This window comes from Neomonachus schauinslandi, chromosome 12, assembly GCF_002201575.2.
Source record: "Neomonachus schauinslandi chromosome 12, ASM220157v2, whole genome shotgun sequence".
NCBI classification, from domain to species: domain Eukaryota; kingdom Metazoa; phylum Chordata; class Mammalia; order Carnivora; family Phocidae; genus Neomonachus; species Neomonachus schauinslandi.
Window position 1 is genome coordinate 60,168,701 of NC_058414.1, and position 133,278 is coordinate 60,301,978.

At 38.4% G+C, this 133,278-nt stretch overlaps 1 protein-coding gene across 1 annotated transcript; it reads left to right on the forward strand.

The window, feature by feature from the left end:
* The first annotated feature begins 28,711 nt into the window (after window positions 1–28,711).
* On the forward strand, window positions 28,712–117,639 carry ZNRF2 (zinc and ring finger 2). The gene is made up of 5 exons (XM_021689654.2): window positions 28,712–29,201; window positions 78,428–78,523; window positions 103,832–103,937; window positions 112,526–112,605; window positions 116,000–117,639. The coding sequence occupies exons 1-4, from the start codon at window positions 28,748–28,750 to the stop codon at window positions 112,581–112,583; spliced, it is 714 nt and encodes a 237-aa protein (XP_021545329.1). The 5' UTR covers window positions 28,712–28,747; the 3' UTR covers window positions 112,584–112,605; window positions 116,000–117,639.
* The last annotated feature ends 15,639 nt before the right edge of the window (window positions 117,640–133,278 follow it).

Genomic DNA, 133,278 nt, shown 5'->3' on the forward strand with positions numbered 1-133,278 from the left:
ACGAGCAAAATCTGAATTTGAACTTAGTTCGTCTGAGCCCAAAGTCCATTGTCTTTTCACCTCACTAGCTTAATTCCCAAAATAAAACCACAAGATACATATTTTAATCTAGAATATGCTTGTTCTTAATTGCAGTATAGTTAATGTGCAATGTTATATTAGTTTCAGGTGTACAATATAGTGATCCAACAATTCTGTACTCCTCAGAGTATAGTGCTCATCAAGATAAGTGTACTCTTGGAGCGCCTGGGTGGCTCATCCGTTAAGTGTCTGCCTTTGGCTCAGGTCATGATCCCAGGGTCCTGGGATGGAGCCAAGTCCAGCTCCTTGCTCAGCGGGGAGTATGATTCTCCCTGTCCCTCTGCCCTTCTCCCCCGCCCCCACTTGTGCTCACTCTTTCTCAAATAAATAAAATCTTAAAAAAAAAAAGATAAGTGTACCCTTAATCTCCTTCACCTATTTCACTTATCCCCTCACCCACCTCCCTTCTGCTGTTAGTTTGTTCTCTGTAGTTAGGAGTCTGTTTTGGGTGGATATACTTTGGATGTCAATTGAAGGCTATTTCCTGTCTGTGGAGTGTGTGACAGAATCTAAAGGGGTCCCAAGGCCAAGGACCGGGTAAGACCAAGTGCCCAAGTCACAGTGTGGTCTTGAGTGTACTCCAGCACTAGGTGCATTCTGGACTATCTTTTCTTCGGTACCATCTATCCTTGATTCTCCCTCTATCCATAAGAATTACCAATGTAGGCTGGATTTCATGACATTAAAGACAAATGATTCATTTGCCCTCCAGGGTCATAACCAGCAACTGGCCTTGTATTCAGTGATACAGGGGCCAGTGTTGATCTCGATATCTGATACCTTATTTTATCCATGGTTAAATCCTACTATGAAGATGACAAAGGCAAATGTTTTGAATTTTAAAGACTTCATTGTGAAGAAATCAGTTCAAGAAAAGGCCAAGTCTTTGGGCTGAATGACCAAAAATCTCTAAGCCTCAGGTCTGCAAACCTTAGTTTAAAATGTAGAGTCCTGGCCCTCCTGCCTGAAGGTTCTCATTCAGTAGATCTGAAGTGGGGTCCTGGAACCAACATTTTAACGAACAAACCAGGGGACTGAGTACAGGCAAAAGATTCAAGGAACACACATTGAGAAACAGTTCTAAGGTACATCTCATCCAAGGGGGTTATAATTATTCACTTACTAGATGGAGGTTTCTTCTTTATTATTTTTCTTCTCAACTGACAGAGATGAAGGACAGCACCTCTTTTCCCTAAATGCTGAGAGGGGACTACACGAACCTCCACAAAACACCTCATTTTCTGGGCATGTTTCAACATAAAAAATGGGCCAAAGAGAAGAATCCTTGGCTGTGGGGAGAATTATGGAGGGCTGAGGTGGGGGAGGGGTGGTAACCAAGGAATGCTAAAGATCCGAGAAGAGGACGCCCTCACGCATACCCTTCATAAGGACAAGGAATGTGCTGGGCCCAATCAGCATGAAGGCCATAAATCTGGACTAAGCAGTCACACCAATTCAAAAGTCCTTCGGAATTTCCAGACAGTTCTGTTTTTATCGAGTATACAAGTCAGCATATCTTTCAAAAGCTGCCTGAAAATGCCAACGCTCTGGCTGCCTGCCATGCTTCTCCAAGGTGATGCATACCATGTGTAGGGCTGTCCTCATGGTTGTTTATGGGCAGGGAGCCCTTTTGGTTGACCAGCACCTGAGCCAAACCAGTTGTTAAATATACTAAATGTCTCCACAACTGTGCTAATGCCTCTTGGGAAAGTTGTGACCATGGAGGGTCACCAAGAGCGAGGGGCATAAAGGGTGCCTTGAGAAAGGAGAGCTAGGACCTGAGGCAAGGTGGCGGGAGGAGGAGGAGGAACAGGGAATGCAGTTAAAAATACTTAGCTTGCTGTCCCCTGCTAACCGGGCTGTCAATCTCTTTAGGAGAGTTCATGGCTGAAGCAGAAGGAGTGGCTCCTGGAGATCATGGTCTCAGCAGTGATCATCTCCAGTGACTGATTACCGATGTCTGCCAAGGGCTCAAGAAGGGCGGTGTGCATGTGGCATGCTCGTTAGCCGGGCTCTAGTTGACGTGGAGCTACGTTTTGAACTCCCTGGTTTTTTGCTGATGCCTTCCTTCAGAAACACATGCGAGATTTTTCCTTGTCCTCATGAATATACATAGCCATCAGCATGCTGCTTGAATATGAGATTTATAGTAGCTTAGGCAGACTCTCTCAGAGGTATCCGGGCTAATGAGCAGTAAATGCCACTCAGCATATGTCTCTAAAAACTATGAACAAGGAAATCCCTATAAGATGGCTTTCCCTGTGTAGTCACTTACTCTCCTTGCAACAGATGTCCAACGCATCAGGTTCTCTCATGCCCTGGAACCAACTGTCACCCTCAGATCCCCTGGAGTGGATCATGACTGTAGTAGGATTTATGACATCTGTCACTGGGCTTCACATAGAAGACATGGTAGATTATGAATTATGAATGAATTATGACTGTGAGTCCAGCAGCGCTTTCCGCCGCAACTGAGCTCTCTGGAAACATCTGCACCACTTGATGGTGTTGATGTTCCCAGTTGTGTCCTGCTGAATGGATAGGAAATGGTACTGATAAAGTATTCATCTCACTTCCTTATCATACTCCACAGCCTGGCTTTTAGCCATTTTTTTTTTAAGATTTTATTTATTTATTTGAGAGAGAGAGAATGAGAGACAGACAGCATGAGAGGGAGGAGGGTCAGAGGGAGAAGCAGACTCCCTGCTGAGCAGGGAGCCCGATGCGGGACTCGATCCAGGGACTCCAGGATCATGACCTGAGCCGAAGGCAGTTGCTTAACCAACTGAGCCACCCAGGCGCCCCTTAGCCATTTTTTTTAATTAAAAATAAAATACCCTTAAATATTAAATAATCTTGTTACAAGATTTCTAGAAGGTGTGTTTTCATTGGAAAACACCAGTCTTTGATGATGTAACCAAAGTTTCTAACACCAAAGAGTTTGCTTTACAGTTTGATCTCAAAGTTTTGTGCTTTGGGCTTTTTTGAGATTTTTTGGTGTGCTTGTGGTGCTGGGCTGGTTGAGTCAGGATTCTCCAGAGAAACAGAATCAACAGGATATGTATGAGGGAACCTCTTCTAAGAATTAGTGAATATGAAGGCTGAGAAGTCCCACAATCTGCATCTGCAAGCTGGAGAACCAGGAAAGATAGTGGTATAACTCAGTCCAGGTCTGAAAGCTCGAGAACCGGGAGCACTGATATGCCAGGGCAGGGGAAGATGGATGTCCCAGCTCGAACAAAGACAGCAGATCCTCCCTTCCTTGACTTTTCTGTCCAATTCGGTTCCTCAGTGGGTTGGAGAACGCCCACCGGCATGGTGATGGCAATCTTCTTTACTCAGTCTACTGATTCAAATACTAATCTCTTCCAGAAACACCCTCATAGACACATGGGGAAATCACGTTTTACCAGCTATCTGGGCATCCCTTAGCTCAGTCAAGTTGACACATAAAATTAACCATCATATGGGTTGAGAGCAAAGATCTTAAAAATCATTATGAGAACTAACGGTATTTTTCCAGTTTGAAAAAAAGCAGTGAGTTGTTTGATTGCCAATGCTAATTATAGAAAAAGGCCACTGAGAAACTCTGTGGGGAAATACAGAGAGGAAACAGCAGTAGGACGGGGGAAGATAGTTTGGGTCATTTAACCTGTGTTCTGTTAAGTGATGTTAAGAGACAGTTCTGCTTGTCGAGTTATCAATGTAATGTAGACCTCAAATCCTAACCCACCACTTATTAGTAGTGTGACCTTGGCCTAGTTTTGTAATCTCTCTAAGCCTCAGTTTTGCCAGCTGTGAAATGGGGGTAATAATTCCTACCTAGCACGGTGTCTGGAACATGGTAAGTGTTCATTAAGTGCTAGCCATTATTAATGTCATTTATTATCAGCACTAGGAAGCAGGAGTCCTTTCCTCAATTACTTACTTAAATGAATAATTATGGCAACAACAATAGTAGCAAACACATATCCCAGGTCCCTAACAGGCATTCAACTACAACCACCACCCTATGAGGAAGGTACTAGTGCTATTATCATCCCTAACTTACCATTGAAGAAACTGGGTCACAGAGAGATTAAGTATTTACCCTTTTGTGTCTGGCTTATTTCGCTTAGCATATTTCTAATGTTCATCTGTGGTGTAGCATGTATCAGAATTTCATTCCTTTTTAGGACTTTTAAAAAATTCATCCATCTGTTGGGGCGCCTGGCTGGTTTGGTCAGTAGAGCACACAACTCTTTATCTCCAGGTGGTGAGTTCGAGCCCCCCATTTGGGTGTAGAGATTTCATAAAATATTAAAATAAAATAAACTTAATTCATCTGTTGATGGACACTTGGCTTGTTTTCACTTTCTAGCTATTGAGAATAGTGCTGCTATGAATATGGGTATGCGAGTATCTGTTTGAGTCCCTGCGTTCAATTCTTTTGGGTATACACCTACAAGTGGGATTGCTGGATCCTATGGTCATTCTGTGTTTAACTTTTTGAGGAACCACAGTATTATTGAGCCCACAGCTGCGCCACTTTGCATTCCCTCCAGCGATCTCTCTTCAAAGACAGATTACGATTTTCTTTCTCCCCCTCCTCCTTCTCCTTTTCCTCCTTCTTCCTTTTTTGATAATAGCTATCTTACTGGGGTTTTTTTTAAAGGTATGATAGCTAACTTTATGTGTCAACTTGACTAGGCCTTGGGGTGCCCAAGGATTTGGTCAAATGTTATTCTCCATGTGCCTTTGAGGGTGTTTCTGGATGAGATTAACATTTAAATCAGTAGACTGAATAAAGCAGATGGCCCTCCCTAATGTGGGTAGGCTTCATCCAATCAGCTGAAGGACTGACTAGAACAAAAAGGAAATTGTAAGAGGCCTCTCATCTGGTCTGCTTCTCTTGCTCTTCACCACCTTAAGGCAATCAGTCCCTCTGAAAGGGCAGCCTATTAAGGCTGCTCACTAGGGAATCACTGCATCTAGCTGGCCAGCCAGGCCTGCCAGGTTCCCCAGTGCCCTGTTGCTTGTCAGGGAGAACGATGACATTGCACCACAGTAAGATCCTCATAGGCTGAGGACTCCATTTCAAGTCAAATCCATTGGCGTGCACCCATTTTGTTGTTTGTGCTTTCCCATGACTGCCAGTTGGTTCGAGGGTAGTGAGGAGGCAAGTTCAGGCCCAACAGCCTCCATTTTAGAGATCGCCTGGGGCTGTCTCCGCCCACTCGCTCCCTTTCACATGGTCAGGTGTGGGGAGGAGGAGACATAAAGTACCGTGGGCAGCCGGCACGGCCCCTCGACATGGCGGGAAGTCAGCTCGGCTCCCTAAGATGGCGGAAGCATTCTCTCTCGTCCCCACCCCCACTTCCTTTTCCCCTCTCTTGCTCACCCCACTTCACACTGCTACTCCCTTCCACCCCACTTACGTGTGTAAGCGCACACGAGCACATGCACACACACACACACACACACCCTCTACTGCCACCTCACGCAGATCTGTTCACCAGAGGATGTTTTACTAGGCTTCCGCAGAGTCTTTGTTGTGTCTTGGTACAAGGTGGTTTCCCCTCATTCAAAACCCAAACCTGTTTTATCCTCTATGCTCAGTGCCCACCTACTCTCTCAGTGCCTGCAGACAGGCGGTGTTTCCAAGCCTCTGTAAGCTTTGTAAGTTTTGCATTTGCTGAGAAGTCCCAATAGCCTGGTGTTTTCATGGCCAAAATGGCTAGGGGAAAAGGGGCTGAGGGTCACGCTGACAGAGGGGATCTGTGACGTTTGGTATTCTGTGCGCAACCTCAGGAGGGTCCCGGCTACTTACTAGTGAAACAGGGCTTTAAGATTTGCCCTGTTTTTGGGGGCGCCTGGGTGGCTCAGTCGTTAAGCGTCTGCCTTCGGCTCAGGTCATGTTCCCGGGGTCCTGGGATCGAGTCCTGCATTGGGCTCCCTGCTCCAAGGGAAGCCTGCTTCTCCCTCTCCCTCTCCCCTGGCTTGTGTTCCCTCTCTCGCTCTGTCTCTCCCTGTCAAATAAATAAATAAAATCTTTAAGATTTGCCCTGTTTTTATCCAGAAACGGGGAGGACTTCTCAGACAAACAAGATTACTATATCTTGGATGCAGCTCAGTAGGCACGTGCGCTTCACTCATTTATTTTGGCAAGAATTCATCTTTGCTGTGACCTATACACATGGGTCTGAGGGCTGGTGTGGATCAACTTCAATGCATTTCTCATAGGCCGGTTGACAAGAGCCAGAGTATTAGCAGCAGCTCTGTAGAGTCATCCAGATCACCCAAGCGCAATCTGAAAGCAGCAATTAATTTTTCTTTGGTCACTGCCTCTATGAAGAAGCTTCACCTGTGAGGCCTATGCCCGCTGGCCCAGCATAGAGACAGCTCTGCCAGAAAGAAGTGTCCCTTAGTAAGATGGTGCTTTGCATACCAGGAATGTTGAGATTCAGTGCTGAGGTATTTTAGTCCTTTTGAAATCCGTGGGGAAAAATTAGTTGGAATCGTTTTGTAGCAATAAATCCAAAGACTGTCTGATGAAGGACCAATCTCTTCCTTGCTTTTTGAAACAAAACAAAACAAAAAAACCCATTACCTAATGCAATATGCAGCATGAAATAGAATTTGGACTTGAACTACAATTCAACAAACCTTTACTTAATTTCAACTATTTGTTCTAGGCCCGGAGAGGCAACGATCTTTAAGATACAATTCCTGCTCTCAAAGAGCTCATTTCCTAAACAAAGAAATTAGAGCTGTGTGATAAATACTAGAAGGGTGTAGGAAGGACAGAGAGGGTACAGAGGAGGAAGTAATGAACTCTGGAGTGTTCAGGAAGGCTTTCTGCAGGAAAGCAGTGCCTGTGCTTTTGCAAGATGAATAGGAGTTAGTCTTGCAAACAAGGTGGGAAAAGGAGGTCAGTCCAGAGAGAGGGAATACTAGAGCTAAAGGCATAAACAACCAATCTGTATGGGGAAGGCAGTGAGTTGATAAGATAAATTGGGAGAAAATGGTGGGGTCAAGAGCCTAAAGGTGTTAATGAAGTCTTTTTTTAAAAAAAATTGAGATACTGGGGTGCCGGGGTGGCTCAGATGGTTGAGCGTCTGCCTTCGGCTCAGGTCATGATCCCGGGGTCCTGGGATCCAGCCCCACATCGGGCTCCCTGCTCAGAGGGGAGCCTGCTTCTCCCTCTACCTGCTGCTCCCCCTGCTTGTGTTCTCTCTGACAAATAAATAAATAAAATATTTTAAAAAATACAATGGACTGGATGTATGGGGACAGAAAAAGGGGGAGAGAATATTTAATGACTTGGCATTTACAGGCGAGGTGATATGAGGACTAAGGAAGACAAGAAGAGGAGTAGGTTTGGGGAGGCATGTTGAGTTGAAGACACTTGCTAGATATTGCTGTCAATGTCAGTGTCCCGTGGCGGGCAGTTAGGGCTCCAGGTGTGGAGCTCACAGGTGGAGATTGGAGGCAGAAACTGGGTCATTATAGAGAATGATACTAGGAGGAAGTTGCTGAAAATCACCAAGGGAGAGGAGGTAAAGAGGGAGAAAATATGAAATATGAGACCTAGGGTACACTTGCAAGGGGCTGGTGGGAGAAGAGGAGCCGGGGAAGGAAGATGGAGTCAGTGCGGTAGAAGGAAAACTAGGAGAGAGAGTGCCCAGGAGCGATAGAAGGAGCAGATTTGGGCAATGAGGACCAAGGTGCTCACTCAAGACCCTCAAACAGGTAGAGTGCGATGAAGACTGACATCATTCTGGACAGGAGGGCATCAATCATTGTCAAACTTTCTGGAGTGGTGAAGGTGGAAGCTGGGCTGCCAGGGCCTGAGTCCTAGACGGCAACTCTAGACCGCGCTTTCCTGGGGGGCAAGCCATGACTGGGAGGAGAAGAGGCTACAGCAGCTCCCCCGGGAGGCAGTTTCCCTGCTTTCACTTTCTTTGCACTGTTTACTTCTGAGTCTGGTGTGAACACAGAGTTAGCAAACTGGAGACAAATAACCTGAATTTACCCCTGGTCCCCAGGGTCTCACTTTCACAGTCATGGGAGCAGAACTTGAAGTGCTTTTCCTTGTCCAGAGTGATGGCGGCTTCAAGCGATTGTGTTGAGGATGTGTTTTCCAAATCTTGATGTCTTGGCTTGTATTCAGATGTAACTTGGTCATGGCCCAGTTAGGACATCACAGTGTCTAAAACTTCTGTACATCAGTGTTGTAGGCCTCTATGGCTTAGCTGTTATAAACAGTGAAAAAAATCAATTAAAAGAAGTTTACTTAGTGAATATTCATGATTCTGTGTGTAAGACCAAAGATGGATGAATCTTGGGCCCCGAGAGCAATTGGATTATTTGCCTTATTATTGAGTTGTAAAAGTTCTTTTTGTATCCTGGAGAGCAGGCCTCCCAAGACACATGATCTCCAAATATTTTCTCCCATTCCGTGGGTTGTCTTTCCACTGTAATCGTGTTCTTTGAAGCATATTGATAAGATCCAATTGATCTATTTGCTGGCATACCATTGTTCATAGCATTCCCTGTAAGACTGGTAGTAATGTCCTGATTTTAGTAACTTTCTTCTTCTTTCTCTTTGTCAGTCCAACTAAAGGTTTGTAAATTTTATGATGTTTTCATCAATTGAAAAATGGGCAAAGGATTTGGATATACATTGCAAAAGAATATTTACAAAAGCCAAGACACACATGAAGAGATGCTCAACATCACTAATCATCAAGGAAATGCAAATCAAAACCACAATGAGCGGTCCCTTCACACCCATGAGGATGGGTAGAATAAACAAGAAATAACACATGTTGGTAAGGATGTAGAGAAATTGAAACCCCTGTGGTTGCTCACAGAAACGTAAAATGGCATGAACTCTCTGAAAAACAACTTAATATTCCCTCAAAAAGTTAAACATGGGCCTTGCAGATGCTGCCACTCCGAGCCACCTACACTGTCTACCCACAGTCAACCCTGCCATGTTCTTCCACGTCATTGTGGATAGTGAGCCTTTGGTCCGCATCTCCTTCAAGCTATTTGCAGACAAAGTTCCAAAGACAGCAGAGAACTTTTGTGCTCTGAACACTGGGGAGAAAGGATTTGGCTGTAAAGCTCCCTGCTTTCCCAGGATTATTTCAGGATTTCTGTGCCAGGGTGGTGACTTCACACGCCAGTGGAACCAGTGGCAAGTCCATCTATGGGGACAAATCTAATGATGAGAATTTCATCCTGAAGCACACGGGTCTGGCATCTTGTCCATGGCAAATGCTGGACCTAATGCAAATGCTTCCCAGTTTTTCATCCACACTGCCAACCCTGAGTGGTTGGATGGCAAGCCTGTGGTCTTTGGCAAAGTGAAAGAGGGCATGAATATTGTGGAAGCATGGATTGGTTTGGGTCCAGGAATGGCAAGACCAGCAAGAAGATCACCATTGCTGACTGTGGACAAATCCAATAAACTTGACTTGTGTTTTATCTTAACTACCAGACCATTCCTTCTGTAGCTCAGGAGGGCACCCCTGCACCCCCATCTGCTCCACATATTTGTGACCTCGCTGCAGTTCTTTGGGCTCCATATTTTCCTTCCTCCCCTCACGTCTAGCTGGACTGCAGAGTAAAGTTCATGATTATGAAATAAAAACTAAACAAACAAAAAAATTAGAGTAATTGTGAGACCCAGAAATTCTTTCTAGATATATACTTAAGAGAATTGAAAACATGTGTCACACAAAAGGGTGTAGCTCATAGCAGCATTATTTATAGGAGCCAAAAGGTGAAAACAACCCAGATGTCCATCAACTGATTAACAAAATGTGTGTGTGTGTGTGTGTATGTATCTCCATACAATGGGATATTATTCAACCATAAAAAGGACTAAAGTACTGTTACATGCTACAAAATGGATGAAACTTGAAGACATTATGCTCAGTAAAAGAAGCTAGATGCAAAAAGCCACATACTCTATGATGCTCATTTATATAAAGTGTCCAGAATAGGCAAATCGACAGAGACAGAAAGTGGCTGAGTGTTTTCCAGAAGCAGGTCAGGAGGAGGGAAAAAGGGGGGGGGGGGACTACTGATGAGTACAGCCTGCCTTTTGGGGTATTGAAAATGTTCTGGAATTAGATAGTGGTGATGGTTTTACAACTTTGTGAATGTACCAAAAGCCCTTTTTTTTTTTTTTTTAAGATTTTATTTCTTTATTTGAGAGAGAGACACAGCGAGAGAGGGAACACAAGCAAGGGGAGTGGGAGAGGGAGAAGCAGGCTTCCCGCCGAGCAGGGAGCCCGATGCGGGGCTCGATCCCAGGACCCTGGGATCATGACCTGAGCCGAAGGCAAACGCCCAACAACTGAGCCACCCAGGTGCCCCCCAAAAGCCCTTTTCTAAACGATACTTTAAAAGGGCAAATTTTGTGGTTGTGAACTGTATCTCAATTTTTAATTAATTAATTAATTAATTAATTATTTTTTAAGATTTTATTTATTTATTTATTTGACAGAGCACAAGCAGGGGGAACAGTAGAAGGAGAGGGAGAAGCAGATAGCAGATAAGCCGAAATAGCAAAATCAAACAGACCTGAAAGACAGCAAAGGTAGTGGCCAGGCATGTGGTTTTGGAGCAAATTGCCTGGCACCATTTCTTATTAGCTATGTGACCTTGGGCTATTTACTTAAAGGTTTTCCCATCTGATAATGGAGTATGTTAACTCATAAGGTGGTTGTAAGGTCCAAACAGCATGCTTCATAAAGACCCAGGCACATACATGTGCATTATTAGTATTATGATTATGTATCCCAGCTCCACTTAACAGCTTTGTGCCCTTGGCAAATAACCTTGCTGAGCTTCAGCTTCCTCAAATGTAAAATGGGAAATCATAATATCCATCTTACAAGAATGGCTTTCCATAAAGAAATGGCATGGAAAATTCGTAGCACAGTAATGACCTGTGTACATGATCAATAAATGGTTATTCTCCAAATTAGTTTAATTCAAGTTGGGATGAATCATTCTGAGCTCCCATAGGCACATTCTCTATTTAACCATCTGCCAGATCTCAGAATCTTCTCCTGCCCCCACCCTCCACAGGCCCTAGGCTGAGGGCCAGATGACAGGAGATGGAAGGCTCATCTCCGTCTTTATTTCAACATGTTATACTTCAACAGCAGGACTTGTTTTTATATCCCTACTGAGTTCACATGGGTAGGTTTGGGCGGCAGCAATTATTCTCCGTATTACTTTATAGATGAAGAAATAGACTTGGCTCTGACATGTTGGATTTTCTCTAGCAAGTCCCCTATGGAGGAAAAAAGCTCTTCATTCTAATCAGAGCCAGAGAAAATGCTCCTGGCTTTATGATTCTTTAAATCCTCTCTTTCAAAACACTTGGAAGACCTGCGATGGGCCAGGTTGCACCAAATTCAAAGTAGAACCCATAGCAGAGGTTTGAAGCAGAGATTGCTGCAGGATCCCAGGGCCTGGGGGATGGGGAGAGGCAGGTTCTGACAGGTGAAGATGGGGGCATGGAAGAGGTGCTATTTTGGCTGGGCAGTGAAGGTTAAGGAGGAGTTGATAAGTGGGAAATGGAAAAGGTGTTCAGGAAGCGAGAACAGCATGGACAGTGGGGACAAGGTGGGAAACTGCTTGGGACGGTAAGTATGTTTGGGAATGGCAGGTGGGCAGAGTGGAAGAAGATAGAGCTAGAAAGTTAGCCTGGGCAGGATTGTAAGCCAGATAAAAGAGCTGGAATTTTATCCTGTTAGCTGTCATAGGATGACCACATATTTCATCACCCAAATAGGTCACTTATGAGAACAAAAGGGCATGCTAACCAGATAAAATCACAGAAGACCCAACACAAGACTGCCCTGTTTCAGGCTAACAGGGACATCCAGTCACCCCAGCTTTGGAAAACCTGGAAGGCCTGACACTGTTCAGATTTGTGTATATCAGAGGGGATTCTGGCAGCAATGCATACTGGAAAGGAGAAGGGGTGTCTACAGTCAAGCAGATAGCTAGGAAGGCAGTGGGGATGGAGAGGAGAGATGTCTAGGAATAGGTTTTCTCAGAAATACAATGGACTGCACGCCTGGGTGGCTCAATCGGTTAAGCGTCTGCCTTCGGCTCAGGTCTGTAGGTTTATTCTATATAACCAGAGTCCATCAGATACTCTTCTCTTGTTCATCAAAATGTAGTCTGCAGACCAGCAGCATCAATATCACCTGGAAGTACATTAGAAAGAATCTTGGGGGCACTTGGGTGGCTCAGTTGGTTAAGTGGCAGACTTCTGATTTCCACAGGTCGTGATCTCAGGGTCCTGGGATCGAGCCCTGCGTCTGGGCTCTGTGCTCAGTGTGGTTCTGCTTCAGGACTCTCCCTTTCCCTCTGCCCTTCCCCTCACCCCCTGCTCGCTCTCTCTAAATAAATAAATCTTTAATAAAAAAGAAAGAAAGAAAGAAAGAACCTTGAACCCCACTCCAGACGTAAGGAATCAGAATCTGCATTATAACAAGATCCCCAGGTCCTGGTCTACACCAGTGGGTCTCAGCCTTGTCTGCATGCTGGACTCCCTGGGGAGCTTTAAAGAGTCCTGATGCCCAGTCTCCACCGACAGTGATTCTGTTTAATTGTCTGGGTGTGGTGTGAGTATTGGGCTTTTAAAGAGCTTCCCAGGGGATTCTGATGTGATGCTGGGTCTGAGAATCACTCTTTTAAGCAAATACAGCTGTTGGTTCCTTCCTTCACTCATTTCTCTTCTGTGCGACAGACCTTGCTAAACACAGGCACAGCTTGCTGGGGAGATGGGCAAACAGTTACAATATCGTAGAATAAGCACTATGAACATCATTATTCCAGGGCCTGGAGAGATCCAGAAGAGGGCCCAGCGTCTAAGTGTGCGTGAAGGAATCAAGGCAAAGTGCTCACAGGACAAATAGGAACTCTGCGATTTGTTGAAGGTAGTGGTGAGCTGGTGTGAGGATGAAGGAAGGATTCTGTGTTGACTATGGAAGTGAGATTTATAGAATTTTAAGCTATAGTAGATTATAGAGATCATTGAATGAATCCAGTGATTTTCTAACTTCTCTGACTATGGCTCAATTTAGGAGAGACGTTTTATGTCTCAGCCCAAAATATATATATAAAGTTTCATGAAACAGTATTTACCTTCACTGTGTGTGATGCACTTTGATATTTTCTAGTCTTTCAATACACTTCTCTCTCATTAGACTATATATATATATATATATATTTATATATTGGTCATGCCTAACTGAATTGGTCTCCTGCCCCACTAATGGGTTATAACCTACAGTTTGAAAGACCTGACTTAATCGCTTCAGTTTTTCCTTGAGCAAACAATGAGCCACAATACCTAGACAACTTAGCCTGGAAGAGTAAAGAAAAAATGTATTCAAATTCCAGTGTGAAGGACTAGTGTTAGAAACAAAGAAAGCCTTCTATATAGTATTGGTTGTTGGAGATTTCAGAAGGACTTGCCTTCCCTGGAAGTCCTACCCATTTTCTGGGAGGTTAAAGCAGCCCTGTAGAGAAGGCAAATGAAGAATCCAAGTATTTTCTAGCCCCACTAAAATATTCTGGGTGTATGAATATTACTGAGCAAGAACTCTCAGTTTAGCTAGGTTTGGGGAGGAGTCAATGCAACCTGAAAGGGGGGAGAGAGCCCTATTAGAACCAGCTGGGGCCTTTGTCTAGTATACATGACTCCCAGCCATTCTGATATGCCCACTGCCCATTTGGGGCCAAAATTCCCCCTGACAATAAGCCCTATGGAGGCTCTGGTTGATGGAGGTATATGATTCACTCCAGTGCATTGGGGTAGGCAGGAAAAAACAAAGGTAAGAACCATGGATCTCTTGAGCAATGGTTCCCCATCTTTTAGGTTTCGTTGGCCAATAAAAATTCAAACTGATGGGCGCCTGGGTGGCTCAGTCGTTAAGTGTCTGCCTTCGGCTCAGGTCATGGTCCCAGGGTCCTGGGATCGAGCCCAACATTGGGCTGCCTGCTTGGTGGGAAGCCTGCTTCTCCCTCTCCCACTCCCCCTGCTTGTGTTCCCTCTCTTGCTGTGTCTCTCTCTGTCAAATAAATAAATAAAATCTTAAAAAAAAAATTCAACCTGAGTTTAAGAATCAATATCAGGGTGTAAATGTTTATTGTATCAAGTAAGAAAGTAAAAAAAACCCACCCAAATAAACAACAACAACAAAAAACAAATACCCCCAAACCACTGACATCTACAACTATCTTAAGGCTAGAAAGGATATAATCTTCAAGGGAAAGTCTTGGAAATTGAATCCATTTAGCTTTAAGAAACTTTAAAGAAATTTTTAATTATGGTAAATATACATAACATAAAATGTATCACTTAGCCGTTTTTAATATATACTATATAGGGTTAACTGCATTCAATTGTTGTGCAATCTCTAGAACTCTTCATCTTGCAAAACTGAAACTCTATCCATTAGCAACTCACCATCTCCCCTACCCACAGCCCCTGGCAACCATCATTCTACTTTCTGTCTCTATGAATTTGGCTACTTTAGTTAACCTCATACAAGTGGAATCATACTGTATTTGTCTTTCTGCGACTGGCTTATTTCACTTAGTATAATGTTCTCACATTTCATTCTTGTTGTAGCATGTATCAGAATTTCTTTCCTTTTGAAGTCTGAATAATATTCCAGTGTACGTCTATACAATGTTAATATATCATCCATGGATGGACACAGGTTGCTTCCACCTTTTAACTATTGTGCATAATGGTGCTATGAACATGGGTATACAATATCTGTTTGAATCCCTGCTTTCAATTCTTTTGGGTATATACCCAGAGGTGGGGATTGCTGGGTCATATAGTAATTGTATGTTTAATTTTTTTAGGGATCACCATACTGTTTGAAGACATTTAGCTTTATATAGATTTTTGGAAAAGCAACTACAGCATTGTCCTAATTTTTCTTATACCACTATGAATATTTCATCACAGACAGGCTTTGGTCTGTAGATCAATGCCTAGAATTACTGCTCCAACACATACAAATTTCTTCCTGCTCTAACAGGTACAAATTGATACTCTGGATTCTTTATATTTTGTCTAACAAATTATTTTAAATCATAAAATATCCATTAAGGGGGCGCCTGGGTGGCTCAGTTGGTTGATGTCTGACTTGAGCTCAGTCATGACCTTGGGGTCTTGGGATCAAGCTCCACTGGGCGGGGAGTCTGCTTGTCCCTCTCCATCTCCTTCTGCCCCTCCCACTGCTCATGCTCTCTCTCTCTCTCAAATAAATAAATAAATAAATAAATAAATAAATAAATAAATAAATAAATAAATAAAATCTTTTAAAAAATATCCATTAAGTAGTTTGGAAAATTATACAAAAGCCATTAACTTGATTACACTAAACGTGAAAAACAAGACAATTTCTATTATTCAATTTATCAAGCCATCACCATTTCAAATTTGACTGTAAGTCACATTTATTCTCATACTGGTCATTGAAGGTAATAGACACTTGCTCTTCCCCTGCCTGATAATGAGTTTACAAAATCTTAGAGGAGATGGCCTGGCTTTCCAAAACTCCTATTTCTCTAAAGTCTGTGTGTATCTAAGTAAATTTTCTGTATGGTGGGGCTTTAAAATTTTTTTAGGAGTGGTAGATTTTAAGTTCTTTGTGATCTACAGAGGAAACTCTTTTCCTACTGAAACTCACGAGTTATTATCAAATAATTTTAATTCAGTAGAAAAAATCCTACTGTATTAAAATGAAATCCTAATCATGGCTGTCATTCTCCTCATTAATACTGGTCTTGGCAGTATTTTTCACTTCTTAACCCAATCATTGGTAGGGGATGGGGATGAAGAAATAACAACATTTATTAGTAGTATGCCATCTGTTAAAAAGATATACTGGAGAAACCAGATAGATGCACATCTGAACATTTAATGGAAATGTTATGTTTTACTGAAGGAATTCAAGACCTTTTCTAATTCCTCCCTAGAATTTCAGTGAATCACAATTTCAGTGTATTGCAAATTCTAAAAAGTAACAAATCATCTTTTCCAAACCTATGAACCTATGAATCTGTTGTTTGCACAAGTCATATCTGAGGTTCCTTCCTACTTATCTTTTCCCTTGTTCCTTGCCTCACGGAAGCAACTGAATTCTGGTAATGCTTTTTACCTCTCATATTTTTGACAGTCAAAACTGAATCAGAAGATGCCTCTGGATTTTTTTTTTTTTTTTTGCCTTTTCTCTGCTAAATGTGTGTGTTTTAGTGCAGTACATTTTATTTTCCCATCTGCATGATTTGCTTGAAGCTTGATACTGACATGTCATAAAAGAAAATACTCTTATCGTGTATGAAAAAACACATGTTGTAAAATCTGATTATTTCATAATGTTTAGCTCTGTTTGTTTCAATGAGAAAGTTGTAAGAGTGTTTCGGACACTAGTGTGCTGGAGGTTAACATTTGTTCATCTGCCCTTAATGTGCATGAGAATGATATGCAAATGTATCTGCATCTAATCATTTGATTAGACCTGTTGAATCTTCTTCCATTCTCACTGTTACTGATGCAGGGAAGCCTCTCATTATTTTGTTGTTGTTTTTGTTCTAGTAAAATGTACATAACATAAAATTTATCATTTTGAGCATTTTTATGTGTAAAGCTCATTAAGTACATTCACGTTTGTTGTGCAAATCCCTCATCATTTTTCACCTGGGTTATTACTGCACCAGCCTTCAAAATCCAGCCTTGCTTCTAATTTTGCCCCCATTAAGGAAAGAAATAGAAATCTTATCTCTGTTGACTTATTTTCACCATGTGCATCAGAGAAAAATGGGAAAATGGAAGGAGCATTCTTTGCCGTTTCTTCTGTGCTTTCGGCTTCATAGTTGATGAAAACCAAATGCTTTAGACAAAGTTCTCAGGGCAAAGAAGAGCATACCTGCTCTACTTGTTCCGTCCCTGATGCAGGTTGTTTCTTGCTCAGGATATCACAGCCAAAGGAATTGTTCAGTGAACCTAGAAAATGTAAATGCTCTTAGAAACTCATTTTGGCATTAAAATGTCTAGCCACCAGAAGCACAGATAGCCGTTTTGAGGTAAAATCTTTAGCTTTACAATGTGTGGAAATAATCATTTCAAAAAATAAAGAGCTAGAATTGTCAGGGGGCTAAACGTTGCACCCGTGCACATAAGTGTAAGGAAGCCCAACCTGCCTTAGTAACCCCACCCCCACCCCAGGCAGCTGGAATCCCCTGGTCCACACTGGGTCTTGAGCCCTGGGGGTGGCGGGGGGGGGGGGGTGGTGACGCACCTCAGAAATGAGGAGCCCATTGATGCAAACTGCTTCAGGTTTCAAGCCTTTGGCAGTGCAGTTTTGTATCACTAGATGTCAGTGTGGACTTTCCCAGCTGCCACCTTCTTTCCTCTGCGGGAGATGGACCGGACCTCACACGCCTTCAGCAAATCCTGGCAAACAAGGGCCTCTCTTCAGAACCCTAATTTCACCAAAGATATCGGCTACTTGCATCTTTTAAAACACAAAAACCCCGAATCCAAGGCTGCTCTTAATACCGTGACCTTCTAATCTCAATGCTTGCATTTAGGCGGCGGTCGGCGAGGCCGTTTTGAGGCGGGTAATGGGAAGTCAGGGCTGTGTGCCACATAGGGTCATTGAAAAGCAGCATGCTGGGGGCGCCTGGGTGGCTCTAGTCAGTTAAGCGGCCGACTCTTGGTTTTCGGCTCAGGTCATGATCTCAGGGTCGTGATCTCAGGGTCGTGAGATTGAGCCCGGCGTCAGGCTCCCAGTTCACTCCGGAGTGTGCTTGTCCCTCTCCTTCCGCTTCTCCTACCCACCCCCCCATAAATAAAAATAAAATCTTAAAAAAAAAAAAAACACCAATAAAATAAATAAAAGCAGCATGCTACCACAGATACCTGTAGTGCCCGGCCCCGGGAGACCACAACAGTCTATGCCACCATGGCTAAGAGCAGGCAGGGAGCCAAGGGAAAAATTTGTATGATTAGCCACATAAGGATTTAAGGATTTCAGGGTCACGTTTATTCGATTTTTTTCTGGTTTTGAGGCAGCCTGTAGTCAGGGGGCTTCTGAAATCTTAAAGAAGAGTCATTGTATCAGGTTCCTTGTGCAACCTTCGCAAATTGCCACAAGCTCGGTTGCCTGCAACAACGCAAATCTTTTCTCTTACAGTTCTAGATAGAGGTCGGAAATCCACAGTGGGTCTAACCGGGTTTAAATCAAGGTGTCAGCAGACCTGCGCTCCCCTTGGGAGCTCTTGGAGAGGACCCATTTCCTTGCCTTTTCCCGGTTCTAGAAGCCACTGGCATTCCTTGGCTTGCAGCCCCTTTCTGTCTTCAAAGGCAACAATGGCCAATCAGGTTCTCCTACTGTATTCCACCTCCTCCACCTCTGCCTCTCCTCCTTCCTCTTTCACTTATAAGTAATTACATCAGGCCCACCCAGATAATCCAGGACAGTCTCCCTATCTCAGGCTCCTTCATTTATTTACACCTGCAAAGTCCCTCTTGCCATGTAAGGTAACGTACCCACAGGCTCCAGGGAGGAGGGCATGGACATCTTTAGGTGGGCATTTTTCTGCCTAACATAGTCATCTTTTTAAAAATAATATACGATGAGGGCGCCTGGGTGGCTCAGTCGTTAAGCGTCTGCCTTCGGCTCAGGTCATGATCCCGGAGTCCCGGGATCGAGTCCCACATCGGGCTCCCTGCTCGGCGGGAAGCCTGCTTCTCCCTCTCCCACTCCCCCTGCTTGTGTTCCTGCTCTCGCTCGCTCTCTGTCAAAAAAATATATATATATACGATGCAATGTTTGAGGTGATGAACTTTTTAATAGCCTAATTTAGTGTAATAGGAAACTGCTGTTTGTATGGTAGACTGTGTTGGAAAATAACAAGCCCTAAATTTCCTTGCTCATGGAATGTTAACAATGAAGAAAATAAATTTGCCACACCCAGCATTAGTATTTGGTCACTCTCCAGTCTGACTGCAAAGCACCAGCTCTGCTGCCCCTGGTGACCCCCCACTTTCAGGCTGTCTCTCCTGAGAATAGCACCCAGTTAGCAGGGAGGGCAGGAGACAGGGCTCCAGCACTGACAAGCATTGTGCAAGATGAAATCCAGGATTCTGAGAAACCTGACTAAAATGACCCATTTATACCCCCAGGCAAATTCCACATAGGATTGGGTGTCTAAAGCCAACAGAGCTTAACCCCATGCCTTGCCACAACCTCAAGGCTGGTTTCGTTCTGCCTTGCAAAGCTGACTTGTGCTCCCTACTTCTCAAGCTTGATCTTTCCCCCATATTTCCCACCTAGTGCTACCAGGAGCCAGAAAGCTTCACTGTCATCCTGACTGTTCCTTCTCAGTCATGCACAACATCCAATTGGTCTGCAAGACTGGTGGAGGCTAGTCTCTTAATAGCTTTTGAATCTGCCCTACATCAGCCTCTTAATCAGTCTTCTATGGTACTGTTTTCCTCCCTCCTACCAATAAATCCTCCAAAATACTTCCTGAGTTATCTTTCTAAACTGTAAATACAATCATGCTACTTCCCTGTTTGTGAGGTGGTTCCCTTTTGCCTTCTGGAATCATTCCAACCTCTTAGCCCAGCATACCAAGCCTGTTAGACTCTAACAGAGTCTGCCTCAACCTACTTTTCCAGGTTATTGGCTCACCTCATGGCCTCCTACTCTTCATTCCAGCTCTAATGAACTGCTTGCAGTGCTTCTGATGCTCAAAGCTCTCCCTTGCTTCATGCTCCCTCAGCCTAGAATGCCTGTGGCTGCATAAGCCAACTGTCTCTCTCTCAAGACTCAGCTCAGTACCACTTCTGGGAATGCATCCTTGTCCTTCACCCAGCCCCCATCCCAGCACTCAGCTCCAGCATGCATTTACCACACTGCACTCGAATCATCTCATTATTTATATCTGTGTCCCCTGACTATAAGCTGTAAGGTTTCTGGAGGCAGGGACACTGTTTGGTTTAACTTTGCATCCCTAGTGCTAAACACAAGAACCAGCACATTACTGATGTCCAGTCACTTTTGGTTTAAGGAATGAAGACATCTCCAGTATGGGTCCCAAGGTATCCTGATGTCTCCAGGCACTAGGGACGACCCAGCTCAGGCTATGTTCTAATGCCTACCCAGGTTAGACCTGTATCCCTAGAAGACTGCCAGAGAGCCCATCTGGCTTCTGGGAAATAGAGGGTGGGGCAGGCTGAACAGTAGCTCTTGTTGCTATGGTTTTCGCTTGTTGCCCAGGAAAGTTAGACCTGCAATTATGAGCTTCCATTCCCAACCTGGCCTAACCTGGGAGCATATGTCAATCGGTAGCAACTCCAGGGGAACTGGCCACCCAGGGCATGGACTGCCCCGGCCAAAGAGTGTAGAAGACAGCAAATGTGATACACACAAACTTGGTAACGACTATGGTAACGACAGCCTGTTAAGTGGGTAGTAATTCAGGACATGCACTATCACTGCTGTCCCTGGCGATCCCCAGCAGTTACTGAATGTCTTCTGTGTGCAGATTGTCTGGGAGCTCTACAAGCAGGCACTGTAGAGAATTAAAAATAAAACAGAAACAGAGTTTCCGTACTTGGGATCCTTATGCAATCTCGGCCCAAAATAAGGAGCTTACCTTTACTGGGGCTTTGGCTACCTTTGGTGGGAGGAGGTGGTAAAGGAAAATGTCTTGTAAGACTTCTTAATCATTCATGGATAACCATAGTGATTTAGAGCAGTGGTAGGAAGCAGGGCAGGGATGAGAGTGCATATGCATTGGAGGCGGAGCCGCATGCAGTATGTAGCAGAGAGCTATTTTTTTCTCCAAGCTATTCTTCACTTCAGTAGGCCGGGAAAATTCCCTTGGTACTGACCCCATGTCACACCTTGCCACTCAATGTTACATTGTTTCAACAGTAGATCCTAATAAAGATCAGGGATTCCTTTTAAAACACTATGTATGGAATCTGAGCGATTTCTTCATAATGGAGGAAAAGCAGCATGGGTTGTGGTTGTTTTGTATTAAGGGTTTTAAAATAAGGGCTTTTAACGATTTTTTTTTTAATATCATTTGCAAGCCAAAGTAGATTGAGAGTAGAGCATAATATAAATATTTAAGCTCTGATTACTACTCTATGCCATTTTGATAAGGAAGAATTAAGTTATTTTTAGATAATAAAAATAGGTGCTGACATTGTGTCTCAAGCTGTATTTAGAAAGGAAAATGATTCAGAATCTATGTCTAACATAGCTTAGGAATCTGGTCACCGATTGATTAACATGAAATGCTTTTACAACACATTTGGATCTAATCAGAACCCCAAAGTCTCCTTAGTGAAAGTGGAATTTAACTGCCCTCTAGAATCAAAAGATATTTTTTTTTTAAAAAAAGAAGAAGAAGCTTTAAGTATTAGAGATTTCAAATAGCTAATCCCTGGTCTCTCAATGACAATTTCTTTTCAAATTTCATAGAGATATATATGCATGTACAACCATCCAGCCCATGGTAGAAAGATGTAGGTCTGTCATCATGACATGTCATAGTGTCAAGATCAGTGATGTACATACTTATTAGTAAATTACTACTAAACAGTTATTACCATTAAGCCTTAAGTGTCAATAATGCATTAAAATTATGCGAAGTAGTAAAATCAATTCCAGTGAGTATTAGCATACATTACAATATCTCAACCTGCTAGAGATCATATGCAAATTAGTACAACCTACTAGAGATAATGACAGTGAGATAAAAATTCGTGTATCTATTAACACATTCCAAAGTATTTTCAAATAGACTGAGTCATTTGAGACTCACAACTCCTCTGTGAGACTGGTCTTATGATCCTCTGCATTTTACAGAGGAAACAGGTTTAGCCAGGTTAAGTAGTTTGCCCTAAATCCCACAGCTAGCGCTAGACAGAGCCAGGGCCTAACCCTGGCCTGAGCTCACCCACTTCATGGCATGTGCTTATAATCTGGTAACAATTGGCTCCATCCTTTGTAAGATAGGCCTCATCGATTAAAAGATCAATAAGAGTAAAGGGAAGAAAGAATTTGGCTGACTCATGATAGAAAAGTAAAAGTGTGTTAAAGGCATTATATAAATTATGGACGTTCTCTGAAAAATTACCCAACAATGTGATCCCTGAATATTTCCCTAAACTAACTTTAGTTTTAGAATGTAAGATACAAGTTTCTAATCACCACTAAAATCCTAAACAGTGTTTTCTGCAGGATATATTAAGATAAATTTGGGGGGTACCTTGCTTAGTTAGTTAAGCGTCTGACTTCAGGTCATGATCTCAGGGTCCTGGGATCAAGCCCTACCTCAGGCTCCCCACTCAGTGGGGAGTCTGCTTCTCTCTCTCCCTCTGCCCCTCCTCCTGCTTGTGCTCTCTCTGTTTGTCTCTCAAATAAATAAATAAAATCTTTTTTTAAAAAAGGTAAATTTTAGATGGTCCATTTATTTCTTTAAAGAAATGATATATACTAAGAGGAAAAAGGCCTATTTAAAGATAGGTGATTATATAGATAGTCCTATAGTTTGGTAAAGAGACTGGGTAGTGTATAACACTAAAAAAACGTGTGTGTGGCGGGGGGCAAAACCACGGCCATCTTTTACATACTATGAGAGGAAACATGGGATGGCAGAGACTTTAACAAAAAGTGCAGGTCTGGTGCTGGCTGCAGGAGAGCCCTATTGGGAGGCTGTGGGCTGTACTGAGAGGATGAATGAGTGGCAGGCCTTCTGCCCTGCCACCTTTAAAAAGAATGGGCAAGACAGGGGCACCTGGCTGGCTCAGTTGGTGGAGCATGCAACTCTTGATTTTGGGGTTGTGAGTTTCAAGCCCCACCTTGGGTGTATAATTTACTTACTAAAAAAATAAAAGAGTGGACAAGACATTTGCGGCAACCTGGATGGAGCTAGAGAGTATAACGCTAAGTGAAAAAAGTCAGAGAAAGACAAATACCATATGATTTCATTCATATATGGGAATTTAAGCAGCAAAACAAATGAGCAAAGGAAAAAAAAAGAGAGAGAGAGAGAGAGACAAAGAGAGAGAGAGAGGTGAGCCAGGAAACAGACTCTTAACTATAGAGAACAAGCTGATGGTCACCAGAGGGGAGGTGGGCGGGGGATGGGTGAAATAGGTGATGGGGATTAAGGAGGGCACTTGTCCTGATGAGCACTGAGTAATATACGGAATTGTGGAATCACTATGTTGTACACCTGAAACTAACACAACACTGTATGTTAACTATATGGGAATTAAAATTTTAAAGAAGTTTTAATTAATTAAAATTAATCAATTAAAATAAAAGAGTGGGCTAGAGAGGGAAGAGAAGCACACAAAAGAGTAAGTGCCAAAGAGAAGAGACTCACTTCAACTGAAATCCAAACTGGGTAACAGCAAACCCATCAGTCAAGTTTTTTTGGTCTTTTTTTTTTTTAAGATTTTTATTTTTCTAAGTAATCTCTATACCACATGCTCTACCAACTATACCACATGCTCTGCTAGGTGCCCCATCAGTCAGGTATTTTTACTGACAAGCCTTCAACCAGCTTCTCTGCTCCAGTGTGGGTTTCTGGCCACCCATGTTGTCTACGTGCAGTGCTTTAATAATTCAAGCTAATTTCAAACCCCAAAAGTCATGGGTCAAACTATCACCATTTAATCATGGGAGGAAGAGGAAAAATCGAGCATATGAAAAAGCTTAAAAGATTAGGAATTTTAAAGAGCTGGGGCTCTGTTACTTAAGAGTCATGAGGAGATGAAAAAGAATAGTTCCGATTATGCAGAGGAAAGCATCATGTAGACCAGTGCTTCTCCAGGTACAGTCTGAGGTCTTGTGGTACCAGTGTCGCTGGGCTGCTTGTGAGAACACAAATGTTCAAGGCCCAACCCTGATCTAGGGAATGAGAATCATGGAGGGTGGGGCCTGGTTGTCTGCTTTAACAAGATCTCCAGGTGATTCTTGAGTGCACTAAAGCTTGCAAAGCACGGATTGAGACCATCGTTAGTCAAACTGCAGATTACAACCCATTGGTGGGTTGTAAAATCAGTTTTGTAGGCAGTGACCAGCATTTTACAAAAGTGAAATGGAATACAATAGAAAATGGAGTGCATCCCATGTTGCATGGGTATGAGCTCATAAAACTTGTTTCAGTTCTAGATATGTATGTACACCCAAGTGTACTGATCTAAGTGAAGCAGCACTTTTAATTTTTGAAGAACTGGTAGGGTATAATAAGAGACAAATTTGATATGAAGCCAGAACTGTTTGACGATAAAACACATTGACAGCTTAATGTGGATTCCCGTTTTGAGAAAGAGTGAGGGGGGAAGGAAGAGGGCCAAGGAAAGAACATAGCAAGCGAAGGTTTTCTAACTCCAGAATCCTCGTGGGGAAAGAATCAAAAAGGCCTACCCAGAGAGAAATGGAGGTGGGGGCATATACCACAGAGGAGATGTCAAGGAGGGTAAGTATAAGGTCATGTGTGACCTTCAAGAAACAATCATGTATTGAAGAATATTCATTCACAGATCATTTATTGTCCATCAGAGGTGCTAGGCACTGTGTTAGGTGTGGGAGGTATAGAATAGATATGAGGCCTCTCACGGACGACACTGTTTAGTGACAAGCAAGCAAGATCAACAGCATGATCAGTGCTGTGAAGGGAAGCATTAATATATAGCATGTAGTGGGAATACTGAAGTCAGTCTGTGATGATGTGGTTGCAGTGGGGTCACAGGGGACATCCATATGGAGAGGGCACTTAATCAAAATGATGATCACATCTTAACATGGTATTTTTTTTAAATTAACCAGTGATTCTCTAGATCAGTGTTTCTCAAACATTAATGTGCATCAGAACCTTTTAGAGTGCTTATTCAAGCACTTTTTGATTCAGTAGGCCTGGGGTGGGGGGTCTGACAATCTGCCTTTCTGACAAGTTCCCCGGCAACACAGATACTGTTAATCTGGAGACTGTTCTTCAAGGATCACCGATCTACATGACTAAATTAAGAGTTCTGTTAGACGGTATTTCTAGAAACACAATTTAAAGTAGATAGGATTTGGTTGATCTGCATGCACACAAAAAATTAGTTTTTCTTTACTACATTTTGATGTCTTAACAGTAACTATCATGAGAAATTTTTCATTTAACTTTTATTGTATAAAGTTTTACTAAGATTTAATATTTAGCTTAGATATTTGCGTCAGGCAACTGTTCTTGTGTGTGTGGCAAAGCCATGCCTGCTATGTGCAGATTTTGCACATGTGCTATGTGCAAAAAAGAAAAATTATTTCTTTTTTCCTGGGCACACACCTAAGACTGCACTTCCTGACCCCTTTGCAGTTGGGTTAGAACATGTGACCGATTTCTGCCAGCATGGATAGTGGGTAGGAGGGACGCAAACCCTTCCAGGCTTGGCTGAAACGTCTTTCAATATCTGCCCTTTTTCCTTGGCCAGCCAGGTACACAGGATTCAGAGAAGGGCTCTGTGAGGAGTCTGGGGGCCTGCTTAGCCACTGCGTAAGAGCCTGGGTCCCTGAGCCACCACTTGAAGAGAAACCCAAGATTGCCACTCAGGTGGGGAACCGTCTGAAGAGAGATGAGAGGGCAGACCAGGTGAGCTCACAATGTGCTTTCCGGGCATTATGACCCTCAAGTTTAGCGGTTTGATTCTGCTCTGTAGCTTAGCCTGGCATGACTAACACAAAAAACGTATTTATGAGCTTCATAATCCCCTTCAATTTCCATTCTCTTATGTCCAACATTCAGCCTGTAAATGACTTTCTAGCCACTCATTTATTCTTCAATTCAAATACTTACCTAGAGGCTACTGTGTGCCAAGCACTGCCGATGGTGAGCAAAAAACCCACATGCCTTCCATGCTCTCGGGGAATTTAGTCTTGTGAGGAAGGGACATAAATCAAACAATTGTTCAGACATATGTAAAATTCCAGCTGTTGTGGATGATGTGAATGTTAGAAACCTGGTGCTATCAGGGGATTTTTTTTTTTCCTAGTTAGGAATAAATGTTGAGTGCTTTCAGGTGTAATTACCATCTGAGTAAAAATGATTTAAAAATAAACCTGTTTGGATGTGATGAAGCAAAACATAATTAAATCTGAATACGACTAAGAGTCATACAGTTTTATCATTAAATCTTTTCATTTAATAGTTTTAACTACTGAATGGCATTTGCTCCATATTATAGTCACCTAAACTTTTAAAATGCATATATAATGATGAATGTGAAATCCTTTAACTTACCAGTTGTTAGCTCCTCAGAGACTTGCAGAAGTCCTTTACTCCTTTTTTAAATCATAGTGTGTTACTTTTCTATATTCCTGCTGACCCAGAGTTTTACACAAAGGCCTCATTCAATAAAAGTTAAATCAGATCAAATCACTGAATACCTTCTTGAATTAGAACTTGTCATTCTGGTTACCACTTTAGCCTTTCAAATTTTTCTCTGCTTACCAAGTAACCAATGGTTTCAGTAAGCTGTACACAGGATGAAATAATTTTAGATTTCCACTGAGTAGCTTTATTTTTCCATTTCCCTATATATATATATGCACACATTGATACATATATATTGATAAATATATGCATACATTCACATCTTCAGATGTTTTATATATTCTTCACTTTTGTTTGAAAACTTAATTTTCATACTTGAATGATGAAAATCTTTACATAAATGACATTACAAATGTGGAAAAAAGATAAGGTATTTATTTTTGCAGTTCGTACAAAAATACCAGTTGCTATTATTTTCACATAGTGGACACTTCAGGAATTTTCAAAATGGATATCCAGACCATGCTCTGCCACCAAGATACTACATCACAGTTAGAAATGAACTGAGGAGAATTTTGCTAAATTCCACTTTAGAGAAATTACAGGCTTTTATTATTATTTTTAAAGTTTATTTATTTAAGTGGGGCTTGAACTCACCAACCAAGAGATCGAGTCTCAGGCTCTAGTGACTGAGCCAGCCAGGTGCCCCTAGAGAAATTGCAGGATTTTAAAGCTGGCAGTGCCCTAGGGATTTAATACAAACATCCCAGATCAGGAAACTAAAGTCCAAAAAGGTAAAGTTTGCTCACTACACGTAGTTTACTTCTGATCCCAGACCTAGACCCCAGATCTCCTAAATCAGACGCAGCTTTCTCTGCACCACGGTTTTTGCCTTACAACTGAAGGTCAGGCTGGATTATCTTTAGTTCTTCCAACTGCGCTTCCTCCGCGGTCAGTTTTATGGGGTAAATCTAATTAAGATCGAGTTGACTTCTGCCTTCTTGGTTATTTCTTATGTTTTTGCGGTTCTTAGTCTTTTATCATCAACATTGCTGAGCTTCTGTTTTATTTAAAAGACACACTCTGAGTAACACACCAGCGAGGAGGTTAACACCCACCCAAACTGAAGGCTCAGGACACAGCCATTCCCAGCCCTAGCTGGGAAAACGTGAAGTTTGGAGACGCGGTCTAATCCAGGGTCCCAGGGCCACGTGCGAGAGGAGAGGCCGCCTTCTGGTTGGCGCCCCGAGGGGCTCGGTCCCTCCAATCCGCTTAGGCCCCGCGGTGGAGGACGGGGCGCGTCCAGGAGGAGGGGGCGTGGCCAACGACCTGTCCATCACCGAGTCCACGGGTGGCGGCACCTACCACACCGCTGTACCTTGGCGAGGCGGGGCCGGGGCGGGAAGGCCGCGGCCGGGGGAGGCGGGGCCGGGCCGGCGAAAGCCAATCCACCGGGCGGCGCGAGGGGGCGGGGGTGGGGCAACCGCCTGCGACCCAAACACCCAAGTCCGGGTGCACTTTGGAGCCGTGCTGCTCCTCGGCCTTCCGGTGCGAGGGCCGGGGAACCTCCTCCCCTACTGGGCACCCCCACCTTCGTGGCCCAGAACCTCCCCCCCCCCCCGCTCCTCCTTCGCAGCGGGGAGTGGGGCGACGGTTGCCGGGAAGCGCGCGCCGCCCCTCCCTCCCCTCATCCCCTCCTCTATCCTCCTCTCACGCGCCACCCGTTTTTCCACTTTCTCCGCTAATAACAGCTGGTGGCTGGGGGAGGAGGGAAGGTGGCCCCGGCGGAGTCTGGGCGGGTGTCTCCCACTCACCCACGAGCCGCCGTGTGAGCCGGAGGATGGCGGCGGTAGCTGCGGCCGCCCGGGAGGAGGCGGTACCGAGGCCCGGGGCGCAGAGAGCGGCGACGACGGCAGAGAGCGGCAGCGACCCGTCGCGGCGCACTAGAACCGAAACCAGCGGCAGCCGCACAACCACCTGAGCCGCCCCTCCCGCCGGAGCTAGCGAGTGGCGTCCGCCGCAGCCCGACCTCCTTCCTCTCCTCTCCTCGTTTCCCGCGACCTCCCGCAGGCCGCCGGTCTCGCCCGCCGCCCACAACACAAGAGCGCGCCGGGCGCCGACCGCCCTTAGGGGCGCCGAGCGGCGGCCCTGGACGTGCGGGCTTCTCCTTGCGCCGGCCGCGGCGCCTCGGCCCTGCCCGCTCGCTCCTGCGCTCGCTCCCGCCCTCCCGGCGCTCGGGGCGCCGCGCGCGGGCCCGGCCCGGGGCAGGGCGGCCATGGGCGCCAAGCAGAGCGGCCCGGCCGCTGCTAACGGCCGCACCCGCGCCTACTCGGGCTCGGATCTACCTTCCAGCAGCAGCGGAGGGACCAATGGGACCGCGGGCGGCGGCGGCACCGGGGCGCGGGCCGCGGCCGCGGGGAGGTTTCCGGCTCAGGTGCCCGGCGCGCACCAGCCCAGCGCCTCCGGCGGCGCCGCGGCGGCCTCGGCGGCCCCGCGCAGTCGCTCCCTCGGCGGGGCCGTGGGGAGCGTGGCGTCGGCGGCCCGCGCGGCGCAGTCCTCCTTCAGCATCCCCAACAGCAGCAGCGGCCCGTACGGCTCGCAGGACTCGGTGCACAGCAGCCCCGAGGACGGCGGCGGCAGCAGAGACCGGCCGGCGGGCGGGGGCTCCGGCGGGCCGCGCCTGGTGATCGGCTCCTTACCAGCTCACCTCTCGCCGCACATGTTTGGAGGTACGGCTCCCTCCCCGGCTCCCTGCCTCTCGCGAGCCGCACGTGCGCCACGGCCGCGCTGGGGTTTACCCTTCTCCTTTTCTCCTTCAGCCTGAGCGCCGCGGCTTTGCCGCGCGGCCCGGCCGACTCGCCCCTCTGGGGAGGAAAGCCGCCACTTAACCCCGGCCGCACCGCTCCCGCTACTCCCTGGGCTTTGGTTTTTAGACACCGGGGGTACCCCCCGCCTCACAGTGGGGGCCCAGTAGAGGAAGCCCTTGTTTTCCCCTTGGGGTGAATGGAACGAAGATTGTTTCTGAAACAAACCAATGCAACAGCCCTCGTGCTTGTGGCTTTTGGTGTCAGGAAGTCAGGAGACCGGTGGCCAAACGTAGTTCTAACTGGGGACTCAAGTGGTGAGCGTTTTTTAAAGGCCAAGAGTCCGAGGGTCTCAAAGGAACATATGAGTATTTGAAAAAGGGAGTTATTTCGGTTGGGCTGTTAATATAAAACTGTAATCCTTAAGTCTATGTAAACAGCCCCACCTACTGCATACAGTTTAATTGGTTGAATGTGTGATGGAAAATGTATTTTTGACCCCAGTGAACTGCTACTTTAGAAAAATGATTAATGTGAGCCCCTCTTAATTTGGACAGGGCATTTTAAAAATTGAAAGCAGTTTCTTATGGGAACTCTGCCTAAAAGATGCAGTAAAAGCATAGGGGCTTTTGAAAAGCAGTGTTGACTACGAGTTCAGGAAAAGTCACTTGTGATAAGTGGAAATTTTTAATAGCAATTTGATGTGCTTTTATGTAGAAACAGGAAGGGTGCACTTGATCTGAGGAAACGGAATTTGGCCTCTTCAGTTATGTTCAGTAGTGATTTACTTTACCTCAAAACGGTTAATATCCTAAACGAATCAAGACACCTCTTCCTTGGCAGTTCATGAGAAGAAATTGGAAGTTTAATCTGGTTAGAGAGGCCGACTTATAGAAGATAAACATTCCCATGTCACTGCATTGTGATATTACATAAATGCGCAAGTGAGCACAGCTGAAACTGAGGAAACCATTCCCTCCATTTTTGTGGCCCTTTTTTTTTCATGTTTATATATGCGAGAAATTTGAGTTGGTGAAGTGGAATGTTCAGTAATGTAATTGATCTGTTCTAATATTCTGTACTATCAATATTCATGTTAGCATATTAAGAATGGGAATGTCATGTTTAGTTTTTTTCATGTTTCTAATGCTGCTTTGCACATTCAGTATAGAACAATTCTTAACTACTTTAGTTATAATTTTGCTACGGAAATAGCAATATTGGTATTTACTAAAATTGGGCCACTAAAAAAAAAACTTTCATTTTTGAGAAAAAGAAATAGTGCTTTCCTTACTGTGATTTGATCATAATTAACACAGTGGAAGGTTAGTTTGATCTTAATTAACACAGCTGTAGCCACTACACTGAGGAATAATGAAAGACAGTTTTTTTTTTTTTTTTTGAGATTATTTTATTTATTTGACAGAGAAAGAGACAGTGAGAGAGGGAACACAAACAGGGAGAGTGGGAGAGGGAGAAGCAGGCTTCCCGCAGAGCAGGGAGCCAGACACGGGGCTCGATCCCAGGACGCTGGGATCATGACCTGAGCTGAAGGCAGACGCTTAACGACTGAGCCGCCCAGGCGCCCCCATGAAAGACACTTTCTTGAGAATGGGAGATTAGTGCAAGAATAAAGGATAAGCTGGTTTTTAAAAATATCTTTTTAAAGTGAAAATTTGCATTTAGCAGTTGTCAAAAGATGTATTTAAAAGTTCGCTAAAGGAGTAAGAAGAAGCTTGTCAAATTAATATCTTATTTCAAATATACTAATTACTTAAAGGGCTAATAATTTCCTTTAACAAAGAGTTAGTATATCTGTATGGGTTTATTTTCTGAAAATAAATACCTTCCATTCAGAGCAGGGGGCAAATAGTTGACACTTAGGTTTTTAATTCATAGTAAATTAGCAAATGACAAAGACCTGGTTCATAAAAGTAGAAGCAAAGCAAATTTATCTTTTTTTTAACTTAAGTTCCTAGTTCTGTGTGCTTAGTTCTTTTTGTGCTTTCAGGGTTAGGATGATTGGGGCCTAATAGCACAGTGATACTGTGGAACTTGGGGCAGCCTTTCTTAACCAGGTCTCTGCAGAGAATAGAGCCCTAATGTCCTAAGGCAGCTATTGCAGGCCAACTGATTAACTTTTTTCTCCTATGCTCTTAGAATGATTCTAGTTATGTATCATTTTTCTGAAATTTGAGAAAACAGTCAAATAGTCTGTGTTTGGTAGTTCAGATAAAAAACTGGAGAGAGCGGGAAAGGGGATCAGAGAAATTACTTGTTCCCATTATATGATAGGAACAAATCAATACGCCAGTACCTTAAATCCTAGTTGACACAGGGAGATGGAGTACACTTAACGTAAAAACACATCTTTCTACTGGCATTTGCTTTACTGAGATTTTTACTTCTGTTTCAGTGGGTAGGTTTATCAGGGGAACTTAATAGAAGCATATTTCTCCTCATCCTGAGATTTAGGAAGCCAGACGATGAATCTTACTTTATATTTATTTTCAGATGATGAATCTTACTCTAAAAATTTACACTTGATTATACTTTGCATTGATTTAATTTCTTAGTATGTATTATAGTATTAATGTCTTCAGTTACAAATTGTATAAATGTTTGGGCATATATGAAGTAATTCCCTCTGAAAATTGAGAAAAGGAATTATTTTTGAATTAGTGGGAAGTTTTGCTGTAATTTTGTAAAAGTTGATATTTGTTACTATTTTGTAATAAGAAAATATGGTACTAATAAGATGCAAAATTGTCATTCTCTTTTGGGCTGTCATGTAATTTATAAAAAACCTAAACAATATACCACTTCTTTCTTTTTTTAAATAGTAGTCTAGCAAATTGAATTGTTAGTAGTTTCATCATAATGAATTACCAAATTGAATGAGGTTTTCTGTGTCAGTTTTATGTTTTGAGTATGTATTTTAGCTGAATACATTCTTACTCAGTTCTCTCTGGAGACAACCAGAAGAGAGGTGCTTAATCCAGAATATTTTAGTTTACAGAAATTTCCTAGAACTGAATGGTTTTTCTTCTTTTTTTACTTCTTTTGGACTGCTGAGTCTAATACTATTAAAGTGAACAGAAGCCTTCTCTTGTCTATCACCTTTGTTTTAAAACAGGCCTTTAGTGCTATATATAGGCTGATATTTAAAAGCCTTGGTGGTATTTTAGGATTTTTTTTTGGCTTTATTTTATGTGTACATTTTTTCCACTACCAAGTTGCTAATGTTCATAAAATCAGTTATTATGGGTGGTAGAATAGTCTTTAATGATCCAGCAAGGATAGGGAAGGTATTTGAAAAAGGACTATAAAATATACCAGTGAATGGAGATTATTTCTGGAAATATAGTGTGGGCTTCCCTTATAACCTATCCATGAGTCTAGAAGTGAAAATGTAAAATGAGTTAATCTAGACAGTTAACTGGTGGTACTCCGTTGCTTTCGTTCTTCTCCTAATTGGCTTGAGTTTGTTTGGGTCTGTTGTGTCCTTGAGGGTTTCAGTAGTCTGACTCCAATTCAGGCGCCTTGTGTTACTTAGGAAACACAATTCCTTATGTTGAAGGAGTGTGGGTTATCTCTTAAAATGGAATATGTTAAATGAAATCTGCATTTCTAGACAGATTTATTTCTCCTAATTTTCAAGAAAGATGCAGGTTTTTAAGGTAGTGAATTATCTCCATTAATTGTTACTGAATCATTCTCAGTCATCCCTTCTTACCAGTATCTAGTGCCAAAATATTTGAATTTGGGTTATTGTGATTAATCTACTTCCTGTTTCTGAATTTTCTTTTATTCATTTGAAAACCTTTATGCAGTGTGGCAGAAGAGAAATACCTGCTTCTTCCTAAGAAAAATTACACTTCTAGCTACCACCCTTGTCACTGCCCAAAAGAACAACTCTGGCGGTTAATGTTTCTCACTTGTAATCCCACATATCTTTAAACACTATAGGAGATACCTGGTGTTGTATGCTTTGTTATGCTAAAGTGTGGGCTCTGTCCTGGAAGTTTCTGCTTTGGGAATATTTTGAAAATTCTCTTTTCCCCCCTTCTTCCACCTCCAGCTTTATTTTACAATTTTTTTTCCCTGAAAGTTCTCTTGTCTGCAGGGTAGAAGGTGGGCTGGAGGAAGGAGTGGTTTGTGTTGCACTGGGCATCATCTGATATGAAAGGTGCCTGACCTGAGTACTTCTGATGCTTTGCTAGTTGAAAAGCCAGTCCTTGTACTAAGGATAGTGCCTCCAGCAAGTCCCCAGCCCCCTCCAATTTGATTGCTTAGCCTGGTAACCAGTAAGTGGGTTCTTATTTGTTTTTTGGTTACCAGTACTGTTAATTAGGTACGAGCTTTTAAAATATTGATTATTCTGGGTTTATAAGGAGAATTCCCTTAACATTATACTTACTGCATATGCTGGGTATATGTATGATTGAGTATATTAGCGAATGGGTTAAAAAAAGAAGTATAGGAACAGTTTTATGTAGCAAAGTACTTAAATGTTTTAATTGTGCATGTATTTGACTGGTATTAACTAATGAGTTAAGTTTGTTCTACCCTTGTTTAAGTGTTTAGAAACTGGGGAAGACATGTCTTTTGTGTAAACAGTAAAGGGTTCAGAAATACCGTAGGTTCTGATTTTATAAGTTTTCTATTCTCCTTATTAACAAATTACTATACATTTTGCTGTCCAAAACAAATCTATTATCTCAGTTTTTATGGGTAAGGAGTCTGGGTTCATTTTAGCTTGGGTCCTCTGCGAGACTGCAATAAAAGTATGCCAGGACTGGGTTGTTATTTAGAGACTCAATTGGGGAAGGGTCTGTTTTCAAGCCGCCTCAAGTTGTTGGCAGAATTCATTTCCTCATAGTTGCTAAGCACATGACATCTTGCTGCTTCAGAGCCAGCAAAGGAGACAGTCCAGCGAGGTGAGCTGGTGCTACATACACTCTTACATAAATATGTACATGTAATCACATACAGCTCATTGCTTTGCTGTTGGCACTGGTTGGAAGCAAGTCACAGGTCTGTTAGACTCAAGGGGAGGGAATGACAGGTGTAAATTTCAGAAGGCAGGGATCATGTGTGGCCATCCTAAAGTTTACCACATTGATTATAGACTTAGGTTGACCAGTTAAACATGCAACAACTGTTCTAACTTTATTTTTAAACTCATTTTTCATTTACTTTAGAAAAGTTGTAATAATGTATGTGGTAAATGTTGCTTTAGTAAACGAAATTGAATTTTTTTTTTTTTAAGGGACTGGCATTGTAGTTTTCAGGGGTACAAACAAGGCTTCTCCTGTGCTTGCTCAGGTCTCAGTTGAATTTAAGATTATTATACATTGTAACAAGTGCTATAATAGGACTCTTAACAGAATGCTTTGTAAGGTATCCTTGTTTCAAGTAAGGAATACTTCATAGAGGCAGGTAACATTTGAACTGTAAGGATTTAGCAGTCTTTTGCGGGGAGGACACTGCAGACTAAGGAAGAATCCACAAAAGCCTTGGATTTTGATAGGGCATATTGAAAAGTTAAATGTGTCTGGATTGTAGGGTGTAAGGACGACTGATGAGAACATGAAACTAGAAAAGTCGATTTGGACCATTTGTTGAGGATTTTATAGTGATGTACCTTTGTTTTACTTAACCAAGTTTTAAAGTAGGCACCCCTATGGTCATAGTTGATATGGATGGCAGCCTTCCTGAGGAGTGCAGTGCTCGGCCTGTGACAGTTAGAGCACTGCTACTCATGATTAAATTGCTTGTTAGGGAAGAGAGAGCAGGAAGATAAGCTAGGATTCTTTTAGACTATAATTGGTGGAAGGTGCCTAAATTGAAATTATAGCTTTGGTGGAGTAGAGGAAAAGTTGGACTTGAGTGAGATTTTTTTTTTTTTAAACAGTTTTTTTTTTTTTAAGATTTTATTTATTTATTTGCGAGAGAGAATGAGAGACAGAGAGCACGAGAAGGAGGAGGGTCAGAGGGAGAAGCAGACTCCCCGCTGAGCAGGGAGCCCGATGCGGGACTCGATTCCGGGACTCCAGGATCATGACCTGAGCCGAAGGCAGTCGCTTAACCGACTGAGCCACCCAGGCGCCCTTGAGTGAGATTTCTAAGGTAAAACTGATAGGATTGAGAACCTGGGTGCACAGTGATGTCATTAACCAATATTAAAAAATAAAAAAGGAAAGAAAAAATTTTAGGAAATGAGTTCCTTCAAGCCTGTTAAATTTTGAGTGGCTATGGAGTTTCCATCTAGAAGCATCCTTTAAGCAGTTGGAAATATACATCAGTAATTTAGGACATTACCAAAAACTGAGAAATAGTCAATTAGCAGGTTTTAAGTGAAGCCAAAAAATAGATAGGATTAATAAGGGATGAATATAAATTGAGGAGCAGGCATGGAATCCTGGGGAGCAAGAATTTTAAGAGACAAGCAGAGTAGGAGAATAGTGATTAGAATTGAACCCAAGGAAAAGAAGTTGATGGAAATGGTTTTTTTTTTTTAATCATAAAAATAATACATGTTCATTAGAGAAAACTAAAATGCAGAAAATACTGAAACACACACACAGAAATAACAAATCACTTGTAATCTTTTTTTTTTTTTTAAAGATTGTATTTATTCATTTGAGACACAGAGATACAGAGAGAGAGCATGAGCAGGGAGAGAGGCAGAGGGAGAAGGAGAAGCAGGCTCCCTGCTGAGCCGGGAGCCCGATGTGGGGCTTGATCCCAGGACCCTGGAATCATTACCTGAGCCGAAGGCAGATGCTTAACCATCTGAGCCACCCAGGCGCCCCAAATCACTTGTAATCTTACTGCCAGAAATAAAATTTGGAACATTCATCCTATATATTCTTTTCATTTTAAACTTTTGTGATGTTCTAATGTAAAATTTTAAAGCTACAGATTTCCCTCTGAGAACTGCTTTAGCTGAATCCCACAAATTTTGAAGTGGTTTTGTTAACATGCAGTTAAAAATACTATCTAATTTCTCTTGTGAGCTCTTCTTTTATCCATGGGTTAGATATTCTTTGATGACATGCTCTTTCCACTTCATTAGTTTCTTCCATGACATTGAATTTTTTTATGACATGGTTTTTAATGACTGCTCAGTGTTCCAAAATTCACTCAGTAAGTATTTAATGAGGACCCACTTTGCCATGTATGGTCCTAAGGATACAGAACTGAAGAAATAAAACACATATCCCTGCTTTCATGGACCTTCTATCCTACTTGAGGAAGAAAGTAAACAAAAATAGTGTGTCAGTGGGTGTTGAATGTGACAGGGAAAAATGGAGTGGAAAGGTGGGTAGAGATTGTGGGGTGGAGACTTGTCCCTATGTTAAATAGTGTTTTGGAGATAACTTCACTGACAAGGTTGACATACAAGCAGAGGGAAGGGAGCAAGCCATGAAGGATCTCTAAAGGAAAAACATAACCCAGGCAGAAGGAATGGTTAACTATAAAGGCCCTGAGGAGTGAATGTACCTGACGTGTTTTGGTGAGAAAAGCTGTGAAACCAGTGTAGTTGGAATGCAGAGGGTTGTAGGTGAGGGCAGAGAGGAGTGGGATGGGGCAGAATCATAAAATGCCTTGTAACCACTGACCTGGTTTTTTGACTTTTGTTTTAGAGAGAGAGGGAGAGGCATTTGAGAGTTTTGTTTTGTTTTTTAAAGATTTTATTTATTTGTCAGAGAGAGAGAAAGAGTCTGTGCGTGCATGCGCGCGCGCAAGCAGGGGAAGGGGCAGGCAGAGGGAGAAGCAGGCTCCCTGCTGAGCAAGGAGCCCGATGCGGGATCCCAGGACCCTGGGATCATGACCTGAGCTGAAGGCAGACGCTTAACTGAGTGAGCCACCCAGGCATCCCAGCATTTGAGAGTTTTTTGAGCAGAAGATTGACATAACCGGCCTTGGGCCTTTAAAGGATTACTCTGGCCACAGTGTGAGAGTGGACACTAGAGGGCAAGAGTCAAGCAAGGAGTTAAAAATCAGGGCAAAAGATAACAGTGGCTTGGACCAGGGTGGTGGCACTGAAGGTGGTGAGGAGTGGCCAGACTCTGGATGTCCTGTTCTTGGAAGATGGAGCCAACTGGATGAGCTGTTGGAGGAGTGAGAGTGAAAGGGGAGGCGGGGTTTATATGGTTTATTTGCAGTTGGGTGCTATTATGTACTAGTGCTGTCAAAATCCTGGCATGCAGATGTTTATGTTTCTCCAGTTCTTAAAAATTTATCAGAGGTGTGGGATTGTTAGAACCAAAGATATGCATTGTTCAAGGCATTTGATCTTTATTGCTGAATTGCCCTTTAGAAAGGGCAACTTCTTCAAGCAAAGTATAATTTCAGGAGTATTTAAATTTTTTTTTTCTCCCCATGAAAACTCTGGTGAGGTTTTTAATACTTAAAAACAAATACAAAGCAGGTTGGTAGATGCATTTTGAGTAATATCTATCAGTCATTATTTAGTGCTTTTTTTTATAGTGAATTTAGTGTATCAAAAAAGAATAAGTATATTCCATCATTTGAATGTAATAAATTCTGACCATCTTGTATATCCTAATTTTTGTTGAAATTATTAGTCTGATAATAAATTTATTTGTATACATGTGAGCTGAGAAAAATAGAACAAAGAAACCATATACTATACATAATGAGTTATTACATGTAATTCATTTCAAAGAGCCAGCTTTTGGTTTGAATGATAAATTTTACCACTTTATTTTTTTTTTAATTTCATCAGTACTGCTCTTATATCTTATTTTCTGTCTCATTTTGTAAAGTTAATTGTGCCCTTCTAGCTTTTTTTTCCTTTTTTTTTTTTAAAGTAAGCTCTACACCTAATGGGGGGCTTGAACTCACGGCCTTGAGATCAAGAGTTGCATGCTGTATTGACTGAGCTAGCGAGAGGGGCCCCTCTCTTAGCTTCTTAGTTCATTTTATTTTTTTTTTGTTCTTTTTTAATGATAAAAACATTAAGGCGATGATTACTCCTTGGTACATAGAGTCATTTCCTATAGCTTTCGATACTTAGTATTTGTATTGTCATTAAGTAAACTAACACTCTTGAGGAATAATTTTGTTAGCTAAGATTTTTTTTTTTAAACCTAGGAGTTATATTAAAGTGACTTTAACATCTATGGTAAATTTACCATTGTTTTGCTACCCTCTTGTTATTTCTAGTGTAACCTAGAAGTATTGCATTGTGGTCATAGAGTCTTAAGACTTTTTCAGTTGCAAATGATAGAAATACGATGGAAAAACAATATTATAGATCTTGGGATGGATCTGTGTTCATCCACTCTGCACTGCATATTTGATAGGCCCTTTCAACTTGCTAACTCTTTCATTTTGGGTAGTTTTTTGGAATTATTTCTGTGATTATTTTTTCTGCCATTTTCTTTTCTCATTTCAGTGTTGGATACTTAGAGTGATCCTTTGCTTTATCTTTTTTCTCTTTTTTTATCTTTGTTTTTGGTTCTTTTTATGGGAGTTTTTTTCCCCAACTTTTATCTTCTAACTCTTTACTTTTGTTTATTTCTGTAATCTAATTTCCAAGAGCTTTTTTTTTAATTGTGAATTTTTTCATACGTTTTGTTCTTTTGTGGGTACATCTTTTTCTAAGAATATTAATGATATGTGTTTTTGTGTATGCATATGCTTTATTTACCCCTCCCAATTACTCAGTTTCTTCCCAGTTGCTTTTTCTCTTTGCTTGGCTTCAGTCTTTCATTAGGTTCTCTCTTCAAATGTTTGGTGATCGTTGGCTGGTCACCACTCACTCATTCTCATTGGAAGCTGTGTGTGCATGCAGGGTTATCTGTCTGGGCCCCTTTTCTTAGGAATTGGGAAATTCCTAAGAATTTTATTGTCTTTTTTTTTTTTTTTTTGGATTGGTCATATTTTCCAGAGTGGCTTTTCTCTCTCTCTCTCTCTTTTTTTTTGCCTGGAGGATGTACTATTTTATACCTCTATTCTAGGAGCAGAGTGAGAAGAAAGCCGGGAGTGTTAACACTCAATGTGGTACTTTCATTTATTTCCCATATTCATTATCAGTAGGTACTTCTGTCTTTATTCCTGTTATCCCCAAGTCCAGAAACTTGCTTTCTCCGAATAACAAGCCTCCAGTCTAATGCCAGCCTGGGGGAGGAACAGCTGCCTAGTTGCTGGGAATCAGGGAGGATAACGGGAAAGAGACTTGCAGTAAATTTTTCTCTCTTGTGCCTCACAGAAATCAGCTTGCTTTTCTGCTTTCCTAATTCTGCAATGAAAGTTACCATTTTCTTTCCGTAGTCTAACGATATCCCTTTTTCCCCCTCTATACTTTTATAGGCTTAATTCCTTAAAAAAAATACATTTTTAATGCTTTTAGTAAGATGTTTGAACTGAGGGGAGTCTGATAAATGTATTCAAGCAATTGTCTTTAACTGGAAGTCCTCTTTTTTCCCCCTAATTGCCTAAGAAATATGAATCCATTTCTACGAAATTTCAACAATTCAGATAAATGAAAGTCACTTTCACTCCTTCTCTGATGATCCCATTCACTCCCAGATGTCACTATTATCATTTTTATGTATGTGTACTTTGTAACTTTTTGATAAATTGATTTACATACTTACAGAGAAAAGCAGTTTGATTTTTATGAGATTTTGCAATACTTATTGTTGACAAGAACATGGTCGTAGGTCGTACTATATTCTTCTAAAACCTGCTTTTTTCTCTTCAATGGGTTTAGGAGTTTTTAATGTGGAAGGACATATAAGTGTAACTCTTCTCTTTAACTGCTTACTTACTATTCCATAATATGCATGTACTGTAGTTTATTTAACCATTCTTCTGTTGGTAAGCATTTAGGATGTTTACACTTTTCAGTGTTGTAAAAAACGTCTTTATCAATATATGCATGTGTACAGATTTTCTCAGATAGGCACTACTATGACACCAGCCATCTGGAATTAGTGTCAGACTCCACAGGTTTAAGGGCACTGTCCTGAGAAGACTGTCCTCATTTCAGCTTTAGCTACATTTTGGGGTTCCTTGGCTGCCTGAATTTCTGATCAAATGACTACAAATTTGGAGGAATGGGGGTGTGAGGAAAGGTCCCATGACTTCTCAGGTTTGATAATTCACTAGAATAACTCATAGGACTCAAGAAAATGGTATACTCGGGATTATAGTTTTATTATAACAGATATAAAGTAGGACCAGCCAAATGAAGAGACACAGTGTGAGGTCTGAGAGGATCCTGAACACAGTGCTTTCCTGCCTTCCTCTTATGGAATCAGGCTGTGTCACCCTCCTGGCACAACTGTGTGTTCATGAACTAGAAAGCTTCCCAGAGCCTAGGTGTCCAGACTTTTTATTTGGGTTTTATTATGTAGATATGGTTGATTAAAAATTGGCCATATGATTGGACTCAGTCTCTGACTCCCTCTCCTTCCTGGAGGTTGGCCTGTCTCATCACCCCTCAAGCTTTTACTGTTAGGACTGGTCTTTCTAGTGACTAGCCTCTATTCTGAATTGTTTTAGTAGCATAAAGTCACATGTGATCCCAGGGGGCTCATGAATAGTGAAGACATTCTTATCACTCAGGAAATTCCAAGGGTTTTAGAAGCTCTGTGCCAGGAACCCAGCAACAAAGACCAGACAAATTCTGTATTATACAACAGATAACCTAGAAGTAGGATTTTCTGGTTGAATGGTATCAACACTTTAATTTTTAATAGATATTGAATAGATAACTGATTTTAATAGATATCCACCTCAGAGGCACTGCTAATCTATTTTGCACCATTATATGACAATCCTAAATTTTCCATAACTTTGCTGTTAGATGTTATTTTTTCCTCCATTTCACTTGATGAAAAATTTTGATTTGCATTTCATGATTGCTAGTGAAAATAAGCATCTTTCCATGTGTTTATTATTAGCTGTGTATATTTCTTTTTTGAATTCGTTGAATTTGTCTATTTTTTGGTTATTTTATATTGATTTGTAGTTCATTATATATTCTACAGATTAGTCTTTGGTTGTTTATATATTTTAAATATTTCCTCCCAGGTTATTGACTTACAAGATTAAATTTTTATGAATTAGATTGTGTCAATTCTAATGGTGCAGGGTTATGAATTTAAATTATTAAAATGCTATTTAAAAGTCTATTGCTTCCTATAAAAAAGAAAGGGCCTTTTGGGAACCTGGGTAGCTCAGTTGGTTAAGCGTCTGCCTTTGGCTCAGTTCACGATCCTGGGGTCCTGGGATCGAGCCCCACATCATCAGGCTCCCTGCTCAGTGGGGAAGCCTGCTTCTCCCTCTCCCTCTGCCTGCCGCTCCCTTTACTTCTCTCTCTGTCAAATGAATAAATAAAATCGTTAAAAAAAAAAAAAGGGCCTTTATTAATGGCAAGATTTCTTAAGGTGATTTTTAGCTGTCTCAGATATATTGGATCTAGTTTCAGAGGGATTTAAATTATATAAGCCCCCAGTTGTGTCTGTCCCATTTTTGGGGAACATTTGAACTCTTTCAGAGTAATGAAGAATGGGAAGAAGAGAATATTTATTGTGGCAGTATGGTGGGAGAAGTCCAAAAGTAATAACTAATTAAAAAAAATTCTGTGAATGGATTTATCCAGATCATTCCTCTTCTGTTTTATTAAAGGTAATTTAAAATTGACCATAACTCCAAGTGACATAATTCTATAAATATTAAATTCTCTATTCTAATAACTTATTATATGTTTAGTATCTTTATAAATTGATATATGATGTGTTCTTCATGGAATATAGAAGTTTGTAGTAGAAGATTTAGTTCTTGTATTTAAAATTTTACCGTTGAAGTGTTTCCTGGCTGGCTCAGTGGGTAGAGTTCAACTCTTGATCTTGGGGTTGTGAGTTCAAGCCCCACATTGGGTGTAGAGCTTACTTAAATTTTTTTTTTTTAACCATTGAAGTGATTTCTTAGAAATTTAAATATTAATTTTTTTTGGCCTAAAAATTTCAGAAATACATAGTTTCAATAAACATCAATGAAGCCTTGTTTATAGAACTCTTAGTTATATATATATATATATGTATTAAATATATCTTAATATCCCAGCATGAATGTTATCTTGTGTGATAATATTACTGGTTCACATCTGTAGATATTTTACAGTTTATAAAAGCATATTTACATACTCTGTATTTTCAGGTAACACTTTGCAATACACAGAGAACATAATTTTCATTTTATAAATGAGAAAACTGAGCCTCTGAAATGTTAAGAAATTTGGCTTTTTTAAGCTGTATAAATCATTATGACTCTGAATCACATCAGTGTTTTGTTTTCATTTCACCATGTGTATTAGTTTCCTATGGATGTTGTGACAAAGTACTACCAATCTAGTGACTTTTTTTTTTAAAGATTTTATTTATTTGACAGAAACACAGCAAGAGAGGGAACACAAGCAGGGGGAGTGGGAGAGGGAGAAGCAGGTTTCCCACGGAGCTGGGAGGCCACCGTGGGGCTTGATCCCAGGACCTTTGGATCATGACCTGAGCTGAAGGCAGATGCTTAATGACTGAGCACCCAGGTGCCCCCCAATCTAGTGACTTAAAACAGGGCATATGTAGTATAGTTATGGAGGTCAGCAGTACAAAAATGGGTCTCACTGGGCTGAAATCAAGGTGTTTATAGGCTGCTTCTGGAGGTTCTAAGGGAGTACCTGTTTCCTTGTCTTTTTCCAGCATCCAGAGACCACCTGCACCCCTTCCTCTGTCTTCAAAGGGGGAGCAACATTGGGCCAAGTTTTCTCACACTGACCTCTCTCTGGTTTTAACTCTTCTGCCCCACTTCCACATTTTAAGGACCCTTGTGATTGAGTTGGGCCTACCCAGGTAATCTAGGATAATCTCCCTATTTTAAGATGAGTGACTAGCAACCTTAATTCCACTTTGCCATGTAACCTAACGTGGTTCCAGGAAATAGGCTATAGACATGTTTGGAGGGCCATTATTCTGCCTACCACACCATGATAACTCTTCAGTATCCCATTTTTTAAGGAAAATGAAGTGGTTTTGCTTTCATAATGAGTTATCATTATGAGAGGGAAAAAATGATATCAAACTGGAAAAAAATATTTAGAGTAAGTGTTATGTATTGGCTATTGTTTCTAAAGGAAAGTTAGAAATTCTTTTTCGGGGCACCTGGCTGGCTCAGTCGGTAGAGCATGCAACTCTTGATGTCAGAGCCATGAGTTCAAACCCCACATGGGGGTAGAGTTTACTTAAAAAAAAAAAAAAGAAAAAAGAAAAAATTCTTTTTCTAAAAGATGGTTAAATAAATATTTCCCAAATCTTCTATGAAGCAATAAAAATGAATGAAGTGGTAGAATTGGAAAAAAAAAAAAAAAAAAAACGTAAACAAAAGAAAAAACGCAGTAATAATCTGATATAGTCTCTTAAATAATTCAAAGCAGAGTTGTCATTTTTATTCATTTTAAATACTAAAGTCAAGTCTAGTTATAGAAAAAGGTTCTTCACTTACAGTGTTTTGGTCGTTGAGTTCATAGGATAAACTTCAGGTAGTTCATAAAGCTTTTGAAATTATATACAAAATTTTGTGGTTAATGTTAATTTTTTTTAGAGGAATAATTTATGGTTTTCATCAGATTCCATCACCTTAAATTAACAACCATTGGTCTACAATTTTTTTCATGTCCAGTTAAATTATTTTTTTTGGTACAGTTCTCTGATGTTTTTGTATAGTTCTTTTATACTTTAGATTTAACTTGTAAAAGTATTAAGCTTCTGCCACATGCTAGGTGCTGATAAGTAGTGAATGTAACAGACATGGACCCTGTTTTCGCCAAGCAGGATAATTGTCACATTCTTTTCTAATCTTTTTTTTTAAGCCATTTTAATTTTTTTTTTCCTGAGCCTTCTCTAATTATCATCATTGAGAACTGACCGCTTTGTGGAAAGGAAGTAACTACTTTTTTCCTTTTTTTAGAAGTTGAGGATTAATTTTCATACATTGGAATGCACAGATCCTAAGCATACAGTTTGAAGAGTTTTGGCAAATGCATTTGACAATACACTGTGTAATATACTATCAAAATAGAGAACATTTTCTTCACCCCAAAAAGTTTTCTTATGCTTCTTTACAGTTATTTCCACCCTACTTTCAAGAGGCTGCTTAGTATTAGCTGTTTCTGTTATCATTAGTTTTGCCTGTTCTTGAACTTTATATAAATGGAGTCATACAACATGTACTCTTTCATGTTTGGGGTAATTGTAAAGTAAGTTTTAGAAATGGGAGACATTGGAAAAATTAATGAAATTTTTTCTTGCTGCTCCCATTTCTCTGCTCTGTCCTTTCATGCTACTCCCTCTCGATTACCATACAATACTGTTAATGTGTGTACACTGAAACTAAGAATATACAAAGTGTTTAATGATGGATACGTAGTAGAAGGTGTGATTGTGTGAATATCTCAGATACAAGATAAACTTTTATTTAAAAATTAATGCTTAAATTAATTCCTACTTTGTTCTTTAATTTTTAAATTACCTGATTGGGAAAGTTTTTAGATGATATTAAATGTTTTAGATGGTATTCACTATAGCAAAGTGGGATATAGTGGTTGATTTATTTGCAAATTGTCAATTGTCAGGAGAAGGACAAAGTTCCGAGAAGTTTATTTTTAGGATCAGTATTTCCAAGTATGAGGGAAATTTTTACTTGTCCATGGAATATAGATAAGTGGTTGAACAAAAATTCAAGAGTTGGAACTTTTGCTTTAGTCTAAATCTTTTTAAAAATTAAATAAACAATGGCCAGGCATAATTTTCTTTTTGCCTATAACATGTTTTTGTTTTCATACAAGTCTAAGAAGTAAAAATGAGTCAGCAATCATGTCCAGTGTTATATTAGTTTCAGGTGTACAGCATAAGGATTCAGCAGTTCTGTACATTATTCAGTGCTCACCACGGAAAACATAGTCACCATCTGTTACCGTACAACACTATTACAATATTGTTGACTATATATCCTGTGTTGTACTTTTCATCCCATGACTATTTTATTTTTAAGTAAACTCTGCCCCTGATGTGGGACTCAAATTCGTGACCCCGAGATCACAAGTCACACGCTCTACCGACCGAGCCAAACCAGGCGCCTCACCACAACTTTATTTTATAACTGGAAGTTGGTACCTCTTAATCCCTTTTATCTATTTCATCCATCCCCCTATCCACCTTCCCTTTGGCAGCCACGAACTCTCTGCATTTAAAAGTCTATTTTTTTGTTTTTCTGTTCGTTTGTTTTGTTTTTTAGATTCCACATGTAAATGAAATCATATGGTATTTGTCTTTTTCTGTCTGACTTATTTCACTTAGCATAATACCCAAGTCCATCCATGTTGCAAACGGCAAGATCCTATTCTTTTTTATGGCTGAGTAATACTCCATTTGTGTGTATGTGTGTATGTACATGCGTGCACACACATATACATATGTATGTGTATGCACCACTTTGGGGAAGAGTGCTTTTAAAAAGCTAGTAAAAATTCCTAAAAGCAGTCTGGGGCACAGTTAGCTGCATTCACTTTTGATATTTTAAATATTTTTGGAAGACTCACTGGTAATGGTGAGACCAAGTTCTACTTAGAAGTCAAGAAAACTAGCTTTAATGACCTTCGTCTTTCATTTTCTTGGACTTCAGTTTCCAAGATAAACTATAGAATAATAAGACTTTAAAAAAAACAAACATGTCCATGTTTTTTATTTGAATATACTAGTATAGGCAAATTCCATTATTACAGATTCCAAAAAGGTAATTAAATTTACTGTATAAGAACAAATGATTAGGTCAGCAGCCTAGAGAGAGTGTCCTTTTTTAGTGCACTAAAGGGAGTCATAATGGTTCTTGTAGAAAGATACCTGCTGTTGCTTGTTCAAAGAAGGAGGTGGTTTCACTTTTTTCAGGGGTGGTGGTGAACTTGTGCTCTCAGCATCATTTCCTTGGTGTTCTAAAAACAATTTTCCTCTGAGAGTCAGGAGCTATAGAGGAATTTGGGAAATTTGACAAGCTTACTCCACAAAAATTTGAGATCTGTTGGGTATCAAATTGTCTACCATCCCACTGACATTATTCTTGCTTTTGCTTTGTATGAACGTACTTCATGTCTTAAGACATTTTAGATTTTTTTTTTTATTTTTTTGTCTTAAGACATTTTAAAAGGTGGTGTTATCTATAGCAGGGACTAGAGAAGAATATTCCTTATACTATATATGAAAATGTGATAATGGACTTTACAAGCAAAGGCAGCACAACAAAGCCTAGATATTCTTTTGTGTTTTAACTGACTTTAAAAGTGAGCATGGCGGAAACTTGTTCTCTTACATAGTCTCTCTGATTTTTCTTTGTTGCTTTACTTGGTCATTAAATATTTAATGCCTGCTGCAGTAGGCTAGGTAGGCTTTCTGGTACTGGGAATACAAAGGTGAAAAACAATTTTTGTTCCCAAAAAGCACATAGTCTAGTGGAGAGATAGCTTGGAAACAAATGATTATAAAAGTGATAGGGGATTTGTTTTGGTATTTTGTTACCAAATTGAGTGTATATATGTGTAATGAGAAAAAAGACCAGGAGGTATTCATCCATATACTAAAAGTTGGTTGTCTCTGGCAAGTAGGAATACTGCTTTCTGTTTTCTCAAGTATTGTATTTGCAGTAATACACAGGTAACTTCTATAAACAGAAAAGAATTGGTAGTGGTTTCATCATTACGGCTACTATTAAAATTCTTGTGCTACCATTACTCATAATTCCAGAGCTCAGATTCACACTCAAGTCTGTCTGACTCTGGGTATATGCCATTAGCCCTTTGGCCCCAAGGAGCAAAACCTATTGTAGATGGAAGTGATTAAACCTCCTTCAGAAGGTTGTAATAAAAATTAAATGATAGTTCCAAAAGTGCCTAGTACAGGGCCTGGTGCATTCCAAGTGCTTACCACCTTGCTAATCGAAGTTCAGTCTCTGGACCAATGGTATTAACTTCACTTAGGAGCTTCGTAGAATGATTTCAGGTCCCACCCCAGATTTATGGAAACAGATTCTGCATTTTTAAAATGTCCAGGTGATTTGTATGCACATTGCTACGTGAGAAGCACTGATTGTAGTATACACCTTGGGAAAAGCTTTCCTGGTGCAGTATGTGACTTAGTCTCTGCTTTGTAAACTGACCACCCAGGACTCTTTCTGTATAGATGTTACCAATTGGAATATTGTTATTCCAGAGCCCAGAAATACTTTGCCTAAAATGACAATATCTACCTTGGTGCTTCCTGACTATAAAATAATGTATACTATTGGGCGCCTGGGTGGCTCAGTCGTTAAGCGTCTACCTTCGGCTCAGGTCATGATCCCAGGGTCCTGGGATCGAGTCCCACATCGGGCTCCCTGCTCGGCGGGAAGCCTGCTTCTCCCTCTCCCACTCCCCCTGCTTGTGTTCCTGCTCTCGCTGTCTCTCTCTCTGTCAAATAAATAAATAAAATCTTAAAAAAAAAATGTATACCATTATTAAATCTTGGGATAACGCATAAAAGTGTAACAAAATAAAAAAACTACTTGAAAATCCGCTCCCTGTGATAGATAAATAAATCATGGCACTTCGGTACACTAGTCAGTGCATGTCTTTATACATGTATATATGTTCACACCTAATTTTGGGGGAACTTTCTTTCCCTTTTTATCCCCCCACCCACACCTTTACCTGCCAGATAAACTAACCCAGTATTTTTCTTCTGAACCTTTGTGCTGTGCAGGGATATAATATATACACACATAAGGGATTTTGTGGTCATTGTTTTACAAAAATGGGATTATATTATGAGTGCCTGTCTGCATCTTTTCTTACTTGAAATACTGTAAAAATTCCTCAAGTGTACAGATTCTTTTTAATAATGGCTTGATAGGCCATGATAGGGATATTGGACAAATTCAGCTGTTTTTATTGATGGTCAGTTTTTGCTACTACAAACAGAAGTAAAAATCTTTGTCTATTCTTTGTATACTGATAGCATTATTGCTAGGATAAATTACCAAGTGAGGATTGCTGGATCAAAGGGTAATTCTTAAAAATTGTTTTTGTTATGAAATATATTTTACATACAGAATAGTATATAAAACACATGTACATCTTAAAGACTAATAAAGTGAATTTTCCTGTACCACCATCGATGCTAAAATAGAACATCCATGGTTTCTTAAAATCTCCCTCGGGCGCCTGGGTGGCTCAGTTGGTTAAGCGACTGCCTTCGGCTCAGGTCATGATCCTGGAGTCCCGGGATCGAGTCCCACGTCGGGCTCCCTGCTCAGCAGGGAGTCTGCCTCTCTCTCTGACCCTCCCCCCTCTCATGCTCTCTATCTCATTCTCTCTCTCAAATAAATAAATAAAATCTTTAAAAAAAAAAAAAAACTCCCTCTATGCCCTTCTATTGTATTCTCCTTGCTTAATATTTTCCCTACTTCTATAGCTTTACCACTCAGTTTTGCATCCCTAAACAGCTAATATGCTCAGGCAATAGGCTTGGTTTTCAACATTATATTAATGGAGTCATTCCAAATATGTTACATTATTTGTATATTTCACTTATGTTATTGTCTGTAGCTATAGCATATTCCCCTTTATTCATTCCATTGAATGAATACCACAATTTATCCATTTTTATTGTTGATAGAATTGGTGGTGTTTCCAGTTTTTTATTATTGTAAACAATGCTGCCATGAGGGGAGCCTGGGTGGCTCAGTAGGTCAAGCATCTGCCTTCGGCTCAGGTCATGATCTCAGGGTCCTGGGATGGAGCCCCACATCGGGCTCCCTGCTTGGCGGGGAGCCTGCTTCTCCCTCTTCCTGCTGCTCCCCCTCCTTGTGCTCTCTCTCTCTGTCAAATAAATAAATAAAATCTTTAAAACAAAACAAAACAATGCTGCCATGAACATTTTTATTCATGACTCCTGGTGTATGTGTACACAAGTATTCTGGGGCAGTGGGCTTCAATCTTTTTTGCTTTTTTATCCCCAAAATAATTTTGTTAAGCTATCTACCTCCTTGCACATTTTTAAGTTGACATTTTTTTAATCATGTTTAAATAGTTTCAAGTATGTAATCTCAGAAATATTAAAAATATTGATGTTTTAAAATATTTATATCTCTTTTTTGTTATATAATTTTAATTCCAATATAATTAACATACAGTGTTATATTAGTTTCAGGTGTACAACAGAGTGATATAACAATTCTATACTCAGTGCTCGTCACAATAAGTGTACTCTTAATCCCTTCACCTGTTGCACTCATTCCCACCGCCCCACACCTCCCTCTGGTAACCATCAGTTTGTTCTCTATAGTTGAGTGTCCATTTTTTGGTTTGTCTCTTCTTTCCCCTTGTTCTCTTTTTTTTTTTTTTTTTTTTTTTTTTTTTAAGATTTCTTTCTTTTGTGAGAGAGAGAACAAGTGCGAGCGGGGAGGGGTAAAAGGGAGGAAGAAAGAATCTGAAGCTGACTCTGCACTGAGCACGGAACCTGACGTGGGGCTCCATCCCATGACTGCTGTGAGATCGTGACCTGAGCCAAAACCAAGAGTCTGCTGCTTAACTGACTGCGCCACCCAGGTGTCCCCCTTTTGTTTCTTAAAATTCCATATATGAGTGAAATCATATGGTATTTGTCTTTCTCTGACTGGCTTATTTCACTTAGCATTATACCCTCTAGATCCATCCATGTTGTTGCAAATGGCAAGATCTCATTCTTTTTTATGGCTGAGTAATATATTCCATTGTGTATATACATACCATGACTTCTTTATCCATTCATCTATCAGTGGATGCCTGGGCTGCTTCCATAATTTGGCTGTTGTAAATAATGCTGCAGTAAACATAGGGGTGCAAATATCTTTTCAGATTAGTGTTTTTATATTCTCTCGGCAAATACCCAGTAGTAGAATTACTGGATCGTATAGTAATGCTATTTTTAAGTTTTTGAGGAACCTCATACTGTTTTTCACATTGGCTGCACCAGTTAACTTTCTCACCAACAGTGCACAAGGGTTCCTTTTTCTCCACATCCTTGCCAACACTTACTTGTATGTTTGATTTTAGCCATTTTGACAGGTGTGAGGTGATATCGCACTATAGTTTTTTTTAAGTTTTTATTCTAATTCCAACTAGTTAACATACAGTGTTATATTAGTTTTAGGTGTACAGTGTATGAAAGGGTTAAATTACTATATTGTACTATACCCTGTGCTCATCACAAGTACACTCCTTAATCCCCATCACCTATTTAAGTCACCCCCCGCCTCCCTCCCCTCTGGTAACCATCAGCTTGTTCTCTATAGTAAAACTGTTCTTGGTTTGCCTCTTTTTTTTTTTTTTTTTTAACCCCCTTTGCTTGTTTTGTTTCTTAAATTCCACATGAGGGAAATCTTGTGGCATTTGTCTTTCTCTGACTTATTTTTCTTAGCATTGTACTCTCTTGCTCCATCCACGTCATTGCAAATGGCAGAATTTCTTTTTGATGGCTGAGTAATATTCGTGTGTGTCTGTGAGTCACATCTTTATCCGTTCATCAGTCAATAGATGCTTGGGCTATTTCCATAGTTTGGCTATTAATAGATAATGCTGCCATAAACATGGGGTATATTGCTCTTTTAAATGTATCCAGTAGAATATAAATATAAAATACTCCAGTGTTTTGAGATTTGCTGGTATCTTTTAAAACATCCATGAACAGGCTAGTCTATAAATGTTAGAAATTTTGCATTGTTCCTTTTCCATCTTGAAATCCTATTTCTATTCAATTTCCCCCATAGAATTTTATCCCAGAGGAGCACATTTTTGTATTTAAAAGTCTTCGTTAATCACTTTGTCATACTCTTCTTCATGTATGCATGTGTATGTATGTATAAAATGTATTTATGGTTTCATACATTTTAAATATATTTTAATTTCATTAAAAATTTTACGTTGCCATCAAGCTCTAGATGTTAAATACTGCAGTTTCCAACAGTTGATCAAAAATAACACTGACATAAAAATGTCATAGCATAAAAATAAAGCGTAAGAAAGGCACGTGAAATGGGAGATAGAGGGAAGGAGAACCTGTACCACTTTCAAGTAAGTATAAGAAAGGGCACATTCTGAAGTTGACTGTGTGCAAAGTGATGCTTTGGAAAGTCTTGGGGTACCCTCTATTCTAAGACCACTGCTCTCAGGTGGGAGAGGAATCTTTGCCTTACTGGAGAAGAGTACCATAGTGTTTCCTGAAGTGATTAAACCAGTTTCAGTGCCCACCAGCAGTGAATTTATAGTTCAGTTATTCTGTATCCTCCCTACCTTCTGTCAGACTTCCTAATTTTTGCCATTTTGGTGGGTAAGAAATGATACTTCAGTGAGATCATAATTTTCTTTTCCATGTTGCTGACTTACTGTTCATAAACATTTTCAAGTGCCTGTGTCTTTTGCTTATTTTTCTGTTGTCATTTGTCTTCTTAGTGATATGTAGGAGCTCTTCATATATTCTGTATTCTACTTTTTTGTCAGTTGAGTAAGTTCTACTTTTCTTCTCCCACCTTAATGCTTTGTGAGAGTAAAAGGAAAACTATACAGAGAGGTTGAGAAAAATAGTATAATAAACCATCATTTCTCAGATTTAACATTTATCAACATTGTTGTCATACTTTGTCATCTCTCTTCCCCCCCCCCTTTTTTCCCCTGAAATATTTTAAAGCAAATTCCAGACATTCATTTCTAACGAAGACTTGGTAAACAGAAGTCACTTATTTAATGTTACATTTATCATTTTTTTCCTATTTTCTAAACTCTCCCCTTCTCCCAGGTTTTAAAAAATATAATAGCTTTGCCTTTTGTATTAGGACGTCAATCCTCCAGGAATTGATTTTTGTATGTAAGGTAAGGGTCCAGTTTTTGGATACCCATATGGACACCCATTTGTCCCAGCACTGTCTATGAATCCTGCTTTCTGCGTTGCCACCCTTGTCATAAAGTGTTTGCTTCTTTCTGGGAGCCTGACAGCATATCAGTGGCCCCAGGCCAACAGTGTGGCATCGCCGTTGCCTGGGAACGGGTTGTACAGATTATTGGGCCCACCCACTTACTGTGACCTTGGAAGGGAGTGGAGCAGCGGCATTCCACGTTTAAATAGGCTCTTCAGGGATTCTGACACAGGTGGGGTGTGGGAATGCCAGTTTAGGGGTTTGAGACCACCTTGGAATTACAAATTCAGATAGCAAAAGCAGCAGGTGCTCTGTTTGTGTTTCCAGATGTTCAGTGGTGACTTTTCCACCCCTTCTTCACCCAATGTCAGGGTTCAGTGGATTTTCCTTGAAGTTGCCTGGGGGTGGTGGCGAGGAGAGTTACTTCTAATAGTGAAGTCATAGCCCATTGAGGGCATCCTAGTTCAAGGCAAAAACCTACCACTGTTGTTGGCTTTACTGCTTTGGGTTTCCAGCTTTCTCTCATTTTCTGGCCTAAGTATTTGTAGCTTTCCTTGACAGCTCATTAATGTTTTTAAGATTTTTTTTTTTTTAATCCTGGATTTGGAGTTGTTTCCATTAGGAGGGTTGATCTAAGTACTATTCTATATTCCTGGAACAGCATTCTCTATTACTAAATTCAATAGATTTTGACAGACTGCTTTTTAGGGAAATGCAAACTGAAGTAATAATACGATAGCACTTTATGCCAGTTAGACTGGCAGAGAGGAAAGTAATAACATGGCACTGCAGGTGACATGGGTTGTAAATGATACTGGTAGAAATGTAAATTGTGCTGGTCTTTCAGGAAACTTAAAAACAGCTTATATGCAGGCAAAAATGGTCACATCAAAGGAGCAGCTTTGGGGAAATATGTTGGCGGCAAATGCAACTTGCCATTGCTTTCATTTTTCTGTGGTGAAGACGAGAAAAATATGAGTGAATGTTAGCAGCCTCTCATGTTTAGGGGACGAGGGGTGGGGCTTGCTTGCCTGAACCGCAGGAATAAGTGGACTTAGGGGACATTCACATAGGCCTAGAGGAAATGATTGAGAGAACTTGATTGATTAAAATATTGCAGCTTTCTTCCTTGCTAATCCACCAAAAAAAGGTGTAACAGAAAAATGAGAAAGAAACAAAGGACTGGGCAAATTAAAAAGGGAACTGTATGTCAGTGGTATGCTGGAATGAGCTCTTCCTGGAGGTGATGGTTAAACCCAGGATTTTGGCAATCATTGTTAAAATGAAATTATATAAATTTACAAATAAACTATATTTAAAACATAGTAAATTCTCAACTCATCACTTCCTCGTTATTTTATTGTTTTACTGTTATTTGTGTTCTTGAGGTTACTTCCCCATGCTGTATTCAATGATGATGCTTTGAAAACTTGAAATCAGTCGTAGTTTATACCATGGAAATCAATAAATACTAAAAGCCAGGATTTTTTCTCTTCTGCAGAGTAGTTGTTAAACATCTCCCAGAATACCAGTGGGTATAAATAACATTTTGCTGTTCGAGATTCCGATTGCCTTTCATCTTTGTACGTATACTTGTTGTCTGAAGTTTTGGGCCTTCCTCTCTCCTGTATGTAGTGTTAATTGTTCTTAGGGAAAGGGGGAACTATTTATACTAGTTCTACTCAAGTGTTTTTAAAAAAATATCTTAAGCTTATTTAGCTTTTACTAAATAATGTAGACTGTATTATGCAAATTTGTTCTCCAAGTCTTTTTAAAACAATGTTATTTAAAGGTATCCTTGAAAAATCTTTCTTTATAACAGCCATACAGAATTTATCTGTCTTCAAAGCCATTAGTCTCATTTCTTGAGTTTGTTGTAGCAAGAAGGAATATACTTTTTTTTGTTCCTTTTAACATGGACGTGTTTGCATGTGTTGTGTGTGTGCGTGGCTTCTTATTCAGTGTTATAGATGAGGTTGATCAGTTAACGCTAAGAAACATTACTTTTCTAATATTTCTACTTATGACTGGAATTTGATTTTTTTGTTAAGATTACAGTTTTTTTTTTAATTATTTTTTACTTGTATATTTGGTGTCTTTATGTTCTGGCATGTTAGAAAATCAATGAATTGGGAAATTTTCCATGAGACTTGTGATTCACTTTATATTTATCTGTCATACATAATTTCAGCACTTACAGGAATAAGAAAATAAGACTGAAACGTTGTGAACATACTATTCTAAGTTGCTTATTCATTACCATCTATATAGTATAGTGGTTTAAATTCTTGGATCTATAGTTGGACCTTTGTGACTTTGGCCAAATCATTTAAAGTCTCTCAGCCTCTATTTCCTCAGTATTAAAGTGGTGATAACACACCTACCTCATATAGTGGTTTTGAAGATTAGATGAGATAATGTAGCATTTAGCAGATTGGTAAATGGTACATTTTCATGGTAAAGTGCTCTGCAAATGTGAGCTAACATCCTTATCAAAATGATAAATTCTATCTATGAGTTGCCCTAAAAGGTGGATATGAAAGCCAGTAGTAAGTAAAAGATGACATGAAATACTTAAAATAATAAAAGCTATTGAAACAAAGTCATGAAGAGTAAAATTCAATCTTTTATGGCATATTAGATGCATATGAGTAAGGTGATTAAATGTTGTCACCTTTCATTTATTTGTTCAGGATAATGGTTTGATAGCCATACCAGCAAATAATAACACCATGTATTTTGTTCACTGAAATGCTAAACAACTACTTTAGTTCTATAAATATATTTTTGGATAAATGTAGATGATTTTCCTAAAATACTGGATAGCCCAATTGCTAAAGAACGGAATTTAAGTCAAAATAGGATTCTGGGTTCCCTTAGCAATTTAAGTTGCATATTGACTTGTTGGCCATAATAAAAGTTACAGACTTTATCTTCTTTGCCTTCCCAAGTCTGCTTTTCAGAATAGCTAGCTGTTAAGTAGCCCTGTGTCCAAGTAATAAGTAAAACAGGAATAAGAGGCAGAAGGGGGCATTGATAACCCACCTCTCAATACTACTAGGAAGCTAGCTGTCTAACCTCATATTTTGTATTTATTTGCTATTTTATTCTAGTTACCTAGAGTTGATATTGTTTTGCCACTTTTTATTCTTAGTATTGATTGGGTTTTCCCTTTTTTTTCTACTCTGCTACCTCTATTCCTTCTGGAACCAGTAGTTTAATGGTAAGTATTTAAATAAGCTTTACAAAGTTTTTGACCTAGTGAGGAATTTTTTGCCCTCACCTGTCTTGGTGAAAACTTTGTAGACTCCAGATGGTCTCTGTGGTTTCCCAGGTTTTCATTGTTGCCTTGTTTGTGTGTAGACTGACAAAACTTTAGTTTTGAGGTACTCCTGTCCTTGCATGCTGTGTCAAATGGCATCCATTGTTTGTGTGTTTCATAGTGATGTTTTTCCTGGAGCTTGCATTCTTATTTCCCTTCTTACTGCTGGGTTTTTTTTTTTTTTTTGTGGGTGGGTTTGGGGTGAGAAAAAAAATCTTTCTCACATCACTTTTACTTTTCCTGCAGTATTTGGAATCTTTCCAAATTTTGCCAGTTAGATATATGTAAGATGTCTGTTCTGTATACATTAAAAGCATAATTACTGTTATCTTTGGGCAGAATTATAGATTGAGTCCAAGTCTATTAAATGATATTGGTGTCCTCCATTGACTCTTAACTGCTAAATTTTCTATCAGACTCTGTTGCTTTACTTCTAGTTTAAAATTTCAAGATGTTTGAGCCTTTCAAGTATTTTTAAAAGGTACAGATATGACTTCTAGGATTTATCATAGCAATATCTATTCATCATGCTGTTGCCTCAAAACTTTGTATTTTAATTTAATGAAATTTGCATTTACCACCAAGCCTAATTTTTTTTTTAACTCAGCTTATGAAATACAATTTAATTGGTTAAAAGGGTGAGGCTAAGTTTATTTTTATTTTTATTTTTTTATTTTTAAAGATTTTATTTGTTTATTTGAGAGAGAGAGCATGAGCAGGGGGAGTGGGAGAAGGAGAAGCAGACTCCCCGCTGAGCAGGGAGCCTGATGTGGGGCTCGATCCTAGGACCCTGGGATCATGACCTGAGCGGAAGGCAGACACTTAACCGACTGAGCCACCCAGGTGCCCCGAGGCTAAGTTTAGAGCACTAAGATTCAAATAGTAAACTTAGAAAGTCACTTTTATAACATTCTGTCATCAAAGATCTCTTAAAATTTTTTTCTTGTTTATACATAAGAAAAATGAGTGAAACAGAAGCATACAGTTTTACAATGCAACTGTCACCTATGTCTGGAAGTAGATAGTACCTCAGAAACCATCCCATGTGTCTTCCTGATTATAAAACCTTTTCTTTCTTTTAGAATAACCATAATTTTTATAATAATCATTTCCTTGCTTTGTTTTATTATGTCACCTCGATATAAGTTGGATCATACTCTTGTTTTGGGTCTTCTTTTCCGCCAGTATTGTAAGATTTATTTATATGTGTGTAGGATAGGGGAGGAGGAAGAATTTTCCTTCTACCCTTCTGAGTTCTTAGCTGAGACTCCTGTAATAAAAGACAGATTAACAAAACAAAAACGGGCACCTTGGTGACTCAGTCAGGTGAGCATCTGACTTCGGCTCTCTACTCAGGTCTTGATCTCAGAGTTGTGAGTTTGAGCCCGTTTTGGGCTCCACACTGGGGGTGGAGCCTACTTAAAAAAAAGAAAAAAAGACAAGGACAAACAAGTTTATTAACATGTATGCTTCATTAATGCATGGGAGATAGCCAGGGCAAAAAGAGTAGCTCTCTCATGGCTTAGATGACTTAGAATTCAGGCCTAAGTATCATCTTAATAGGGAGATGGGAGAGGAGATGTAGTCCCTCAGGGGAGAGTAAATGATTTTTTAGGAAAGCTGAATGGGCCTTTAGAATAGATGAGAATAGAATAGATGATCATACATGACACAGTTGGTGGGGATGTGGTGTCACCTTCTAGTCTCCTCTCCTGTGATAAGAGTCAACTGTTCCTGGTTGATGAAACTCCTAGGGAGGGGATTTATGGAAATGGGAGATAATCTCTTTAGATAGATAAGGGAGTTCAGAGTAAGCCTCTCCTTGTATTTGTTGTTTTTTAAAGTGCTTTCAGCTCAAAATAATCAGTATACCAAAGAGGCCTCTTTTGGAGTGGCATATTCTGCCCTTCAGTAGCTGTCGTCATCCACATCCATCATTCCATTCTATGAATATGCCATAGTTTATTAAGCCATTCCATTTTTGGATATTTTTTTCCATTTTACTATTATGAACACAGCTGCTCTGAATATTTTGTTAAACACGTATTCTGGTGAACATGTGCATAGATTTCTTTGGGACAGTATTAACTCAATAGTGTGATCCTCTGACCAGCAGCACTGGTGGTGTCAGCCGTGAACTTGTTAGAAATGCAAATTCATGGGCTCCACCCTCACGTACTGAATCAGTTTCAGGGGTCCAGAAAACAAGCTCTCTGGATGAATCTTATGCACGTTAAAGTTTGAGAATCACTGCTCTGGGAGATGTCCCTCGAAGTGGAATTGCTGAATCATAGGTTATGCATGCCTTCAGCTTTATTTCAACTGTTTTCCAATATAGTTGTATCAATTTTTACTTAGGCTGGTGGTGTTTGAGAGTCCATTGTTGCTCTGCATCCATACAATTAGTATTGGCAAAGTTTGTTTTTTTTTTTTTTCCAGTAGAATTTTAGTATTTTCTGAGTTCACTTTTAACCACAGTTGAATTTTGCCTTTTCAGATTTATTGCAAAAATGGACTTCTTAGATTTACTGGAGACTTTTTAAAAAATATTAGAAAAGTTTCCATATATGCTGAGCTTAGAGAGAAGTAGTACAATGAACTCTTAAACTTCATATAGCCATCATTCACACTTACCAGTTAATTATCTTTTGCCATATTTGCTTCATCTATCCCTTTTCTCTGAAATATTTTAAGCCAGATCCCAGATACCGTATCACTTTATCTCATATATTTAGTTGTGCATATTTGAAATATATGCCATTTCTTTACTTGATGATAATGTCTTTCTTAATGAGTGCCTTTTTTATTTTAAAAAGAGCAACATCGTTAAAAACACGTAAAAACTCTGAAATAATGACAAAGCACAGTTTATAAACTGTTATTTGGGATATCATGTAGGATACATTATTTTTAAAAAGTCAGTGGTTGAAAGATAAATGAACCTGGAGTTGGGAGCGAAGACATAATGCAGGGGTTTGTATAATGAGTAAAAAGGTTGTGTGTGTGTGTGTGTGTCTGTGTGTGTGTCTCTTGGTGTGTCTGGGTGTGTGTTTTAAACAGAGTAACAAGATCGAATTTGTATCTTGAAGATGGCCTGTAAAAATAGTTTGGGATATGGAAGGGCTAGAGCAGATGTGTATAGAAGTTACTGCAGTAGTCCAGGAAAAAAAGACAAGTTAGATAAAAGGTGGTGATGGATGTCTGAAGAGGTAGGGGATTTGACAGGTCCTTGGGAGGTAAAATCCACCAGGTTGGTGGTGGGTTGAGAATAAACAGATACGGCAGCTCCAGGGAAGCAGCGATAATACTGGACTGGGGAACATCATCATCATTCTTCAACTCTTGTAGGTAAAACTTTTTAATCAAGTTCACTGGCAGCTTACAGAGTTTTTATCATGACCAAAATTTTTCAAAGGGGTTTTCATACTTCCCCCCGTTTTGAAACAAGTATTTAGACATTTTGAACAATTTTTAATGACTTCAGAGATTAGCAAACTTTCAGTAAAGGGCTAGATAGTAAATATTTTAGGCTTTGCAGGCCATTTGATTTCTGTCACCATTTTTATAGTGTGAAGCCAGCCACAGAAAAATACATAAAACATATAAGTGCATGCATGTAGCGGTGTTCCAATAAAATTTTATTAGTGGAACTGAAATTTGAATTACACAGAATTTTCATGTGTCACAAAGTATTATTTTTCTTTTTTTACCCAGCCATTTAAAAAATCATTCTTGACTCAAGGGGCTATACAAAAGCAGGTGGTTAGGCTGCATTTAGCCCATGGGCCCAATCCTTTGTCAGAATTACTCCAAGTGCAGTTTCTTTGCAAGAAACTTTTAAGATAAATAGCAAATAGGCTGTTCCGATGTTAATTCCTTTCATTCCTAAGGAGTTATAAAGTCTTAAGTCTGTAATGCTGTCATTTGATCCTTCCTTTTGTGAGTTTGGGGGGCCCCAAGAGACAGGAATACCCATAAAAAAAGGAACTACCAGCAAACTCAGTATTGCTAGGGAAATGTTTAATGCAGAATGAATTCCCTGAAGAACTGTAACTTTAAGAAGGTAATTAACACGTAGCAATGAGAAGTAGTTTCCAGAGGTCAGCCCCTATGGGAAAGAAAGTCAATAACTTTTGTTAGACTAAATACATACAAAGGTGTTAAGAAAGTGGAGTTGGGTTATAGTGTAGAGATCTTTTTTTTTTTTTTAAGATTTTATTTATTTATTTGACAGAGACAGCGAGAGAGGGAACAAAAGCAGGGGGAGTGGGGGAGGGAGAAGCAGGCCTCCCACTGAGCAGGGAGCCCGGCATGGGGCTGGATCTCTGGACCCTGGGATAATGACCTGAGCCGAAGGCAGACAGACACTCAACGACTGAGCCACCCAGGCACTCCAATACAGTGAAGAGATCTTGATGTGTACTTGGGAGTTTGGCATTTCTTTGCTCTTCTTGGAATATCATACACTAGTGATTTCACATCTGTTAAACTTGAAAACCCTTATAGAACCAGCCCCTTAATTCTAAATCAGATTTGATAGGATAAGTCATAAGGATTATTAAATTATGTATGCATGGCGTACTGGAGATACTGGCAACATTGAGCCTGCTTATTTGATTGCAAACAGAGTGGGCAAAGTTTTATCTACGGATAAGCAATACTGATTACAGTCATGTGCCCAACTGTTTCAGTTAACATTTGATTTTTACATGATACTAAACTGTTAATGGGTGTTTTGCCTTCATTTACCTCCTCATTTGTCATGGTGGCCATAAAAAAATTAATTATTGACAATAACAAAATATTTTTAGCCAGTATATTTAATATTTTAAAGCTCCAGTTGTCCAAAGAGCATTTCTAAAAATCCAATCAAATTTCGTTAGGTGCATTTTGCATTTGATTAGATTCCTAAAAGTTATTTGATAAAGAACGTAGTATTTGTGATAAGTAGATTTATATTAAATGCACACACGAGAATTGCTGTATTAACATTAATTGTTGATAAGAAATCTCTACAACATGAAAGGCATTACTTATAGTGGAAAACAATAGAATAGTTAATATTTTACAAAGTTATATCTGGCTATTTAAATTACGGTTTTTGTTTTAATTATTTTTGTCTCATTTCAAATTATAGTATGTTAGTATGTGGGGAAAAGTAGTTTTATTCACATAAGTGTAAGATACAACTAGGATGGCATGAATATGCTATAAACCTAATTTTTAAAACTTAAGAAATGTAGATGTTCTGCATCCTTGTCCTCGTGTATTATCTGTGACCCAGTGCTTTTTCTTTCAATATTGTTTTGCGTTTCCATTTAAAATGTTTTTTTCTTTTTTGGAGAGCATAGAGCACACTGAGCGGGAAGTTGCAACTGTAGGAAAGAGGATATATCTTTTCGTTCTTCGCTCTTCCTGTTTTCCCACCTATATTCTAACAGCTCTGTTTCAGCCAGTACATCAAGGCTCTGTACGTTCTCTTGCTCTTTAAGCCTTACCAGTTGGGTCTTAACTTTTCTTTTCTTTGTTCTAAGTAGCTATTCTTGAGGAATCCTTTCTTTAAGTCTCTAATTCCATGCAAATGAATGGTATCAATAAGATTTTAAGATGTAGTTGATCAGGATGAGTGATAAAAGATTACCTCCTTTAGAAACAAAGTACACACTAAGAATTTTAGCATTTTTAAAAAAGATTTATTTATTTTAGAGAGTTGGGCCCACGCAAGTTGGGGAAGGGGCGGAGGGAGATGGAGAGAGAATCCTCAAGCAGATTCCCCATTGAGTGCAGAGCCAACATTGGGCTCTATGCCGGGACCCCGAGATTGTGGCCTGATCCAAAACCAAGAATCCGGTGCCCCTAAAAATTTTAGCATTTTATTAAAAAGTAAATCCTTTAAGAATACAACGTACATACCGGTTTCTGCTCTTTAAAAAAACTTTTTTTTTTTTTTTTTGGTCAATGAGGGAGAATTTATACTGTGATTATCAGGAGAGTATGTGCCTCATTATGTTGGCTTCTCTCATTTTCCTGAGGCTATGAATGAAACATTAAACCATTTAAATATGTTTTACCTGAAACAGCAGCAGAAAGGCACCAGCTATTGTCCACCAAATAACTAGATTTATATTAAAAAATAACAAATCTTGGGGGGGGTGTGCCTGGGTGGCTCAGTTGGTTGAATGTCTGACTCTTGGTATCAGCTCCGGTTAATAAACCCATGTCTTGGGGTCGGGGCCCCCCCCCCCCCCCTCAGTGGAGAGTCTGCCTGGAATTCTCTCTCCTTCTGCCCCTCCCCCCTGCTGTCTTGCTCACTCAAGATCTCTCTCTAAAAATAAATCTTTAAAAAATAACAAATCTTGGAATTTGTTTTCTCAACTTTGTGGTCCCCACCCCATTTTCTACTTTTTAGAGAATTAAGTTTTATATATTTTGTTGTCTTTAATTCTGATAGCTGACAGCATAATAAAACCTCCGTGGTGGGTGGGTCTATGTGCACGCACGCATGTGTTACAGGTACATATGTGAAAGGGAGAGGGGGGAAAGGTGGAGAGGTGGAGAAACATAGTGAGCCTTGCTTCAAAAATAACATTTAGCTACCTGCTCAGAGCTGCCATTGTTAGTTTGAGCAGTAAGAGAATTGTGGAAAGAGAAAAAACTCTACACTTTATCCCCAAATTTGGGCAAGAGGAAGGATATATTAGGAGGATATAGTTATTCATTCATTAAGTATCGAGTATCTGCTCTACTTTGGCATGGCTCTGTGAAGTAAATGGATATCTTGATGTGAAACATGAAGATATGTTTAATTTTTTTTGGAGATCTGTTTTAAAATCATTCCCTAGGTTTTCAAGTTCAGTGCAATATTTTGAATATTTCATACTTTTATTTGAAAGTTCTAAAGTCATGTGACAGTGGTTTCATTAAGACTATAATATCTAGTTCTTGAATACATTTTTAGTCTAATGAAGTCTGGTTACTGCACAAATAAGAGCAGTAATTTTGTTTTCGTTTACATTTTAAAGAGACTTAAGGACTTGAGTAAAATTGAGCTGAACCTTTGATAAATAGCTTCTGGAATAGCTAAAACATGGTGAGACAACAATAAATTTGATAGGAACAATATGTAGATCTTACAGAACCTGAAAGGAAACTGATAAACAGTTATAAGCCATGCGGGCGTACCCACGTTGATACTGTTTCTAGAGCTCATTATCAAACTTTGGTCATACTCTCCAAGTCAGGGGACTTGGAAATATGTATATTTAGAAGCCAGCTATTTTAGGACATTAAGGTTATTGAGAATTTTAGCTGTGGCCTATGTAGATTTATCATAATGTTTTGTTGTAAGCCAACAAGTGTAAACAGTTAATAACTGTAGTGGTTAGAGTTCATTGTAATAATTATTCTGAAATCTGTAGTTTAAATTTTTTTCTCTTCATTTGACTTACATGTTTATCTAGGGCCATTGCAAAACATACAGCTCATATGTTACATATGACCCCATAGGCTGGTGGGCATTATACAGCTGAACTATGTCTTGGATAAAAAGCTGTGGCTCAGAGGTGCATTTCTCCATCGAGTGTGTGAATTCCTAGAGCAAATACCATTATTCCATCCTCTGCCTCCTATCCCCATCTCCAACAGAGAGAAAATTCCAGAGCAGAGGCCGTTGTCCTATATATGAAAATAAACAAATAGACTGACTACTGTTGAAGTTCAGGCTCTGTTCCAGAAGTGCCTTGCATACTGTTGTGGTCTGAATGTTTGTGTTCCTCCCCAGTTTGTGTTGAAAACCTGATGCCCCAGAGGATGGTATTAGGAGATGGGGCTTTTGGGAGGCAGTTAGGTCATGAGGGTAGGACCCTCAAGGGTGGGATTGGTGCCATTATACAAGAGGCTCCAGAGAGCTCCCAGCCCCTTTCACCCTGTGAAGTTACAGTGAAAATTCTGTGACCAGGAAGACCTCACCCAGTGGTTGTGGCACCCTCATCTTCAGAACTGTGAGAAATATATTTCTGTTGTTTATAAGCTACCTAGTCTCTGGTATTTGGTTACACAAATAGACTGAAACACATACATAGTCAAGTCTCTAAAATTGCTCCCAAGAATGTGGAGACATTACCCTTGGCACTGAGGCGGCCTCCTCCTTTCCTGATAGTGATGAAAACTGCTTACCTCCCTTCATCTGTGTTTTGGTCATTCTGTACTCTGCTTCACTACCTTACAACCCCAGTGTGAATGTGCGGCCATTTTGAGGTTCATTGATGACAGAAGATACTCAATAAATTGAATTTTGTAAGACTCATTTATACTAGTTAAACCACTGATCCCTAGGTCCTTGTACTATTATTGGCATACTCATAAAGATACCTTGTTTATATCGCCACATGGAATTTATTTAGTTTTGCTTGGGAGCTGACCTGCGCTGTACTACCATAGTTTAAATTTACTTTTTCACCATTCTGAATAGCTGTTTGCTTCTTCTGTTCCCCTTTTCTAGCTGTTTAATATGAGCAATCACATCATATCCTATTTAGCATTCTTACGTAGGATGGGTTAACTTCTTAATTCATTTAAACAGATTTAAACAAAATATTTGTTTTCACAGGGAAATACCCATGGTGCTGAAGATCTTTATTTTCTAATAAAGCTGTGAGTTACAGTATCAGAATTACTTTCCATATATAATAAAAGGTTTACACAAGTTATAGTGACAGAGAAGTGTTCTTTGTCAGTTGTAGCCCACCATTAAGATCTTTTATAGTTAATTGATCAGATATGTGGGATGTATGTATTTAAAATAATCTAGACAAGCCAAAATATAGAATGAGAAATCAAGCTAATGGGGTATTTTTGGGAGTGGAGTTGGAGAGACGAATAAAACGTTGATAGAAAGTTGGTTGATAGGCTATAGAACAATAAAAGGAATAATAAAATAATGGAAAAGAGTAAAATAGTAAGTAGGAAACAAAAGCCAAAAGGTGGGCATCTTTGCAGTATTTTTTTTTAAGATTATGAATATGTCAAAGACACGAACATTTATGCCTGTTGTGCTTGCGTTTTAAGACTTTAACAATGGCTGCAAAAATTTTTCTACTTGGGTGTAGGAAAGTTATTGAATCTTGATCTCTCTCAGTTTCTGAATAGTTTCCTGAATATGTGAAGTACATTTGTTAAGATATCCAGGATTGGTTCCAGTATGGATTTTGATTTGCTTGTGGTTCCTAGCGTATGTTCTGAATCCTAGCCATTTATTTTGTAGAATTTTGCCACTGTTCCCAAGGAATATCACTGCTCTTTGAAAGTAAACAAGGTCAAAATAGATCCCCTCTGGTGGTTTCATGGTTATAACATTTTTATGTATAAAGAATTGTAAATTGTTAGTTTAATTGGTTATAAGTGCTTATGAGAGAGGTCTGGTAGATGAGTGGCCGGCAGAGTGTAATGAAAAGAGACCTAGTTCTGGGCATACTGCTAATTTGTTTCACGGCGTTAGGCACACAATTTCACTTCACTTTTCTTATCTGTAAAAGATGAGAGTAGATGTTCCCTTAGGGTCCTAAATGGTGTGGGAATAATTCTGGTAAACATGGAGAAGTAGCTCTTTTTAAATAACACTGAGGTCATTGTTTGGTGTACCGAGTATAAAGCATATAAAAATGTCCTGTAAGTATCTTATCAAAAGAAGGAAAAGAAGTTACACCCCTCCCACCCCCCGCCCCACCCCCCACCCCCGTTTTTAAACTACAAAGAAACCTTTAGGGCATATTTAAAGAACTCTTGTAGTACATTTTATGAATCATTTCAGTGTGCTGATATTTAACAACAAAAAAAAATTACACTTTGTGGGGCACCTGGGTGGCTCAGTTGGTTAATTGCCTGCCTTGGGTTCAGGTTATGATTCCTGGGTCCTGGGATCCTTGCTCAATGGGGAGTCTACTTCTCCCTGTCCCTCTGCCACTCCCCCATGCAGCCCCCTTGCTCGTGCTCTCTCTTAATTAATCTTAAAAAAAAAAAAAGTATATGAAAAAAGAATAAAGTGATAGAATTGCCACAAATAGGTGATAGTAGAAAATAATTACTTTCCCTAATATACTTAAAATATGATCTTGATATATAAGCTTTTCAGGAATGTTTATTGTGCAAATTGATGTATACTGATACTCATTTTGTAGGTTCATCAAGGATGGGTTTTGATGATTTATAGAATTCAATATTTAAATATTTAATCTAGTAAATACGCTTGTTAAGCAGGGTTAAAACTTATTCTATATTGTGTTGTGGGAACATTTGCTGTCCTGCTGTTTTTATTTTGTTAGAGATGTTTTTGTCCTTTATTCAATGTAGGCTTTACTTAAGTGTTTCCTTTTGGCTTCTTAAGCACCTTTTTTCATGAAGCAGAAATTTTACTTATTAGACAAACATGATAGAAAATAGGCAGCCTGCAACTCATCTTGCTGGTGGTTATTTAAGTTACTTGGCTTAAATTTTCTGAGGAAATTTTTCATAACAGATAATCCTATATTTGCCAAACTCTGAGCAGGTCCTACTGACAAATAAAATACTTTCTCCTCAGTTTACACTCCATACCTTTTGTTGTATGGCATATATTGTATATACTATAAAACTTTGCTTATGGATGTTGATTTATTTACTTTTCTTTTTATTGGCATGTTTTTACCTATTTTTATTGACATGTGGAGAACAATTTTACCTTTAAACTGAATTTTTTTTTTTAATGCTGTTCATTCCTGCAAGTGATGGTTAGGACTCTATTATAAACTGCAGTTAGAATTCCCTAATCTGCTTTTAATTGTACAACTCTTGCCTCTGTAGAACTAAGACCAACTTATACAGTCCATTCATGCATGCATTTAGGTATTTCTTAAGTCAGCTCTAGGTCTAGCTGGATGCTGGGGTAGGGTGGTTGAATAAAATACTTAGAAGAATATACAATTTCTGCCCCACAGATGTTACTCCAGTTTGGGAGATAAAATCTACATGGAAGAAATGTAGATGATATGTATCAAATGACCGTTACCAGTGGACGGAATGTAGTAGAACAGAGAAGGACATTGTGGTTTTGAGTTCTCTTAAAAGGTTTCATTGCAATGCTGAGACTTGATCTGGGCTTAAACAGTTAGGAGCAGATTGTTGATAAAATAAGAGAAAAAGCAAGGCATATTGGCTTAAGAGCAAGGGCATAAAGGTGCGAATGGGTATCTTCTGTTGGAGGAAAGATTACATTGGCGACACCAAATTTGTATTAGGGTAATAGCTATTATGTGAAAAGGCCAGTGTAGGAGAAAACCGTGCGTGCGTGTGTGCGTGTGCACACACGTGCACGCAGTAATATAAAAGATGATCAAGAGACAGGAGCTGTGGTAAAAACCTTGATAGCTTAGGAATTGGAAGAGGGGGGTTCTGTCACTTTTGATTTTTTTGCACTTAGTTTGCTGTTCTCTGTAAGTGAGCAATTTCAACCAAGAGAGTCTGTGGATTCCTTTTGCTTTAATATTATTTAATTCCATTATTGAAGATAGGAAGTGGCAGCCACTGTTTTGTATTACCTGGGGGGTTTGGTGTAGCAGATGGAGGTCACTTGCTGTAAATATCTCCTAAACACATTCCTCTGTTACTGTTTCATTCCGTTGTCCTATTCAGTACATGTATACCTAAGTTTTAAGCTTTTTGGTCATTTCCTTCTAAATTATATTAGTCAATTAAATTACCTAATTGAGATCAGAAGGAATAGATCTTTGTTTAAGGGAAAATGTAGAGGAATAATTTTAATTTTGGAAAAACTTGGAGTACCAGCTTTGAGTAGAGAACATTGGTAATCAGTGGGGATAATAGGTTGATAGCATCTGGGGGAGGGCCTTAAGTGCCATCCCCGGGGTCACATAGTTTGTATGTGGTAGAACTGGGTTTGCATTGTCACTGGACTATTTAAGCTAATAAGGAAGATAGACACAAATAAGTAATTACAGTGCCATGTGCTACATTCTAGTATTGGAAGTATCATTAAAGCATAGAAGAAATACAGAGAGAGGAATGATTAAATCAGCTTTGAGATGGAGCATTTAGAAAAGATTCCTGGAGAAGGATGATACCTGAATAGGGCTTTGATAACAATCTAAAAGTTGTGTAGGGTAAAAGGCAGGGAATAATAACAATCGTGTTTCAGTACCTCTGTACTTCGCTTTAAAAGACCAGGGTTATCTGGCTCATTTCTACTGTCCATTCTCTTCCATCAGTCTCCCTTGTCCTTTTTTATTTTTTTTAAGATTTTATTTATTTATTAGAGCGTGCACACATGTGAGCATGAGTGGGGGGGAGGGGCAGAGGGAGAAGCAGACTCCCTGTTGAGCAGGGAGCCCGATGCGGGGCTTGATCCTAGGACCCTGGGATCATGACCTGAGTCAAAGGCAGACGCTTAACCAGCTGAGCCATCCAGGTGCCTATCCCTTGTCCTTTTTATACACAAACATGATCATGACATTCTCATCCCAGATTTGGGTGGTTATATCATTTTCGCGTTGTCGACATTTCTAATATTTATATACATAGCAATAATAGCAATAATTTCTACAGTTGTTTTCACTTATTTCTTCAATTAAATAATATTGTAAGTAGTGTACATACTACCTGTGTGTGTGTGTGTGTGTGTGTGTGTATAAAAATAAAAATTCCTGAATTTTTTATTAATCTCTTGGTTGGGTCTTGAGTCTGAATATTTGAGGATATACATTTCTTGAGTCCCACTCTTTCCCCCTTCTAAGTGTTCTGAAGACTCCCTGCCCCCCAGGCATGCACAAAAAAGTGTCCAAAGTAATATCTGGATACTCTGTGGATAATTCTGAGACCAGTAAGATTTCTGCCACTCTTGTTCCTCAATTATTGTAGACATCTTATATTTTTATTTTTATATTTTCTGTTTAGATAGTCACTAGGATTCTTTTTTTTTTTTTTACTATCTTTGATAATTTTGATCTGTTTTTTTTTTTTTTCTATTCTCTTGTATGGGAAAAGCAGTTAGCCTTTGTTTTCCATGAATTTGTCTTTTTTCTGATGACTGTCATTTCTGTTTTGTTTTCCATTACTCTCTGCTTTCTATGTCAGTGATGTTGTCACTAGCTATTTCTATTTCTCTTCGGTTCTTCTGTGGTTTTTTGTCATATTTATTTGCTGAAATATAATAGCTGTTTCCAGAGTTCTCTAAATTGTCTCAGTCATCTGCCTTTTTAGTGCTTTCGTCTTCCTTATATGGTGGATTCATACAGTGCATAGGTCCCATACTGAATCCTTTTTTGTTGTTATTCATCAAAGAATGGAGTCACTTCTAGTTGAGACTTGTCAAGGGAAGAACAGTGTGGGGAAAGGGCAGAGAAAGTGATCTAGGGGAGGCAGCAGCTTCAGTTGGGATATGTTCTCACAGAATTCTTTTTCGCTAGGCTCACGTGTCCTGTGCTCTGAAGACATGTCGTCCTTTAAAATCGTTTTTTAATTACAATTTAAGTAAAATTAAAAAATTAAGTAAAATTAAATCAAGGTATATGTATATATTTTGAAAAAAAGTACTTCGTCTTATAAAAATCATCATTCTCTTGCCTCAACTCTTCCCAACTCCCAGTTTTTATTTTCTTGAGACAACCATTTTCAATACTTGTAGCTGTCACTTACTACATTTACTTCCATATTTATAAATAATATGCTTATATTCTTTTTAATTTTTTTAGATGTTGACTGTTAACTGCTTATTATGAAAGATGAGGATTTATATATATCACCTGTCTTCATTTTTATCCTCCTACCTTTTGAACGTCTTTTTAAATGACGATCTGCTTGATACTCATTGTTTATGACTGTGGATTACATTTCCTGTTGTGTATTTGTCTCGTAGTTAAAAATTGCCTCCATCTATTTGCTTACTTGATTTTCTAAGTTCCTATCAGTTCTTCCCAAACTTGTAAAGAATTCCCAAAACTGTCTGAACACAATACTGTTTTCCTCCTGATAAAACACATCAAGAAACTTTATCTGTTCACTCCCTACCACTTTTCACCCTCTTCCTCTCCTTCTGGGATCCTCTACTCCCCTCTTCCAATCTGGACCAAATATCTTCTAGACCTGTTACGCATTATCCAAGAATTTCCCTTCACTTCTCTCCTGTGAAAGAGCTTATTTCCTTTATCTTGGTGTCTTTCTGTTTTTGTTTTTTCTTTTCTATTTGCTCCTTTGTTTCAGTGGACCATGTGTTCTAGAAATTTCTGGAGGGTGCATAGGAAAGAAAGTTTTTGATACTTTGCCTATGCTTTGAGACAATGTGTGTGACTATGTAATAGTTTGGGAATATAGTCTAAGTGAAATAATTTTCAGAATTTTAAAGTTACTGCTTCATTTATCTCCTTTTAGGTGTTGCTATTGAGAAGACTAATGCCATTCTGACTCTGAAAAGCAGTTAACTAGACTCTCCAAAAATATATCATGAAAGGCAAAAAAATTTAAAAGTCTGGGAAACTGTTCTAGATATTTTTCATCTTTTTTCTTTTTGAAAGCGTTTAGACTTTATTCTATCCCTAATGCTCTGTTATTTCACAGTACCCTACCTTGGTATGGCTGTTTATTTTCATTTGTTATATGGGGTACATTCTTTTAGTCTGCATAGTCATGAACTCAGTTTGGGAAATTATGCATTTGGTAGTTTCTTCCTTTTTTCTCAAGTCTGTTTCTAGTTGGTTGGATGTTAGACCACCTGGATTGATCTTCTGATTATTATTATTTATTATATCTCCTGTTTGATTTTTGGTTTTATTTCCTGAGAGATTAAAAAAGACGTGCAGAGTGATGGTTGAGGACTTAGGCTCTGAAGCCAGAAGCCCAGTTTGATTTCTGGCATTGCCAGTTTCTAGCTGTGTGAAGTTACTTATTCTTTGTTTTTCATGTATAAAATAGGGTTTGTATTAGTACCTCATTCAAGGATGTGGGAATAAATGAGTTAATTCACCCAAAGCGCTTAGATAATTTCCTGGTACATAGTAAATGTTCATTGTTATTATCATTTGGCATCATTATTACCTCAGGTTAATATTCAGCTGTCTATTTGAATTCTTAGTTAAGAATTCTTAATTCTTGATTTCATCAAAAGTTTATTTCAGGAGCTTTTGTTTACTTCTCTGTTCTTATAGTCTCTTGTTTTGTGGATGCAGTATCATCTTGAATTATTGGGACATTTGAGGAAATTTGGGAAAAACCTCCAACGTATAAGATGGACTCCAAAACAAGTAGAAACAAAATCAAATAAATACACAGAAACAAAAATAAATCGAAATCTTTTAAGATTCTGAGGGTTTGGCAGTGCTGAGGTTTTCTTTGTTTCCTGTGTTGGTAGTTTTATCATACTTCTACTTTTCTGTGAATTTGTTTTGGTGTACATCTTGTATGTTGGAGGCTTTTTCTAAATTTCCTTGTAATGAGGTTCTAGTTATATTTGGTAGAAGTATACCTAAGTATTGTGTCCTCAGTGAGTCACATCAGGAAGCAGAGATGTCAGCTTGTCCTTTTGTCGGTGATACTAAGTTTGAACATTTAACGTGAGGTCAGGTAGTTTCTCTATTTTAAGAGTACCTTTTTATATGTGTTAATTAAGTGATCTTGGGTTGATATTTTCCGAATGTAATTATATATACTTTTGCATTCTTTTTAAATGTAAGATAATATGATCTGTTATGTTATTATCCATTTTGATTCTCAGATCCAGATCTGACCAGGAGAAGCCCTTTCAAGCTGGTTTCTTTGCCTTTTTATGTGTTCATATCAGTTTTTGAGCACTTCCTCAGTCTGGCATGACAAAATAGTCTAGGTTCACCTTGTACTTTCCCTGCCCCAGACCTATAACTCTGATTTTTCTCCAAGGAGCTCTTGTTTCTCTTCATGGAGGAATGATATTAAGAAACCCCAAACCTGAGTCTGCTTTTTGCTATAGAGGTGTCATTGCTTCTAGGTCCTTTTAGTGACTGAACTCGTGTGTGTGTGTGTGTGTGTGTGTGTGTGTGTGTACATACGTACGTGTGTACCTGCACATGCACAGGCATGTGTGTATTTTCTTTGTATCTGATATATAGTTAACATTTGTTTGTTTCCATCTATATTTAATTTTAGTAGGGATTTCCCCCGAATTCTTGTTTATTTTTGGATATGTATTCAGTAACATTGTTCGAAAGTCAAAACCTTTATTAAAAGGTACATTTGAGTATCCTTTTCCCTTTTTTTTTTAACCACATTTTAACTACCTACAGGCAACATGTATATAAACCTTAGTTTTAAGTTTTCCTTCCTTGTTTTTCTGTTTGCGGATACATACATGTACATGTATTAGTTACTCTTCTTTGTTGCACAGCAGTTTGCATAACATTGCATTCTTTTTTCACATTGCCTTTTTTTACTTAAGATAGCCTTGATATCTCTCCCATCAGTTCATAGAGAACCTTCCTCATTTCCTTTTTATAACTGCATGTATTCCATTGTGTAGATGCCTAATGGTTTCTTCACTATGTCTCTTATATGTTTACAGTATTGTGCGATTCCAAAGAATGCCATCATAACTTACTGGGTATGTGTGTGCTTTAATTAAAACATAAATTTATTATCTCTTGAGGTTCTACGAGTAGAATGGAATCAGTTGTTGGAGCTCTCACTTGGTGAGTCTCTCAAGCAGTTGCAGATGGAAGTTGGGGCTAGAGTCATCTGAAAGTTCAAAGTAACTCAACATCCAAGGTAGCTCACCCAGTATACCTGGCAATTGATGCTGGTTGTCAGCTCAGGGCTCACTGCAAGCTGTAGCTGACATTCCAGCTGAAATGCCTATCTGTGACCTCTCCATGTGATCAGAACTCCCTAGAGCATGTCAGCTGGGTTCTGAAAGGGAGTATCCCAAAAGTGAGCATTCCAAGAAGTCAAGTGGGAGCTGCAAGGCTTTTAAGATTTGTCTCAGAAATCCCAGAACATCACTTGTGCACTTTTGATCAACCAAAGCATTTAGGCTGGCCCAGATTTAAGGAGAGGAGAATTAGTCGTCTTCTCTTAATGTGAGGAACAGGGTGCGTGGAATTGAAAGCGACTGTATTTGGAGACTGTATACGTAGTTTGCCTTCTAGCAATCACAATTCACATCCCTTCCATATGTAAGATGTATGCACTTTCTTTCCAGCAATCACACAGTCTCATCCCATTAAGGCATCAATTTGAAGTCCAGGATCTTGTTATTGGAATCAGGTCCAGATATAAATGGATAAAGCTTCTCAGGTGCAGTTCCTTTAATACAGTTCCTGGAAAACAATTCCCCTTGACTTGAAGACCTTTATTGAGACCTTTATTTCTCCTTATGGCTTTGAGTTTACGGTCTAGTGTTTTTTTATTTCCTCCATTTCCTCTAGGACAGGTCTAGTGGTGATGAACTTCCTCAGCTTTTGTTTATCTGAGAATTTTACAGTTTCTCCCTTACTTTTGAAGGAGTTTTGCTGGATATAGGATTCTTACTTGACAGGGCTTTTTTCCTTTGAGCACTTTAAATACATCAGCCCACTGCCTTCTGGATTCCAGAGTTTCTCATGAGAAATGTGTTTAGAATATTCGGATCCCTTGATGATCACCTTTGTTTTGCTGTTCTTTTGAAAGTTTGATTATAATGTATCCTGGTGTGGGTGCCCTTGAGTTCATCTTACATGGAGGTTGTTGAGCTTCTTAGGTGTTTATATTCATGTCTTTCATCAAATATGGGAAGTTTTCAGCCATTATTTCTTCAGATACTCTCTCCCCCTTTGTCTCCTTCTGGGACTACCACAGTGCATATGTTGCTCTGCATGTTGGTGTCCCACGGGTCCCTTAAGCTATGGTCACTTTTCTTCAATCTTTTTTTTCTTTCTGTTCCTCAGACATGATAATTTCCATTGTCCTATCTTCAAGTTCATGGATTATTTCTTCCTGCTCAAATCTGCCTTTGAATTACTCTAGTGAATTTGTCATTTCAGTTATTATACTTTTCAGGTTCAGAATTTTTTTACAGTTTCTATTTAGGTTCATTATGGTCTCTGTTTAGGTTTCTATTTAGGTTTTCTATTGATTGATATTTCCATTTTGATCATATTTTCTTGACTTTCTCTACATCTTCCTTTATTTTTTTGAGCATCTTTATGCTAGGCATTTAAAAATCTTTGGCTAGCATATCTGCCATCAGAGGTTTTTCAAGGACAGTTTCTGTTTCATTTTTTTTATTTCTCCTTTAAAGGCCATACTTCTCTGTATGCTTAGGGTTTTTTTTTTCTGTATGTTATGTTTTGGTATGCTTAGGGTGTGTTTTGTTTGTTTGTTTGCTAAAAACTGGTTATTTGAATCTAATAATGTGGTAATTTTGGAAATCAGATTTTCCCCCTTCCCCAGTGTCTGCTATTTTTTATTATTGTTTTTGGGGGGGTATTATAGGCTGTCTCTGATGAGGATCATCAGCCTGAAGTAAAAACGTATGGTCTTCTCTGAGACTTACTGGGTATACACAGTCTTTCTAATTTCCCCTGTATGTATAGTTGTTTTTTAATCTCCTAGTCTTTTAATGTTGGGCTCCCAAAAGGGGGAAAAGTGAGAAATAAAGAGGGGGGCAGGGCATAGGCCCTTTAAATCCCCTTGAGGTTTCTTCAGCTAGAGTGGGAGGGCTTACAATGGAGAATATCTGACAGCAATGACTACCCTTCTCTGTGTCTGTACCTCTTGGATCTGAAGGAGTAATCAGAGTGCAAGGTCCCAGCATTTGGAGGACAGAGTCCTCTAGCCCAGCCTGGTTCCTGCAAGCTATGCTTAAGCTGCTCAAAGAAGAAGTAACTGCTGCCTGCCATGTGGCTGGGGGTGGAGTGTGGTGGGAAGGGTGGCTGAACTGCTGCCTGCCATGTGGCTGGGGGTGGAGTGTGGTGAAATTAACCACAGTGTACTGTCCAGGACTTCCCCCTGGAAGTTGCAAGCCTTCAATAGCCTCCAGAGTTCCAAAAGAGTTCCCTCAGACGCCACCAGTGCCATTATTTCAGTGGGGAGGCCAGTTCTGCCAGTGCTTCCTGCTCTACCGTCTCCTCAGAATCCTCTATCTGTGCATGGGTTTTTTGTGCTTTGTGGACATACCTTCAGGGTGAGAAGCTAGAAATGGGATCGCTGGATCAGAAGATAAAGACATATATAATCGAGTTAAGATATTGCCGAATTGCCCTCCATGGAGCTTATAAAATTTTGCATTCTTACTAGCAATGTATGAAAGTACCTGTTTCCTCACAGCTTCACCGACAGTATGTTGTCAAGCTTTTGAGTTTTTGCCAATCTGGGGTAAGTAGTGATACCTTAATGTAGAAATAAAGTAAAGCCTAAGGAGAGAAAACAGTATGTACAAAGAACTGACCTGGCTTTCTAGTTAAATAAAGTGAATTAAATACGTGTTTCTCTTCCCTCCTAAAACCCACTAAAATGGGAATAAAGAAAAAGAACTTAAGAGGAAGGTGCTTCTTCAGTTCTGATACTGTGCAGTTTTTCGTTTGTTTAAAGGTCAGTTGAATATCCTTTTGGTGAAATACTGGTTTAAAACTTTTGCCCATTTTTCTAATTGGTATTTGATTTTCCACAGTTTTTTAAGAATTTTTTTTTTTTAACTTTTTACTGATAAATTTTTAGAGCACTTTTAGTTCAAAACAAAATTTAAAAGGAAAGTATTAGGAGTTCACATATAACCCTTATCCCTACACATATGCAACCTCCCCAACTATCAACATCCTGCATCAGAGTGATACATTTGCTACAATTAATGAGCCTAGATTGACCCATCATTAATACCCAAGGTCCATAGTTTATGTTAGGGTTCATCTTGCTGTAGTACATTCTATTGGTTTGGAAAAATGTGTAATGGTATATATCTACAATACATAATAGTTTCACTGCTATAAAAATACTCTATACTTCACCTATTTATCCTTCCCTTTCCTCCAACCCCTGACAACCACTGATCTTTTTCTTCATAGTTTTTTTTTTTTTTCCAGAATGTCATATAGTTGGAATCGTATAGTGTGTAGCCTTTTTAGATTGGCTTTATGTATTAAGGATATTGTCTTTTTGTAATACATGTTGTAAATATTTTTGTCTTTTGGATTTGCTTCTGCTGTGTTGTGTTTTAACCATGCAAAATTTTTTCTTTTATTGCATTATGTTTATGAGCGAGGCCCTGAAAAGCTGATTGGAAGCTTTTTGTTTAAGGCTGGGGCTTATCCACAGACAAGGGTCTTGATGTTTTATTCTGTGGGACCTTTTGATTTAAGAGAAGAATCTACCAGTTTCTTGGTAAAGAGAGTAAAGGAAATTGGCAGACGGGGCCTTTTCTGTACATAGTTTTTTTTTTTTTTTAAGATTTATTTATTTGACAGAGACAGCAAGAGAGACAGTAAGAGAGGGAACACAAGCAGGGGGAGTGGGAGAGGGAGAAGCAGGCTTCCCGCCGAGCAGGGAGCCCGATGTGGGAGTCAATCCCAGGACCCCGGGACCATGACCCGAGCCAAAGGCAGATGCTTAACGACTGAGCCAACCAGGCACCCCTGTACATAGATCTTTTATTCCTGTGTTTTCTTCCCTTCCCATTGCTGTGCCTGGGGTCCTCAAGTCACTCTATTTTGGGTCTTTTATTTTATAGTTAGCCTTCATTCTCCTGCTATAGTTGGGGAACTGTAGTTTCTTGTAGTTGCTATATGTCATGGATTGAGGATCTAGGGATTTTTTTTTTTTTTCCAGTCTGAATCAATCTAGATTTTAACCTCATGCTTCACCATTGTCTTGGGAAGTCACTTGGAGGTATAGATTTTGGAGTCCTTTGAGAATTAGGTAGTGAGAATTGATTGACTTCCGCAGGCACTTGGGATGTCTGTTTTCTCATCTGCTGTCTCCTTTCAAGTTCTTCATCTTATTTTTATTTTATTCTCATTTCAGTGGATTTTAGATGGGAGGAGAAAGAAACACATTAATTTATTGTATTTAACTAGAAATCCAGGTGGTTCTTTGCACAAAGTTTTCTCTCGTTTGGCTCTGCTTTGTGAGCAGTTGGATAGCTCTCAGTAGTTCACAGTATTGTACTTTGATAATTTAGAGTTTATGTGCCTGTACTCAGATGATTCTGATCAATAGTTAGAAAATTGGTTGCCTCTTTCCCTCTTATATGTCCTTTTTAACTTAAAGGGAAGAATTTTTTTTTACAATTCCAAGCAAAAGATTGTTGGTTGGTCCTTGAAATATGAATGCTACTTGAGAGTCTCAGTCTTCTCCCCATTTGACTTAAATTTCCTTATATTGGTATTTGGGGATTATAGCTAGTTTATAGTTTCATTTTAAATGAACTTCCTCTTTCTTCATTTTCATTTTGGTGGTTTTCAAGAAGGGGAAGTAAACATACCTTTTTTCCTTTCTTTTAAAATGCATTTACTACAATGTAAAAACAGTGTTCAAAATCATACCTGGATTAAGTACCCATGCCAGAACCTTTTCCTGATTTGTATAAAGTTCTGCATGAAGTGTGATTCTAGTCTGACACATTTGGTCACAGTGAGTTTCAAGTCCCAGTGAATGGAGGAGAGCGCCTCTAAGAACACACGTGTGCTGGAAGTATAGAGCTGTCAGACTCAGAGGCAGCGTTAGGGACTGGTTTCTTTCACTAACCTTCTTACTAGCTTTTGTCTCTCACGGCACTTCCGCTCCTCTCTGCACATCTGCTCCTCGATCTCCATGCAAACCATTTTCCTCTGCTGGCCATTAGTTTCCAAGTTCAGCTTGCAGAGCCGCTGGTCTCTCTCTAACCTACAGGTGCCCTTTCTGCCTCAGCTCTTTACAGCTGACAAGTGTACTCTCTTGCTGTTTCTTGTCATATTTCCAAGAAAAACAGATTGGCCCAGACCATCTTTTTGTGCCACTTCTGGTTTGTTGTTCCTAGCCAAACTATAAATTGGCTATCTTGAATCAGGTGTCCAGTGCTGCTCCATCTGCTTCGGGATATCAGAGAGGGAGAAGTAGGGCAGCAGGGCAACCGCAAGAAACCATAGATAGGACAGGTCCCCTGGTAAGTGAGGGAGTAGGATAGAGCTGAATATATAGCCTATTCTCTCCTTCACTATACCACTTTATTTTTAATAGACTACATGAGGCAAATAGTACAGATTGAATATTGTAGGAAACTAATATTTAAGTGTCAGAGTTGACTGGGAAATCTGCCCTATTTGATGCCATTTTTGGTTTGCATTGTGACTTTCGTAGTATAGTGTGAGAGAAAGATCACTACTGGAAGACGGGAGTCTTAGCTTTTAGACCTGATTTTGCCAATTTCAGAATAATTTTTAAAAGATCAATGGAATAGAATAGTTTCTAAGGTACTGTCTAGCTGTAAAACCTTGTGACTCAAATTGTGCCCTACTAAGCTGGGAAGGGTAATTTCCACAAATTCAGAAGTTCAGGTTAATGTAAAAAATTAGAAGAATGATTGGACCCATACGTTAGAAAAAGATATGGGAGTTTTGTACTGAGCCTAATTCTTCTCATTTGTACTTGTTTCATTTGAAATGGGATGGTCTTTGTAAATTGATTGAAGTCAGTTATTATAGTTACAAAACTCTTTTTGCAACCTAACTTGCAATTAAGTAGTGTATTACTGTAAGTATCATGTTGAAATTTGAAATGCTTTTTGTCTTTGATGCTTTTTTAAAAAATGGAATTGGCTATTCAGAATAAATGAGTAAAATGGGTTTCTTTTACTTTTTAGGATTTAAGTGCCCCGTATGCTCAAAATTTGTACCTTCAGATGAAATGGATTTGCATCTTGTGATGTGTTTAACAAAGCCAAGAATAACCTATAATGGTAAGTCCAGTGCTTTAAAATGCTATTTTAAATTAGAATTACCTTAGATTTTATGAATTTTATGTTTCAGGTAAAATTTAAAAGGCAAGGAACCCTGGAGCTAACTGGTGTTTTAGTTATTAGGTCTGGTGCTTTGGCTTTACCATTCTTTCCTGACCACAATCTCCAGACATTTAAAATCTTAGGGCAGATTTTTCAGTGTAGCCTTGGTACATTTTGAAATAGATTGAAAAAAAAATCATACAGTTCATTCCTGGCTTTTTTCAAAATTTCATAAATAGACAAATTTTAAAAGTCTACAAGGAGTTTCAGGGATTTTTCAAATGTAATATTTGGTTTGAAATAGGAAGTAGGAATAGGAGCAGGAAGAGACCAGTAAACAGTGAAGCCAATTGAAAGGTTGACTTCATTCAACAAATGTCTTTTTTTCTTTAAAGGTTTTATTTATTTGAGAGTGCATGATTTAGGGAAGGGGCAGAGGGCGGGGAGAGGGACAGGCAGACTCCGTGCTGAGCGTGGAGCCCCATGCCGGGAGATCATGACTCCCGCAAAACCCAAGAGTTGGTCACTTAACCCACAGAGCCACCCAGGCATCTCTCAATAAATGTCTTTTGAGAACCTGTGGAGTATGAGGTGTAGTGTTAGGAACTTGGGATACAGCAGTGAGTAAAACAGATGGATCCTACAGCCGAGCATCAGCCGGAGATTAATCAATGTAGTAGCACTCAGTTAAGAATTTGAGATTTCTCCCCGGATTACAAAAATGCTGCGGTGGGGAGTAGCTTTAATATTGACATAAACATTTTACCCTGACTAGCTTTTTTGCAAACTGATTTAGGAATCTCTCTCTAATACAGTAGTGCTTTAGCCACACTGTCATAGTAGTGACAGTAGAACTTTTTTTTCCCATTTATTTCCCAATGAATAAGTAAAAGGAGATTGTAGCAATTCCTTTGAATAGTAAATGTACCTGTTGATTAAATCCAAACCTTTTTGCATTGTGAAATTGAATTGGGTACTTTGCATAATATAATTGAAATTCAATTACTTAAAAAATAAAAAAACATTCTCAGGCTCAAAATTTGAGGTAAAAGTGATGGGGCTTGTTTCTCATTTGTATTCCATTATCTAATTACTCTCCATAATAATTATGTTTATTGCAAGTGTCTTAAAAATAAAAACCCTTAAATGTTAAGAGTCTAGCCTTGAATTTTGAAAGCACAAATGTTAATTCCTTGACTCTCTGTTTGCACATAGCCTTAGTATTCTGTACATTTACTTTTTGTGTGATATATGTATGCTGCAGTCTTTATGAATGTTGATATTTAGCAGTTTTTAATTTCCTGATTTAACTGTGCTCAAGTCAAAGTTTTTTTACTAGCTCACATATTTGGTGTCTTGAAGATATCTTCAGGAACCAATATGTAACCTTCTGCTTGGGGATAGTGTTCTTAAAAAGGAACCCACAGGCCCAAAGTGGTGTCACTTAGGTCAAGGCACCAAGTCAGTAAACCAAGACTTAATACCTAACCTAACTGCAGTTTTAGCCCCCCTCCCCCACCCCAAAATGTAACCTTTAACCAGTCAACATGAGAATTTCCTGGTCAGCACTAGGAAATCTGATAGATCCCTTCAGTTCCCCTTAGAAGGGTGACCTTGCCTAAAACAATGGATTCTTCGCTAATAATTTTCTTTTTTCCACCCCCTCTCTACCTTTAAAAACCTTTCCTTTCTTGTAGCCCTTTGGAGCTCCCATCTACTTGCTAGACAGGATGCTGCCTAATTCATGAATTGATTAATAAAGGCAGTTAGATCTTTAAAATTTACTCAGTTGAATTTTTGTTATTGAACACTGTAAACCAAGAATTTAGGTCTTAAATATTCAATTGTCTTCCAATTCAGTAGTAAACTTAATGAGAAAAGCAAATAAAGTTGCAAATATTTTTAAGAATGGCTACCTACTTTATGGTAGGTAGATCTGAAACTTTTTAATTTGTTAAATATATATTAACTATAAACATTCGAAACAAGCAGCCAAAACAGCTTCTTCATAAAAATTATATGTGGCTCTTGAAATTTTAAAAATGGGACAGTGGCGGGGCGCCTGGGTGGCTCAGTCGTTAAGCGTCTGCCTTTGGCCCAGGTCATGATCCCAGGGTCCTGGGATCGAGTCCCACATCGGGCTCCCTGCTCGGCGGGAAGCCTGCTTCTCCCTCTCCCACTCCCCCTGCTTGTGTTCCCTCTCTCGCTGTGTATCTCTCTGTCAAATGAATAAATAAAATCTTTAAAAAAAAATAAAAATGGGGCAGTGGCCAGCTGTGGTAAAAGAAGGTTGTTTCGATGGGCTGATTTAGGTTAGAGAGTGGTGGCTGATGGGCAGTATGCCTCCCCGTTAGTCTGGGAATTCTTACACCAGGCTGTTTTGAGGGCAGAACCCTGTAGGGAGGGAAAAAATAATCGTTCTATCCTTCTGAGTTCTTGGCTGAGACCTCTAATAAAAGACAGATTAATAAGAGAAAAACCAACAAAAGTTCAACATGCTTAAGTCTTGTATACATGGGTGATACCCTGGGAGAAGGGAGCAAATCTCTGAGATGGTTTAGAATGTGGGTTTAAATACCTTCTTCGCTAAAGACAGATAAAGTGAGGGTGGTGTTGGGAGCGGCTAGTTATGGGAGGTTACCAGGAAAATCATGGTAAACAAGGGGTTTATTATGCATATTTAAGTCCAGGTGCCTTCTCCACTGATAAGATTCTCTTGTAATAGTCTCTTATGATTTAGAGTCATCCTTTTCTTCCTGGTGCTGAAAGGGAGACACTCTTACAAATGAGATTTCCTTCATAAATGTAAATTACCCTTACAAAAGGATAACGTTTACTGTGTTTTCAGAGCTTCTCTTGGCTCTGTTGTTTTTCATTCTCTTAAAATAATCCTTATACCAAAGAGGCTTATTTTGTGGTAGCATATTCTGTTACCCTTCAGTCTCCCAAATCTCATCAATCATTACTATAAAGTTTAGAGCAAGTTGAGTCAGAGAATCTCTGAAATGGAATCGTTTCAGTCACCTGGACTTCTTATAACTTCATATTTGAATTCCTAAAAATTGATTCTATAGAGAGAGAGATGCATCAGAGAGATGAGGCCTCTAAATTGTGTTGATAGTCAGATGAGAATTTTATTAAGCATGGTGCTTATTTTACCTTTTACAGCCTTTCCTAAACTAGCTAGAACTGAAATTTTGAAGTTTATTTGTTAAATGTATATTAATTTAACTGTGTAAATATTCACAGCAAGGAGATTAGTTGGGCTTGTTTTTCAGGCTGGATATATTTATAGTCAAACTCTATTTTATTTTATTTTATTATGTTATGTTAATCACCTTACATTACATCATTAGTTTTTGATGTAGTGTTCCATGATTCATTGTTTGCGTATAGTCAAACTCTAGAATAGAATGAATTTCAGAAATTTAAATATAAACTGGTGATTCAGAGTTTCAGATTTATACTCACAGAGATGTTACTCTAAATGTTGGTTTGGTTTTCAGACTAGCTCACAATGATTTTTTTTTTTCTTTTCTTTAACCTGTAATACTATATGCAAATACTCAAGTCTTGGTAACTGAAGAAGAAAATTGGCTAGGTGGAAGCTCTCAGGGTTGAGGCAGCTGGCTCGGCAGAGGTTCAGGTAGGAGGCCCAAGGCAGTCTGGCAGGGAATGATTCAGAATGATGTGAGTGGTTATCTACTGCAGGTGGTGTTTTGGCAGGATAGAAAAAAATTCATAGTGCCACAGTGAGTGTTCATCTATATGATTGCCCTTAAGTCAGGGCCTGTCTGTTGCATGATCACTGAGTGTGCCGTGCGGGTTAAGAAAGAACACATGAGACATTTTACTATGCAATTCAGAGTAAGGTTATTTAAGTAGCACGGGGACAGGACCTGTGGGCAGAAAGAGCTGCACTCTGCAGTGTGAAGCTGGTGGGCAGATGTTTAGTGCTCAAGGGGGAGGGGGCTTGCAGGGAGTATTAGATCATAAATGTTCTCTTCAAATTTCTGCTCATAAAACTACTTTCACAAGATTTCTCTGGTGCTTATCATTCAGCTTGATATTAACTATGTGTGACATATACAAGCAGTCATGAGACCCTTTAAGAATGTAGCAACCAGTCCATATTTGATCCTTATCGGAACTATGCAGGCTGTAGACCAGCCTTGTGGGCTAAAGGTGAACATTTTTCTGCTTCTTTCTGTCATCACTGCCTATTTCATATACTTTACCCTTTTCTCTGTGCTTCATTGTTTAGTTTATGGACCTAATAATTGTTGTATAGTCTGTGAACTTAATATAAATTTTGTGGGCATAGAGTCTTTCTTCATTTCTTTTGTTCCTCATTTTCTAAAGTGTTTCAGATCCAAAACCAAAAGATGAAATAAATATTGTTAGCAAATTCTTACTCTTCATTTTATTGGTCTTTAAAGTTCACTAGATGATAGCTTGTTTTGTGTCCTATAAATTTCAGTTTTTATTTTAGTTTGCAGGAGTGCAATTGAGGGCGGTCAGGTTCGTGTTTAAAGAAATCTTTGCTTCATTGGCAATTGGTACTGTGTGTGTGCATGTGTACCTGGAGGACATGTGACTTAAGAGTTGTTTATTATACTTATCAGTGAATCAAAGCAGAGCTTTTCAGAATCATCGGGAATAAACCTGACTCTGTGGACAGAGTAAGATGTGACTATTACTCTGTCAAAGTAAACAAATTTGAAGAAAGATTGAGTCACTTGGAAGGGAACTCATTTTGTAATGGAAGTGAGGAAAAAGGCTCCCACCTTCTGTGCAGTCTGCCGGAGAATGTAATGTACAGACTCACTCAAATGTTGAAGATACATTACACCAGGCATTTAGACTTGGATTCCCGTGTGTACAAGCAGCCTTCTAGTGGCCTGGCTTTCCATGTAAGAAAAAATGTACTTTTTCCTTCTATAGATACTGTGGCTTTCCAGATGGTTGTGGTTCTCATTTTAAGTTATAAACTTGCTCTTTGCATTTTCTTGGTTTTAAGACCCCCTCCACATGTTTTAATCTTTCTGAATACAGGATGCTTTCTGAACATGGCATATCTCTTATAATTGAGGTTAAAAAAAATTTGCCAGCCATGAAGCAGGATTTTAAATAAGGAGGTAGTTATCATTGTCTGAGTTTGTGTAAACTGCCTTTTGTGGAGTTTCTGTTATATGTGATTTGACATCTCTGTTCATTTATTTGCCTTGATGGTTACTGTGGTTGAGTTTTAACTTAAATGTGGATTCCTAATAGTTTTAAATGACTTTGTAAAGATTACATTATTATAGGACAGCATTGAAGTAAAGTCATTATTTTTGTCCCATAAATTGTCAGGCAATGCAGTGAAATTGAAGGCAGTAGAAAGTATCCCTTATACTGTATACTGTATTACAGAAATTTCAAAATAGATGATATCCTAGAAGAGGCTGGCAGAACAAAAGCACAACTGTTCTAAAACCCACATGGGATTCCTATAGAAAAATACACTCACCATCTATTAAAGGTGAATCTGAGATGAAAAATTAAAAATATACAAGGAGTGAGAGCAGATGTGATTAGAATTACCACCCCCAAGAACTTTGGAACTATACATTTATTTTCAAATCGTTACAGTGGTAAGAGGATGAAGAGGAAATAAGTAAAAAAAAAAAAGACATGGTGAATTAGAAATTGAACCCTTTAGACTTCTGTCATTGAAATTAAAATCGCAACAAATAGATTAAACAGCAAATTAGATAGAACGTAAGGAGAATTAATGAGGTATAAGATGGGTCTGAGGAAATTAAGCAGAGTGTAACAACGGTGGAGAATATGAGAGAGGTACATGGTATGGAGCCTGGGACAAGAGCATCTACCATATATAAAATCTCAGAATCTCAGAAAAAGAGATGGAGTTGACTTCTGGTTTCTAGCTCCACATGTAAGAAATCTCAGAAAAAGAGATGGAGTTGACTTCTGGTTTCTAGCTCCACATGTAAGAAATTTGGAAGTAGCCACTCTGTCCTAACAACAAGTAAAAAGCTGAACAGACTGAGAAACCAATAACTTTTCTTGAATTCATAAGAGATGGGAGGACACAGGGCAAACTGCCCCCTCTCCCTTGGTAATTGCAGAGACCAGTCTCTCAGGTTTAGCAGAGACTCAAGAATGGGAACCACTGCAGGAAACCATTGCCAGGGTAGATAAACCTGAACTGTAATTGATGAGTTGCTGGAGGCTCAGTGCAGACAAGTCTGAGGGTTTAAAACTCCAGGGAGACCTAGTCATACTGGGGCCCCCACAGTTTTGTAAGATTGTCCTCCAGGAGTTTGACCAGGGTTCCCATTATAAATATGGCTGCTTCTGGTAAGGGGAGGGGGAGAGGGACAATTTTGAAATATACCAGAGGACTCTGTTCTTAATAGGGCCTGCTTCAGAGAAACTAGTTAACCAGAGCCTGTCTGACCTGGGAGAAGGGAAATAATCAACTCCAGCCCACTCTAGCCATCCTGGTCCACCTAGTGAGGGAGGAAAAAACCTGAGAAATATTTATCAAGTTTACAGTCCAAAGGCATAGGCTCACTAAAAGACTGTGGGACAAAAGGTACAACATATGTATGATGGGAAATGGAATTGGCAGAGGCAATGTTTGAAGGGAAATGGCAGAGAACCTTCTAGAATTGCTGAAAGACAGGAATTCTCCGATTTTCAGGAGCATTATAATGCCAAGTGGTATAAATAAAAATAAAATCATACCGAAGGACACCATAAACCAAGTACCGAATGAAAAGAGAAAAATGTTAAAGTCACCTGAAAAATATTTTACTTTGTTCCACTTGTGTTAGCATTTCTAAAATGCTTTTTGTTTTGTGTAGTAATTTAAAATTTAGTATGTGTTCACGTTATAAAGGCAATGGATCAGGCATGGTCATACAAGAAACTTAAACATTGTTACAGTCTTATCCATTATATGCCATTATGAAAATTGTATGCCTATAAGACACTAAATTCGGTTTTACTGCCCTACTTTTAATACATAGCTGCTCAAAAGCAGCACCAATTCGCATTTAAAATATTATAAAGAACAGCAGTACTTTGAACGTACTAACTTTGAGTTCAGCTTGCTGAGTTCAGATCCTTATTTTACCACTTAATAGCTATGCCACCTTGGTCTTGTTTTTCTCTCCCAGAAACTTAGGACTAGAAGTAGTGCCTCTAATAGCTTTATTACAAGAATTAAGTGAGAAATCATGCATAGTCTTTGTAGTAGTGAGTGCTAAGTAAACAAGACTTGTTCTTACTAAGAGATACTACCTTTGACTTGGAGTAGGTGCCTAACATGCTAACAAATCTGCAATTCCTTTGATATTTTATTTTAAAAGCCCATAGTTATTTAATTTCAAATTAGATGTCTGAAGGTCTTGCACAGCAGTAATAGTTGTATAAGATATGGAGAAGCAGTGTGTGGGGGGGTAATTCGACTATCCGCTCTTATATGATATGACAACTTAAAGCTGCAATTTAATTTAAAAAAATACTTCCTGCTTTTTACGAGCAACTTGGTGGCCTACATGGCTAAAATCTGAAGTCTGATTTTGACAGGCAGATTGCTTAATCTTGTGGAAGCCTAGATCCTTTCATCCTCCCTATTAATAGAAGTACTGTGGAAAGTACAGTGACTACACGTGGATAACTGTTTCTCTGGAGATACATTCTTTGTTTATAGCATCCTTTCAAAGGAGATATGTAGAATAGAAATTGAACTAAAATACATAGTTCAGTGAGAAGGAAGTTCTGATCGATTTCTAAAGCATGAGGTAGGTTTCAGGTTCCATTTCTGATTTCATTAATAAAATTTCAGGATGAGGACATTTCTTTATTTACCAATTCCTGATTTGTCTCATTTTGTAGATCTTTCATATCATTTATCAGTCTTGGCTCTTTTGTGTTCTCCTTATCCTTGCATCACTTTCATAATGTTCATTTTTTTAAAAAATCATTCTAACATTCAAAGTAAGGTTTCCTGATTTTAAGAAATCCAAAGAAACACAACAGAGACCCTAAAAAGACCAAGTGAACCGACAATATTTGTCCTCAAACGGAAAAAGGTTTTGTTCCCTGGTCACTGTTCTTGTTTTGGTTAAGATGTGTGGTATTGACAGTCTTATTTTCAAGGAATTCTAATACGAATACAGTGCATTTCCAAAGTTCTCTCATTTTTTTGTGTTTTCCCTCTATAAGAGCAAAGCTAGGGTTCAGCCCATGTCTGTCAACAGTTTTGCCCTTGCACAAAATATTTTATATGTATAGAAAAGTGTATAGTAAAAGATGATCTGTTCTAGACCTTGAAAGGATTAGTAAGGTTTGGAGAGAAACGGAGGGCCTGTTGAGGATTAACAGCTAGGCCGGTTTGGGGCAAGGGAAAACAATAAGAGAATCGAAGATGAGGCCTTATAAAGAAGTTTTTAAAATGAATTGTTTCAAACTTGGCTCTTTCATATGCAAAAATGTTTGTAAAGAAAATAATTTCTTTAAAGACCAGTTTAGAGAATGGTGTGGTACTTGATGTGGAGGTGGTTGGATGAAGCACTTGGAGGAGAAAGAGAGCCATGTCAGAGGCATTGCAAAGAGAGGATGAGTTGGGCTTAGTGAGTCTAGAAAGGGGAGTGGGAGGAGTATTGGTTCCAAAGCTCCCCAGAGTTTCCCAGCTGTGATACGAAAGTGCTCTGCTATGCATAGGGCAGGAAGAGACCAGGGAGAGGCCAGAGACCAAAGGAAGAGACAGACCGGTCCAAATTGGTAGGTGACAGCTTTTTTTTTTTTTTTTTAGTATTTACTTAAGTAATCTCTCCACCCAAAGTGGGGCTCGAAATTGCAACCACGAGATCAAAAGTCGCAAGCTCCTTCAACTGAGCCAGCCAGGCAGTCTGGTTGGTGACAGTTTTTATAAGCAAGGGAATTTACATACGAGGTTTATCTTGAGCAGCAGCAATACTGGTAGATCCCTGCCTGCCAAATCTTAAGATTATATAGAGCCCTAACTAGGTTTAGTCGCATATATTGTCCAGATGTTCCCAATACCACATAACTGTCTCAAGGCTGTATCCTTGAGGCAGCTTCTGGGAGTGGGGAAAGGAAGCAGAATGCGAATTTTAAGGACAGAGGACAGGGTGAGGAGCCTCCAGATTGCCTGGGTCCAGCTAGTGAGTGAGCCTGAAGTTATAATAAGCTTCTCCAACAAGGAGTCTCAGGTGACTCGAGGGTTAGCAGTAGAGTGACTCAATTTGGGGTAAAGAGATAGTTAAAAGAGTACCTGGTTCCTCTAAACAAAATGCCAGGGATGTTGAATCTTTGCAAAATGTGAAAATTATGAAATGTGATTTTTCCCCCCCACAAGGGAGGAGTAAGGATTTTGCAGAGAGTCACTGAATATTTTGTTGAGTTCAAGAAAGATTTTAGGGAGGACTATTAAAGAAATGCTTGTGAATAGTTTTTCAGTGACCATTTATTACTTGAATAACTTTTTTTTTTTTTTAAATGCTTTTTCTTCCGCTCTTTAAGTCACAGTAGCCCTGATAATTCAGAATACTTCCCTGGATTGGCCTTGAGTAGCATCTCCCCAGCCACTGAGTGGTTTGGTTTCAGGGAAGGCAATATTAGCACAGTGGCTCTGCATTTTGGGGGGATTGTAGTTAACTCTCAACACTTTAAGTGTATTAAGGTAATACAACAATAAAAGCCATAACGGATATATTCTAGATAGTCCTATTCCTTTGCCATCTAAATATTTATAAGATTTATGATTTGCTTGGTTTCTTCCATTTTCTGCTAGACTGATTTGGGATCTCCAGGCTTCTTGACCACTCAGCACCTCCTAGATTATTATTACTTGGGTGTCCTTTATACCTTAATCTCTTTAAACTGTACTCCTTAGCATTTACCTCAGTCTGAGATTTAGTATATATCTATAAAGAAAGAGTTTTATAAGAAATAAAACGTTCTTGTTATTTACCAGATAACTACTCATTTCAATTTTTAATCTGCTTGATTCAGGGGTTAGCTAGAAAAAAAAGGCTGCATTTCAAAAGCTACATTTTTGGGGGGGAGGGATGTGTGTAATGAGAAGTCATTTTGATGTAGATATTCGATTTACTTTTTTAAAAAAATACATATGTATATTTCTAAAAAGTTGAGTTTGATTACATTATTGAAATAGTCTGTATCCTTGCTTATGTCTGGTCTACATAGTCTGACAGATTTAGGAAGGAGTTTATTACGGTATCCCCTCTGACTATAATTTTACCAATTTTTTCTTTTTAAAGTCATTTATTTATTTTTTTAAGATTTTTAATTATTTATTTGACAGAGAGAGGGAACACAAGCAGGGGGGAATAGGAGAGGGAGAAGCAGCCTTCCCGCTCAGCAAGGAGCCCGATGCGGGGCTCGATCCCAGGACCCTGGGACCATGACCTGAGCCAAAGGCAGACGCTTAACGACTGAGCCACCCAGGCGCCCCTAAAGTCTTTTAAATTTCTTTTGGTGATATTTGCCTTGCAGCACATTTTTCCCTGGCTTTATATATTTCATAGCTATGTTATTTGCCCAGATATTTATGATTTATTTTCCTTTTGGATTGAATGTTTTTATATTATACGCTTCTCTCTTCTGCTTTACCTAATAGTCTGTTTTATCTAATATTATTTTGACTAATGCAAAAACTGTGAGGGGCCTGAGATTTTACCCTTCCTACAAGCTGACAAGTTAGCCTGCCACAGTTTCATGAATTCTGGCAGAAACCAGAGTCAAAGGACTTTTTATTGTTATTAATCATAACAGTATCAGCATTTTCTTGTGCCCCTTCCTCCAGCCTCGGTTCCCACAGGGTGATGTGAGAAGGGCCAGGTGGTATCTGCACACTCAGTGAGTTGCATTGCAGAAGAGGAACCCTGGGCTTAGTTAGGGAACCTGAATGTTTTATTGTGGGAAGTAAGCAGGTCTGCCGTTGGCTCTGGAGAAGATACTGCCTCTGTCTTCCAAGGCTGTTTGTTCTACAAAAATCATTGAAAAGAGAGTCTAAGACATGCTGAAACATGAGAGACCTAGGGAGAATTGTCTCCCAACGATTTCTTTTTGTTTACATTCACCTGCTGTCTTTTTGCTCACCCCTTTCTTGTAATTGATTTTAATTTTGTGTTTGAATAGGTAACATGTTTGCAGTAGTTCCAATGCAAAGAGACACAAAGGATATCCCGTGAAGTCTCCCTCTCACCTCATTCCCTCAGTCCACCTTTCCAGAGGCAGGCAATACGACCAGTTCTGGTGATCCTTCCAGAGATACTTAACGCATATGTAAAGGTATACACACAATCTGCCCCCACACTTTTTACATAGTGATATCATGCTGTAGATGGTTCTGAACCTTAAGTTTTTTCCCTAATATATCCTGGAAATTATTCCAAATGAGTTTCGTTGTTCTTTACAATTACCTTATATTTTATAGGTGGGCGAGCCACAGGTGATTAACCAGTCCCTTGTTGATGGATGTTAAATTGTTCCTGGTGTTTTGTATGTTTATGAGTAGGTCTATGGGACACAGTCCTGGAAGCCTTGCTTGGTCTGCGATGTATGCGAATTTGTTATTTCTGATAATACTTGGAGTTTTACCTTTAGTGTGGTGCTGGAGTGTATTTGCTAGTATTTCAATTAGGATTTTTGCAAAACTGAGATTGGACTGGTTTGGGGGTATTCTTTTTTTGAGTCTTAGAATCAATGTTATGCTTGCTTCAGAAGAAATCATTTAGATTTCCTTTTTGTATGCTCTGCAGCTGTATAAATAGCATTCAGATCCTCTGAACTTCAAAGGTTTGGTGTAACTCCCTGCGGAAGTGTCTGGGCCTCATGCTTTTTGAGGATGGCTCTGAGAGCTCTCTCTGATTACTATAGAAATTGATCTGTTTGGATTTCTGCCTTCAGTCTGCTTTGCTTCTTGAAAGTAAAGTAGAAAGTTATCTATTTCATTGCTGCATATTGTTAGCAAATTAGTCTCATACGGTTTTTTATTTTCTGCCTAAATGGGATTGTTTTCCCAATTTTTTCTTAACTTATGTATCAGTTTTTGCTTTCTTTCACCCTTTTTATTGTTGACCTTAGATACCTTTGGGTCTATCATTTTTTCCTGTTTTAAAATTAATTTCTTAGGCTTTTAAAAATATTTTTTATTTCTTCTGATTCCATAGATGTGCTTTTCCTTGTCTGTTGTGTTGGGAGTATTAATTAGTTTTCTTTCATCCTTTCTTTCTTCTTTTCCTTCCTTCCTTTTTCAGCATAAATATGCAAGGGTATGAGTTTTTCTCTTATATTTTAGCTCTGTTCCATAGATTCTGTTATATAGTATTTTATCACTATTACTTTCTTTTTGTTTAGATATTTTATATTTGGGGGAATCTCTTCTTTAACTCAAAAGTTAAGGGAGAGTCTTTAAATTCCCAGGTATTAGGTGCCTTTTTCCTCCAGTTTTGCTATTTGTTTTCTAGTTTTACTGTATTATGATCAGAAGATGCTATCTGTACTATTCTTGTATTTTAATTTACTAAGTTTTTGTGGTTTAACGTCATTTTTGGCAAACGTTCCATATTCATGTTCAATTTAAGGTCTTCTATATCCATCTTGTTTTTACTTGATTTGTCATGGACTGAGGTGAATTAAAGTGTCCTACTGCTGACGTTTCTATTTTTATTTGTATTGCCTGACTTTTTTGCTTTATAGAATGTTGCTAATGATTTTGTTATTCATAATCATTATAACTTAGCTGCAAATTGCATCTTTTAGTATTTAAAGGGTCCTGTGTCTCCTTTAATGCTTTTTGCACTGTGACCTTGTCTAATATTGAGTGTAATTCTTTCTCTCTGTTTTTTTTTTTTTGTTTGTATTTTCCTGATAAGTGTTTTCCTTTTATTTTCATCTTTCGTCTTTTTGTTTCAGATATGCTTCTTGTGTACAATACAGGGTTAATTTTATTTGGAATCCAATCTGATCTTTTTTTTTTTTTTTTTTTTACTGTGTTGGATTAGCCCATTTACATTTAGTAGTGCAGCTAGTTTTAATTCTGTCGTTTTATATTATACTTCCTGTTTTTATAGCTTTTTTTTTTTTAAAGATTTTATTTATTTATTTGACAGAGAGAGAGATAGCGAGAGCAGGAACACAAGCAGGGGGAGTGGGAGAGGGAGAAGCAGGCTTCCCGCCGAGCAGGGAGCCCGATGTGGGACTCGATCCCAGGACCCTGGGATCATGACCTGAGCCAAGGCAGACGCTTAACGACTGAGCCACCCAGGCGCCCTTTTTATAGCTTTTTAAAAACATTTCACCAAGTAGCCAGTTTTTCTTTGCTCCATATTTCTTCTTTTAGTTAGGAAGAACTGTATTTCTTTTTTTAGAGATCAATTTCATAAGTGTAACTGTAACTGTATAATAACCTTGATGCTCATATTTTTACACAGTTAATTTCTATGAGCAATGATGAAATACGAAATGATGAATGAAATGATAAAATTTTTTCCCTTTTTTTTTTTTAAAGATTTTATTTGAGAGTGAGAATGAGCAGGGGGAGGAGCATAGGGAGAGGAAGAAACAGACTCCCCACTGAGTGGGGAGCCCCATGTAGGGCTTGATTCCAGGACCCTGAGATCACGACCTGAGCCAAAGTCAAATGCCTAAACAACTGAGCCACTCGGGCGCCCCAATTCCTTTCCTTCTTCTATATCCTGATTTTGGTTATTGCATTATCTCTTATTTACTTTTTAATAGTATTAAACATATTTATACTTCTGTTATTTGCTTTGTCAGCTTTAAATGATACTTATTAAAGATAATAATTAGCTCTTTTGCCTTTATTTAGGTTTTCAATTTATATAATCCCTAATCATAATTGCCATGTTTATTTTGATCTAAGAGTTAAGTAGATTCAATTCTCACTGCCGGTCCTTTTGCTTTGGTTTTCCTAGGCATCTCTTGATTAGCTGAAGTTCATCCTCATGTAAATCTTTTGAGAAGGGTTCATGGGAAGTACTTTCCTAGACTTCTTGTTTAGGTGTGAAATCTTTGGGTTACACTTACTTTCCTGGAGGGTATTATAAACATTCTTCCAATCTTGTAGTGTTAAAATGCTACTGGGAAGGAGTCTAACACCAGTAGGATATTTTGGAAATAGATTTGGGTTTTCATGGCTAGGCTAGGTTTTTTTTCTAGGACTCAGTGTCCCCTTCAAATACACAGCTTTAGTTATATTTTCATTTCTATAATGTTTTCTGGAATTTTATTTTAAGTAATCCCTGCAACCAACATGGGGCTCAAACTCATGACCCCGAGATCCAGAGTGGAATGCTCTTCCAACTGAGCCAACCAGGCGCCCCTTGAATTTTATTTTTGGCTATAGATATGCCATTGGATCTCTTGTTTTCAATAGATAGCATTTTTTTTCTTTGTTTTTAACAGTTTCTTCATTTCCAATTTATTTTTCTTGTTTCTGACTCCTTTGTCCCTGTGATTTCAGGAATGTCTGCTCTTTCTTGTGCTTCTAGATTCACCTTAATTTTGTAAGTCGTTTTTCCTTCTCTTTTTCATCTTCACTCCTGAGCTGTTATATCTTTGCATGTGCTCTAGGATAGTTGCTTCCCTGTGTTTCCCTAAGTTGTTTGTTTGTTTGAACTCATGGCAAATAAGTTGATTTGTTGAGACTGAAGAGTAGATTACACTATTCGATACACATATTTTATATTAAAGCTGACAAATTTGGTATTATTCTGTCACTTATTTTGTATTTTTTATTTTACTTTGTTCTTGTCCAGCTTCTCTGGATTGATCAAGTTGCTTTCCCTTCCCTCTAAATTAATCCACAACTTTTACTATGCATCTTGCTATTCCTGGTTGATTACCTTACTTTAATGTGTATCTTTAAACATATTTTTCTGTCATAGTCTATCAAAATTAAGGGGTTTTTTTGTGCTCTTTTCCCTCACCTCCTCCCCTACTATCTGCAGCTCCTGGATGTTATGAAACAGAGTTTGCATTCTACATCATTAAGTTTGCATTGGTGAAATACTGTTTTCATTTCAAAAAACCTGTGGTTATAATACAGTTTCAGTCACAGTATTATCTATTTACATTTCACTTACACATGTTTAATCGCTCACTGTGGTTTTTTATACTCTTCATTTTTGTGTTTATTGAGATTTTTGTTCTTCTAATTTTCTTTTCTTAGAAGCATTTCCATGAATAATTTCCTTAGACAACCTTTCATGGATTATATACTTAATGAGCTGTTGCATGCGCAAATGTTTTTGGTTTGCCTTCATATAGAATACAGGATATTGTTATTTCAGGGTTTGTTTTTTTTTAAAGTCTATAAAATTGTTCTAACTACTAGTATCATAGATGAGAAGTCTGGCTCGGTCTCATTATTTTTCATTATAAGTTAATCTGTTCTTTACATTTGGAAGTGTACAGGTCGATTTTGTGTTTTGAAGGTTGGAAATTCTATTTTTTTCCCAGGATGTGTCTGTTTTAGTGTTTTTCTACCCTACTCAGTACCATCTCTAATTAATCCTGCTTAAAGCTTCATGAGCCCTTTCAGTTTAAAACTCAAGTCTTTAGTCAGCTCAAGGATTATTTTCTTCTAGTATTTCTTTGATTAGTATTTCTTTCTGTGTTCCTTTTTCTCTTTCTGTAATGTCTGTATTTTCAATATTAGAGCTGGATTTGTCCTCTGTGTCTGTTTTCATTCATGATTTTTTTTTTTTTTTGGAGTTACTTACATGACATTTCTTCTAGATTACGAGTTTAGTTTTCTGCAATGACCTTTCTTTTATCCTTTCTCTGAAATATTAAATTAAAAAATTATGGGTTGTGGTTCTAGGAAGTTCTACTTTATAAAGTTGTCGCACCTTCCTCGTCCCTCCATCCCCTCCTGGCTTCCTTCCTTCCATTCATTCTTTCTGACACTACAGTAGGCATCGATTTCAATTCTTTATCTTGGTTCACTTTCGATCACATTGCTGTATGTACTTAGCTCATGACCTTTCTCTGTTACGTAATGTCAGCAGTTGTAGAATCTCTTGACACACATGTAGATCATAGTGTTATTTCTTTCTCTGATAGAAGAAGAGCCTAGTGATCATTAACTTGGCCACACACTAAACCCTGTTTGTTTGAAGGTGTTAGGAAAGAAATTTCCCTCCTCTTCAGTGCAGGGAGGGTTCTGTCCTCAGCCCAATTTAGTGGCTTTTTTTGGTTTCTCAGTGTCGAAGCAGCCTTGTTCCCTTGTCCCCAGGAGAGTCACTCAGATACTGCTGACTGGCTGGGAAGCTTGAGGATTGATAGACTTTGAGCAGGCCCATTGAAAAGAAATAAACCTTACAAATGAGTGTATTTTCTCTGTCCTTAATTTGTTAAAAACCCTTTTCATACTTGCTCTTTCTTGATTTTCATATGCTTTCATTACCTAAATCTTGATTTAGATTCTCCAGGATCCAGCAATTAGTCACCATTATTCTAGTAATTTAGTAGCCAGAGTGAAGGGAGATCAAGAAAGAAGGCTCGGTTGTCATTGTTTCATGGCTGTTACTATCAGAGCTACTGGTTCACACTTTGCTTTATCATTTCAGGACTGGACATTTTAAACAGCTTTCCTGTGCATACATACTTTTAATACTTTACCTATCCATACTAATCAACCTAAAAGTATTTGTTGGCAAACTCAGTATATGTCCAGTGCTTTCTGGTTGATTGGCTGATAACCTCGTGGGTAAAGAAGTCAGTACACTTAACAAAAAATAGGTCTGAGCTCATCTGAGTCATCAGACTGCAAAGTGCCCAGGCCACTGAAACAACAGTCCCCGGCCTTGGGGCATTTTCTCTGTTCATTGGTAGTTTCTTTGTCACTTGGTGTTTTCTCTGGTCTCCTGAGATCTTTTGCTTCATTAGTTGTTCAAAAAATATTTTATTCGGGCGCCTGGGTGGCTCAGATGGTTGAGCGTCTGCCTTTGGCTCGGGTCGTGATCCCAGGGTCCTGGGATCGAGTCCCACATCGGGCTCTCTGCTCCTTGGGAGCCTGCTTCTCCCTCTGCCTCTGTCTCTCATGAATAAATAAATAAAAATCTTTAAAAAAAAAAAATTTTATTCAAGTACTTACTGTGTGCAAAACACTATGCTGCGTGCTAGAGGGAGCAGAGCATACAAGGTTCCCTGTCCTCCTGGAATTTACTGTCTCTATTACAGAGATTGCAGAGTATTGACTACATCTGACTACATTCTCTTAACTGGCTTACACAGTATCAAAATGGGTTTTTGTCAGTATTTTGAAAAATGAGAAATTTCACCTAAAAATCTAAATTTGCAGCTGCTTTAAATATATAGTATCTGGCCACCCTGGGCCCTCATTCCTATATGGCATTCTGCCCCTTTAGATAGGACTGTGTGCATCAGTTTGTCGCAGTTAACCTCTTCACCCTTAAAACTGAGGCCAAATTCGGTTGGCATTCATCGTCACAACTGTGCTGTTCTTTTTTTCTTACAAAATGATTAAGAAGGTGAGTTGCTCCTTGAATGTTTTCTGGCTATCCTCCTTCAGGCATTTGAGTTTGTGACCTTTGTATGATATTTATTAGCCTACTAATTATCTTACAGGCTCAGCAAAAAGCAGAAAGGAAAGACATCATGCTTCAGCTTCGGTCAACAAGAGCAGTAGACATATACATTGTAATACTCCTTCTCAGATTCATTCTAACAAAGTGATAGAATCCTAGTTCCATAAATCTGGTAATTCTGACATAATACGTATTTTTGCCTGCTTTAATACCATTTGAGTTGACATTTTTCAGTTTACTTCAATAATGCCGTAGTAAAATTTTGTTTATATTCAGCTGATAACTTAGTTCAAACCTTTTAAGTGGTTTCATATTTATTAGCTCTTTTTTTTTTAATCGTCAATATTAAAGACCATATGAGATACAGGTATTATGACCTGCAGTTTAGTTGAAGAAAAAACGAGGCTCAAAGAGGTTTGCACATTGTCCAAAGTCCAAGCCTGTTCTTTTTTCCATGAGACCGCCTTCTCCCATTTGTACTATCTCATTAGATCTTCACAACAATCTTAAGAGACAGGTGGAGCAGGTTTCATCATTTCTTTCGATTGGAGAAAACAAACTCAGAGGAGTAGTCCTTTCTTGCCAGTGATGCCATAGCTAATCTTCAGAACATGTCTGCGGCTTGCCGGCTACAGTGCTAGACATTTCACAGGTCTTCCTTAATTCTTATCACTCCCCTATGACGTAGGTATTGTTGTTCTCATTATATTCCTAAATAAGTTGAAGAGTTGGCATTTGAATCTAGAGCTGCGTATAAGTAACACTTTTTTTTTTTTTGCTTTATCGTGTTACCCAGGTTGCTTGACTCTCTGTATATGAATAGCCTACATTATAATTTAACACATGAATTTTAAAAGTACACAATAATAAATTAAGCTTGAAAATCAGCTTTTTTGTATTTTTAGGACTCGTGTTTTCTCTCTGCAATGATTTAAAACAAAGGTGGACCAAATTGAAATTTAGTTAAAAGTCTATATTTTCTATTTTTGTATATGTTCAGTTTTAGAATATTCCTGTACTTTTTAGTGTGGACAACTTGTCTGAGAAAATCACTTGTTTAGAGTTTAGCAAATTGTGTATTGGTTGTGAATTTTGGTTTATTGTTGATTTGTGATAGGGGGCATAGGATAGTTATCTTGACTTGAAGAGTGGGGAATAATTCGGTAATCTAATAATTTCTTAGGTGACTTTATGACTTTCGGCAGCTTGTCGTATACCTAATTTTATATAATACGCAACCCTAGCTAGCCTTTTACAGTAAGTTAGGAACAAAAGGCCCAAGAAAGTTAAATCTATTAAGTATTGAGTTTGTGTTCCTTTTGTATATTTTACCTTTTAGAGTTTCTAGTTTGGGTTCCATTTTATTCCACTTATATTTTCATTTTCTTGGAGAAGGTGCCAAATATCTGTATTTCCAAAAGTCATCAGAAGAGTCACAAGTTCTATCCACTTTTAAAGAATTAGTCTTAATATTAAATGGTTTCTAACATTGCAGATGATAAGTAGCTCTGTGTATAGTCAGTTCTCAGTTATATTTAAAGAAAACATTAATGCAGTAATTGTCAGTGGCATCAAGGCAGAGGAAGCCAGTCATTCCTAGTTGAACCAGAGGGTCTAAAAAGGATAAAAGCAGAGGTTGACCATGAACTTTGAGTTTTAGACACTCTAATAAAGGTCACTCCCATGTTTTTATTAATATAGTTGTCTTATAGTGAAAATGGCAGTTTCCCTCTGTTAAGTATCATTTCTAGTCCCCCTTATGATATTTAAGTACAGTAACAGCTCATGGATCTATAATGTTAACTTTGTCTTTTAAGTCCGTTAGAGATAAATTTATTTCTGAAAGTATTTATTAATAAGCCCTGTGAGCCCCTATTTTTCATTCTTTGAGTAATTGCTTCTTACTAATGTTATGAATTTTTTTAATTCTTGATTTTTCTAGGGATTATTTCATATTTCAGCTGCTTTTGTTTTCTACTGCTATCATTGAGGGTTCAAGAACAAAAAATAAGTCTTCAGGTAACATGCCTGATCCATAGTAGTGCTTGGCATTGTATTTTGCTGAAAAGATCATATATCTGTTTGGATGCTTGATCTGAAAAGTTGTGATGATTATGAAATTTTCGCATGGAGTTTTCTTGGCTGCCTCTAACAAATTTGGTCTTATTTGTTCTCTTTCTTTTCAAAAGGATTTTTTTTTTTTGGCTGTCTGCTTTTTTTCATGTCTTGATCTGCAATAACTATATGGATATGTGCTTGTACTTGCTAAATATTTTAATTTTGCATATTTGGCTGCTTGAATTTTAAATAATTTTTTTGGGCAATGCAAATTAAGAGCTTGAGGCTATAAATGAAATAGCAATCTACAGAAGTTTTTAATTAGTTTATAAATGTATGTTCCTTATCTATCATATATTTTCAGGTTTTGTATTTTACTAAAATGAAGGACAGTTTAAAATTCAGTTTCTCAGTTGTGCTGACCACATTTCAAGTGCTATTTTCAGGCCATATGTGGCTAGTGGCTACCAATTCAGGCAGCACAGATAAAAAGACTGTTTCTGTCATCATAGAAAGTTCTAATTGGACAGGGCTATTTCCTTGTCCAATAGAAGGAAGTAAGCAGTAAAGTATAAGCTCATTTCTGATACCAGTTTTGACAGCAGCTTGACAACTCCAGAAGATAAAGCAGTCTTGAGCATACTTCCTCTAAATATGTAGCCATCTCTTGTAGTAAAATTCATGTAATAAACAGGCCAGCGACTTAGCCTTAATTTGAATCCTGATCCCAGAACTTAGGTTAGTAACTTCTGATAAGTTACTTAACTTCTTTGAGCCTCAGTTTCCTTATCTGTAAAAAAGAGGTAACATTAGTTACCTCATAGGATTAATAAATAACACTAACTATATGTAAAGATATGTAACAGAGGGGACATTTATAGTACTTTTAAATATAGAATGAAGCCAAAACATTTAAAAATTAGGCAGTGTTGTTTGCATGGACTTGTTCACACCCTTGAAACTATAATAGGTCTCTAGAAATGGTTAGGTCAAGAGTATTCTGTAGAAGTTTCTGGTGGCCATGGGATTATTTATGACACCATGTGAAGTTGAAACAGCTAAAATACCAGAATGAGGAGAAAAAGAGATAGAAAAATGACCAACTTTATTTTTGGAGAAGTCTAAAAAGTGCTTTCTGATAACAATGGTAATAAAAATGAATATTTTGTATAATGTTTTGATAACTTACAAAGTTTTTCACATAATTCTTTAAAAGTTCATCTCTATAATATTTTGGGTACATTTATTATACTAATATTAAAGAAGAGTAAAAGGAAACTCAAAGTTGACCAACATTTTGGAGATTACATAGCTAACTGAAAGGATGGAGATTCCTATTTTCAACTTCAAATCTTACGCTCTTTCTACTTCGACATGCTGTTCAATTGATAGCAGTTGTGTTTCTGAGACAGGTGTGTATTTCAGCATCTCTAGGGATGTGGCCCACGTATATGTAATTTATTTTCTGTATTGAGACAGAATGCCCACCCAAGTGATCCTGGTTCCCACCTCTGGTTAGAAAATCATTGCTCTCTTCCTGCTTTAATTCTTCTTTTCCTGTATCAGTACATCTAAATTAATGCATACACCATATGAAAAAAAAAAAAAAAAAAAAAAAAAACGAGACTGATAAACAGTACACTGATTTAACTTTTAGTGTTCCAGATGTTTAGGTAGGACATCAGCAACACTTGAAAAAGCAATAGTAGTTTCTGTTCACTATCTTCAGTGCCTCTTCATTTATAAGTGCTTGTGGAGAGCAGGAATCCAGTCAGACTAGCTAACTATGGAAGTTAATCTCTTAGTGTTCCTTTCTCTGCTTCTCTAATAACAATTTTGGCTATTAATAGTCTGCCCTCGATGTATTGCAGTCCTAAAATGTTGACTCCATATTGCTTATAGTAGTATCTTTGTGAATGTTTTCAATTGATTGGCTAAAGATTTTCAACATTTTTATTTTATTTATTTATTTTTTTAAAAGATTTTATTTATTTATTTGAGAGAGAATGAGAGACAGAGAGCACGAGAGGGAAGAGGGCAGAGGGAGAAGCAGACCCCCCGCTGAGCAGGGAGCCCGATGTGGGACTCGATCCCGGGACTCCAGGATCATGACCTGAGCCGAAGGCCGTTGCTTAACCAACTGAGCCACCCAGGCGCCCAGATTTTCAACATTTTTAAAGATTTTTAACATTTTTTCCCCCGGCTGTCTTGAAGATGCTTCAGTATCCTGGACTTAGTGGTTTTTCCCAACCATATTTAAGTCTGAATGTTTCCCATTACCAAGCTCAAAACTTTCCTTTGAATGGAAGGACACTGTCATAATGGGGTGGTAGAGGGGAACGTTCTAGCAAACCCCCATGTAGGCAAAAAGGAACCATGTTGCATAGTGAATTTTCAACGCATTTGCTATTTGAGACAGTAACGGGTTTTGCAGTGAATGAACTGTCTTTTGACTCAGTTGCTTATCAAAATGCAGTTGAGTAGTGTCTGTCTATAACATGTTAACATTGCCCTTTTAATTTTCTGAGCAGAGATCATTTCACTAGAAGCTATTTACAGTGAATGTAGGCTGCTTCTGCATTGAAATTTGCTTGGAATGTTCTTGTATATAGGTGCACCTTTCTTAACATAGAATATATAGTTCTGATTATTTTTCATTACTAGGGCTTAGGGAGCTTATGATTAAATGGCTGACTTTAATACGGCATTTTAGATTAAACTAAAATGATTTTTTTAACTTAGTACTTGCAAAGCATAACATTATATTCTTAAAATAAATATCATTATGTTAATTATATGCAGATTGTATTTGTCTTTGTTGTACCGTAAATAAATTTACTTAAAAATAGGATAAAACCAAGGCCTTCAAGATAGTAAAATTTTCCCAACTCAGAGATTTTTAAAAACCTTTTGTAATAAAGAATTGAGACTTGGTCATAGGTCACCATGAAAGTATTGTTAAGACACTTATTTTTCTGTGAACAGTGCATTCAGAAACTTATACTTAATGATTCTAGTTCTTTTCATTTTGTGCTGACAATCTGTTACATAGTAAAATGTAATGGCAGTGCTTTTTCCTTATTTTTTAAAAGCTGGCCTATCTCATTTTCTTAATAGAAGATAATGGAGATTATATGGTTCATTTTGACTTAAATCTAGATGCAATATTAATGTATTCCAAAAGGTAGAAAATGTGATACCATGTTTCACCAATTCTAAGACACACTTCCTGTTTGTACTTTAACAGCTCTGGAAAATGAGATGCATCTTAAAGTTGATTTGTGTCATTTTAATGGTGGGTTTTTGAGGGGTTTTGGGGGGTTTGTTTTACTTATGTGCGAACTAATGGTACATGTTATAATCATTGATGTCTTAGGCTTGGTAAAAAGTGATGGTTGGTTTTTTTGAAGTTTGTTGTAGAACTCAGACTCATTGTTATGATGTGGTGTATCTTTGCGGTGAGAGAAATCAAATAGATGCTGTGAGAATATACTGTATTATTTGGAGTTATAGACCTTTGCTAAGATCTTTTAGTGTCTCCTTCACATCCTCTCACTGCTGTCATCCTAGTGTCAAATGGCGAAATTAAAACAGTTGAGTAACGAGTTTGCTGTATTTTATTCAAGGGAAAATAATCCGTAGATTGAGGGAGTACAGTGCCTCACGAGCACTTCAGGAGGTATTTTTTCAAGAGCAACTTTTATATAGTGTTCGAAGAGGCAGCCCAAAAGCAGGGCCTGATTGGCTAGAAGGACCTGTTTTCTAGGGTAACGTCAGCTAGCTAAAGCCAAGTTGGAGGACTGTGACTGGTGTTACGTTGCCTTGATAGTGAGGTGTTTTCTGTAAGTGCAGGATGATTTAGGTTTAGATTTGTGACATGGGTGGGGCCACTGGCGTGGCCTCCTTTTGTGGGTTCCAATATATACCACTAATTAGGTTTTTTTTTTACATTAGACTGGTTTCCCATCTGTGGAAAGCTATCCAGAACAATAAGAAAAAAATGGAGATCAAGAGAAGGAAGGAAAGACGGGCTCAGGGCAGGTGGAGTGGACGTAGTGGTTGGGACCTCCAGGGTGAAGAAGGGAAAAGTGGGGATAAGACACTAGAGGGGGTTGTTAAGGAGAACATTTTCCATTTACCCAGCTTTATTTATCCTGGTCAAGTCTCTGATTGTGATACGTCAGCTTGTGAACTTCCCAGTAGTTAGCTAAAATCATCTCAACCATATTCCCTAGATTCTGAACACATTAACTTTTCATGCCAAGCCTTTTTCCGCAGAGGTTGCCCTGTTACCCCCTCCAGCCTTACGGGTAAATCATCTGTCTGCTGGTATAGACCCAATAGAGTGTGTGTTTCCTCTTAATGTGCTATCTCAATATGAATAACTGAAGGGCGAACTACTTCTTAGAGAATGAATTTTTCTATAAGGAACGATTACAGATAAATGCACAATTAAATTCGTTGGTTTTTTATAAGAGGTGTGGGAGTACCCGGCAAATAATTTTAGGAACTTCCCTACCTTGCACTGTCTTTAAGCATTTAGATAGAGATTGGTGTAGTCTTTTCTCTTTAGCCTATTTGATTTTTATTTCTACAGACAGTAATTTAGTTATTTGTGGTATAAATTCATATTGCATGTTCCTGCTTTAGTTTTCCATTCTTGACACTTACTGAGTATACATTCTCATACATTTGGCAGTTTCTCCATACTTTACAGCAATGGCATGTTCTTCGTCATTTTATCTGGCTAATATCTGTGTTTTAGGCAAGATCCTTTTAAAAATTAAGCTTTAACATTAATAAAATATTTAAATATTCAGTATAAAACATGAATTGAAAGAACCTTTTTTTTTTTCCCCCCGAAAGGAATTTTCACTTTGTAAAGGGTTTTACCATAGCAGTATTTTAAACAGTCTGCAGGCCCCTCTGGAAGCCAGTCTAATTAATTACTGCCTGGTGTCAGCCAGGTATTGTTCTGGAAAAGGATTAAGAAGAATTGTTGCCTGTCTGAAATCCTCAAGTTTTCAAAAGTCCCTTTCAGAATCTACACAAAGCTTTAATCTACCTTTGGATTTTCTTGAATTAAGCAGACCTTTTTAAGAAGCCCCATATTCAGGGTGATTTCTTTAACTTACCCAATTTTGTTATTTTAGAATTTTAAAAATATAATAGTACTTTCATGTCTTTTCAGCCACATTACACTCTAAATTTTTTTGAACTATCCTGGGCATCAAATTAATATTGATTAGTAAGAGAAGGAATATGAATTCCAAATTGCAAATAACTGACTTGCTGATGAAGTTTTATAGCAAAATCCTTTGCAAGTCGGAGGATTCTGCACTGTTCTTGCTTACTGTAATGCCTCAGTGAAATGGAAATGGAAATAAGATGCTGTCTGTGAGTAAAGGTAAATATTATTCACTGACTTATGAATAGTACTTCAAATATGGGTGCTGAGTTTTATGTATTTCTGACAAAATATGCCAGTCACCACTCTTTATAAATTAGTCTTCCTATAATTCGTCTTTCGGTTTTATTGTCCTGAATTCATTTTCTCTTTCCTCAGAGGATGTACTGAGTAAAGATGCTGGGGAATGTGCAATATGCCTTGAAGAATTGCAGCAGGGAGATACTATAGCACGACTGCCTTGTCTATGCATATATCATAAAGGGTAAGTTTCTTTTTATGTTAACCAAGTTGATAGTAGAGTAAGCGATGCTTCTCAAAATTTCAAACATTGTCCTTAGGGCTGAAAAGTTTTCTTAATTGAAACTCCCTTCCCCTGTTTCTTAAAAAAATAATTGCCTTCTTTACCTGCTGGAACTAAGATTAAAGCCCAAATCTGTTTGTATCCAAAAATCTACCATTTGCTAAACATCTCCTGTTACCCAGGTATTGTCCGTAACAGCTTAGCTAGGTTATTTCATGTAAACCTTGTAACAATCTCATTCTATAATTGAGGGAATAAGCCGAGGGACCATAGGAAGTCTCTCCAAGGTCACATGGCTAGTAAATGGAAGAGCTGAGATTTTACCCATGTCTGTTTGACTCCAACATCCATCTAGATTCTCATAAAGTATTCTTAGTTTCAGAGCAACACAGGACAATTTTTAGGTAAAAAAAAAAAAATTTATTTAAGGTGAACAGAAAAAAAATAGAAAACTATAACATTTTAAACCAATAAAAGGAATAAGGCAGAATTTTATTTAAAGGTGGGTGTGCGGAAAAGCATAGAGAACACAATAAATAATACAAAATAAGGAGGCAAAAATAAATACAATATCAGTAATTTTAATAAATCTAAATAAAACTCATCAGTTGACAGCAGACTGAAAGATTGAGATATGCTGTTGCTGAGCAAACACTTAAACATAAGGATATAGAAAAATGTGCAAGTGAAGGAATAGAAAATTATGTCCGGGTAAATATTAACCACGAGCAACTGACAAAGCTAAATTAATATCAGACAAAATAAATTTTAACAAAAATATTGCTAGTATGATATGATAAAGGTATATAAAGTTCAGTTTTTGGTGAACCTAAGAATAGTCTCATGGTAAAATATTTATAGAACTGTCAGAAAGAAATGGACAAAAATGTCATGATAATGGGAAATTTCAACATAGTTCTCACTGAGTCAAGCAGATAAACATAGAATGAGTCAAGACCTAGAACAATCAAGCAATACAGTTAACAGGTTTGTCTAATGGATGTATGTGTATCTGCGCCTAGCAATTAGTACATTTTCTTTTCAAGCACATGTGAAATACACAGAAATTGATGGTGTACTGGGCCATAAAGCAAGTTTTAGCAAACTACAAAAAATTGGTGCCATACAGAAAGCTAGCTGTTCTCTGGCCAGTTATATGTCAGTAATAAAAGATGAATAATCTTCACACATACTTTTAAGTAATTTGTAGATTAAAGAAGAAATATAATGGAGGGGTGTCTGGGTGGCTCAGTTGGGTAAGGGTCTGACTCTTGATTTTGGCTCAGGTCAGGATCTCAGGGTCCTGAGATCAAGCCCCCTGTCAGGCTCCACACTGGGAGTGGAGCCTTCTTAGGATTCTCTCCCCACTCCCCACCTACCCCCAAAAAAGAAAGGAAATCATAATGGGTCTTAGAAATACTCAAAACTGAATAATAACGAAAAACCCTTTTGACATTTTCTAGAGTGATCCTTGGAAGGCTTGTGTTAGAGTGGAAAGAAAGACTGGAAATCATTAAACAAGTTCTTCCTTAAGAAATTAGAAAAATGAAGAAACACAAAATAGAGCAAAAAAATAATAAAGGTGAGAGAAGAAAATAATGAAATAAAAAAATTACCCACTAGAGTAGAGACCAACAAAGCCAAAAGTTGGTTCTTTAAAGACAAATAAAATAGATAGGCCTCTGGCAGGATTGTCTCTAGAAGGAAAAAGTGAACAGTATAGGAATGACACATAACTTCAGACACAGAAATTAAAAATAATTGGAAAATTTTGTGAAAAATTTTACACTCTTGATTTAAAAATATAAACAAAACAGGCAATTTCTTTAAGAATATTATTATCTTTCCAATTCATTATATATTATTTTATATTTTATATAATATATATTTATTATATATTATTAATTGTATATTATGATATGTAGTAATTACCAAAATGATTCAAAAAGAAATAGAAAACCTGAGTTGACTAATAACTGTTACAAGTAGTTATTAAGACAAACCTTGAAAAACAACAAATATTAAAAATTAAAACAAGACCCAAAAACCTAAAAACAGGCTTACAAAGATGGTTTGACAGCAGGTTCTACCAGACATCCAAAGAACACCATGTTAACAATTGTAAACACTCCAAATAGTAGGAAAAGATTGTAGGTTCTCCCACTTATTTTATGAAAATAGTATAAACTTGATATTAAAATCAGACAAGGTAGGACGCCTGGGTGGCTCAGTCGGTTAAGTGTCTGCCTTCGGCCTAGGTCATGATCCCAGGGTCCTGGGGTAGAGTCGTGCATTGGGCTCCTTGCTCAGCGGGGAGCCTGCTTCTCCCTCTGCCTGATGATCCCCCTGCTTGTGCTCGCTGGCTCTTTCTCCCTGACAAATAACATTTTTTAAAAAAATAAATAAAATCAGACAAGGCAAGTACAGGAAAGTAAATTAGAAGGCACTCTTATTTATGAACATAAATGCAAAAAATCCAAACGCATATTAGCAAACCAAATTCATCAATATATATCTGAAGTAATGCCTCATGACTATTAGGAATGTAAAGACACTGTAAGATTAGAAAATTTATACATGTAGTACACCACATTAACAAAGGAGAAAGACCATATTATCTCAATAAATGTGAGAAAACAGTATAACTCTATACTTACGAATTGATTTCAAAACAAAAGCAAAGAGTAGATGTTAGATAAATTATTAAAATTAATAAGAGGGGTGCCTGGGTGACTTGGGTTGGCTAAGTGTCTGACTTCAGCTGAGGTCATGATCTCAGGGCCTGACCCCTGTTGGGCTCCCCACTCAGAGGGCTCTCCCTCTGCCCCTCCCCTGACTGATGCTCACTCGCTCGCTCTCTCTGTCTCAAATAAATAAATAAAATCTTTAGAAAAAAATTAATAACTGGGGCACCTGGGTGGCTCAGTCAGTTAAGCATCCAGTTCTGGATTTCGGCTCAGGTCATGATCTCAGGGTCATGAGATCAGGCCTCCCTGAGATCCTGCTTAAGATTTTCTCTCTCTGTCCCTCCCCCTCTGTGCACATATGTGCATGCTCTCTCTTTTGCTCTCTTTCTTAGGGATTAAGGACTTAGCAGGGTTGCCAGATAGGAGCTCAACATGAAAATTAGTTGCATTCATATCCCAGTAAGAAAAAAGAAAATATAACTTTTTTTTTATAGAATAACAACATTAATAGCCACAAAACCTACAATGGCTGTAAGCTGTGTTAAGAATACATCCTACAAAAGATACTCAAGATTTTAAAACTTTGCTGAAAGATACAGAAGATCTAAAATTTGAGGTATTCCATCTTGGGGATAGAAAGATTCCATGTCATAAAGATGTCACTTAACCCCAGATTACATAGTTAATATTGTCCCATTCAAATCTCAACTAGTTTTTTCATGTAATTTTATGAGTGGATTCTAAAATACACATGGACCAAAGAGCCCATATGGCAAGAACGGTCATACTCACGAAGAAGAAAACTGCTGGGGGACTTGCCCTGTACAGACACATTATAAGACTATTATTAAGACAAGTGTGGAAAGGGCATGGGAATAGAATCCATAAACATTCGTGTGCATATGAGAGACAGCATAGCACGGGGTTGTTAAAAGCATGGATTCTTGGAAGTTAAGCCTTCCTCCCAAGATTCAAATCCCAGCCCCTCCACTAATTCATTGTGTGATCTTGGTCAAGTTGTAGTTAGCTTTCCCCTCCCTCAGTCTATAAAATGAGGCGATAGTACCAACTTCATAGAGTTGTTAGGAGGTTTTAAATGAGTTAAATTTTAGAAAGTGCTTGCACGTTATGGATACTATGTAAATATTTGTTAAGTAAATGAATAAATAAAAAAACTGATTTGGCAGAGGTGGTATTACAGTAGTAGAGAAAGAATGAACAATTCAGTGAACTGAACCAAATCAGTTGGTTATTGATGTAGAAAAATGTTATAGTTGAAATAAGAATCAATTCCCAATTGACTAATCATGTTCCTATGGAAATCAAAATCTTTACAAGTGTCGGAAAGAATGTAGAGAAAAAGGGCGCCTGGGTGGCTCAGTTGGTTAGGTGACTGCCTTTGGCTCAGGTCATGATCCTGGAGTCCCTGGATCGAGTCCCGCGTCGGGCTCCCTGCTCAGCGGGGAGTCTGCTTCTCCCTCTGACCCTCCCCCCTCTCATGTGCTCTCTCTCATTCTCTCTCTCTCAAATAAATAAATAAAATCTTTAAAAAAAAAAAAAGAATGTAGAGAAATGTTCTTGACCTCTTGGTAAGAGATATTTTTAGGGCTAACATACCCCCCCCCATCAACTTTGAAAGAAAAGTTGATAAATTTAACTGTATTAAAATTTAAAACTTTTTTGCATCATGAATTTGTGAAAAAGTAAAAGAAAACTAGACCTCAGGCTGAGTTCTTTTCAGTACATGTAACAACAGTTTGTTGGTATGGTATCTGAAACAAGCTTCTCCTTCAGCAGCTTTCTGTAATGCAGTTAGCTCATTGCAGTTGGTAAGTGGAAGAACAGTGACAATGTAATGAGATGATCTTCGTACTGGTTCATAAAGAATATTTCTCAGCACATTAGTGTTTGCTCTATCAAATAAAAACAGATGAAAGTATATATGGAAACATGCCGTGGGAGAATACAGTGTAGATATACCTTGTTTCATTGTGCTTCATTTTATTGCGTTTCACAGATACAGCCCCCCCCCCCCCCTTTTTTTCTTTTTAAACAAATTTAAGGTTTCTCACAACCCTGCATAGAGCAAGTCTATTGGCACTATTTTCCCAACAGCGTTTGCATACTTTGTGTCTCTGTGTCACATTTTGGTAACTCTCAGAATATTTCAAACTTTTTCATTAGTTATATTTGTTATGGTGATCTCTGATCAGTGACTATGACTCACTAAAAACTCAGATGGTAGTTAGCCTATTTTAGCAATAAAGTATTTTTAATTAAATTAATAAATTTACTATAAATATAGGTAATTTAATTATATGTGTTTTTCTTTTTTCTTTTAATTTAAATTCAGTTAGCCAACATATAGTACCTCATTAGTTTCAGATGTAGAGTTCAGTAATTGATCAGTTGTGTATAACACCCAGTGCTCATCACATTAAGGTGCCCTCCTTAATGCCCATCACCTGGTTACCCCATCCCCCCACCCCCCTCCCCTCCAGCAACCCTCAGTTTGTTTCCTATAGTTAAGAGTCTCTCATGGTTTATCTCCCTTTCTGATGACTTCCCATTCAGTTTTCCCTCCCTTCCCCAATGGTCCTCTGCCCTGTTTCTTATATTTAATTATGTGTGTGTATATATATTTAAGACATAATGCTTTTGCACACTTAGTAGTACAGTGTGAACATAACTTTGATATGCACTGGAAAACCAAAAAATTTATTTGACTCATTTTATTGCGATATTTACTTTATTGCTGTGGTCTAGAACTGAACCCCAGGATATGAGGTGTGCCTGATACATCCACTGAACATTCTTACACCCAGTTTAGTTAGACCACAGGCTTTATTTTGGAAGTTCTTGCTTGCTTCATTCATAATTCTCAAATTTTGTGCATTAGGCTTTTGTCCCCATATTAATATTAATCCTTCCTTAGTCCTCTTTTTTAAGTAATCTCTATACCCAACATGGGGCTTGAACTCACAACCCAAAGATCAAGAGTCCCCTGCTCCACTGACTGAGCCAGCCAGGCACCCCCTTCCCTAGTCCTCTTTATGTCAAGCTAACTTAACCCTTTTTTAAAAAAAAATCCTGTATTTACAGTGGTATTTTATTTATCTGGAACAAACACAACTTTGTTCTGGTTACAAGGTTGTATTGTTTGAGTGGTCTGCCTTTAACATGGGTTTTCCCATAAGCCCTGTTAGTTTTAGTGTATGATTTTGTAAAAAGCAAGGATCATCAAAAATGTGTATACTATATTATAGCTGAAGTATTTGGATAATAACTTCCTATAAACCTATAAGAAAAAGACAAAATAGAAAATTTGTCAAAAGTTAAGTCAATTCAGGGCGCCTGGGTGGCTCAGTTGGTTAAGCGACTGCCTTCGGCTCAGGTCATGATCCTGGAGTCCCGGGATCGAGTCCCGCATCGGGCTCCCTGCTCGGCAGGGAGTCTGCTTCTCCCTCTGACCCTCCTCCCTCTCATGCTCTCTGTCTCTCATTCTCTCTCTCGCAAATAAATAAAATCTTTAAAAAAAAAAAAAAAGTTAAGTCAATTCAGAAGAAAAAAAAAGAACCCCGAATGGTCAGTAAATATACAAATGTAAATTGGTATACTTGGTGAATAGCTCTGTCATAGCTGTGTACTGTATATATTCCACAATTCAGTCATTCCACTCCAAAATATAAGCCCTGGAGGAAATCTTGATCTTGTGCTCTAGGACGGTGCTGCTACTCAGTGTGCAGGTCCAGGATGAAATAAAGGAGCTTGACTTGCGGTGATTTAAATTTTTTTAAAAAAGTTAAAACAGTGTAGTTAGACGCAAAATAAATGGGTATTCTGGCTCAAAAGCCCCTTATTTCATTGAGAACTGGTAACAGACAGCTCATGGATTAGCACTGTTTGTGGGCCACTCTTCGAGTAGCACAGCTCTAAGAGACATGTATAAGAATGTCCCTGGCATCATTGAAAGTGTCCATCAGTAAAGGAATGGACACATAAATTGCAATATGTTTGTATTTACGGAATATTACAGTGATACTTTCTCAGTGTGAGTCAAAATTACATGGCTTGTAAAATAAATACCCATAGGTACTGTGAATTGTTAATATATCTGGAGTATTTTGTTCAGTACTACTTTTTTTTGGTGGGGGGTGCGGGGGTAGAGGGAGAGGGGGAAAGAGAGAATCCCAAGCAGACTCCACACCTAGTGCGGAGCCCCACGGGGGGCTCGGTCTCACAACCCTGAGACCATGACCTGAGCTGAAATCAAGAGTTGGACGCTCAACCAACTGAGCCACCCGTGCGCCCCAGTTCAGTACTTCATTTTAAGGGATGTTTCAGTAGACCAGGGGACCACTAGAGCCAAGTAAGTAGGATAGAGAGCAGGCTGAGAAGCCAATTTGGGCATGATTATTTAGACAATAAAAGTCTTAATAGCAACAGAAGTTATTTTAAGATATTTGAAAGAATATTGTGTGGATGAGATACTTTACCTTTTTTCCTTTTAATTTCATCCATTATTTTTACCCACCAAACTATCCTATCAGGATATGAGAAGGATACATAATAATTTTGCCTGTAAGCATATTAGCCAAGCCTTCTAGCTTTGTGGCATATGCAGATTTGACAGTTGTCAACAATGAGAATGTTGAGCAGTTTGAATTCTGCTTGGGTAACTTTCTAGCTGTTGGACAAATTACTTAACCTTATCAAGGCCTTACCATTTATCACAATGAACTAAAACTTTCTGCAGTGATGAAAATGTTTCATATCTGTGTGTCTAGTAGAATAGCCAATAGCCGTGCACGCGGCTTTTGAGCACTTGAAATGTGATAGTGTGACCGAGGAACTGCATTTTCTTTTATTTAATCATAATGAATTTAAATAGCCACATATGGGTTGTGGCTACTGCACTGAACAGTGCAGATCTATAATGAGGATAATTATATGCACCCTAATATTTAACTTCTAATAAAATCACAAAATATAAATGCAATTGGATGATAGTATTTTGATTTGTGTATGTATATGTATTGTAGAGTGGGATAGAATTAAAAGGCTATATTTATATGTAAGTATTGAAATATAGTCGTTTAAAAGATGCAGTACTGTCAAGAATTAGAATTTAAAAGCTGTTTTTGGGGCGCCTGGGTGGCTCAGTTGGTTAAGCGACTGCCTTCGGCTCAGGTCATGATCCTGGAGTCCCGGGATCGAGTCCCGCATTGGGCTACCTGCTCGGCAGGGAGTCTGCTTCTCCCTCTCCCGCTCCCCCCTCTTGTGCTCTTTCTCTCTCTCACTCTCTCTCTCAAATAAATAAATAAAATCTTTAAAAAAATAAAAAATAAAAAAAATAAAAGCTGTTTTTGATTACATTGATAGGTACATGAACAGATTGTATTTGCATGAATGAATATTTTGAAGAGAAAAGTACCTGCCCAGATTTGTCACTTAATTTTGAATATTGGTAAAGTGTTAGTTCTTTAGATTCTCTTTTGGTAATGGTTGTTCTACTTAAACTTTAAAGTACTTTATAGCATAATTTTGCAAAGGTTATTTCCTTAACTGCTTTGAATAATCAAAATGTGGGATGCCTGGCTGGCTCAGTCAGAAGAGCATGCCACTGGATCTTAGGGTCATGAGTTTAGCCCCACGTTGGGTGTAGAGATTACAAAAAAAAAATGTAATAAACAGATCCTTATCTTTTACTTACATATGCCAAATATACTCATTTAAAATATTGAAATTTTTTTCCTGTAAATATATATTAAGGTCAAGAAGTAAGAATTTTTATTATGGCTGTCATGATATCAATAATTAAACAATAAGTGTTTCAATTTTTCTGGTTTTGTTCTTTTCTAGCTGCATAGATGAATGGTTTGAAGTAAATAGATCTTGCCCTGAGCACCCTTCAGATTAAGCATCAACTTCCTGTTTTATAGGTAATTCTCCCTTTTTCTGTTTTAATTGCTTTTAAGCTTGTTACTTGAGTTATACATTCTCAGCCACCATTTTATTTCATTCATTTACTTATTGAAGTGTGTGTGTGTGTGTGTGTGTGTGTATGTGTATGTGTCCCAGACACTGTGTTAGGTTACTGTGTAAAAAAACTCACATGAAAAGATACATAGAAAACAACTTTATTGATTCCAGAAGAAAGTCATATATTGAGTAACTTCTCCATTCTTGGTACTTTAAAACACATTTAATTTTAGTTTAGTGCTTAAACCCATGAAGTATATGGTTTGTATAAACTTCATACATGTACTGCACATATGTACATATCAGTACATATTACCCTGTTTTACCACTAAGAAATCTGAAGGCCAGAGTAATTAATTTCATAACTTTAAGAAGCAGTATGCACAATAGTCCAAGGCATGCATTTAGTAAACAGAATCAAATTCTGTACTCTTATTCCAAACTTGACAGGTATGTTCTTAGGTAATGCAACATAATATTATAATTCTAATCATCATAATTAGTTAACATTTATGTTGCATTATTTTGCGCCAGGCATTGTTCTAAGCATTTTACATCTATTAATAACTCATCTAATTGTTGTAACAACGCTTTGAGCTCAGGACTCTTGCTATTCCTTTTCCCATTATACAGATGAGGAAACAAAGTTAGAGGTTACGGAACTTGACTAGTCAAGCTAGTTCTTGGTAGAACTGGGACTTGAACCCAGGCATATTGGCTGCAAAGATTGTGTTCTTATCTGTTTTGCTATAATTAGGTAGGAGCATTTTCTTCAAAAAGTTGCATCATGTACTCATTCATTCAGTTTAATCTTGCACCTTAGTATCCTCAACATGTTATATAGTGCCTGTCTATACAGTAGGAGGAAAAGCGAAAAAAAAGATGAATTTTAAACCAAATACAGAATTTGTTTTGCTCTGCTGATTTAGCTGCTTATCCTGCATTATCTGAAATTGTTCAGTGAATTGAATGATAAACTCACTATTGTTTTTTCCGTATTCCATGAAGTGAGTTAAATGACATCATTTAGCTTTGAAAAAGTAGTTAATTTAATATCTTCGTATATATGAAAAGCTTTTTATGAGAAGACTTGCAGAAATGACATAAAGCACTGGGTTTTTACATCCAGGCAGAACATTTTAGCCAATCCAGGAATTGTTTCAGGAGTTGGAATTTCTGTGTTCAGAGACCTAAGACGGTAACCGCCAGCAGTCTTTTCTGAATGGCTAAGACTAAAGATAGGAAACTGAAACAGATCATTGCCCTTAATGAGGATAATTTAATAGCAGCAGATTAGAGTATTGACAGAGGAGATTTGAGATTACTGAATAGCCGTTACAGCAACCGAAGTAAGAATGCAGCACGAAGTGAGACCTCTGTCACAATTACAGTAGGGTTCTGCGTGGGAAATGGGAACTCCTTGGGAAGCTGGAGGGTATGAGAAGACTTGTCAGCTTTTTTTTTTTTTTTTTAAGATTTTATTTAGTTATTTGACAGACACAGCGAGAGAGGGAACACAAGCAGGGGGAGTGGGAGAGGGAGAAGAAGGCAGCAGGGAGCTCGATGTGGGGCTCGATCCCAGGACCCTGGGACCATGACCTGAGCTGAAGGCAGACGCAGAACGACTGAGCCACCCAGGCACCCCAGACTGTCAGCTTTTGAACCTTTTCCCATGAGGTGGTTCAGAGCAGACCTTGACACACTGGAAGTATGAATTGGGATAAGATTTCTGTATAAAAGAAGAGTGGCGATGGAGTGATATTTTGAGTATATGTGCAGGTATGTTTTTATTTCAAGGTGAACAGGTGTTTTGAAGAGGATGCTTTGGAATATCTTCACTGTAACCGTATGTCTGGGCCAATAAACTAAAAGTATAGCTAAAATTATAGAAGCATTTAAAGAGAAGTACTAAAAACTCGTGCTAATAAAATGAAATTTTTATCTTAGTATTTTACATACCAAGATAATGTGTCTAAAGTTTTCACCTATAGATAAAACGTGTCTTTTAGAAGCAGTAAACTTTTTTATGTGAGATGGGATTTTATGGTCCTAAAAGTGTTTTTATTTCATGATCCAATCAGCTAAATTTTTCCTTTAGTGTTACAGTGAGCTTATGGGGTATAAGTAACATGTGTTTCATCTCATAGTCAATATACATGTTGGTCTTAAACAGCATTTCAGTTTCCTTACTTATGTATCAGTGTTACCTTTTTACTGATTTTTTTTTTTTTTTAATATATAGAACCTTAGTTTGGTGGCAGCTGCCCTCACAAATCTTATAAATCAGTGGAATCTGGGGCGCCTGGGTGGCTCAGTTAGTTAAGCGACTGCTTTCGGCTCAGGTCATGATCCCAGAATCCTGGGATCGAGTCCCACATCGGGCTCCTGGCTCAGTGGAGAGCCTGCTTCTCCCTCCGACCCTCTCCCCTCTCATGCTGTTTCTCTCTCTCTCAAATAAATAAATAAATAAAATCTTTAAAAAATTTTTTAAAAAATCAATGGAATTTGTCTCTATGGGTCTTGAAGAGTCATTTTTACAAATGTACAGACATGGAATATCTTAACTCAAATTTTTGCTTCTGTGCTGACTGCTCTTATTTGTCAAATGATAAATTCCTCCCATCCCTTTTGCTGTCTTAGATTAAACGTGTGGGTTTGAAGAGAATTTATTGTTGTTAAAACATTTATTTATTTATTTTTAAAGATTTTATTTATTTGTCAGCACACAAGCAGGGGGAGTGGCAGGCAGAGGGAGAGGCAGGCTCCCCGCTGAGCAGGGAGCCCAATGTGGGACTCGATCCCAGGACCCTGGGATCATGATCTGAGCCGAAGGCAGATGCTTAACCAACTGAGCCACCCAGGCCTCCCGGTTGTTAAAACATTAAAAAAAAAAAAAAAGCAACATATAGCAGCACATACAGCATTTCTGATGTTCTTCAGCCTAAGAATTTAATGGACAGCCTAAAATAGATACACATAACAGTCTAAGGTTTTGATTAGTTAGGAAATTGTTTACTATTTTTATTGGAGGTTGTTAGTTACTTAGGGGAAGGTTAATAGGTGTGTAGGTGTTACGTGTTGTGTGTGTTCTGTACTTCGGTGTGGTCTTTATTGTGGAGGGAGAATGACTGTTACGTGGTGGCTATTTTTTGTGACTGTTTTAAGCTTTAATTGGTCCTTCTGTCCTTAATCTGTTCTTTTGCAAAACACTAATTTTAGGAGTTTTTAGAATAGTAAGTGTATGAAAATGTATAGCAATGTAAAGCAGTGTTCCTGGGGAAATGGGTGTTGTATTTTGATTTGTATTAGTATTATGGACCACTGCTTAAACCTTACGCATCTGCTTCTACACAGGTTTTCTTGTCTTTCCAAGATGCTTGAAAAACTGAGAGGATATGAGGATCTGTCTTTGGAAAAAGAAAAACAAAACTGCAGGCATATTCAGCCTTCATCTGAGTTCTGTGAGACTTGGTAATGCAGAGATGGACAATCAATCATACAGGGGGATAACCCTGCTGAAGAGAGGACAGTTGCCACAGAACTCAGTGTACCAAACATGCATATAAAGGACACACAGGGATTTTGAAAATGCTGCACATCCCTTAATAGTCATCTACATAGGTAACACTGATAAACATTTTGTATTCAGACGCCAAAGTTAACTGATTTAGAAGTTGATTTTATTAAGTTCTGTAGAGCCGCGCAACTAGTTGTGTTTTGACTTGTTTTTTAGTTGGGGGTCACTTTATTTTCCCCAAGATGATGTTTCTGCATTCATCTATTCTTAAACTGAAGACCACATAACGTACTTCTTATAAATTAAAGTCTTAAATGTGAAACCAAGAAATGTAATCAAGCAGTAAAACATTGTCTGAATGTAGACCATGATCTCAAGTTCTTCAATTTTTTTTCCCCCCAAGAGTGGAAAATAGACTTCTACATAGGAGAGCTAAAGTATGTTAATATTTGAAATGAAAGGTGTAGCAGTACCAGAATGCAGTCCAAAGAGTAAATCAAGTTACATAATTGCATTTTAATGAACTAAATTGAATTGCGATTTATTAAATGTATTTTTCCTCTTAAGTAAAACTGCTCAATAATCAGTAATGAATCATCTTGCAGCTATGCAACTTTAAAAAAAAAAATACAAATTACCAATTTTAAGTGCTGCCAGCTATAATAACTTTGTTTTAACGGGTATTTTTATTTGTTCTTTTCATGTAATTATTTTATTGTGCTTTGCATCTCCAGACAGTTTTCCCACATTTGGGTAGAATGTTTAGCAGGTTGTAAACTTAGTAACTTATGAAAAGGGTAAAATATAATTTTCTTGAATGGCACTTGGAATAATTTGAGGGACATTTTATATACTTTTAAAAATCAATTTAATTGGGATGCCAGATTTATAGCAATTTGCATCTTTAATTTTCCAGATAATCTGGAGGTTAGTGTTTGATAAATGATTTTTTAAAGCAAATATGAAGATTTTGTTAATTTATAATTTATTAATGTGTTATTACTGTAATTGAAAATGTTATAGAGACTTTTAAATTCAGTCTTGTGTAGAAGGAAATGTATTAAGCAAAATTATGTGAATAAATATTCCCACAAAATACATTTGAATGGTTAAAAAATACTGGAAGAGAGCAATCAGGGCTACAATAGTGAATGTCTTTTTTTTTTTTAATATAAAAAGATACCAATAAGTAGATTTCATATTTTCATCATATAGGGAAAATGTTATCAGTGAACATTTAAGCAGTGCACTTTACTTGGTATAATTGAAAGTTGCACAGTACTGTTTCCTTATTTTAAACTGTATTTAAGTATTTGCTTTTCTATTTAATGCTGCTACTCTTATTCTCAAATTTTTTCCCTATTTCTGCTTCTGTTTCATATTTTTTGAAAGGGCATGTACAGGAGCAACTGCTGCTACCCAGAAAAATTGGTGTTTTAGAAGCAATTAAAAGAATTTTTCATTGCTTTTTGTGTGATCCTAGACCAGATAACATTTTCCCTAAAGTTATGCTGTGAAATGCCTTTAGTTATGCTGCAATTGACAAAAGCATCCAAAACCTCAGTTGTGACCACGGACAGCATGATTTCATAGGTGCTTTTTAAACCAGTTATGGGAAATACTCTTCCCTCAAGGAAAATACTCTTTCCTTAAATTTTTTTCTGTTATCATGAAATCTTAATACGAATCCATTTTGTTTCACATTTTTAATTTTGAAAGCTTTCACACATAGACACATACCCACTCCCCCCCCAGAAGAAGCCTCAAAGTATTCTTTGAGTCTGTGAATGATTCATTTTTTCTACTACTGGTATATTGTTATGGTAAGAATTATTTTGTTGTCTTCCGTTCTTGAAGGCAGAGATTAACTCTGGCTATGGTAATTACCTATTAATATTCCCCTGGAAGTTGATTTTCAGATACGATTTACTCATGGACTTTTTAATTTCCTAAGCTTATGCTCTTTTCCTTGTTTGTCTGTACCGTACTCTCGATCTCTCACTCAGCCTCTGATTGTCATAGGGTCCTGTGCGGCAGCTGCTACAGTGGGAGCCCTGTGCTGTAGAAGAAAGTTCAGTGTTTATTTGTGTCGAGTGCTATTTGATTATTATATTTGCCTAGAAAAGTATTTACTTAAAATCTGTTTATAGCAATCCCTTTTTTGTTAAAATTGACAGAGGTTAGCATTTTTTTACTTTAAGTTCAGTCTCCATCAGTGATTCCCTGAGAGAGAAATTGAAAAGAAAATGTTTTTATAGCCCAGATACTCTGGTTTTTATTCAAAGTCAAAGTTGCTACTCTGGAAAATATTACAATATTCTACATAATGTGGCTTACAATATTTGTAAATCTGTACGTGGACACGGAATAGTGTAAGTAGGATATAAAATCACATTAGATATATTTAAGTACGTAGCTTGAAACTACTGACAACTGAATATTATGGAGGCAAAATAAAGATAAACCTAGACACCCAAGTTGGTGGTAGTTTTCTAGAATCTTTGTAAATACATGTTTTCCAATAAGATCACACTTACATATTTAGAAAGCAATATGTTCTGAAATTTCACTTTAGTGCCACTCTTCATAATGGGTTTATTGCCAATTTTGACTCCTCGTTTTACTTTGATCTGGCTCTTTGGGTTTTGTTGTTGTTGCCAGAATGTATAAGAGAGAGTAAGATTATTCTATCTTACTTCTTGACTTTTTGCCAGAGAAATTAGACTAAGCCTCATCTTAATCTCTGTTTTTCAGATCTGGTTATAAATCTGATATAGATTGTATTTTAAGAGCAGTGTTTGTGATTGAAATATAAATAATGGTTTCTATAACTGATTTTTTTTGTGATAGCTGAACCACATTTAAAAGGCCATGTTGTTAACCTGCATGCTATATGGGTTTTGGTTTCTTAGTGCAAGTCTTATATTTCTTTTAAATGTTACACTGTTATTTCAGTTCTCACCCACTAAACACTATTAGAATGTAGCCCCAAATGCCTGAGGGTGTGGCACTGTTAGCATATTTGCAATATGTATTTTGAAAAGATTTCAGGTTAAAAATGTATACATGAAAGTGGCATATTCCTTTTCAAAGCTTATTTTACTTTCTAAATTTGGGTATAATGAAGTTTAAGAGCAGTTGTTTAAATTAACTTCCTATATAGCAAGACTAAGAGATATTTCTTTAAATGAAAAAGACAATAAATTAAATGTAAATATTACCTAATTTTATATACTAACTTGGAGAGTTGAAGAAAGGAAATTTCCTAACAAGGAGCTACTACATTCGAACAAAGCATGAAACTCTTTCTAAAAATTCAAGAATAATTGAATTTCGTATCTGATTGATAATCCATATTATGCATCAATAATATCCAAACCATCTAATTTTTTTCCACAGAGCAAGTTTCCATATAAATCAGATTATTGAGAACTTTGTAAAACTGCATAGAGGTAAATGTTGCTTATTAATTGTGAGTACAGTTTGTTAGTTGCGGGAAATCTTCTGGTTCATTGGGGCCATTTTCTTGCAGTTGGATCTATCCTGAGGTGAACTCAATACATATTGACAATGTGTTAAGTGTGAAGTGTCCCTTGTTCTTGTACAGATACTAAGTTTAAAAAAAAAAAAAAAAATTCCAGCATGCCGGTATTTTGTCTTTGGCCTATCACCCTACAACCCCTTTTTTGAAGTGTGTAACTTCTGATTTTTTCTTTGCTATATTGTGAATAACAGTAGTTAAATTATCTGTTTTATTGTCTACTTTTCTTCTCTATCCAGATCTTTTCATTCTGAAACTAAATTGCTCCTTGGTTTTCTTTAGAGGAAGTTGCTACGTGGTAATACTCCTACTAGTGATTCTTACTGGGGAACAGCTGAATGGGTACAACTTTTGGTAATAACTTACCCAGGCAGTACTTTGAGTGCCATATTCTGTGAGTGCTGTGTTTAAGTTAGGAAGCTGAATGTTCTTTTTAAATCACAGAATTCCTGAATTGAATGGGAAATACCTGGTCTTTGAAGTTCAGCTGATTCTCTGGAAAGAACTAAAAGCATTGAAGAAAACCAGATATGTTAATATTAAGTTTTAGCTGAAACATTACTATACTTAGGGGGGTTGGTTGGTATATTTTCAGATACTTAAGCCATCATTAATTGTAGACCAGTGGCTAATAATAAGATAAATTGTTGGTTGCTTGTTTATAGAGAAGCAAAGAGCGGTATGGCATAAACTCACATCCCAGAAATAAAGGAAAAATTTTAAAGTGATATTGTAGTATCTGTCAACCAACACTGTGCTTCTTAGCTCTGCCCTGGACTGTGAGGCACCTGTCAGGACCCCACGTCTTAGAATATGTGACTGATTTCTCCTATTATAAATTTTCATGCCTTCCTTTTTGATTTGATATGCTGAGATTGATAGGTACCAATGGTTTAATGTTTATAAACTTACAGTTTGCCTGTGCCCTCTTTCCAGTGAACCTGGTGCTAGCATTTTGGACACCTGTGTGCATATGATACAGTTAACAGACCCTATGGGGAGATAAAAAGAGATTTTGGAATTTGATGATGGTATTGGTCTTTATTACAGAAATCCATTACATTTTATTTCTTTGCAATGACTGAGTATCAGTTTCTTAGAAAATCACAGTAATAATATTCATTTGTTCATGGTTTCAACAATGACTCTTCTGTAATACCTCTTACTTTCCTCTATTAGAAAGTACTTTCCTATTAAATAAGGTATCAGAAGCATCCATCACAAGAAATATAGAAAGTGTATTAGGAACAACTTGTATTAGTATGTTCTAAACTAAAATGGAACAATTAATTACTGCCATTTTAATAAATAAAACTTCCAAATGATCTTGCCAAATTATCCTGTTATTTAGAAATAGAAAATAGAATGTTTTTGAGGGAATTTGTCATATCTGCTGTAATGTCTAGAAGTTGACAGTATATTACAATAAAACAGAATTATCTGATTGCTGAAAGGTTACCATGAATTAACTGTTTATCTATTTTTGTACACCCATTAAGTTAAACGTCTAAAATAGCTTGAGAAACAACTATGGTGGTAATGAACAAAGAGGTCTTCATTACCATAACCAGAAGTAAAAATGTACTTGGAAATTTCTAATGTGAAACCTATTTGTACATTTTTTAATTGAAATATGATTGTAGTAGAGCTCTTAAGCTTTGGGGAGGGATGGTCTGTCAATATGTAATCATAACTTTTAAAAATTTAGATTGTATTTGGTAATATTACGTTATGTTTTAAAAAGAGGAGTAATCTTTTGAAGTGCAGTTTTCATGATGTAAGAGGTATTGAGCTTTGTAGCAGAGTGGTTAAGAACACAGTTCTGGAGCCAGACTGCCTGGTTTTGCTATCTCTTTGACATTGGGTGAGATGGTTAACTTCTCTGTGCCTTGCCTCTGCCTATAAACCTATAAAAAGAGGTGAAGAAACTACTACCTACCTCAAGGTTGTTGTGAGGCTTAATGGGAAAGGTACATGTATGCACCAGACACACAGTAAACAATAATACTAGGGGTTATTATAGACAATAAAAATATCTGTGCCCATCTATGAATAAATAATTTTTGTTATTCTCTCCAGTCACGAGGTAGCAGAGTAATGTCTTAGACTTTAGCTGATGCATTTAAGAAACCTACGTATATAATAGAAGACATTGTGGATTCTGTTCTTCCTTCTTGCTAAAATCTAGAGATTTACTGTCCCAGCAATTCTGTATTAAGCATACTTGGTTCTGTGGACTGTTAGGGACCAAGAATAACAGAAATCTAAGCTAGCTAACCTCTAAGACCTTAATCTTTAGTGGGTGAAGCAAATAAGTAAGCAAGCATATAATAAAGAGTAGTAATTGCTATTATGGACATGTACACAAGGTATAGTAGGGGTAGTGAGGAAGGTCACTGGATTAGGCAAGAGAATGATGAAACAAAGTCTTTAAGAACAGATCATGCATAACTCCAGGGGATATGGATAAAAGGACATGTGCAGTGGGAGGTTTGGGAAGGGTATTCCTAAGGCAGAGAGCATAGCACATACAAGCAGGACATTCTAGGAGAGTTGCTATGTCTAGACTGGTAAGCAGATAGCAAAGCACGAAGGGATATATGTGCCAAACTACAATTGGAGGATCTTTTTTTTTTTTTTTAAGGTTTTATTTATTTGACAGAGAGAGACACAGTGAGAGAGGGAACACAAGTAGGGGGAGTGGGAGAGGGAGAAGCAGGCATCCCGCGGAGCAGGGAGCTCGATGCAGGGCTCGATCCCAGGACCTGGGATCATGACCTGAGCCGAAGGCAGATGCTTAATGACAGAGCCACACAAGCGCCCCACAATTGGAGGATCTTAAGCAGGAAAAAGACAGTCAGATTTACTCATCAGATTAGAGAAGAATGAAACTGGAGGCAGAGAGACTTTGTTAGAAAATGGATAGCAGTTCAGGCAAGATAGAGGCAAAACTAAAGGAATGACAATAGGGAAAGGAAAGATGAAGAACTTAAAAATTTAGAGAGGAAAATGAACTCAGCTTGGTAATCATTTACATGTGGGGGGATGAGATACCAGACCAGGACAACTCCATCTGTACTTTCTTCACATCGTGAAGGGTTGAGTCTTAAGGACAGAATATCTCTACTTGGGGAAAGCTGATTATGTCAGAAATATTCCTGGAGAACCTGAGATAAAGAACACCAACTCTAACATAAAGAAATTAGATCTGAAATGGGAGGCAGAGCCTTGAGAAAGAAGCCAGACAGGAATAGTTGGCAAGTTGTGAGAAGGCAAAAGAATATACGTGGGGGGGGGGGGGGGGGGGGGGCGGCTGTACGGGTTCGGGAGTTGTCTAGCCACAAACGTTGCCAACAGTGTTAGAAGAGTCAGTAAGTGCTTGATAAGTGGGGTACGCTGTACCAGTACAATGACATCTAGGTTGGTTGAGTTGGACCTCCCAAAACCCCACCCTCACATTCCCCCTTAACTTCAGATGCCTGTTGGAATAGGGCCATGTTTTCTCAGGTTTGCGTGGTGAAATGCTAAGATGCATTCTGAAATATGAGGTTTTCTCTCTGGTCCTTTTGTCCCAGACCCTTTGCATTATGCTCCTCTTCTTAGCCACTCACAGCAGAAGGAAGGTATTATTGGAAGTAGAGTATTTGTAGAATTTGGTATACAGGAAAGATGGATGCTACTTTGCGATAGGTGAGTTAGGCTGAGCAAGAGGAGGACCAGAAGAGGTTTATTAATTTCTGGAAGGCTATGCGTTGCCAGTGGGTGCTTCATGATTATCTTTGTTCAGTGAAGGACAGAAAAAGAGGACTGATAAGCTTGTATTTAGTTCCTGGAGAAGCAGCAGAAACCCTGGGATATCCTTGTATTATATTAGGTCAGGTAGTCCGTTCTCCTCACAGATTCCCTAATCTAATACAGCATATCTGTGGGGACACCAAACTTTCACAGGTTTCTCCGAATTGGTTCAAAGATGCACCAGTAGATAACTTGGAACTTCCTAGACCAGGAATTCCTACAAAGCAAGGCCTGTTAGAATAATAGAAACTTAACACCTTAGAGGGAATTGTCCTACAATGTAAAAAAACAAAAAAACCTTATATTCAAAAATATAATTGCGTGATTTAAGATTTGACTTCTCATGTAAAATAGGTGAGAATACTTTTTCTGCAACACCTTAATGATGCCATAATTTTAAGACCATTGTTAAATTCTGCCATGTAGTGCCTTACTCGTGTGGTTCTTTTCCATGGACTTAGGAATTCAGTGTTCATTATTTTATGAGAGTTAAAAAGTACCTGACCAAAAAATAACTTCCCAACAAAGTCAGTATAAGACTTAAATTCTTTCTGATTGGCTTGATAATTTAGTAGCTGGGTAACTGAAAACAATCTATATACTGTTAGCAATGGAGATTTATATTTCAGAAAAATACCAAATAACTGGATGTCCTGAACATTTTAAGGTAGCTCATTTATAAATTAAAGTGTTACTAAATCTGTAAATGTTAAGGATATTTGTTATCCAAATAGAGGATATCCATCAAGGGGGGGGTCAAACAGCATACAGTTCATCACTGTTGGAGTTCAAACATTGCAAAGGCTAAAGGCCTTCCTAGGTCTTTAAATATCCAAACTATTGTCATTTTAGCATGTAATTGGTATAAAAATTGTCAGATATTTTTAGATGTTTTTTCAATTTTTGAAATCTGATGTATATTATAGCACATCTGTATTTGGAAATAGCCACATTTTAAGTGCTTGAGAGCCATATGTGACCAGGGGCTGATAGGTCTAGATGACTCTGGGAGGTTGGTTTTCCACTCTAATCTATCCTCACCTAAATATTTTTGAAGGTCCTATAATTCAAACTTGGTAAAGACCTTGGTCTCTGAAAGTTAATTAGGTACAATGCGTGACCAGAGCTAATCCTCTTTTGTTACTAAACTGAGTCAGAGTTCCCTAATTTTTTCAGTGAGACCGGAAATACCTTGAAAAGGTTGATGATTTAAGGAATCCTCTTTATTTGCTTTCACAAATGTCACTGGCTCTGTTATGACTATAGAGTTTTGGTAAAGATGCACAAGCTCTGAATAACTGAGGCAGTGTTATAGTTAGGAGTTGGTGTGTTTGTGGTGACCAACAGGAATTGTAAGCAGTGCTGATGAATAGCTCTAGTCCGAGTTGTCCCCTGTGTAGAGCCCTGTGGGGACAGTTGCGTGAGTTTCAGGCCTTCTAGCAGTAGTCAACTTTGTACCACATCCATGCTTAAACTGCTAAACTTGTCCACCAGACCCTCATTCACAAAACCGAGACTCTTCCAAATCCTTAGCTTTGAGAGTCACCAGTGGTGAAGTCTGAGCTGTCTTCAGTAAGCTGCCCCCTGCTTGTGTGGGAGTTCTGTGCTCAAGCGCCCTGTTAAAAGGAGTCAGGGGTTGAATTGCCAGGGAGTTTGTCCACAAGGATGGCTACACCATGGGAAAACAGGTATATTGCACGCTTCAACTTTGGGATCCCTGCAAGTCAGTAATCCTTAAAACTTGACTGAAGATTAGATCAACTTGGGAGGTAGGAAGGGAAGACAGTTTTTTAAAAAATGTTAAGGCCTTTACCCCACACCAGAGATTCTGAGTTAATTGTTGTGTGTGTGGTGTGTATACAGCCAGTCTACGACTTTATCTGGGGTTTTCTCACACCCCAAATGGAGTGTCAGCCCTTGGGGTGGGGAGCGCCAAGCATGTCCTAGACCTTTACCGCTAACATCTCGCTACATGCCCTCTAGTTCTCTTTGCTCAAACTTACGGCTCTTTTTGACTGCGAAACCGTGCCTGTATCATTACCTATTCTTCCAACTCCGTGGTTCATAGAATAAATTGCCTGTGTCAGCCAGGCTGGGGTCCTTGAAAAAAAAAATTTTTTTTTCCGTTTTGCACACCGAAGTTTGTAGATTGCTAAAAGCCCTTTCTGCCTCCAGAACTCGGCTCTGATAAATCAAAAGCCTTTTAGCTTTCAGGTTCATGTTTCTTCCTTTGGCTTTAAAAAAAAACGTTGACATCAAAGTTGAGCAATGATGTCTTGCTTTTGATTCTTGTCTGTCGCTCCTGAAGTAGCAGCTGCCCGTGAGTCACTGAGTGAGTGGCCATAAGCACCAGCAACAAAAGGCATGAAAAATGCGGCAGTTACTAGTTCAGAAATAGCATTCTGTTACACCTACCGCAATCACCAGAAAGCCACTAGAGGTAACTGTGAGTATGTGAGTAGCTGTTGTGTGATGTTCATTCTCGGAGCTCTGCTGGTAATCTTGAAGTCTTCTCAGCCTGAAGAAGAATGTGTGGGAATTACTGGAACTGGAATGCAGGGTGAACTGAAGTGTGGGTTCATTCATGTAGCACATATTTATTGAACATTGGATAGAAGTACAATACTGTGTGAGACACTGCCTGGACACTGATGTGGAAAAAAGAGAGTTTCTACCCTTAGGGAGCTTACGATTTCAGTATTTTTAGCAAAGGCTGGTGATGAGGCATGGCATAGCAAATATATAAATAACGTGGTGTGTGAAACCTAGTTCTTGAATAAGCATTTGTGTCGGATCTGTCAAGGCGTAAGATTATTAAAGTCCTTGGAAAACACTTTATGTGACTGTGCGTCTGTTAACAGTTTCATGTTGGTGCCAGCCTTGGTATGTGTCAGTGCTGCTCAAACAGGTGAAAAGAGATGAAAGTTCTGCAAACACGAGGATTGCAGGAGAGGCAGGAGAGGCAGACAGATTTGTTAGCTCATTTCCATTTTTCAGAGGCCTGGTTCCTCGATCAGAATGGTGATATATTTCTAATGAGATTTTTTTCTTCACAGCTTTTTTTAAAAGCTCCAGTAAGTTACAATTTGCACACGACAAAAACATTCATTGTAAGTGTCGTCTGATGAGTTTGGATACATAGATACACTTGTGCAGCCATCACCACAAGATAGAGAACACTTCCGTCACCCCTCCAAAGGTACCCGAAGCCCCTTTACACCCCGTTCCCACCCATCCACCGTCCACCCCTAGGCAGCCATTGATCTGCTTGTGTCACCGTAGATTAGCTGAAAACATTCAGTATGTCCTTTATTTGTGTAAGGCTTGTTTTGCTCAGCATATCTGTGAGCGGCATCAGTGTTATTGCTTGAATCAGTTCTTTTTTGTTGCTAAGTAGTATCCCATTGTATGACTATACTACAGTTTGTTAGCCACTCCCCTATTGGTGGACACTGGGCTCTTTCCAGTTTGGGTTATTATGAATAAAGTGGCTGTGAACACTGATACATAAATCTTTATGTGAACATGTGATTTCATTTCTCTGCAATAAATATCTAGGAGTGGAATAATTGAGTCCTCTGGTAAATATTTGTTTCACTTTCTAAGATACTGCCTAACTGTTTTCCAAAGTAACCGTACCATTTTCCATTCTCCCCAGTGCTGTGTGAGGGTTTTCCCACATTATTGCCAATACTTGCTGTTGTCAGTATTTTGAATTTTGGCCATTCTCGTGGGTATGTAGTGGTATCTCGTGATTTAGTTTGAATTTACCTAACCATTAATGATATTAACATCTTAACATTTGTCATTCCTATCATTCTTTTGGTGGAAGGTCTGTTGAAATCTTTATCCCATTATGTGTAAGTTTTGTGGGGGTATAATTTACACACCATAAAATCCATTCATTTAAAGTGTTCTGAGTTCACCCATGTTTAGCATGCATTCGTAATTCTGTACTTACTTTTGCTGCATAGTTTTCTATTATATGGATATACCGCATTTTTTCATTCATCAGTTGATGGAAATTTGGATTGTTTCCACTTTTTGGCCATTATGAATAATACTGCTATGAACATCCACTTCAAGTCTTTGTGTGGACATAGGTTTTTTTCATTTGTCTTGGGTAAGTACCTAGAAGTAGAATTGCTAGGCAAGAAGTTTGCCATCATTCTTTTAAAAAAATTTTTTTAATTCACATGCCATAAAATCTGCCATTTTGAAGTGTACAATTCAGTGTTTTTAGAATGTTCACAAGGCTGTGCAGTCATCACTGTCTAGTTTTAGAACATTTACATCACTCCAAAAGGAAACCCCATACCCATCAGTAGTCATGCTCAGTTCTCCCCTTGCTCTTGGGAATCACTCATCTACTTTGTCTCTCTTTGGATCTGCCTATTTGGGACATTTCATTAAAAAGGAATCATACGATTTGTGTCCTTTTGTGTCTGGTTTCTTTCATTTAGTGTAATATTCTCAAGGTTCATCCATGCTATACCACATATCAGTACTTCATTTTTTTAAATGGCTGAATACTATTCCACTGTATGGATACATCACATTCTGTTGATGGACATTTGGGTTGTTAACACTTTTTGGCTATCTTGAATAATACTGCTACGAGCATTTATTTGTGCACAAGTCTTTTTGTGAACAAATGTCTTCAATTACCTTGGGTTAGAATTGCTGGGTGGGATGTATGACGACTTTGTGTTTAACATCATGGAAACTGACAAACTTTTTCCAAAGTGGCTGCACCATTTTACATTCCCACCACCAGTGGGTAAAGGTTTTAATTTCCCCACATCCTCACCTGACACTTGGTATTGTCCGTCTTTTTTAACATAACTATCCTAGTGGCTATGAAGTAGTATCTCATTGTGGCTTTGATTTGCATTTCCCTGACTAATTATGTTCAGCATCTTTTCATGTGCTTATTGGCCATTTGTCTTATCTTTGGAGAAGTGTTGGTTCAAATTCTTTCCCCATTTTAAAATTATTTTTTTATTACTGAGTTTTAAGAATTTTTTTAAAGATTTCTTTATTCCAGAGAGAGAGTACGAGTGTGCTCACACGCATGGAGCAGGGGGAGGGGCAGAGGGAAAGGGAGAGAGGCAGATTCCCCGCCAATCACAGAGCCTGACAGGGCTCCATCTCATGACCCTCAGATCATGACCTGAGCGGAAACGAAGAGTCAGATGCTCAACTGACTGAGCCACCCAGATGCCCCTTAAGAATTTTTTTAATATGTTCTGAACTCTAGACTTTTGTCAGATACATGATTTGCAAATATTTTCTCCCATTCTGTGCATTGTCTTTTCACTTTTTTTTTTTGATAGGGACCTTTGCAGCACAAAAGTTTTCATCTCGATGAAGTCCAATTTATCTAAATTTTTTTCTTTGACTGCTTGTGCTTTAGATGTCTCTAAAAAACCATCGCCTCATCCAAAGGTACGAAGATTTACACTTGTTTTCTTCTAAGAGTTTTATAATGTTAGCCCTTACATTAGGTCTTTGATCCATTTGGAATTAATTTTTATGTAAAACGTGAGGTGTGGGGGTCCGACTTCATTCTTTTCCATGTGGATGTCCAGTTCCAGCACCATTTGTTGAAAAGACTTTTCTTTCCCCCGTTGAAGTATCTTTCCTCCCTTGTTGAAAATTAATTGACTATAAATGTATGGATTTATTTCACAACTCTTAGTTTTCTTCCATTGATCTTTGTCTGTATGCCAGTACCAAACTATAATCTTGTTAACTATATATTTGTAGTATGTTTTGGAATGGGGAAGTGTTTTTGGCTTAGAAATGGAAGTTTTTCATGTCACTTGAACTAAAAATTAGGGAATGCCAGTTTGTAAAATATTAGGGTAGCTTTACATTTTTGCATAAACTAAATGATGGTGTCATACAAATAACGGGAAAGTTCTCAACTGGGCATTTTTCCCTTACTCGAGTTGATCATAATCTTGGCTTTACAGTATCTTTACAAATACCTTCCTGCCCATTCCCTTGGATAGCGGGGTGAAAACTGAAACCATGTTGATGGTTGCTGTTAAGTATTTGACTGTCAAGTTAGTATATAGCTTTCTAAAAATCCTTCTTTGAGACAGTTCCAAAAATAAATACGTTAAGTACTTACACAAAGGAAATGTAATATTACCTCAAATCCCACTGTAGATAGATAATCACCCTTAATACTTGGTGACTATACTTATCAACCTGTTTAATTTTCTTCATAGCACTTAGCACTGTCTGACCTCATCATATTTGCTTATTACTCTCCCACCGGAATGTGGATTCCACGAAAGCAGGGATCTTTTCTGTTTTGTTCATTGCTATATCCCCAGAACCTAGAACTGATTCTGGTGCATAGTAGCCACTGAATAAATATTTAAGTCGGTGACAGTGTTTTAAAGTATATCATTGTGGTAATTTTTTGATGTGTTAACTTTTGTTGAGATGTTGTGTGAAAGAAAATTATCCACCAATATCTCTGAAATTAGAAATTGAAAATATATAATATATATAATTCAATATAAAATGAAACTGTGCAGTCATCTAATGCTGGGGGCATAGGTTGACCACACCTAAGCTAGTCACATCAGCCTTTTGATCTTGTTCAAGGTTTTGTGTTAGGATATTCTAATGAAAGTGATAACTTGTATTTGGAGCGTTCTCTGAGCGCCTTCCATTGTGCTCAGCACAACTATCTCATTTAATCCTTACAACAACCCTATCAGAAAGGGATTTTCATCCTCATCTTCACAGATGAGGAAACTTGAGGAGACTAAGTGATTTGCCCCAGAGCAAACCAGTGGTACGTAACTGAACTTGAAATTATGAATACAAATATCAGGATTCCTGGCTCCAGAAATTTGAAAGTATACTAGCAGGAGTTTGTAGAGCATTATAAAGGCAAAGCTCACTGATCTGCCCTCGTCCCCACGTTCCCTATTTTCCTTACCCTGCTCTAGAACAACTACCTGACAAACTTTGTTTATTTATTGTCACTCTTTCTCCTTCCAGAATATAAGTGCTGCGAAGTCAGATTAGTCTGTTAGTTTTGTTCACTGTTGCATCCATGGGGTCTAAAACACTACCTGGCATATAGTTGGCTCTCAGTAAGCTAAATAATAAGACTAACATACTGGGGAAGTATGACAAGGAGGCAAATCTAGTGTAAGGAATATTATCTTTTTACATTGGAGTTTATGAACCAAGAAGCAGAGATACAAGGATATTCACTGGAGGGATGGAGGTTATGACCGTCAGAACTCAAATCCAGACCATTGAGTGTTAGGACTTCTAAGGTGTAGGCTTGGGTGGGACTGGAGTCGGGTGGATGGGGCAGTGAAGGGGCTTCCTTTTTTCTTGTACTCTTCTGTAAGATTTGATTTTTTATCATATACATCAGTTACTTAAGTAATAAAAACATTTTTGGACTTCAATTTCTGGTGATGGCTGACTAATGTTGATTAAAAAAAATAAATGAAAAAATAGAAACTCCCAGGTCACTTTTTGGAGGAAAGTCTGTAACCAAGTGGGTTAATGGAACATTGGAACAAGAAAGCTACAAGAGTTGTGATCTGTAAAAGAGGGCTGTGTTGGTGTTCTTGGAGCAGGTGAGGAAAAGAAATAGAAAAGGCAGTTTTCCTGGGAGTTTTGTGCAGATGTGCTTTCCTGAAGATTAGCTCCTTAAGTACGCATAGTTGGATGGGCCAAGATTCTCAGGATCTGAGCTTGACAGAAGCACAACAATCTTTGGACAAAGGCTCATCCCAAGCCTTTAATGCTTTTTCAAGGTTAATATGCAGCAAACAAAGATTCTTGCAAGTTATGCAAACAACCTGAATGTGAATGAGAATCAACAGAAATCAGAGATTACATAGACTGGTTACTATAATTGTCATTTTTTAAAGTTTACTGAGATATAATTTACATAAAGTAAAATTCACCCTTTTTAGTGTGCCTTTGTATGAATTTTGATAAATGTGTGTGCTCACATACCCGTCAACACAAGATAGAAATCAGTTCATTACCCACAGAAAGTTCCCTATGCTCCCCTACCTCCCCCAGCTCAAGCCTCCAGCAGCTACTGGTCTGTTTTCTTCCCTATAGTTTCGTGTTTTAAAGAATGGCCTGTGGGCGCCTGGGTGGCTCAGTTGGTTAAGCGACTGCCTTCGGCTCAGGTCATGATCCTGGAGTCCCGGGATCAAGTCCCGCGTCGGGCTCCCTGCTCAGCAGGGAGTCTGCTTCTCCCTCTGACCCTCCCCCGTCTCATGCTCTCTCTCTCTATCTCATTCTCTCTCTCAAATAAATAAATAAAATCTTTAAAAAATAATAATAAAAAATAAATAAAGAATGGCCTGTAAATGAAATCGCATATGGTATGTAGATTTTGAGCCCGCTTCTTTCACTTAGCTAAATCACTTGAGATTCATCCATGTTGTTTTATGTATCAGTAGTTTGGTCCTTTTAATTGCTGAGTAGTAATCCATTGTGAATGTACCATGTTTTGTTCATCATTTACTAGTTGAAGGAGATTTGGGTTGTTTCCAATTTTTACTGATGACAAATAAAGCTGCTGTTAACATTCACCTAAAGGTTCTTGTGTGTGAACAGATTTCATTTCTCTTGGGTTCCTTTCTAGGAGTGGGATTGCTGGGTTGTATGACAATTATATGATAAACTTGACAAACAATTTTTTGAAGTGGTAGTACCATTTTGCATTCCCACCACAATGTACAGGAATTCCAGGGGGTTCACAGCCTCACTGGAACTCAGTATTGGTTGGGGGGGTGGGGGGTGGTGGTTACGGTTTTATTTTGCTTTTTTTGTTGTTTATTTTTATTATACTGGGTGTGTGGTTTATCTCATTTTTTATTTCCATTTCCCTAATAACAAATGATGTTGAATTATTTTTTCACATTCTTATTTGTTGTCTATGTATCTTCTTTAAAAGCAAAGGGTTAAACTCATACACATTTTTTTTAAACTGGGTTTTATTTTGTTTTTTTAGTTACTGAGTCTTGAGAATTCTTTTTATATTCTGAATACAAATCATTTATCAAAAACTTGATTTGCAAATATTTTCTTCTGGTCTGTGGCTTATCTTTTTATTTTGTAAACATTTCAAAGAGCAGAAATTTTATATTTTGATGGCAGTCCATTTTTTTTTCTTTTACAGATCATGCTTTTGGTGTTGAATCTAAGAAATCCTTGGCTAACTCAAAGTAACAAAGATTTTCTTCTATCTCTTCTAGAACAGATGTGAGCAAACTTTTCCTGTAAAGAGCTAGATAGTAATTATTTTAGGCTTTGGAGGCCATAGAGTCTGTGTTGTAGCATGAAAGCAGCCGTGAACAATGCAAAAATGAATGGGTGTTCCAGTAAAACTTCAGTTACAACAACAGGTGACAGGTCAGATTTGGCCCATGAGCCTTAGTTTGCTGACCAATGTTGTAGAAAATATAGGTGTTATATTTAGTCTATGCTCCATCTCCAGTTAATTTTTAATGTGCCAAGTATGGGTTGAGGTCCTTTTTTTCTTTTTTTTGCCTCTGTATGTCCAATTATTCTAGCACTGCTCGGTTATAAAGACTATTATTTCTCCAATTATTTTTATACTTTGTCAAAAATCCATTATCCATACATGGGTGGGTTTATTTCTGGATTGTCTATTCTCTCTGTTCCTGCCCTTTACTAACACTGTGCTGATTACTGCTAATAGTAAGTCCTGAGGTTGGGTAGTGCAAGGCCTCCAAACTTCTCCTCCCTCCC

What these genes read in the sequence shown, in the direction of transcription:
- ZNRF2 (XM_021689654.2), top strand. Translation starts at nt 28,748, where the DNA reads ATGGGCGCCAAGCAGAGCGGCCCGGCCGCTGCTAACGGCCGCACCCGC. An exon ending in GCCAAGAATAACCTATAATG is followed by an intron (nt 78,524 to 103,831) that starts GTAAGTCCAGTG and finishes CTCTTTCCTCAG; the next exon opens with AGGATGTACTGAGTAAAGAT. An exon ending in CTATGCATATATCATAAAGG is followed by an intron (nt 103,938 to 112,525) that starts GTAAGTTTCTTT and finishes GTTCTTTTCTAG; the next exon opens with CTGCATAGATGAATGGTTTG.